This window comes from Stomoxys calcitrans, chromosome 3, assembly GCF_963082655.1.
Source record: "Stomoxys calcitrans chromosome 3, idStoCalc2.1, whole genome shotgun sequence".
NCBI classification, from domain to species: Eukaryota; Metazoa; Arthropoda; class Insecta; order Diptera; family Muscidae; genus Stomoxys; species Stomoxys calcitrans.
The window spans coordinates 184087404-184231582 of record NC_081554.1 but is presented as its reverse complement, the minus strand read 5'-3'; the positions used below and the strand labels follow the sequence as shown (position 1 = coordinate 184231582).

The 144179-nt window shown below is 37.8% G+C and overlaps 9 protein-coding genes and 1 non-coding gene across 15 annotated transcripts; 5 read left to right on the top strand and 5 right to left on the bottom strand.

The window, feature by feature from the left end:
- Nucleotides 1-4006: 4006 nt before the first annotated feature.
- Nucleotides 4007-13740, bottom strand: LOC106084409 (cytosolic 10-formyltetrahydrofolate dehydrogenase). The gene is made up of 4 exons (XM_013248077.2): nt 13541-13740; nt 5242-6953; nt 4779-5166; nt 4007-4714 (listed from the first exon to the last, which is right to left on the bottom strand). Exons 1-4 carry the CDS (start codon nt 13544-13546, stop codon nt 4085-4087), a joined length of 2736 nt encoding a protein of 911 aa, XP_013103531.2. The 5' UTR covers nt 13547-13740; the 3' UTR covers nt 4007-4084.
- A 14800-nt stretch (nt 13741-28540) lies between these two features.
- LOC106084410 (uncharacterized) lies at nt 28541-38900 on the bottom strand. The gene is made up of 6 exons (XM_013248078.2): nt 38687-38900; nt 38253-38623; nt 38092-38190; nt 37965-38029; nt 35969-36054; nt 28541-35905 (listed from the first exon to the last, which is right to left on the bottom strand). Exons 1-6 carry the CDS (start codon nt 38832-38834, stop codon nt 28674-28676), a joined length of 8001 nt encoding a protein of 2666 aa, XP_013103532.2. The 5' UTR covers nt 38835-38900; the 3' UTR covers nt 28541-28673.
- A 2368-nt stretch (nt 38901-41268) lies between these two features.
- On the top strand, nt 41269-65985 carry LOC106084395 (uncharacterized). Of its 3 annotated transcripts, none has more exons than XM_013248054.2 (11): nt 41270-41566; nt 41663-42130; nt 53421-55238; nt 55297-55414; nt 55480-55615; nt 59283-59412; nt 59488-59667; nt 59861-59926; nt 60281-60913; nt 61036-61560; nt 65026-65985. In XM_013248054.2, the coding sequence occupies exons 2-11, from the start codon at nt 42040-42042 to the stop codon at nt 65481-65483; spliced, it is 4155 nt and encodes a 1384-aa protein (XP_013103508.2). In that variant the 5' UTR covers nt 41270-41566; nt 41663-42039; the 3' UTR covers nt 65484-65985. The 3 variants fall into 3 exon arrangements, with proteins under 3 accessions (XP_013103510.2, XP_013103508.2, XP_013103509.2); XM_013248055.2 differs by having other exon boundaries at nt 41270-41582; XM_013248056.2 differs by lacking the exon at nt 59861-59926 and having other exon boundaries at nt 41269-41566.
- A 21-nt stretch (nt 65986-66006) lies between these two features.
- Nucleotides 66007-71369, bottom strand: LOC106084396 (transmembrane protein 138). The gene is made up of 4 exons (XM_013248057.2): nt 71109-71369; nt 70917-70989; nt 70689-70860; nt 66007-66307 (listed from the first exon to the last, which is right to left on the bottom strand). The coding sequence occupies exons 1-4, from the start codon at nt 71240-71242 to the stop codon at nt 66198-66200; spliced, it is 489 nt and encodes a 162-aa protein (XP_013103511.1). The 5' UTR covers nt 71243-71369; the 3' UTR covers nt 66007-66197.
- A 15293-nt stretch (nt 71370-86662) lies between these two features.
- On the top strand, nt 86663-98688 carry LOC106084411 (transmembrane protein 53). Its single transcript, XM_013248079.2, has 5 exons — nt 86663-86931; nt 89732-90187; nt 90253-90616; nt 94994-95134; nt 98327-98688. The coding sequence occupies exons 2-5, from the start codon at nt 89751-89753 to the stop codon at nt 98552-98554; spliced, it is 1170 nt and encodes a 389-aa protein (XP_013103533.2). The 5' UTR covers nt 86663-86931; nt 89732-89750; the 3' UTR covers nt 98555-98688.
- A 3636-nt stretch (nt 98689-102324) lies between these two features.
- Nucleotides 102325-104445, bottom strand: LOC106084385 (2-oxoglutarate and iron-dependent oxygenase domain-containing protein 3). The gene is made up of 5 exons (XM_013248022.2): nt 104268-104445; nt 103087-103543; nt 102872-103024; nt 102595-102800; nt 102325-102536 (listed from the first exon to the last, which is right to left on the bottom strand). The coding sequence occupies exons 1-5, from the start codon at nt 104375-104377 to the stop codon at nt 102458-102460; spliced, it is 1005 nt and encodes a 334-aa protein (XP_013103476.1). The 5' UTR covers nt 104378-104445; the 3' UTR covers nt 102325-102457.
- Nucleotides 104446-106735: 2290 nt separating this feature from the next.
- Nucleotides 106736-109157, bottom strand: LOC106084381 (probable cytosolic Fe-S cluster assembly factor GJ13047). Of its 2 annotated transcripts, XM_059365993.1 has the most exons (6): nt 109069-109157; nt 108750-108845; nt 108300-108392; nt 107564-108233; nt 107291-107507; nt 106736-107214 (listed from the first exon to the last, which is right to left on the bottom strand). In XM_059365993.1, exons 2-6 carry the CDS (start codon nt 108810-108812, stop codon nt 106818-106820), a joined length of 1440 nt encoding a protein of 479 aa, XP_059221976.1. In that variant the 5' UTR covers nt 108813-108845; nt 109069-109157; the 3' UTR covers nt 106736-106817. The 2 variants fall into 2 exon arrangements, with proteins under 2 accessions (XP_059221976.1, XP_013103471.2); XM_013248017.2 differs by lacking the exon at nt 109069-109157 and having other exon boundaries at nt 108750-109060.
- A 2363-nt stretch (nt 109158-111520) lies between these two features.
- LOC106084384 (uncharacterized) lies at nt 111521-114506 on the top strand. Its single transcript, XM_013248021.2, has 3 exons — nt 111521-112391; nt 112474-113981; nt 114182-114506. The coding sequence occupies exons 1-3, from the start codon at nt 111569-111571 to the stop codon at nt 114341-114343; spliced, it is 2493 nt and encodes an 830-aa protein (XP_013103475.2). The 5' UTR covers nt 111521-111568; the 3' UTR covers nt 114344-114506.
- Nucleotides 114507-116757: 2251 nt separating this feature from the next.
- Nucleotides 116758-142555, top strand: LOC106084402 (WD repeat domain phosphoinositide-interacting protein 1). Of its 3 annotated transcripts, XM_013248068.2 has the most exons (6): nt 116759-117006; nt 117076-117170; nt 137088-137824; nt 137880-138410; nt 138475-138738; nt 142303-142555. In XM_013248068.2, exons 2-6 carry the CDS (start codon nt 117079-117081, stop codon nt 142401-142403), a joined length of 1725 nt encoding a protein of 574 aa, XP_013103522.1. In that variant the 5' UTR covers nt 116759-117006; nt 117076-117078; the 3' UTR covers nt 142404-142555. The 3 variants fall into 3 exon arrangements, 1 of the variants encoding a protein (XP_013103522.1); XR_001220808.2 differs by having other exon boundaries at nt 116758-117170; nt 138475-138838; nt 142303-142388; XR_001220809.2 differs by having other exon boundaries at nt 116758-117170; nt 138475-138838; nt 142300-142366.
- Nucleotides 133494-133633, top strand: LOC131996457 (U4 spliceosomal RNA). The gene has a single exon (XR_009397878.1). It is a non-coding gene; the product is annotated as a U4 spliceosomal RNA (small nuclear RNA).
- Nucleotides 142556-144179: the final 1624 nt, after the last annotated feature.

Sequence of the window (144179 nt, the reverse complement as noted above, 5' to 3'; positions counted from 1 at the left end):
CGATTGAATTGTTTTTGCCTTCTTTGGGGCATTTCCTCCAACTTCAGTTCATTGTTTGTATTGTTCTTTTGTCTCTGGAGTATAGTGGTGGATCCATGTCTCATCAACAGTTATGAAACGGCGCAACGAAAATCCATTTTATTTCGCTTAAAACGATCCAGACAAGCTTGAGAAAGGTTCATTCTTAAGCGTTTTTGGTCGACTGTTAGCAAATGCGGCACCCATCTTGCCGAAAGCTATTTCATCTGTACTTCTTCATGCAAAATTAAATGGACTCGATCATTTGAGATGCCCATGATATTAGCTATTTCACGTACTTTTATTCGTCGATCATTTAATGCCATATCATGCACTTTGGCAACAATTTCTGTTGTTGTTGCTGTTTTGGGTCGTCCACTACGTGGTTCATCTTCAATGCTTGTACGACCACGTTTAAATTCAGCAACCCAATTTTTTACTGTTGCATATGAAGGCGCACTTTCACCTAACACATTAATCATATCATTATGAATTTCTTGTCCCGATAAACCTTTTTTATGTAAATATCTAATGACACCACGCATTTCTTATTTTTCAATTGCAAAAAAAGTCGCGGTTGCGTCTTTTGTGAACACCTGTTTCTATATGAAGGAGTTACCAGATCGAAACAAAATTTAACATGTGTTCATAGCAGAGATGGAAGTTTCCAAAACACTAACCTTTTTTCTGTATATACCGCCCTTTTTTGCTAGGCTAAGAAGTTTCCGAATCGCTCTCGTATATCATACCTCCCCCTATTTCGCGTTCAGTTGCATCTTTTCGCAGCTGTAGTAAATTTTCATTAGCATCGTCATGTTGGAATAGTTTACATGAAAACTTACTTACAACTTTTTTAGTGGGCTCACAGTTTTTTAGGCAAATGTGTGTAAATAGAAGATGCATGGTTTCTAGGTTTCATATACAATTGCATTGAGATTTAAAATATTCTGGATTTTTTTTTTTTTTTTTCAATACAAAAGTTCTGGAAAACCTGTAGTAACCGTTGAGTGGAGCGGAAGTTTAGGTATAGGAATATTATGCAAAAATTTTAAGGACTGTCAGTAGTAGGCTCGGAATGTACTTCAAAGACCCAACAGCTGCGGTGGTGGCATCAGACTGTAGCAAGTCGTTCTCCCCTCCTATAGGTGTGTCGAGAGTAATGTTTCAAGCGCACAACCAGTTGTTAGACTAACGAATGAGGAAAAGACGGATAAACCAGAAGGATGCTTAGTTCATTCCCAGCGTTTAGTGGAGTTTCCGATTCAGATAGCGGCAGTGTCAATGAAACAGTCATCGCAGCAGAATCGAGAGTTGAGGTCAGCGGGCTGACGGTGTGAGCGTTGAGTAGTGAGCGAGGGCGTTGAGTAGTGAGCGAGGGCGTTGAGTAGTGAGCAATCCGAGAACGACAAAGGGGACGAAAGAATATGCACCGGCAGCGAAATGGGGCGAATCTTTTGGATGCTGTTAGGGATAGAACTAGCATATCAATCACTTCTATGAAAGCTGGAAAGAGAATCAGATATTCCCAAGAGCATAATACTGCTAAAACGCTCGAAAAGAAAAAGAGCTCCTAGCTTTAAAGTACTCTGGGAAGACCCAGCCAATGGAGACTTCAGACTGTATCCTACGGAGGGAGACAAAGTCGGAAGAAAAACAAAGGCAGAAGGCACGGCGAATGAGTCTTCATGGAGGATTGCGATTTCCAAAAGGACGCTACAGTCACATGGTCACTGTAAGAAGCCGCCCTCTTAAGCCAAAGTGGCAAAGAAGCATAACAGAGGTGAGCTGACATATGCAGTCATCGATATCCGCAATGCATCCGGTATATATTCACCAGATCATCAGTCCCTAGCGGAGAATCTGGCTTATGAGCGGATACTGGATGGTAAAGGGTGATTTTTTTGAGGTTAGGATTGCCGCATTTGGAGTGAAGAGCAACCAGAAGCCGTTCAAGAACTGCCCATGCATCCCGAAAAATGCACTGTTTGGTGTGGTTTGTACGCTGGTGGAATCATTGGACCGTATTTTTTCAAAGATGCTGTTGGACGCAACGTTACGGTGAATGAACACATTTCGAACCGAACACTGATTTTGGTAATAAAATTCAATGATTTGCAAGCGTTGCTCGTTAGTAAGTCTATTCATGATGAAATGTCAAAGCATACTGAGCATCTTTCTCTTTGACACCATGTCTGAAATCCCACGTGATCTGTCAAATACTAATGCATGAAAATCCTAACCTCAAAAAAATCACCCTTTATGTTGAGTTCGGAAGAGGATCCATCCATAAGTATAAGTATTTGGTATCGGTAATAGCTTCGTTGGATTTATTTCGAGATTTCTCAGAGATCGCGCTATACGAGTCGTTATAGAAGGGTTCTCACCCAATGAGCATAAATTGACCGCAGGTGTACCCCAGGGCTCTGTTCATTCTCCTTTTCTTTCTCTGATTTTAATCAACGATCTGAGTCAGACATCGAATCCAATCTACTCATTTGCGGATGATAATAATCTCTGTCATTCGTACTCATGCAACCATAGGCCGAGTCTTCGAGAGATTGAGGACATGAGTCGGGTTATGGATGATACACAGGATTTGCTGGTCATTTCTGAGTGGGGTCGAATGAAACGAGTAGATTTAATGCACGAAGATTCAGTGCTGTTTGTTGTCACGCAAACCATTCGATGGCCCATTACGATCATCTTCGTCTATTAACGGTATAGATGTTGAGCAATCAGAATCTCTTGATGTTCTGGGCATGAAAATACAAAGTGATGTCCGTTGGGCTAAAGATGTAAAGGATGATTTTTTTGAGGTTAGGATTTTCATGCATTAGTATTTGACAGATCACGTGGGATTTCAGACATGGTGTCAAAGAGAAAGATGCTCAGTATGCTTTGACATTTCATCATGAATAGACTTACTAACGAGCAACGCTTGCAAATCATTGAATTTTATTACCAAAATCAGTGTTCGGTTCGAAATGTGTTCATTCACCGTTCAGCGATGAGGCTCATTTCTGGTTGAATGGCTACGTAAATAAGCAAAATTGCCGCATTTGGAGTGAAGAGCAACCAGAAGCCGTTCAAGAACTGCCCATGCATCCCGAAAAATGCACTGTTTGGTGTGGTTTGTACGCTGGTGGAATCATTGGACCGTATTTTTTCAAAGATGCTGTTGGACGCAACGTTACGGTGAATGAACACATTTCGAACCGAACACTGATTTTGGTAATAAAATTCAATGATTTGCAAGCGTTGCTCGTTAGTAAGTCTATTCATGATGAAATGTCAAAGCATACTGAGCATCTTTCTCTTTGACACCATGTCTGAAATCCCACGTGATCTGTCAAATACTAATGCATGAAAATCCTAACCTCAAAAAAATCACCCTTTATTTAAAGTGTCAAACGCAGCATTCCTTAAACTGTGTAAGAATTACTTCACTCCGTCTGATCTTCTTAACATCTACACCACTTTCATAAGGCCGAAAATGGAGTACAACTCACATGTATGGGCTGGAGCTTCAAAATCATCCCTGGAGCTACTGGACCGTGTACAGAGGAGAGCGATGGCGTTGATTGGGGACAGTAGGGTATACAACTCTATTGCACCTCTTGAACATCGTCGCAATGTGGGTTGTTTGGCTCAGCTCTATCGGTACTTTCATGGTGTGTGTTCTTCTGATATTCGCCTTCTTATTCCTGATGTAAAGATGTTTGTCAGGGATACTAGACTTTCCATACACTCACACCCGTTTGTAATTGATTGGCCAGCGGACCGCACAATGGATTATGGAGAGAATTCTTATTTCGACCGAACCGTTAGTATGTTGACTCGACTTCCGGGAATTTATAATGTGCTGCTGTAGTAACCAAGATATCCTCTCGAGTGCTTCTTGAGGGAATTTTGGGGATTTTTATCCAAATTTTGGGGATTTTTGTAAAAATTTTGGGAATTTGAATGTTTTAACAAAAAATATTTTCTTTTTAATTTTATCTTACATCAAATATTTTTTATTATCTTTCTTCTTTACTTAGACTTACAACATAAAAATAAACTTATTCTAATATTCTATAGTAACACATTTAGTCTTGAGATATTCATTGAGCGCCTCTTGGCCTAAGTCTTTGCCAAAACCGCTCTGTTTGAAGCCACCAAAGGGGGCGGCCACATCAGTCTTATTGTACACATTCACAAATACCGTACCCGCCTCTATGGTATCGGCAAAGGACAAGGCTTTGCTAATATCCCCCGTAAAGACACCACTGGCCAAACCATATTCAGAACGATTGGCTCTGCGCATAACCGATTCCACATCACTGCCATGGAATTTCGATATCACCATAATGGGACCAAACGATTCCTCTTGGGCTATGTACATATGATCCTCGACATTGGTGAAAACGGTGGGTAGGAAAAAGTAGCCTTTGGTATTGGGTACCGCATGGCCACCATACACCAAAGTGGCTCCCTCTTTGACGCCAAGCTCACAAAATTCTATGAGTTTTTCGAAATGGGCCCTATGATTCTGAGGGCCATGGGCGGTGGAACGATTCAAAGGATCTCCTATGGCCATGGAACGTATATCCTTGACCACACGACGAACAAATTCATCATGGATGCTGTCCTCCACAAATATTCTGCCAGCGGCAATGCAATTTTCTCCCTTATTGAAGAAAACTGAGGACATGCCCTGTGGGTTAGAAAATGAAGTTAGAAACAAATTCTTCAAAAAGTCCTCTAAAGGCTTTACTTACATGTTTCACCGCCTTTTCAAAATCACAATCTGCAAAAATCACCAAAGGCGATTTTCCTCCTAATTCCAAAGAACATTTCTTCAAATTCGATTCGGCACAGCAACGCATTACACTTTTGCCCACCTCTGTGGAACCGGTGAAACCCAATTTTCTGATCAAGGGTTGCTCCAAGATGGCCTGACCCGCCTCGGAACCTTTGCCGGTGACTATGTTGATGACGCCAGCCGGAAAACCTGCCTTAACGGTAAGCTCTGCAAATTTCAAAGCAGTTAGGGGACAAGTTTGAGCCGGTTTTATAAGGCAGGTATTGCCAGCGGCAATACAGGCAGCCATTTTCCAAGACAACATCATTAAAGGATAATTCCAAGGAGTAATCAAACCCACAACACTGAAGGGAGAACAAGAAAAGAAAGGGCAAAGTGTTAAACTTAAAATTTTTGTCTACGAAAAATTCCCAATTCACCCCAATGGCTCCTTTTTGGTAAAGGTCAACACATTATTTGGCCTGGCCGGGTTTACCGGTATGGTATTACCCTGTATCTTATCACACCAGCCGGCAAAGTAACGCCAAGCATCTATGGACATGCCTATATGGGTTTTGAGAGCCAAAGTGTATACAGCTCCCGAATCCACCGATTCAATGGTGGCCAATTCCTCTTTGTGTTGCTCCATAAGGTCAGCCAATTTCATCATAAGTTGTCCCCTTTGGCGGGCCGACACTTGACGCCATGGCCCATAAAAAGCTTTATGGGCTGCAGCGGCAGCCTTGTCCACATCGTTACGTGAAGCACAGGCCACCTTACACAACACCTCCTCATTGGTGGGATTAATGATATCCAAAGTTCGGCGATTTTCAGCTTCCACAAATTCCCCATTGATGAACAATTGTGTAGGTATGGAAATTTCTTTTTTATTGGCCTTCAAAACCAAACCATCGAAATGGACTTTGGCGGAACTCCCCGAGGAACCTTGCCGCAATGATTTGACCACCTCGCCAAAGAACTCCTCAAAGACGGGGGCCATAAAGACATGTTCATTTTCCAAGGGCACATCAAAGGCATCTTTACACTCCTCCACCAGACGCACCACATCCATGGATCCGGCACCGGCAGCAAAGAAATCTGTTTCGGATTCTATGGGACATTTCAAAATCGATAGCCAAATGTTGCGTAAAACTTCCTTTTTGGCCAATTCATCTTCAGTGAAATCGGTAATCTGAGGAGCTTGAGAAAGATTAAACCAATCACAGGCATTGATCATTTTGGAGCCCTTCTTAATGCGCTTAACATTCACCAAGGCGCCATCGGTGCCTTCCATGAGCAAACCTCTCTCGTGTATGTAGGCCAAATTTTTAAGACCCTTCAAACGCAAGGTCTTGTCTTCTTGTACTCTCACATCCGAATATAAGTGCGCCCCAAAAAGTCTGATATGCTCCTCACTGCCATCCTCATGCAACACAGTGGCCAAAGCGCCTGGTACCGAATCCAAACCCCTTATGAAATTCCATATTCTCTTAGCTGTTTGATTGAGATCGACCCGCTGATTCTCTTCCTTAAACATGGCTGGATCATAGGTGGCCCCCACCTCGGTTTGAGTGATGCGTGGAGCCTTCTCCTTAGCCACCAAATCGACTGCCTCTGCCATGGACTTAATTCCCTCGGGATATAAGAATCTCTTATACAGAGTATCCAAAGTATCATAGGCCTCCACATTCACTTGCTTTTGCAAAAGTATGGGTCCTGTATCCAGACCATCATCAGCCCAGAATATAGAAAATCCTGCCACCTCATCACCCTCTATCAAAGTCCAAGATATAGCACTGGCTCCCCGATGGCGAGGCAATATCGAAGGATGATAACAAATGCTGCCCAAAGCAGCGCCATCTATAACCTCCATGGGTATGAATTGTGAGCAATATGGCAACACATTTAAATTGGCCTGTACCGATTTGTATTGTTCCAATACCTCGGGTATGGCAACACCTTTGCGGCGCCATGTTGCAAATTTGAAAACGGGAATATTATAACGTGCTGCTGTGGTAGCCAAGATATCCTCTCGGCTGCCCTTATTCGGGATGGTAAAAACGCCCACAATATTGTATTGCCTTTCCAGCAACAATTCCAAAACATCTGCGGCAAAATTACTCTGGCCTATGATGGCTATTCTCAGAGGGTCCTGAAAAAAAGAAGAATGGAAATTAAAGAAAATTTAATTATGTAAAAAATTTCATATTTCAACACCATATACAAAATTTCAGCCAAATCGGATGAAAATTGTGGCTGGTAATTGCTCAAGAAGTCAAATCGGGCGATCGGTTTATATGGGAGCTATATCAGACTATAGATCGATTTGGACTGTACCAAGCACAATTGTTGGAAGTCATAACAGAATGCTATGTGCAAAATTTCAGCCAAATCGGATAAAAATTGAGGCTCTAGGGACTCAAGAAGTCAAATCGGGAGATTGGTTTATATGGGAGCTATATCCGGTTCTTGACCGATTTGGACCTTACTTGACACAGTTGTTGAAGGTCGTAACTTTACACTATGTGCAAAATTTCAGCCAAATCGGACAAAAATTGTGGCTTCCATGGGCTCAAGAAGTCAATCGGGAAATCGGTTTATATACAAACTATATCCAAATCTGAACCGATATGGCCCGTTTGCAATCCCCAACAACTTACATCAATATAAAGTATCTGTGTAAAATTTCAAGCGGGTAGCTTTACGCGTTCTACCGCTGTAGTGATTTCGACAGGCGGACTGACATTTGGGATCAAATAATAGGGGGAAGGCCCCTCCAACATCTCCGAGCGGACATGTAACCCAATTTGGATAAAATAGAACTGAAATGAAAGGAATTTGGGAATACAATACGAATTTGATATGTAATTAGTTAACAAAGAAATTGGGGGAACGCCCCTTCCGAAACTTTACAGAGCGGCCATGTAGACCAATCAGTGTAATATTGGACTCAAATGAAAGGTGTTAGGGAGTAGAAAACCAAATCGGATATAAAACAAATAAAAAGGCATTAATTTCGACTGGGCCAAACTTTAGATATCCACCATCTCAGATACATATATTAGTCATATTTCGGACGTCGAGAGTCTAATGTAGCTCTCTGTTTCAAAATTCAGTGAAATTGGGTAAAAAATAAGCCATTTATAGGCAAAGGACCATCAATAGGGAGTTCGGAGTATATGGCAGCTATATCCATATATGTTCCGATCAACGTCATATTGGAAGAGGATGTGTAGGGGTCTAATACAACTCACCCTATTAAATTTAAAAAAATTTCGGATAATAAATAATCAATTTATGGTTGAAAGACCTTAAACCGGGAGATCCGTTTATATGGCAGCTATATCCAAATATAGCCCGATCTGCACCATGTTCGAAAAAGATGTCGAAGGTCCTAAGACAACTCAAACAAACAAATTTTCCCATGAACTTTCTATTAAGGAGCAGGGGCAAACTTCTCACACATCAATGAGTGCTGTCCGATTCAAGTTTTGAGATAATTAATAAGGGGCCTCCTTTTTAATGACGAGTCCGAACGGCATGCCGCAGTGCGACACCACTTTGGGGAGAAGTTTATACATGGCATAGTACCTCACAAATGTCGCCAGCATTAAGAGGGGATAACCACCGCTAAAAAAATTTTCCGATGTTCTATGCCAGGATTCGAATCCAGGTGTTCAGTGTTATAGGAGGACATGCTAACCTCTGCGCTACAGTGGCCTCCAAAGACAACTCATTTAGCCAAATTTCAACGAAATTAAGAAGTAGTCCGATATAGCCCATCTTCAAATTTAACCTGCCCATGGACAAAAAAATATAACCTGTGCTTTTCTATATCCACCACCGTAAGACAGGGGGTGACTAAATGAATCATTCCGTTTGCAACACATCGAAATATCAATTTCCGACCCTACAGAGTATATATATTTCGGATCGTCTTAAAATTCTAAGACAACTTAACGATGTCCGTGTGTGCCTGTCCGTCCATCTGTTGTAAACACTCTACAGCCTTCAATAATCGAGTTATTGAGCTGAAATTTGGCACAGATACATCTTTTTGATGTACGTTGGTAGAGTTCTTAACGGGCCAAATCGGACCATATTTGGATATAGCTGCTATAGAGGCCGATATGCAGATAAAGGGTCTAATGCCCATAAATGCTTTATTTTTATCCGATTTCGCTCAAATTTGAAACAGTGGGCTATTTAAGGCTTCCCGATATCTAACTTAAATATGGTTTAGATCGGACTGTATTTAGATATAGCTGCCATATAGACCGATCTGCCGATAAAGGGTGTGAAACCCATAAAATCTTTTTTTTACCGATTTCGCAGAAATTTGAAACATGTGAGTAGTTTTGAGCCTCCCGACATCTGGTCCAAATATGGTGTTGATCGGACTATATTCAAATATAGCTGCCATATAGACAGATCTCCCGATAAAGGGTCCGACGCATATAAAAGTTTTATTTTTTTACCGATTTCGCTGAAATTTGAAACACTAAGTAGTTTTAGGCCTCCCAACATCTTATATTTAGATATAGCTGTCATATAGACCGATCTGCCGATAAAGGGTATGAAGCCCATAAAATCTTTCTTTATTACCCGATTTAGTTGAAATTTGAAACAGTCCGCCCATCTGTTGTAATCACTCTACCGCCTTCGAAAATTGAGATATTGAGCTGAAATTTGGCACAGATACATCTTTTTGATGCACGTTGGCTGAGTTCTTGAACGGGCCAAATCGGACCATATTTGGATATAAAGGGTGATTTTTTTGAGGTTAGGATTTTCATGCATTAGTATTTGACAGATCACGTGGGATTTCAGACATGGTGTCAAAGAGAAAGATGCTCAGTATGCTTTGACATTTCATCATGAATAGACTTACTAACGAGCAACGCTTGCAAATCATTGAATTTTATTACCAAAATCAGTGTTCGGTTCGAAATGTGTTCATTCATGTGTTCAGCGATGAGGCTCATTTCTGGTTGAATGGCTACGTAAATAAGCAAAATTGCCGCATTTGGAGTGAAGAGCAACCAGAAGCCGTTCAAGAACTGCCCATGCATCCCGAAAAATGCACTGTTTGGTGTGGTTTGTACGCTGGTGGAATCATTGGACCGTATTTTTTCAAAGATGCTGTTGGACGCAACGTTACGGTGAATGAACACATTTCGAACCGAACACTGATTTTGGTAATAAAATTCAATGATTTGCAAGCGTTGCTCGTTAGTAAGTCTATTCATGATGAAATGTCAAAGCATACTGAGCATCTTTCTCTTTGACACCATGTCTGAAATCCCACGTGATCTGTCAAATACTAATGCATGAAAATCCTAACCTCAAAAAAATCACCCTTTAGCTGCTATAGAGACCGATATGCCGATAAAGGGTCTGAAGTCTATAAAAGCTTTATTTTTTTAATCGATTTCGCTGAAATTTGAAACAGAGGGTTATTTAAAACCTTCCAATATCTAACCCAAATATTGTTCAGACCGGGCTATATTTAGATATAGCTGCCATGTAGACCGATATCGCGATAACGGGTCTGAAATTATTTATTTTTTGACCCATTTCGCTGAAATTTGAAACAGTGAGTAGTTTTAAGCCTCCCGATATTTGATCTAAATATAGTTCAGATCGGACTATATTTAGATATAGGTGTCATATAGACCGACATCCCGATAAAGGGTCTGAAGCCCATAAAAGCTTTATTTTTTAACCGATTTCGCTGAAATTTGAATCAGTGGGTTATTTTAAGCCTCCCGACATCTGACCTAAATATGGATGTGATTGAACTATATTTAGATATAGCTGCCATATAGACCGATCTCTCGATAAAGGGTCTGAATCCCAGAAAAGCTTTATTTTTTACCGATTTCCGACCCCCGACATCTGGTCCAAATATGGTTCAGAACGGACTTTATTCAGATATTGCAGCCATATAGACCGATCTGGCAATAAAGTGTCTGCATAAAAAGCTTTATATATTACCCGATTTCGTTGAAATTTGAGTATTTTAAAGCTTTCCAACATATGACCTAAATATGGTCCATATCGGACTATATGTAGATATATCTGCCATATAGATATAGGGTCTGAAGCTTAAAAAAGCTTTATTATACCCACCACCGAAGGATGGGGGTATATTCATTTTGTCATTCCGTTTGCAACACATCGAAATATCCATTTCCGACCGTATAAAGTATATATATTCTTGATCAGCGTAAAAATCTAAGACGATCTAGACATGTCCGTCCGTCTGTCCGTTTGTCTGTTGAAATCACGTTACAGTCTTTAAAAATATAGATATTAAGCTGAAATTTTGCACAGATTCTTTTTTTGTCCATAAGCAGGTTAAGTTCGAAGATGGGCTATATCGAACTATATCTTGATATAGCCCCCATATAGACCGATCGGCCGATTTAGGGTCTTAGGCCCATAAGAGCCACATTTATTAGCCGATTTTGCTGAAATTTGGGACAGTGAGTTTTGTTAGTCCATTTGACATCCTTCAACAATTTGACTCAGATCGGTTCAGATTTGGATATAGCTGCCATATAGACCGATCCTCCGATTTGGGTCTTAAGCCCATAAAAACTACATTTATTATCCGATTTTGATGAAATTTGGGACAGTGAGTTATGTTAGTTCCTTCGACATCCTTCGTCAATTTGGCTCAGATCGGTTCAGATTTAGATATAGCTGCCATATATACCGATCCTCCGATTTGGGTCTTAGGCCCATAAAAGCTACATTTATTATCCGATTTAGCTGAAATTTGGGATAGTGAGTTGTCTTAGGCCCTTAGACATCTTTCTTCAATTTGGCCCTGATCAATCCAGATTTGGATATAGCTGTCATATAGACCGATCTCTCGGTTTTAGGTTTTGGGGCCATAAACGGCGCATTTATTGCCCGATTTCGCCGAAATTTGCGACAGTGTGTTGTATTAGGCTCTTCGACATTTTTTGGCAACTTGACCGATATCTCGATTTAAAGTCTTGGCACCATAAAGGCGCATTTATTATTCGATTTCACTGAAATTTGTCACAGTGACTTATGTTAGGTTTTTCGACATCCGTGTCGTATATGGTCCAGATCGGTTTATTTTTAGATATAGCTACTAAAAAGACCAATATTTTGTTATACACAATTGAAAAATGACTTGTAACATATTTCGATATAACTGCTATGGGTCATAAGGTATGCAATTTTCACCGAATTTTGATGAAAGGTGGTTTACTTATATACCCGAGGTACTTATATACTAATTCGGCCGAGCCGAACTTAACGCCTTTTTACTTGTTTTTTATCCGATTTCGCTGACATTTGAAACAGAAACAGCCATTTTAAGCCTCCCGATATTTGACTTAAATATGGTTCAGATCGGCCTATATATAGATATAGCTGCCATATAGACCGATTTCCCGATAAAGGGTCTGAAGTCCATAAAACGTTTTATTTTTTAACCAATTTCGCTGAAATTTAAAACGGTGAGTAGCTTTAGGCCTCCCAACATGGGACCCAAATATGGTTCAGATCGGACTATATTTAGATATAACTGTCATATAGACCGACTGTCATATAGAAATTAGGGTCTTAGCCCCATAAAAAGTAGATTTATTGTCCGAAAATGTTACTTGCATATGAGTTCTTGGGACCTGAATAAAATATAATCGAGATCAGCCACTATTACGATATAACTAAGGATATAGTAGTGGAGTTATAATTAGGATGATTATTATATCCTTGTTTAATTTAGTCCAGATTTGGTGATAGGTGCCATATAGAACGATCTCTCAATTTAAAGTCTTGGACCTATCGAAAGCGCATTTATTGGGTTGCCCAAAAAGTAATTGCGGATTTTTTAAAAGAAAGTAAATGCATTTTTAATAAAACTTAGAATAAATTTTAATCAAATATACTTTTTTTACACTTTTTTTCTAAAGCAAGCTAAAAGTAACAGCTGATAACTGACAGAAGAAAGAATGCAATTACAGAGTCACAAGCTGTGAAAAAATTTGTCAACGCCGACTATATGAAAAAAGCAATTACTTTTTGGGCAACCCAATATTACCTGATTTCGTTCAAATTTGACGCAGTGACTTATCATAGGCTTTTCTACATCCGTTTTCTATATGGATCAGATCGGTTCATATTTGGATATAACTGTAAAAAAGGGGGTTTACATACATACCCGAGGTGGTGGGTATTCAAAGTTCGGCCCCGCCCAACTTAACGCCTTTTTACTTGTAAAAATTTTGTCAAGATTTTGGTTTTTTTTTGGATTGATCGAAATAGCACCCTTGTATTTCCTTAAACAAACTTATTTGCTTAAACTGAACTAGAACGTTTAATGTGGTCTTTATAACAATTTATCAGGTTTATGCTTAGGAAATTTTCGTTTTTATTTTAAGGACAGCTGAACTAAAAATTAGTTTTGGTGGGTATTCCAAGTTCGGCCCCGCCCAACTTATCACCTTTTTGCTAGTAAAAACTTTGTCACGATTTTGGTTTTTTTTTTTGGATTGATCGAAATAGCACCCTTGTATTTCCTTAAACAAACTTATTTGCTTAAACTGAACTAGAACGTTTGATGTGGTCTTTATAACAATTTATCAGGTTTATGCTTAGGAAATTTTCGTTTTTATTTTAAGGACAGCTGAACTAAAAATTAGTTTTAAAGTTTTTCTTTAATTTTTCTTAATTTTTTCATTTGCACCCAACACTCACTTTCATTTTGTCTTCTTTAACTTTTATATTTTTTTCCAATTTCACAATTCCTTAATTTCGTAACACTTCACTAATTTTGTCTATTATTTTTTCCAGTTTTTATGCAATATTTAAATTTTTCTCTTGTTGTCTGCTTTCAAGCCCACTAATTTTCCTATGCTATGTATGGACTATGTTTTCTTAATAAAATTCAAAACTTGATTGAACCAAATGCCAAGCGATCTTCAGTATTTATAGCTATTTTCCTCCACTTGCACCCAGACCAGCCCAGCTTTCTTTTTAAGACACTTTTTGTGATCGAAATACCGACAGACATGTGTTTGCATTTAAGCTGGAATGTGTGTTATCAATTTAATCGCTCTAGCTAAATAAAAATCAAACAATCAACAGCAGAGCAATAGCAAAAACAACAACTAAAACCTAAAAACAGACTATAATTATGCAAAATTAAATTTTAAAAATTTTAAAGATGAAAAATTTATACACATCGCCGTTGAGTGAAAAAGCACAATATTTAAAAGAAAAGCAGCAGTATGCAGTAGTAACGTACAGTTGAGATAGTGCTCTGCTTAGCTACAAAACTTAAAAAAGAGTAAATTTTTAAATAACATATGGATCTTCATAGTTAGTTTCATTGAAATTTGAATTTAACAATTTTTACACAACTTTTCATCCCTACATATGACCGATTTGTACTTGATGCGCTGCCAACAGCTTTCTGAAGAAGCACATACTATCATTAGCGAACTTCATGCCCACTCAGGAGATTTGGGTTGGAGTGAGTCGTCTTAAAATCTGTTATAACTCCTATAACAACAAATCATAGATTTGTGTTCTTAGATTCTTCTTCAAGTTTTGATTGTCAAAGAAATTTTGCTTGAAATTTCATTTCAATGGAAATTTCATTAAAATAGATGTTTTCCAAAAAAACGTCATCAGTTTTGATTTTTAAGACAATATTTTACAAATTTAACTTAAAGAAAAATTTTTAAAAAATTTAATTTAAAGTAAACTTATGTGTTGCCCAAAAAGTAATTGCGGATTTTTTAAAAGAAAGTAAATGCATTTTTAATAAAACTTAGAATGAACTTTAATCAAATATACTTTTTTCACACTTTTTTTCTAAAGCACGCTAAAAGTAGCAGCTGATAACTGACAGAAGAAAGAATGCAATTACAGAGTCACAAGCTGTGAAAAAATTTGTCAACGCCGGCTATATGAAAAATCCGCAATTACTTTTTGGGCAACCAATATCTGACCCGGTTGACCCAAAAGTTTCCTTGGAATATTTATTTTCTAACAATGAAAGATCTTTTAGTGAAATTCCATGCTAACTTGACTAACAGTTTGACAATATAAGTTCCTTTATCTGAATCCCACATGATCTTTATTGGTCTACGAATTTATGTTTGGATGTAAGGTGTACTCCATTCTTAAAATACTTAATACTCTTCTCTTAAATACCATTTATTTAAACCCCATATTGCCATTGGCTTAAGAGGGGTTTAGAGGATGAGGCGTCCCCCAAACACATGGCCCCAAAATAGATTATCAAATTCGACCAGAAAATTGGTCCCGAAAATCGGTATCGATTCTTGCTCTACCCCACAATACCTTTTATTTAAGCTTCACATTGACATGGTCGGTAAATATGCCCGATTTAGGGGTGTTTTGGGGATTGCGGTGGTCCCCCAAACCCTAAGCCCGGAAAAAATATCAGCAACGTGCTCTATTCTCATATATCTATATATCATTTATTTGAACCCCATATTGCCATTGCCCTCAAAATTGGATATCAAATTCGTTTTCCAATCTCATTTAAACACCTTATTCCAAAAGCCAGCAAATATGTCCGGTTTGGGGTATTGGCCCTAAAAACTATAAATATTTAGTTCCACTCCCATTAAGACTCAAATTGTCTTGGTGAGCAAATACGTCCTATTTAGGGGTTGTTATGGTGGTGGGACGGCCGCCAGACAGTTGGCTCGTAATGTTGATATCAGATACGTGGTCTACTCCCACATACCTTAAATTGGAGCCCCATATTTTCATAGTCGGCAAACATGACCGGCTTGGGAGTGTTTTGGGGGATGGGCGGCCACTCAATGAGTTGGCCTTGAAAATATATATCTCGGATTCGTGTTCCACTTTAGAAACCTTCTTTTTTGAGCCTCATATTGCAGAAAATACTTCCTATTTGGGTGGTGTTGTGGGGGTGGAGTGGCCCCATAGACACTTTTCCCGAATATTGATATCAAATTCGTGCTTTACTCACAAATACCTTTAATTTAAGTCCCATTTTGCTATTGTAGTAAATTTGTCCTCTTTGGGGGTTGATTTTGGAGGGGGTTGCCCCCCACACACTTGGTCCCACATTGGATATCAGATTCGTATTCTACACTTAATACCTTTTATTTAAGCCTCATATTCCCATGGTCAGTAAATAAGTCCTGTTGCGGAGGGGTTTTGGGAAAGGGGTAGACCTCCAGAAACGTGGTCCCACGTTTGGATATCAGATTCGTATTCTACTCGCAAATACCTTTGTGGGGATGGGGTGGCCCCATAGACACTTTTTCCAAATATTGATACCAGATTCGTGCTTTACTCCCAAAGACCTTTCATTTAAGTCCCATTTTGCTATTGTAGTAAATTTGTCCTCTTTGGGGGTTGTTTTTGGAGGGGGCTGCCCCCCACACACTTGGTCCCACATTGGATATCAGATTCGTATTCTACACTTAATACGTTTTATTTAAGACCCATATTCCCATGGCCAGAAAATAAGTCCTGTTTTGGAGTTGTTTTGGGAGAGGGGTAGACCCCCAGAAACGTGGTCCCACGTTTGGATATCAGATTCGTATTCTACTCGCAAATACCTTTCATTTGAGTCCCATATTACCATGGTCGGTAAATATGTCCGATTTAGGGGTGTTTTGGGGCTTGGCGTGGTCCCCCTAGCACTTGGTCCGACAATTGGATATCAGATACGTTTTCTTATCTTAAATACATTTCATTTGAGTCCCATATTGTCGTGATTGGTCTAAATATATGATTGGTAGGTTTTAGGGTGGGGCAGCCCCCCTAGGTACCCCATCCGAAATTTGGATACCAAATTTTTATTTTTAGGGTATTGTATGAGAGCACACAAAATTTCGCTTAAATCGCACCACCCATCTCCGAGATCTGGCGTTTCTGAAAATTAAAGTTTCTGAAAAATCTGGAGGGGTCCGCCCCCCTCCAGATATCAAAAAATTTAGTACCGTATTTTCACCACGGGGTCATTATGCACCATCTGTGAAAATTTCAAGAAAATCGGTTCAGCCATTTCTGAGTCTATAAGGAACACACAAACATACAAACAAACAAACGTTTAACTATCCAATCCTATAACTCAGTCTGCAAACATGTTTTCCGATCAGACAGTAAATGAGATCGATTTATATAGAAGCAACTAGATGGCCCGATACGCTTCGCTACACGCTAAAATTGTTTTCATACCCTCGACTATAGGATGGGGGTAAACTAATTTCGTCATTCCGTTTATAACACCTCGAAATATGAGTCTAAGACCCCCTCAAGTATACATATATATTCTTGACCGTTGGTCTGTCCATCCGTCCGTCTATCTGTCTATAGCAAGCTAACTTTTGAAGGAGTAAAGCTAGCCGCTTTAAATTTTGCACAAATACTTCTTATTAGTGTAGGGCGGTTGGGATTGTAAATGGGTCAAATCGGTCCATGCTTTGATATAGCTACCATATAAACCGATCTTGGGTCTTGACTTTTTGAGCTTCTAGATGGCGCAATTCTCGTCCGATTTAATTGGAATTTTGAAAGTAGTGTTTTGATATCACTTCAAACAACTGTGCTAAGTATGGTTGAAATCGGTTCGTAACCTGATATAGCTACTATATAAACCGATCTTGGGTCTTGACTTCTTGAGCTTTTAGAAGGTGTAATTCTTATCCGATTTGACTGAAATTTTGCACGTAGTGTTGATATCACTTCCAACAATTGTGGTAATTATGGTTCAAATCGGTTCATAACCTGATATAACTACCATATAAATCGATCTTGGGTCTTGACTTCTTGAGCTTTAAGAAGGCGCATTTCTTATTCGATCAGGCTGTAATTTTGCACTTAGTGTCTTGGTATCACTTCCAACATTTGTGCGAAGTATGGTCCAAATCGGTTCATAATCTGGTATAGGTGCCATATAAACAGATCTTGGATCTTAGCTTATTGAGACGCCAGAGGGCGCAATTCTTATTCGATTTGGCTAAAATTTTCCATGAAGTGTTTTGATATGACTTCCAAAAACTGTAATAAGTATGGCGCAAATCGGTACATAACCTGATATAGCTGCCATTTAAACTGATCTGGGATCTTGACTTCTAGAGAGCGCAATTCTCATCCGATTTGGCACAAATTGGCAACGGCTTTTCCCATGGCCTTCAACATACGTGTGGAATATGGTCTGAATCGATCTATAGCTTGAAACAGCTCCCATATAAACCGATCTCCCGATTTTCTTCTTCTCCTCCTCCTCCGTCCTTATTCATTATTTTTTGTTTGCCTAAAAAGAGATACTGCGCTAAGAACTCGACAGATGCAATCCATGGTGGAGGGTATATAAGATTCGGCCCGGCCGAACTTAGCACGCTCTTAGTTGATTTAAACCAATTGATTTGTTAAGTGTATTTGTTATATAGACAGACTATTTATTTCATTTCTATTTTGTGTCGATGGACATATATGCCCGCTTGGGGTTGTTTGGAGGTGGGCGGCATCCAAGAATTCCTTAAGCCAAATATTTAATATGAGAGTTGTGCTTTTCTTCCTTTAATTAATACCCAAAGTTCGCACTATACTTTTATATTCCTTTCATTGAAGACCCATATTGTCATAATCGGTAAATACGTCCTGTTGGGAGGATTTTAGGGTGGGGAAATCCCTCAGACATCTAGGAATAAATGCCTTTCATTTGATACCCATATTACCTAAGGCGCTAAACGGATTTGTTGGGGGAGTGAGGGACCCCTCGACACTTGTTGGCAAATTTTTATACAAAGTTCGAACTTTAAATACCTTTTATTTGATACCCATATTGTCGTAATCGGCAAACATGTCCGTTTGGATGGGGCGTCCCCCCAACTTATTTTACCCCATATTTTTATACCAATTTAGTGTGTCTGGGTTACCATAAGGAGGCATAAAATATTTAGCTTAAATCGGTAGACCCATCTCCGAGATCTGGGGTTTTTGAAAACTGAAAGGGGTAGGGTCCAGGAATCAGATTCGTACTTTACTGTCGTAGACCTTCCCTTTAAGTCCCATATTGTCCCGATCCCCCTATGTGTCGTATTGAAGCGTATTTATTGGGTTGGCGGTCCGCCAGACTCTTTGTTCTAAGATTATATACCAGATTCATAATCTACTCCTTAAGACCTTTTATTTGATACCCACTTTGTGATTTTGGTCATACATGCCCGTTTTGGGGTTGGGGAGGCCCCATAGACATCTTGCACCAAAATGTTATACCACGTTCGTATTCTTCTTCAAATCTGCTACCCATATTGCCCCAATCGATAAATGTATCATGTTTGGGATGCTTTTTGGGGGTAGGGCCCCGCGGCACTTGGTATCAAATTTTTTATATCAAGTTGAACTCTACTCTTAAATACCTTCCATTTGGTACCCATTTTGTCCCAATCGGCAAATATTTCAGTTTAGATGGGTTTTTGGGTGGGGCGTCTCCCCAAGTTATTTGACCCCAAAATTTATACCAATATGAAAATCGGTTCAGCCATTTTTGACCTTTAACCTTAAGACCTTTTATTTGATACCCACTTTGTGATTTTGGTCATACATGCCCGTTCAGTTTTGATGGATTTTTGGGTGGGGCGTCTCCCCAAGTTATTTGACCCTAAAATTTGTACCAATATGAAAATCGGTTCAGCCGTTTTTGAGTCTATACGGAATAGACCGCAAACAAACCGCAACAATTTAATTTTTTGTACCCTCCACCATAGGATAGGGGTATACTAATTTCATCATTCCGTTTGTAACACCTCGAAATATGCGTCTAAGACCCCATAAAGTATATATATTCTTGATCGCCATGAAATTTTAAATCGATGTAGTCATGTACGTCCGTCTGTCGAAGGAGTAAAGCTAGCCGCTTTAAATTTTTCACAAATACTTCTTATTAGTGTAGGACAGTAGGGATTGGGAATGGGCCAAATCAGTCCATGTTTTGACGTTGGGTCTTGACTTCTTGAGCTTCTAGAGGACGCAATTCTTATCCGATTTGGTTGAAATTTTGCACATGATGTTTTGGTATCACATCCGACAACTGGGCCAGGCATGGTCTAAATTGGTTTGTAACTAGATATAGCTGCAATATAAACCGACCTTGGGTCTTGACTTCTAGAGCTTCTAGAGGATGCAATTCTTATCCGATTTGGCTGAAATTTTGCACATGATGTTTTGGTATCACATCCGACATCTGGCCCAGGTATGGTCTAAATTGGTTCGTAACCAGATATAGCTGCCATATAAACCGACCTTGGGTCTTGACTTCTAGAGCTTCTAGAGGGTGCAATTCTTATCAGCTTTGGCTGAAATTTAACGTGAAGTGTTCTGGTATGACTCATAATAACTGTGACAAGTATAGTCTAAATCAGTCCTTAACCTGATATAGCAGCCATATAAACCGATCTCCCGAATAGACATCTTGAGCTTCTAGAAGACGCAATTCCTATCCGATTCGGCTGAAATTTTGCATGCGCACGTGTTTCATTATGACTTTCAACAACTGTGCTAAGTATGGTTAAAATGGGTCTATAACCTGATATAGCTGCCATATAAACCGATCTTGGGTCTTGACTTCTTGACCTTGCATAAAGTGTTTTATTTTAACTTCCAACAACAGTGTTAAGTATGGTTAAAATGGGTCTATAACCTGATATAGCCGCCATATAAACCATTCTCCCAAAAACACTTCTTGAGCCTCTAGAGGGCCTAACGTGTTTCATTATGACTACCAACAATTGAGCTTGGTATGGTCTAAATCGGTTCATAACCTGATATAGCTGCCATATAAACCGACCTTGGGTCTTGACTTTATAGAGCTTGTAGAGGGCGCAATTCTTATCCGATTTGACTGACATTTTGCATGTCATGTTTAATTTTGACTTCCAACAACTGTGTTAAGTATGGTCTAATTCAGTCCATATTCTGATATAGCCGCCATATAAACCGATCTCCCGATTAGACTTATTGGGCTTCTAGAGGGCGAAGTTCTTATCCAATATAGTTGAAATTTTGCATATGTAGTTTTGGTATGACTTCCTACAATTGTTCTAAGTATTGTTTCTTCTAGAGCTTCCAGAGGGCGCAATTATTACTCGATTTGCCTGAAATTTTTGAGGTGATGTTTATCTATGACTGGTGTTTTTCTATTCGAAAAAGTCATTCAAAGATCTTGACAAATGCGATCCATGGTGGAGGGTATATAAGATTAGGCCGGGCCGAACTTAGCACGCTTTTACTTGTTACACCCTCCACCATAGGATGGGGGGGTATACTAATTTCATCATTCTGTTTGTAACTACTCGAAATATTCGTCTAAGACCCCATAAAGTATATATATTTTTGATCGTCGCGACTTTTTATGTCGATCTAGCCATGTCCGTACGTCCGTCTGTCTGTCGAAAGCACGCTAACTTCCGAAGGTGGAAAGCTAGCTGCTTGAAATTTTGCACAAATACTTCTTATTAGTGTAGGTCAGTTGGTATTGTAAATGGGCCATATCGGTCCATGTTTTGATATAGCTGCCATATGACCCGATCTTGGGTCTTGACATCTTGAGCCTTTAGAGGGCGCAATTCTTATCCGATTGGAATGAAATTTTGCACGACGTGTTTTGTTATGATATCCAACAACTGTGCCAAGTATGGTTCAAATCGGTTCATAACCTGATGCAGCTCCCATATAAATCGATCTCTCTATTTTACTTCTTGAGACCCTAAAGGGCGCAATTCTTATTCGAATTGGCTGACATTTTACACAGGTCTCCAACATATAATTTAATTGTGGGCCAAACCGAACCATATCTTGATATCACTCTAATAGCAGAGCAAATCTTTTCTTATATCCTGTTTTGCCTAAGAAGGGTATATAAGATTCGGCCCGGCCGAACTTAGCACGCTTTTACTTGTTTTTATTTATTTTCTAAAAAAAATGTAAAATTAATTTTTTTTTAAAATTTCTTTCATTTATATTTCGTTAAAAAAAATATTAAAAATATTATTATGTTTTTTTTTTGTGAGGAAATGGTAAAAAATACAATCTGTAGGACGCCCCAGTAACACGAAATGTATTCCGTTTAAGTATCATATTGTCCATTTTCCGCACAATATCACTAAGGAGGGGCAAGGTTTCTCTCGGGCCTGAACCAAAACGAATAATGTTGCTGTGGAGCCTATCGGTTGATAAACGTCAAAACATCTGCTACTCTTAGAACGTATCGTAGTCCCAGCAACTGACAAATCTGCTGGTGGTCACAGACCCAAAATCGTATGTTGCGATCATGTGACCCATAACGGTGAACACTATAACAAATGCGTTGAGGTGATAACAGCCAAAAACTTGGTTTTGTCAAAATTAATTTCAACATTTCTCTTAGATACGACGAGTACTATGGAAAAAATCACACATATAAATAAAATAAAATAAATTTTTTTCGCATTTATGGTCCATCGGCGATGATAACGACCTATACAATTAATTATTTAATCTCTACAAAAACATGAGTCCACTGAATGATTTTGTAATAGTAAAAAAATAAAAATAAACAAAAACTATATGGAAAAAACTTACGATTTCAGTAACCAGATTAAAGCGGTTTATTGGTGTGCCGTATTTTTTAAGACCCCAATAACCTCGTATTGAAATATAAAAAGATTATCATTGCGGTTGGCCATTTAAGTGCGCGACTGAATGCTCTATTACGATGATGTACTGATCCCATGTGGCGTTGGTGTATCCGTTGGGAAAAGTGGTTAATTTTGAATTGTTTTTAATGACAGCGATAAGAATGAATTATGCTTACTTTTGACTTCAATTCAATGAACAGATGTAGTTCGGTTTTAAAAAATCCAGTTCAAAAGAGTTTTGGAATATTAACAATCTATGAGTTTTGTTATATGCACCCCAAAGGATAGAGGTTATATTAATTTTATCATTCCATTCCGATGGAGATAAATAAATTCACAAACATTTACAAAGTTGTAGTTATCAACTTACAGTGTTTGTTGGGGTTTATCATACAGTGTTTATTTGTTGACATAGAGTTAGTTGACAACTTATTACACTTGTTGCTAATTCTATCAGGATTTTTCCACTTTTCAACCCACAGTGTCATCCCCTTCAGCCAACCTATCCGTCTGTTGAAACCATGATTGCGTTCAAACATGTTAAGCTATCCGCTAAACATGTTAAGCTATTCCACCGAACTTTTAATTTGGCCACGCTTTTTTATACCCTCCACCATAGGATGGAGGTAAACTTATTTCGTCATTCTGTTTGTAACACCTCGAAATATGCGTCTAAGACCCCATATATATATTCTTGATCCTCGTGATATTTTAAGTCGAACTAGCCATGTCCGTCCGTCTGTCTGTCGAAAGCACGCTAACTTTTGAAGAGCTAGCCGCTTAAAATTTTGCACAAATACTTCTTATTGGTGTAGATAGGTTGGGATTGTAAATGGTTCAAATCGGTTCATAATCTTGTATAGCTGCCATATAAACCGATCTTGGGTCTTGACTTCTTGAGCTTTTAGAAGGCGGAATTCTTATGCAATTTAACTGAGATTTTGCATATAGTGTTTTGATATCACTTCCAACAACTGTGCGAAGTATGGTTCAAACCATACCATAACCTGATATAGCTGCCTTATAAACCGATCTTGGGTCTTGAGCCTCTAGAGGGCGCAATTCTCATCCAATTTGACTGAAATTTTGAACAAAGTGTTTTTTATATCACTTCCAACAACTGTGCGAAGTATGTATGGTTCAAATCGGTCCATAACCTGATATAGCTGCTATATAAACCGATCTTGGTTCCTCCTCATCCTCCTACGTCCATATTCATTATTCTTTGTTTGCCTAAAAAGAGATACTGCTCAAAGAAATCGACAGATGCGATCCATGGTGGAGGCTATATAAGATTCGGCCTGGCCGAACTTAGCACGCTCTTACTTGTTCCTAGTTTATCTTTTTAACAACTGTCGCTTAATTTATGATTAGTGCAGAGAATCCCTAAACAAGTACCAGAGCGACATAAACATAAAATCGACCTAGAGGGCTTCTGGGTCTGATTTGGCGAGTCGATAGGTGAAGTGACTGAATCCTCCTAGTTCAGCAGATTGAAAAATATGAAAGAACTTGAGAGATGACGAAACTTGAACTGCTACTTCAAGGGCTGCGGAGTCGAGCAAAATTGACTCTGGTGTCGACTCCGGGCACTTAGAAATGCAATGTTTTATACCCACCACTAAAGAATGGGGGTGAGGTTCTCCGACCTAGGCAATATGGGTATCAAATAAAAGGTATTAGCGATTAGATTACGAGTATGTAAAAACAAAAAATAAAAATTGGACCAGGGAAGAAACTACGAGATCTTGAGGATTTTTGACCCTTTTAGAAGAGAAGAGTATGAAGACTTCACATCGTGGATGTAAATGGAGCCCAAATTTAATATACTCCCAACGACAACAATAGAGAGGGATGTTTTGGGGGTTGGAGATCCCCCTCAGTGACGTGTTCCTGAAAATATATATCAGATTCCTGTTCTACTCTAAAAACTTTGTATTTTGGATGAACCCATACACACTTTTTCCCGAATATTGATATCAGATTCGTGTTCTGCTCTCATAGACCTTTCAATTGGGGTGGGACCAAATACTTGGTCCCACATTTTGATATCAGATTCGTATTCAAAACTCAAATACCTCTTATTTGAGCCCAATATTGCCAGTAAAGTAAATAAGTGCTGTTTGGGGGGTGTTTTGTGGACGGGCTGTACCCCCAGAGACTTGGTCCTGAAAGTGAGTCCAATTTCGTGCTCTTCTCTCAAATAGCTTTCATTTTAGCCCCATATCGCCATGGTCGGTAAATATGTACGTTATAGGGGTGTCCCACTATTGGATATCAGATACATTTTCTACTCTTAAATACCTTTCATTCATTTCGGCCAGTCCGTATCTTATATAACCTCCTCCATGGATCGTATTTGTAGAGTTCTTTTCCCGTTATCTCTTTTTAGGCAAATAAACAAGTAAGAGCGTGCTAAGTTCGGCCGAATCTTATATACCATCCACCATAGATCGCATATGTCGAGTTCTTTTCCCGATATCTCTTTTTAGGCAAACAAAGGATAAAAGAAAATAATTGCTATGCTTTAGCAATCAAATTATGGTCCGTTTCGGACCATCATTGAATTGAATGTTGGAATAAGAATTGCGCCTTTTAGTGGCTCAAAAAGTAAAATAACGCGATCTTTTTATGTGGGAGCTGTATCGGGCTAAAGACCGTTTCAGACCATATTTGACACTTATGTTGAAGGTCATGAGAGAAGCCGTTGTACAAGATTTCAGCCAAATTGGATAAAAATTGCGCCCTTTAGACTTTCAAGAAGTCAGTATCACAGATCGGACATCTTTAGCAGGTTATGGACCGATTTGTACCAAATTTGGCACTGTTGTTGAAAGTCATAACAAAACACGTCTTGCTAAATTTTAGCCAAATCGGATAAGGATTGCGCTCTGTAGTGGCTGAAGAAATCAAGATTCAAGATCGGTTTATATTGCAGTTATATGAAAATATGGACCGATGCGAACCATGCTTTTGGAAATCATAACAAAACCATCATGCAAAATTTCAGCCGAATCGGATAAGAATTGCGCCTTGAAGATGTTCAAGAAGTCAAGACCAAAGATCGGTTTATATGACAGCTATATCAGGTTATGTACCGATTTCAATCGTACTAAGCACAGTTGTTGAAAATCATAACAAAATACGTCATGCAAAATTTCAGCCAAATCAAGATCTCAAACAGGTTTATATGACATCCATATCAGGTTATAGACCGATTTGCACTATACTTAGCACAGTTGTAAGAAGTCTTAACAAAATACCTTAGCCAAATCGGATAAGAACTGCACCCTCTAGAGGCTCAAGATATCAAGACCCCAGATCGGTTTATATGACAGCTATATGAGGTTATAGACCGATTTCAACCGTACTCAGCTCGATTGTTGGAAATCATAACAAAATATCTCATGCAAATTTTCAGCCAAATTGGTTAAGAATTGCGCCCTCTAGTGGCCCAAGATTGGTCGTTGGGGATTGTAAATGGGCCATATCGGTTCAGAGTTGGATATAGTTCCCATATACCACGATCTCCCGATTTGACTTCTTGAGCCCCTGGAAGACGCAAGTTTTGTACGATTTGGCTGAAATTTTGCACATAGTGTTTCGTTTTGTGTTCGGTCAATAACTTGATCTAGCTCCCATTTAAACCGATCTCCAGATTGGACTTTTGGAGCCCCTGGAAGCCTCGATTTCCATCGTATTTTGCTGAAATTTTGCACGTTGTGTTCCGTTATGACTTCCAACAACTGTGCCAAGTACGGTTTAAATCGGTCTATAACCTGATATAGCTCCCATATAAACTGATCTCCCGATTTTATTTTTGAGCCCCTGGAAGCCGCAATTTTTGTTCAATTTGGCTGAAATTTTGCAGATAGTATTCTCTTATAACTTCCACTGCGCCATATACGGTCCAAAACGGTTAAGAACCTGGTATAGCTCCCATATAACCCCATACCCCCATTTGACTTTTTAAGGCCCTGGAAGCTGCAATTTTTGGCCGATTTGGCTGAAATTTCGCACTATGCTAAGTACGGTTTACATCACTCTATAACCTGATATAGCTCCCATATAAACCAATATCCCAATTTTACTTCTCGTGTTCTGTCATGACTTTCAACAATTGTGCCAGGTACGGTCCTAATCGGTCTATAACCTGATATAGCTCCCATGTAAACCGGTCTCTCGATTATCCTTGTTCGGTTCGTAGAGCTTTAATTTTTGCTGGTTTGACAGATGTTTGGTATGTAGAATAAAATTATGCTAAATTTATTTTGTATACATTTTTAGCAGAATCCATGGTGGTGGGTTCCCAAGATTCGGCCTGGCCGAACTTAACACGCATTTACTTGTTTTGACCTCATCGTCTTAGAATTCTAGGCCTTGAGGGCCGCCGCACTGTTCGCATATATCCTCACGGGAGTACTTACCACGGTCTCCTGTCTATCCTGTAGTATCCATTCATATCCTCACTGGAGTATTTACCACGGTCTTCTCTCTATTCTGTAGAATCCTTTCATATCCTCACGGGAGTACATACCACGGTCTAATATCTATACTATAGAATCCTTGCGTATCCCTACGGTAGCACTTACCATGATCTCCTGCCTACCCTGTGGAATCCTTTCATATTCTCACTGGAGTACTTACCACGGTCTCCTGCCTCTCTTGTAGAATTCTTTCGTCTCCTTAGTGGAAAACTTACCACGGTCTTCTACCTCTCCTGTAGAATTCTTTCATATTCTTAGGGGACTACTTACCACGGTCTCTTGCCTCTCCTGTGGAATTCTTTCGTATCTTTTGTGGAGTACTATCCACGGTCTCCTGGCTATCCCGCAGAATCCTGACATATCCTTGCTGGAGTACTCTCCACGGTCTCCTGGCTATTCTGTAAAATACTTACAGTAGTTCCCAGCATTGTCCTGGCTTGAGTACTTACAAAGGTCTCTTGCCGTAGTTTTCCTCCATGAGTACTTATTAAGGTATCGCGTTGTAGCATTCAATCCCAATTCCCACACATTGACTACGTTCCCTTGGATTGACTACGTTCCGCTCCTTGAATTGAGAATCGCCGAGTCGTGGAACCCCGCTCCTTTTCCAAGTCCTACTAGAGTACTTATTCCCGAGAGTTTCACCGTGAACCCACCGAGAGGGGCCCTACGAGATAGAGTACTTACCAAGGTTTCTATCACCAATCTCAGGACATCCCTGGTAGAACGCCTACCCAGTTGTCTCGGAAGCCTGGATCAATGCCCTACAGATTTGTTCTATTTTTTCTCCTAAAAATAACTAGTCTTAAGTAATCTAAATCTAAAGATTAAGTTTAAAACCAACCCTCCCCCGTCGTTCTCTTTCTGTCTTATAAGAAATAAATTTCTGTGACGAATCCTCGGCCCCGGCGAGCTTACCCCAGCGCTAAGGGAAACCTGTCGTTACACCTTCCGGAAAAGCGAATCCGGAACAACCTTTCCCTTAATGTTATGGGCGACAGATAGTCTGAGGCTTTCCTCAGCCTACCTACTGCATCCATGGACTCTAGAATGAAGCAGTAGCCGTGTTCGTCTTATCTCAGCATATCAAGTTCCAAAGCGCAACCTTAGTGGTACAGCCACAAATGTAGGCCTCAACAGGTTATAAATTCAGCATTGCTTTCACACCCAGACCCCTGCAGTATGGATCTTAAGGCAATCCTGGTACATGCAAGCCTCTGTACCTTTCGAAGTTCCCCTGGTGTGTGTGCTCTTTTCCACAGCCTTCCACCTTGCCATTGCTCCACATGTCAGCACTGGCCTCACAATATCCGTGCACATTTTCCTGCAGCAGTAGAAGACGTACGCCGTCTTTCGGTACCTTTTCTCCAAATTCGTTTACAGAACAGTTTCGAATCGAGGACTTGGTATTTCCCCTAAATTGTCGTATTCAGTATTTCTAGCATTTTCAAAGGTAATTAATGGGGTGGAAAAACAGCGGTTTCCAATCTTCGAATCTGCTACGAACTCTATCACCCTTTGATTTTATGTTTGGGCAAAAATCACCTTGCCTGAATAAAACAAATTTGAACTTTTTTTTTAAATGTTTGTAAGTTTATTTAACATAAAATATAGTATAAATATGGTGCTTTCCATGAATTTAATATTTTTAAGTAAGGAAATTAAATAAAAATTCATTTTTTTAATAATAATTCAAAACTATCTTCCTTTTCAGATCTCATAACGAACCTCGGCATTAACTGTAATGCTATCGATAACATCCTCATTACAATCCAATATCTCTAAATTGCATTCCAAAATGTCCACCTCATGAGTATTAGCAGTGGAATCTTTATCAAATATACAAGATTGTGTCGTGCCTCCAGCGCAGGCATTATCCTGGCATGATGCCATATCGGAAATTTGATAATTTTCAGCTAAATTTATGGCTATCTCTTCTTCTTGGTTATTAATTATGGGTATTTCCATGGATGCCTCTTGGAGGGTGTCATTAACATTGCTCAACTTCATTTGGCAATTAGTGCAAAATGTTGTGGTCTCATTGTTTTCTATGGAATTTGTGGGGGACATAAAACTAATTTGGGTTGCTGTAGTAAACTTCACAATTGAATGGGGCGCATTTTTAAAATTTGATGGAATTTGTTTATCTGTGGTTTCATCATTGGGATTATTAGTTTTAGGAGTTTCTTCATTATTTGTAGGGTAGATAAATGTTTTCATATCTTTTTCATGGGGAATATTAAAATCCCTTTCTTGAGTTTCTTTAGTTTTATTAGAAAACTGTAACGGGAAAGCTTGTGGATTTTCTATATTTGTTGAGCTTTTCGGCGCACAGGGGAATTTTATGGGATTTTTTGAGAAAAGCTGGGATTTGTTGAACTCATTGTCGTAGCAATTGTTTTCTAGATTTTCCTTAGTGTTTTTGGAATTGTAAAGAAAATTTGATGATGTGGGAATAATTTCCTTAGTTTGGGATTTTTCATCTATTCCTGGAGAAGTGGGGATAATTGTGTTGTCAACTTCTGGGATTTTTGGATGTTGTGTTACATTGATTTTAAAATTGTTTAATAAATCTCCTGAAGTCAAAAATTCATTATATTGTAGATTTTCATCTTTTGATAAGGAATCAGTGGAAGTTTGGGAATTTTCATTAATTTCTGGGGATTTACTATGACCAATCCCTGCATCTTTAGTATAACATTCCCGGACATCCACTTGATTACATGGTAAAATTTCCTTTTTAGTATCAATGCTTGGCTTCAATAAGTTAATATATGTGGTCACATTTTCCCCTTTTGTCATATCATTGTTGGCTATGGAATTTTCCAATGAGTCCTGGGAATCTAAAATCCCGGCATCTTCAATATTACATTTCCCGGCATCCACTTGATTAAACGATGGCCATGATAAAATTTCCTTTGTACTAACATCACTGGACTTTAATAAGTTAATATAAGTGGTCACATTTTCCCCTGCCATCATATCTTTGTTGGTTATGGGATTTGCCGATAAATCCTGGGAATTCAAAGTTTCATGTGGCTTTTGATGCTGGGATGTTTTCAATTCAATATTTTTTGCATTTTGAATCTTCTCTTCAAAATGAGTTGAGTGAGGTGAGTTGGTTGATAAGGCAAAGGTTTCTGAACTTTGGTATCTGTCACCTGTTAATAGGGATGTCAATTCATTTTGGGATTCAATTTCTGGGATTCTGAGATTTTCCTCTATATTTATTTTTAAATTTGTTGTTATTTTTTCTAGAGGTAAGAATTCTTGATTTTGAAGATTTATTTCCTTAGATACCGGAACACTGTTAGTTTGAGAATTTTTAAAAAAATTTGGGGAATTATAATCGTCAATGCCGGGATTTGGGTTTTTGCATGCCTGGATACTAATTTGATTATAAGATGAGTCTAATAATGTCTTTCGTACAGTATCATGACGGGGACTGAATATCAAGTTTATGGTGGTTACATTTTCCCCTGCCATCATATCATTGTTGGTTATGGGATTTACTGATAAATCCTGGGAATTCAAAGTTTCATCCGGCTTATGACGATGAGATGTCTTCAATGCAATATTTGTTAAATTTTCAAAGGAAGGTGATGAGTTGAGAAGAATGCCTAGAGCTTCCCCACTTGGGTATTTGTTATCTTTCCTTAGGGATGTCAATTCATTTTGAGATTTAATTTCCGGGATTGTGAGATTTTCCTCTATATTTATTTTTAAATTTTTTGTTATTTTTTCTAGTGGTAAAAATTCTTGATTTTGAAGATGTAATTCTTCTGATACAGGTTTATTGTAAATTTGGGAATTTTTATAAATTTCCAGGGAATTAGTATCACTTATCCCAGGATTTGAGTTTTTATTATCCTTGATGCTTTTATTATCAAAAGATGAGTCCAATTTTATTTCTCCTAAAGAATCTTTACCGGTATTCAATAAGGTCTTATAGGGAATGACATTTTCATTTGTCTTTACATCATAGCTGGTTGTGGGATTTTCCCATAAATCCTGGGAATTCAAAACTTCCCCGCCGAAAACAATTTCGTCTTCTTCTTGGCAGAGTGTTATATCTGCTGTGTTGTCATGTTGTTCCATATCCTCTATGGAGACAACAGTCTGATTGTGTTGCAGAAAATCCTCAACTGAAGCCCCTGATAACTCCTCTTCTTTCATTTCATCTTGGCCACTTTTTTCTATCGGCAAAGAGTAGGATAAGGAGCAGGCATTATCCTCACATCTCAAAATAACATTATTAATGGAACTTAGACCGGAGTCTTCGAAATTATCTCCATATTTTAAATCAGAGTAATATTTTTTACCCAAGTTGTGGCTCCATAGGATTGGCGACGAATGTCCCAGGGGGCAAGCTGAATTTTCGAGAATGGCATCTTCTTTATCATTGTTGCCTTCAAAGGCTTTTTGAAGTGTGGCTTTCATAACTTCATAGTCCACATTGATATCACTTTCAATTTTCTCATTCTCATTACATTTTTCCGAAGAGGCATTACTAAGAGAGACTTCACTGTAAGAGGCATCATGGTTACAGACATCAATCTGAGAGACATTATTGGGAGAGACATTACTGTTAAGGACCTCACTGAGAGGGACATCACTGAGAGAGTCAACACAGTGAAAGACATCACCGTGAGAGACATTACTCTGGGGGACATGGCTAAGAGAGAAAACACTGTGAGAAACATCACTGTTTGCGACATCACTGTGAGAGGCATGATTGTGAGAGATATCACTGAAAGAGACATGACTGCGGGAAATATCGCCTTGAGAGGCATTATTATAAGAGAAACCACTGGGGAAGTCATCATTATGAGAAAAATCACTCTTACTGTGAGAGTCATCACTATGGGAGGAAACACTTTGTGTGAAATTACCTTCTTTATAAATGGTGTAGGTTTTATTCGAAGAATTGTCACTATTAGTTTCGAATTCTAAATTTTGTCTTTCCCTCTTTGCAGTTTTCTGCAACCTTCTCTCCCAAAGCCTATACTCATCGGTTTTCGAATCCGTGAGAGCATAATTGTCGTCATTTTTCTGGGCTTGATATGCACGTCCTTTAATTGTTTCAAGTAATTCAATTTCCTTATCATTCAATGTTGTATGCTCTTCGTTGAGAGTAAGCAAATGCTTCAACTCATGATAGCTTCTTGAACACAAATTAAGATGGTCTTCATCCTGGGGGCTTAAATTCAAATGCTCTAAGGACAAGTTATTGAAAAATTCTTTATGAATATTTTCATAAATGCTGAATTCCGGCTGGGGATCAAGAGAATGAAATTCTTCACCATCGCTCTCGCAGTGCTCAGGAACACGGTTCACAGAGAGAGTGTTGTATATAAACTGCATTTTATGCTTAGCTTTGCCTTTGCGTGTTTTTCTACAACAAGCTCCCTCATCATCAGATTCCGCAGTTTCATAATCCGCATCACTAAACTCATGGTCATTGTTAAACTTTTGCGATGATAACTCTCTTTTTATCTGGCCACTCTCTTTATCCAAGACCATAAGACGACCATCTATAAGTTCAATGGTACCATCATACTCTTCTTTTTGGGCATAAACACGTTCTACCATTTCTTGAACATCTTGAATTTCTTGATTTCTATAGTCGTTCAAAAGTTTGTCCAAACTCTCTGGAGTATCTTGATTGAATTCTTTAAGTTTATGATTTTCTAGTAAATTTTTGTAACAAACAGCTTTTTCAGCATCTGTGGGGGCAACGCTTTGTAGGCGTTTGATGGGCTTTAGGTCGATTTTTTTGAAAATATCACCTAAGGACTCTAAAACTGCATGTATTGTGCCAGTCAAAGGTAATTGAGGTTTGTTTGCATTTTGTTTGACTTCTTCCTCATGATCAGAATCGTGATTTTTGGGATCAGTGGTGGGAAGATCATGAGGCTTGGCTTGTGGGGTTTTTAAGGAGGAATAGTCTATGATGTCGTTTAGGATTTCTTGGGTTATTTTCTCACTATATTCCTCATTTGCCTTGGAGATCATGGAGGAACTGTCTATTAAGTCATCTATGACTTCTTCAGTTATTATCTCAATATTCTCATCTTTGATCTTGAACAAGACTTGGGGTTGTATGTCTTTCTTGCTTTTATTGTTCATTTTGTTGGAATTTTCTGGTGAGTTTTCTCTCTTAGGTAGCGGGAACTGACTCATTTGTCGTTGCTCTTTTTCTATGTCATTACCATTTGCAATCTCTTTGTCAAGTGCCTCTGTTTGGCTATTTAAGTAGTTCTCTTTATTATTCTCTTTGACTTCTTCAATCTCACAGATTTTTCTCATAGTTTTAAAAGAAATATTTGGTAAATGCTTTTCAGGATCTTCTTGAGATTTTGCAATTTGAGAGTCCTTCTTTACCTCTTCCTCAGTATCAACCCCTTGTTCTTTCTCCCTACCAATTATCTCTCTTTGATTACTTTGCTCTTTGACTATTGCATGCACTTGGATTTCTCTCTTATTTTTATAAGAAATATCTGAAAAATTATTTTCCTTATTTCTCTTGTCTTCAAACTCAACATGTTTTTCTTTCTCTCTACCAATTGTCTCTCTTTGATTATTAAAAACATTTTCTTGTTTAAGCTCTTTTGCATTTTTTTGGATTTCCTTTTCATTATTAATGGAAATATCGCTTCCTTCAAATTCGTTGCAAAAATCATTCTCTTTTTTGTGATCTGTGGGTTTTGAGATCTCTTGGGTTTTTGCCTTATTTTTATAGGGAATATCTTGTCGAATCTTTTCCATGCTTTCTTGGGTCATATCTCTTAAATTGCCACACTCTATCTCTATTTCTTGACCAGTCGCCTCTCTTATGTTGTTCAAATCATTCTTTGGTTGACTCTCTTGAGTTTCATCTGGTCTCTCAGCATTCTCTCGAATTTGCATCTCTATGTCAATGGGATTAACTGCTGCATGATTCTCACAAGTTTCAGTTAAAATTTCAGTGTCTTCCATAACTTCAGACTCTTTCTTGTCTTCCATTTCCTTCTCTTTAAAGTTTGTCTCCTCTTGATCTCTTAATCCGTTATTTACCTTAATCTCTTTCTCCTCAATTTTAGAGTGGTGTCCATTTTCTTTCATTTCCTTATGCTCTCTCTCGTCTATCTTCTCAATTATCTTTGCGGTTTCTTCAAGGTCATTGAGCTCTTCATAGAGTTCATTGTTCTCTTGTTCCAATTTAGACAAGAGATTTCTGAGTACTTTAGTCTCTCTTTCGAAAGATGTAAGAGCATGATTAGAAGCTCGGGTCAAAGAGGTTACGTCCAAGGGATTATATTCAAAATCATCATCCAAAAATTCTTGGGCAGTCTTAGTAGGCAAAAGCTCGTTCTCATGTTTCTCCCTCATTAGCATATTTTCCTCTAAATTTTCTTGCTCTTCTATATCAGCATTGTCCTTACAATTTCCCTTGCTCTCATTTTCTTCAATATGCACTCCCTCTTTCCTTATTTGTTCTCTTAAATTGTTGGTATTCACATATACTCTCTCTTTAAGTTGTTCTCTTTCAAAGTCATTTAATTTTGTTTCTCTATCCCATTGATCTACCATGCCTTCAATTTCCTTTACATTTCTCTCAACGTTTTCATCACTGCTACTGCCGGTAATTTCCTCTCCAGCAGCCTTAGGTTTTTGTGAGAATAGTAGCTCCATTATTTCATGTCTCTCCTCTTGATCCTTTTTGAATTGATTCAAGTGAATATCCATATTTGAGAACATTTCTTCAAAATCTTTCTTTAACTGTGTATTGACTGCCTTGCATTCGTTTTCATATTCCATTTGGCAGGGAGATTTTTCTTTGATATCCCTTAGGTCCGCAGTAGTGATGTCACTCTGAGCAATGTCAGGTTTTAGCATAGCCATAGTCTTTTCCAAATTGTCTAAAGCATCATAGTTCTCTTCATTGGTGGCCTTAGGTAAAGTTGATGAAATTTTATCATTTGTTTCGATGGTAGCTTGCATGGCAATTGGGTTAATAACTTTGAGAGTCTCGTTCAATATGGGATCAATGACTGAGGATTCTTGGATTTCAAGGGCAGACTGCATAGACTTATAATTGCTAGCAGCCTGTTCTAAAATATCTCTTGGAGCCACTTCATTGGTCTCAATATGTAAATAAACTCTTCGAGGGGAAATTTCATCTCTTATATGGGAAGAATCCTTCATAGATTCAATGGCCGAGGATTCATCATTAATATGAACAGACTTCTGAGCCTTCATCGAGATCTCGCTTGGAGCATCCTCATTACACTCAATTTCTAAATTAACTCTACGGGTAGAAATTTTATCAATTGATTTAGATAATGCTTCGTGACTCATGACTTCAAAGGTTTCGACATCACCAGAAACTTTCTCCAAGACTTCCACCTCCCCAACATCTTTACTCTCCTTATTTCTACCCTCAGTGTTCTCAGCCTTGTAATTAGACTCCAATTCAAACTGTTTAATCTCTTCAACTCCATATTTTTCCTTCTGCTTTACTTCCAACACTTTCTCCTCTTGGTTTGTTTTTTTGATAAACTTCAAAATTTCTCCCATATTTTGTTTCTCAGCCAAAGTGTGAATTTCACCTTCTCCATTTTCAACTTCAACTCCCTTTGGCTCTTCTTTTTTACTCTGCTCACCTAATTCATGGCATTTCGTACTCAAATCGGATACTAAAGCAGTGCTTGAATCACTGCTGCTATTGGCCGAAGATGTAGAGGGGCTTTCATTGACATCCGAAGAAAGATAAAGTTCAGTTTTACTATCATCTCCCGCCACTTCTTCCCATATACCTAATTCCATATTGACACTGGCATCCAGTTGTTTCTGTTGACATATACGCTTAGCTTTGACTATATCCTCTTCGGAATCTGAGGACACTAGTAGACTAACATGATCTTCGGGTTTGCGGAATTTGTTGCGCATTTTTATGGTGGCTAAAGGGATGAACACAATCTTATGATCTTGCTATCACTTCTTTAGATATTTTAGTTACCTACCATTTACACTGTCTCTCATCTTACGGCGTTCTTTACGATTCCAACGCTCGTTTTCTTTGCGTTCCTCTTCATATCCACCACGTTTCCTAAGAATAAAAGAGAGAAAGATGGTTAAACTAAGTAAACCCAAGGAGTTAGTACTGCTATGAGGTCTTTAAGAATCTTCTAGAGGGAACTAAATCGAATCAAACGCTAAAGCATGGGTCAAATAAGGTTATAGTGGCAGCCTGAAATCAGACACAGACAATTTTTGTACTTTATTATACCACAGTGGAGACGACGGACCAAAGCAACTAGTGGGAATTGACCCTAGCGGGTTCTTCTCCTATTTAGTTTCAAGTCAAGAACTTGACCTCCAGAAAGAGCGACAGCTCAATTTCATTCCGAAATCATCCCTTTAAGAACCCTTCTCCTTGGGGAAGGGTGGTTTTATTACAATTTTCCATGGGGAACGGTAGTTTTAGTACCCTTTCCCTTGGAGAACGGTAGTTTTAGTACCCTTTCCATTGGGGAACGATAGTTTTAGTACCCTTTCCCTTGGGGAAGGGTAGTTTTAGTACCCTTCCCCTTGGGAAAGGGTAGTTTTAGTACCCTTCCTCTTGGGAAAGGGTAGTTTTAGTACCCTTCCCCTTGGGAAAGGGTAGTTTTAGTACCCTTCCCCTTGGGAAAGGGTAGTTTTAGTACCCTTCCCCTTGGGAAAGGGTAGTTTTAGTACCCTTCCCCTTGGGAAAGGGTAGTTTTAGTACCCTTCCCCTTGGGAAAGGGTAGTTTTAGTACCCTTCCCCTTGGGAAAGGGTAGTTTTAGTACCCTTCCCCTTGGGAAAGGGTAGTTTTAGTACCCTTCCCCTTGGGAAAGGGTAGTTTTAATACCCTTCCCTTGAGGAGGGATAGTTTTAAATAGTAACCTTTCCCTTGGGTAAGGATAATTTTAGTACCCTTTCCATTGGGCAAGCATTTCAGTATCCTTTCCCTCGGGGAAGGGTCGTTTTAATACCCTTTCCATAGGAGAAGGGTAGTTTTAGTACCCTTTGCCTTGGGGAAGGGTAGTTTTGGAACCCTTTCCCTTGGGTAAGGGTGGCTTTAGTAACCTTTTCCTTGGGTACGGATAATTTAAGTATCCTCTCCACTGAGCAAGGATAGTTTCAGTATCCTTTCCCTTGGGGAAGGGTCCTTTTAATATCCTTTCCCTAGGGGAAGGGTTGTTTTAGTACCCTTTCCATTGCTAAGGGTAGTTTTAGTACCCTTTCGCTTGGAGAAAGGTAGTTTCAGTAGTCTTTCCCTTGGAGAATGGTAGTCTCAGTAAGCTCTTCCTTGAGTAAGGGTAGTTTTAGTACCCTTTCCCTTGGGGAAAGGCGGTTTCAGTAACCTCTTCTTTGGGTAAGGTTACTTTTAGTACCCTTTCTCTTGGGTAAGGGTAGTTTTAGTAACCTTTCCTTGGGTAATAATAATTTTAGTACTCTTTCCATTGGGTAGGAATAGTTAATACCCTTTCCCTAGGAGAAGGGTAGTTTCAGTATCCTTTCCCTTCGGGAAGGGTAGTTTTAGTACCCCTTCCTTTGGGTAAGGGTTGTTTCAGTACCCTTTCCCTTGGGTAGAGGTATATTTATTACCCTTTCCTTTGGGGAAGGGTAGTTTTGGTACCCTTTCCCCTGGGCAAGGGTAGTTTTAGTACCCTTTCCCATCGGTAAGGGTAGTTTTAGTACCCTTTCCCTTCGGTAAGGGTAGTTTTAGTACCTTTTCCCTTGGGTCAGGGTAATTTTAGTACCCGTTCCCTTGGGGAAGGGTAGTTTCATTACCATTTCGCTCGGGGAAGACTAGTTTTGACACCCTTCCCTTAACCCTTCAATAAGAAGTATATACGATGGAATGATTTCAACAGAAGGAGGGGCATGTCTACATCGAATCGCAGATCAGTATTTCGAGAATCAGTATAAAAACAAAATTCATAATTTGCTTATAATTTTAAACTACGGTAATAAACCAAAAGTGTAATTACCATGCCTCAGCACAAGCTCGATCTTTGGGAAATACAGGCCTCGAATCCAAGTAGGTAAGTTTTTTCTAAAAAGTTAAGAAAATCAAAAATCTCTTTATATAGAAAATAAAGTTACACAAAAACTTACACATTCCAATATCAAGGTTTTGCGATACTGTGGTATTTTGGAGACCACCGGATTTCCTTGTAGCACCAAAACTTTTAATTCAGGCATTCGGGCAAAAACCTAAAAATCATTCCCAGTTATGCACATTTGCAATTAAAAAACAAAACAAACATGCCCCTTACCTTGACCACCAATATATCATCTATGCGATTATTGGATAAATCCAAAACAGAAAGATTTTTGCAATTCTCCAGTTCCCTTAACCCCTCACAGTCCTTTAGATAATTCGAAGATATATTTAAAGTATTCAATACCGGGAGTATATCTGTGCCAACATTTTCAATTTTTCGTATATGATTTTGTGACAAATTGATGGTGTCCAATTCTTTGCAAGGATCCAAATTGTCAATTTTCTTTATCAGATTACTTTGGAGATACAAACATTTTAGTTTAGTTTGATTCTCCAAGCCCTGTATCTCTGAAATGGCATTGCATTCTAGCCATAGACATTTTAATTCGGTGTAATCTTCCAAAGATTCGATGCTCTGGAATCCTAAGGAATTTTTAAAACTCTTAAAAGTTCTTAAAAATTTGGTGAAAAAAAAAGGAAGCTCACCCTGATAATGCAGATATAGAACATCATTTAGGGAAGGAGTTTGATAGAGTTTATCCTTTTTACATAATTCCAAAAGCTTTTTCTTTGTTATACGATTTAAACCTCCTATTTCTTTGGTCTCGTTCGACTTCTTCAAAGTATGGGACATTTTATTTTTAAATTTTTTTTAAATAAAGAGCAGTTGTAGTCTTTTCAATGGCTTTTTATTCTTTCAATCGCTTGACTTTATAAGCAAATGCTGCCTTGATTCAAATTTTCTTCTTTTTGTGAAAACGATTTGTTTATTGAATTTCCATAACAACGGAAATGACAAAACAGAGTTGCATTCTTTAGCGCCCTTACCTAATCGTATGCGTGTCACATACAAAGAAACAAGTCGGCCCTAAATTAAAGGCGGTTTTTGAAGCAAAATGAATTGGCGCCAATAAGCTTAATCCATGTAGCAGTTTAAATTTAATTTTTAATCAAAACACATAAAGAAATGGAGCAACAATTAAAAGATTAGTTTGAACAGCCCCAATATGTAAAACTTATTATAGTTGTTGTTGCCAATAAAAGACTCAAGTTTAACTTAACAGCTATTTAAATCTATTATTATTTAATATAAGTTACCATAAGGGCAACAACAACCGGGACGGTAAGGTCACGAACAGTCTTGCAGTGTAAGAGGGAGATTAATGCCTTCTCTGAGGATTACAAAATCAGCATTGTTTGGGTGCCGGGCCATAACGGAGTAAGGGGAAATGAAAGGGCAGACGAATTGGCAGTGAAGGCCAGAAGACTGCCGTCAATAAACTTGGTTAACCCGAAGTCTTTCGGGTCGACGCAGTCCGAAATAAGGGAGTGGGCGACGAATGCACATCTAACCTAACATCCCCAATGCCAAGTACTGCCAAAAATTAAAAAAAAATGAATCCTGGTCACCATTCATGGCTGAATTATTTTAATGATTATCTCATTTGCACAATAACATAAAAACCATATCGCCATCTTACCATCAAGCTGATCGACATTTTGTCAAAACAAAGAAATGTGTGTGCCCGTGTGTGTGTGCAGAAAGTGAGCGTACGTGAGCAAAGTATATAAGGGAAAGAAGATTACAGCAAAGAGAATGCAAACAAAAAATCGATATCTTAATACTGTGGCCAGCTGTTCATGGGAAAACTCCTTTTTTAAAACAGTCTTGGTCACCATTTTTTTACAAATCATTTTGACAGTTGTTCGACCGAAAAGTCGAAGTTAGTACTAGGCTTAAAGCTTACACAAACAAAACTCGTCGACAGTAGAGTTCTTCGCATAACATAGTTACCAGGTAGTGTACCGTAAACAGCTTAGTAAATTTTTTTGTGTGTGCATTATTGATAAGAACCATTGCACACACAAACAACCAAAAATGGCGCGAACTGGTAACATACTCAAAATCAGAGTTGCACTAATCACTGATTTTGACAGATAGTGCACTCAACATATATTGGGTTGCCCAAAAAGTAATTGCGGATTTTTTAAAAGAAAGTAAATGCATTTTTAATAAAACTTAGAATGAACTTTAATCAAATATACTTTATTTACACTTTTTTCTAAAGCAAGCTAAAAGTAACAGCTGATAACTGACAGAAGAAAGAATGCAATTACAGAGTCACAAGCTGTGAAAAAATTTGTCAACGCCGACTATATGAAAAATCCGCAATTACTTTTTGGGCAACCCAATATATGAATATATTTTGGTACTTCGCGAGAAAAAATTGTACTCAACTGTTTGCTGTATGCCATGGTACAATTAAGAGGTAGTGTCATTAGCACAACAAAACTCAACCCCAAAAAAACTACCGCAAATTGAAATGTCAACATGATTTTAGAAATTAACTTTGTTTTGCAATTTAAACCTCGTTTACGCTGCTCATTAAATCCGGATTTGAGGCTCTCGTCAGCTGATTTTATAAAGGCGAGCCATTAAAGCTGGATTTAAAGACCAAGTTAAACGGGGTTTTATCTTCTTCAATAGTGATTTATTTTTGTATTTTCATCATTATAACACTGTTTTGTGGCTTATATGTGGAATATCGGATCAAATAGAACATCCCCCTTGAAGGCGATAATGCGAATTGCACCAAATGATTTGTGGTTGTTCATGGCGGATTTAAGAAGGTGTTCTCACGAGAACATCTGTTAACAGCCGGCAGGGTTTGACGGTATTAAGATGTCAGATTTTTGTTTGCATTCTCTTTGTTGTTATCTTCTTTCTCGCATATTCTCTGCTCATGTACGCACACGTATACATACACGCACACATATTTGTTTGCGTGTGATGACAAAATGGAGGATTGCACCATTTCCTATGTGGTTGTTGTACAAATGAGACCACCTTTATTTGATTCGCCATGTCTATGCTACTGTAACACCAAAGCTATACAACAAATCTTTAAGTTTCAACGTACCATTAGTTAAATGAACTAGTTGAATACCCCATTGTGCAACCATGTAGTCAATAACTCTAGACAGCTGTTGACCAAAATTTGACAATTACCTGTCATTTTTAAGGAAGTTGAAAAGAAAACACAATACAAACGCAAAAATCAACACAACAATACAGTTTCAGAAAATAAAAACAAATACAACGTCGTACTAATTATTAACTAAGAAAAACAAATTTATAATAATATATGTATGTAGATAAGAAAAAAAAGTGAAAAAATACTATCCAAATAAAAAGAAAACGGTCAAAGTTTACTCGTTTCTATATATAAGCATGAAATGGAGTGAATAATAATAACAACAACCTTGTTGTAAAATTTGGGCGATGAGAGGAAAATCGTCTTCAACATCAAATATATGGAAATTTATATTTTCCAAGTGAGGCAAACCTCAAAACAATGAAAAGTGGTATGGCCCTCACTTCGTTAGTATTCAGTGATAGAAGTGTATACTATATGGCGTAAATTTTATTATTAATTTTTTTCATATGATTTTCTTTCGCAGTCATATTTTCTGGTGATTTGCATGAAAAATACTTCCTCCCCCCAGTACTACTGTCACCCGCGGGCGCTTAGAAAATTCTTTTGTTAAATTTTTACGCGTCATTATTTGGGGCTTTAAGCAGTGTCCCTTCCAAGCAAAACAGATATTGCCAAAAAAAAAAAACAGCAGACAGTGTCACCCATAGAATCCATTGTTGATTGTCTAAATTCCATTTTCCTATAAATAATTCTTTGAATTTGCTTTAATTTACATAAATACCTTAAATTTAATGCTACGCCTCAAGTCATCACACATAGTAGATAAAGCAAACAAACTCAAAGTACCACTTCACAAGCAAGTTCAGCATAGCTAACGAAGCTCCAGCAAGCAAAGTCAAAATGGATCCCCAGAAAATATCCGAATTGGCCAAACTATTACGAAATAATGGTGACAAAATATTAAGTTGTGAATCCACTTTAACACTATCAGGTAAGTGGCTACATACATCTGTATGTATGTACATGTGTTTGCAACATTATGCTACATCCATGCTATTGGGGTGATTCCCCCTAATGAATAGAAATTTGAATGCATACAACTTTTGCGATCTATCAAAGTGCATTTGTTTGTCTACCTACCCTGTTTGTATGCTTGTGTATACCTCTACATTTAACGAATTGTACAGCTTATCATTGTTGACACTAAAATGAATTAGAAAAAGAGCTGTAATCAAAACAAAAGTAGAACATCACGTCCAGCAGACTCATACCCTGATTATACGCTTTTGTTTTTATTAATCAGTTTTGATTGTTTACACACATACCTTCTATTAGTTTTGTATGAAATCCTTATTGTAAGTAAGAGCGTGATTCGGCCGGGGCGAAACTTATATACCCTCCACCATGGATCGCAATTGTCGACTTCTTTGCGCGGTAACTTTTTTTTAGGCAAACAGGGAAAAAAGGATAAGAATCGTTATGCTATTGGAGATATATGGGAGAGGGGGATTGAGAATGGCGACGACGATAGGAAACCTGGAAGGAAGGAAGGAGATTTCCGATCAGATACCTGAGATGAACCTTGAAGTCGTGTGCGAGGCACTGCTGCCATCGGCACAGTCTTGGATTGACGGAATCCTAGTATTGCCATCTGGAAGATTGTTACACGGATGGATCAAAGCTAGAGGACAAAGTGGGCCTAGGGGTTTACATTGAGAACCCTGGGACTGAGATCAGTTTTAGACTGCCTGACCATAATACGGTCCTGCAGGCGGAGATCCGGTCGATCACGGATTGCGTGAAGTGGTGTGGTGCCAACGCGACGACGTTGAGCGTAAACATCTTTACCAGCAGTAAAATTGCCATAAGGGCAATAACAACCAGGACAGTAAGGTCACGAATAGTCTTGCAGTGTAAGAAGGAGATAAACGCCTTCTCTGAGGATGGCAAAATCCGCATCGGTTTTGGGTGCCGGGCCATAAAGGAGTAAGGGGAAATGAAAGGGCAAACGATTTGGCGGTGAAGGCCAGAGGACTGGCGTCAATAAACTTGGTTAACCCAAAGCCTTTCTGCTCGACGCAGTCCGAGTTAAGGGAATGGGCGACAAATGCGCATGCAACATTGTGGAACAACGAAACGGTCGGTAGAACGGCGAAAATCCGACTGAATATTATTTCACTGCATGTCACAAAGCTGACGAGGCCACACTGGCGCTGCATAGCTTACCACAGACCGGCCAATTGATTTGTAAGAGCTGTCAAATGTGATGCCAATCGTGAGAAGACGAGGCTATTACTCAATCCCATGGCAGCCGGTTATACGTACCGGATTGATCCGATTGAATCTTTCTTCGGCAAAGGCTGCCGCCTCGGTGTACAACACACTGCTACAACAACAACAACGCGGCTATTACTGAAAGGAAGCAAAAAGGAGATCAGTATAGCGATTGGTATCATAACGGGACACATAGGACTACGTGCTCACTTATGTAAAATCGGTGCGGCAAGTGATGGCATGCGGGGTAAGATGATTGGACGTTGGAGCATATCCTTTGTCATTGCCCGGCTTTGGCGTCTAAAAGATACCGGCACCTAGGTGGACACACAATACCAGACATGAACCAACTTAGGGAGTGGTTTTGAAAACAATTAAAGATTTTGTAAGTAGCACGGAATTCCTGCGTTGGCATTAATCCTTGCTCTGTAGGAATTGAGGCCGCTTGATCTATAGGTTCTCTCCTCACGCTCTAGATCTACCTTAAGTCTTCTGGGCGGTGGATATCTATCCACAAGATGATGATTTGGATGGTCTCTGCGATAACAGCCTAAATGGTATTGGTTAGACAGCTTGTAGTTATGTCTTCGCACTGGTAGGATCTTTCTCTCCTAATGGAGGTGGTCCTCATGAACACAGGAGACAGTCCGTCGAAGTTCGAAGGGTGGCATTCTGGCAGATCTGAATATTATTTCACTCCATGTCACAAAGCTGACGAGACCACACTGGCGCTGCATAGCTTACCACAGTCACTGCCAGCAAGTGACTTGAAGACCTTGTCTCGACTTTTGACTTTATCGCAAATTGCTGTGTCATGTGGGGAGAATGTGTAAGAGCTGTCAAATGTGATGCCAAGTATTTTGGGACACTTGATGGTCGGAATTGTCATTCCGTCGACCCTCACTTTCTGCTCCCTTCGCACGTCATGCGTGTATGTAGTGAACAATGTGGCTGAAGATTTGGTGACAGATATCTTCAAATTTCTTGCAGTTGAGGTAGAGGTTTAACCTATCGCAGATGTCATCATGGGTAGGGGGCCTGATGCCATTATCGTACAATCGTCCGCATGTAAACAGTACCGGAGATATCAGCCCGCCTTGGGGAACTCCCTGTTTCCCTCTACGGTGTTTCGATTTCTTATCCCTAAATTCCAAAAATGACTGGCGATCATACAGATAATTCTTGAAGATATTGGCAATCATCCTGTCGCCCATACCTTAAATCCACTGTCACAATCGGATTGCTCAATAAATTCCCTGTGCAAAATTTGAAATATTCTTCAGTGTTTGAAAATTTTAAAGAAATTTTCAAAATTTTGAAAAAATTTTCAAATTTAGAAAATTTAGAAATTTTTAAAGAAAATTTCAAAATTTGAAAATTTTAAGTAATTTTCAAATTTAATATTAAAATTTTAATATAAATGTTCAAATCTTCAAAAAATTTTTAAATATTTCCAAATTTTGGAAACACTTCTCAAATTTTAAATTTTGAAAAATTTTCCCGAATTTCCTTGTCTTGAAAAATTTTTTCAAATTTTAAAAACTTAAAAAATTTTGTAGTTTTTTGAATTTTTTTAGAAATTTGAATATTTTCAAATTTGGAAAATTTTTGAAATTTGAAAATTTGCATGTCTTGCGCTAAATTTTTTTGGTCTTGAAATAATTCGTACAATCAGACCATAGGAAATTATTTAATGCACAATAGTTTTTTTTTCCAAATTTTAAATTTTTTTTCTTCATGGAACATTGCTTCAATACTTGGAAATTTTATCAATACTAATTTTTTTTTTTTCAAAAAATAAAGTTTTTTCAAAAATTTTTATTATTTTTTTTTCAAATTTCTTAAAAATTTAAAATGTAGGGAATGGATGAAGGGTCCAACCCTAGGATATATTAAGGGCAGGATGAAGGGTCCAACCCTAGCAGTTTTGAGGGCAAGATTAAGGGTCCAACCCTAGTGGTTTTATATTTCATTTAATTATGAATTTTATGAACAAATCCTAACCAGACGAAACGTCCTAGCTGGATAATGTTCAGTTTAATTTTATATTTATTTTACGGGCCAAGTCAGACTTAAAAGTCCTAACTTGTCCTCCTATGAGTTTCTTCCGCTTTAAATAATGAGACAACTGTCCTCGTTGAATGCTATTAGAAGAAGAATTTTATTTTTAACAAAGTTTAAGACTAAGCCTACAAGTGTTTGACAAACTTAATCTGTTATACACTCAAAACAAAAGAAAACATGTTATACAAACGAGAGTGAGAGTACTCACTATAGATCATATGACAAAACGTATAATAAAGAAAGAGACAAATGCTATTAGGTGAGTGATAATGATTCGAGTGTAAAATTGCAAATGAGAGAATAAATCCATGGTATATAAATCAATGGTATAAGTTAATGTTACAAATGGTAAAAATATCAATGGTATAAATCAAAACTCAAAAGAGTGTTTTAATATTTAACGTTAAAGAGAAATTGGTTACACTCAAGCAAAAATCTAAGTTCAAATAAAATTAAAGTGCATTACGTATAATATCAAAAATATAATTATCTTCAATGTGATTTATATAAAAGCTGCTTCTACATGCTCCCCCTCTGCCTCAGAAATCGTCCCGATGATGTGGCAGGACATTCCCGTATCTGTGTGGCTGTCGTCGGTTGCGGTAGGACCTTCTGTTCATTGTAGTATTACCTTCTGTGGCATTTGTTGAAGGTGGTATATTTTCGATGGGTTGTTGCATTATGTGTGTTGTGTCATTGGGTGTAACGTTTTTAGGCTTGAGTATCGGCTTTGTAGAAGTTGCATTCTTGTTCGTCGCAGTTGCATTTTCAAATTGCTCTGTGTTGTCTGTTGAAGAGGCTTTCCTAGGCCGACCTCTACGTTTGAGTTTATAAAGAGGTTTATCAGTATTTCCTTCATATAAGGTTAGGTCTGATGAGTGATAAGTTGCTATTGGAACACTGGGTTGATCCATTGAAGCTACAGTGTAACACGAGGTTCCCTTTTTGTTCAATATTATATATGGTCCATCACGCCGAGGTACCAGTTTTGAAGTGAGATTATTATCTTTCTTACTAAGAATGTGCGTTGAAATAAGCACTCTGTCACCAATTTCAAAGTTTTGCTGCGGTCTGCGTTTCAAATCTGCATATAGTTTGTTTCTGTCTTGCATCTTTTCTTGGCACTCCATTGCAAGGGAAAGGCTATCAGCAAGTCGAAGAAGGTGAGGTGTTATTTGAGGTACGAAATTTTCTGCTTTTACTATAGCTTTTAGATCTGTTTGAACTTGCATCGGTGTCCTCAATTCACGCCCAAATGTCAAATATGCGGCAGTATATCCAGTGGATGCACATTTCGCAGTATTCATGGCAAATCTTATGGATGGCAAATTAACATCCCAGGTGGTATGATCTTGACCAACGTAGATTGACAGCTGCACTTTTAAGTCACGGTTCTTCCGTTCCACCGGGTTGGCTTCCGGATGATACACCGGTGTAAATGACTGCACAATGCCTAAGCAGTAAGTGAGTTTTTGCATTACGCTCGAAATAAATTGTGTGCCATTATCTGAATGGACTCTTCTTGGAATTCCATATCGCAAAAAGACTTCGTTTAATAAAATTAATGCACAGTTCTCAGCTGAAGCAGTTTTTAAAGGAAATAACTCAGTCCAACGGCTACATAAATCCTCTACAATCAATATCCACTGGTGGCCTTGTGGGGTGCGTGGCAGTGGTCCAAACAAATCAATTGCTATTATTTCGAATCTCTGATTGCTGCTAACAGTTTTCAGAAGACCAGCAGGTTTTAAGTTTGAGGGCTTATAGCGTTGACACTCAATGCAGCATCTGACATAGTTTGTGATCTGTTTTCTCATACCTGGCCAATAATAATGTGGCGATATTCGACTGATTGTTCTATCGATTCCATAGTGACCAGCGGTAGAGACGTCATGAAAGTTATAAAGAATCATGCTACGCATTGACTCAGGAACTACCAATTGTCCATTTTCTGATTCTTCCTCAGAGCAAAATCTATATAGAACACCATCTAACATGATATAACCTCTGCCTGTGTATTTAGACACATTTTCGTCATCATTTTCGAATGAATCAATTATGGCTTTCAATGCTGGGTCTTTTATTTGTGCCTCTCTGAAGTCTTCAGCTCCTTTGTGTGGAAAATCGATTTCAATGGCCATACATTCGCACTTTAGCTCATTGTGGCTCTCCAGCAAGCAAGGTGGTCTTGAAAGGGTGTCTGCCACAATATTTTGGCGACCAGGGGTATATTCAAATTGAATGTTAAATGTCTGGAGTTGTAGAGCCCATCTTGCTAGACGACCTGTTGGGCTTTTTAGGCTAAATAGCCATTTTAAGGGCTGATGATCAGTGAGCACCAAAACTTCAGAACCTTCGATATAACCCCTAAATTTTTGAACTGCCCATACTACCGCCAAGGCTTCTCTTTCTGTCGTAGAGTAGTTTTTCTCGGCTACCAATAATAATCGACTCGCATATTCGATTATATGCTCTTCCTCCTTCTCCCCCTGGACTAAAACAGCCCCCAAAGCATAGTTGCTTGCATCAGTTTTCAATATGAATGGCAAATTTTCGTCAACTTGTTTTAAAATCGGTGGAGAGGACAGAAGGTTTTTCATGGTATCAAAAGCTGACTGCTCTCTTTCTGACCATCGCCAAATAGCGTTTTTCTTGATTAAATCTGATAAAGGTTTAGAAACGTTGGCAAAAGAAGGAATGAAACGCCTGTACCATGAGCACGTTTGTAAAAATGACAAAACTTCTTTTGGATTTCTTGGTTTAGGCCTTTCCATTATAGCTTTTGTCTTTTCTGGATCGGGTTTGAGTCCTTTGGTAGTAAGAATATGCCCAAGGTATTTGATGACTGGCTTGCAAAAGAAACATTTTTCTCGGTTGAGATGAAATCCGAACATTTTAAGTCGTTCAAATATTTGTTTTAAATCGGATATATGTGAACCCAAATCTTTTGAACAAATAATGATGTCATCCAAATACGCCAGGATTAATATATTCGGTAGGCCATTGCGAAACTTATCAATAAGACGTTGGAACGTAGCTGGGGCATTTTTTAAGCCAAAAGGCATTCTATTAAACACATATATACCAAACGGTGTTGTGAAGGCAGTCTTCTTTCTATCCTTTTCCGCAACTTTTATCTGCCAGTAACCGGAACGCAAGTCTAAGGTCGACATGAATGGCGTGGTTTTCGCTGAGTGTAAAAGATCATCGATCCTTGGTAAAGGATATGTATCTGCAGTAGTTATCGCATTTAGGCGACGATAGTCAACGCATAGTCTAATTGAACCATCTTTTTTAGGAATCAGAACAACTGGGAATGCCCATGGAGATTCTTCTTCTTGTATGATGCCTTTTTCCAACATTTTATCTAGCTCAGCTTTTAAAACAGTTTTCATTTTTGGCGAAATCCTGTATGGGGCGTTAGCTATGGGTTCATGTGATCCTGTTTTTATATAGTGTTCTACATGAGGTGCTGGAATATCAATGTCCTCAAATATTTCCTTTTCAGCTACCAGTAATTCTTCAAGTGATTTTCTTTCTTTTTCGGTCAAATGTGGACCTTCACTTCGACGGAGCTTTATATCAATTGAATTTAATTCAATTGGTGTGAATATTTCATCGCAATACTCATCGTATTTTACTTTCTTTGGAGGTGGAAAAAGACTTGAAACAGATTGGATTTCGGTATTTTCTGAAACTGAGTCTTTAAAGATTTTGTTTATACTTTTTGGCGAGTAATCATTATTGCCATTCTCGAACCAGGACAAAAAATCTTTTACATCGTCTGGTGTCTCATTCACCTTTTTAATCGAAGAAATACTATTTAGTATACCAGGTTGATGAAGTTTGAAGCTAAAATTTGTTGACGGATCATCTTTAAAATGCCATATACGTTGGGCTAGGTCCAGAACAATATTATTTTCTTCAAGGAAATCTATTCCTAGTAGGGTTCTGTTTCCTATAGCCTTGGGCAAACAAATGAAACGTATTTTCTTAAAGCGTTTTCCAATTATAATATCCACTACTGTAGAGTATACGGTCTCATTTCTAGCAATACCATCTGCCAGTATAATCTCAGCGCATACTTTTTGGAATGGTACCTCTTTTTGAATTAGCTTTTGATAAAGATGGTAACCAGCAACGCTAGTCCGAGCTGCGGTGTCAAAATATGCCTCTCCCTGTAAACCATTTACATTTATGTCCACCACTGGGACGTTACGTCCCACTACTGTAGAATGCATGGAATTAAAATCAAGGTGACCATCTCTTGGATCAGTATTCGAATTTGTTTTATTACAGAATGGGCAATTTGAGCGGTAGTATCCTGCTGCTCCACATCCGTAACAGTTCAAATTTGTTTCTGGCCTTTCCTTAGCATTATTGTGCTTTTCTGCTTCAATTTTCTTGAAACAATTTTCTGCCAAATGGTTTCGTTTTCTGCAGAAAGTGCATCTTAGGACAGATTTTCCCTGATTTTCGGCTGGCTTTGACTTTTCTTCCACCTTATCTTGCCTATTCTCAGCAACAAGCATTTCAATTTCCCTTGCCTTACATAGGAGATCATGAAAAGATGTTACGCTTTCTCTTTGAATTCTTTCTCGGATTTTCAAACTAAGCTGGCTAAATATCATGTTAAGCATAGTATTTTCTGAAAGTTTTTCTGATAGTTGTGCGAAAAGTCGTCGCTTTCTACAAATGAAACTGTCTGTAGTCTCAAACAACTTTTGTTTTTCTTGCGCAATCTCACTGAATATTCGCCAATCTGGTTTTGGAGGTGCAAAGGCTCCTCGTAAAAGATCTACAGCATCATTGAATGTCTTCGCTTCATCCTTGACTCCTTGCCACCAACTGGAAGCGTAGCCTTCTAATAATAGGGGAAGACTAGTGAGTGCCAGAAAGTCTGAAATATTTTCGGCTTCTTTATAGACTAAAATTGTAGCTAAAAAATCTTCTACGTTTGTCGAATTTCGGTTGCCATGAAAACGAGCTGTGCAGTTACTAAATGTCGATTTGACTTCTTGTCTGACGCTTAAACCACTTATGAGTGTTCTGAATTGGGCATCGCTTAAGACCATATTTCGTGAAGCCTCGCTTGTGGTTCCAGAAGAACCTTTTGTACTAGCGCTTGTACTTGCACTTGTACTAGAACTAGTATTTGAATTTGCCTTGGCAACATTCTGAGTGCGGTCCAACTCCATTGCTAATCCACTGTTTAGGGTATCAGTTAAAGATGACGTTGAACGTGGGCTTCGCCTTACAGCCATATAGGGTAAAATATATTTTCAAAATAGGGGAACCCTGTTTAAGAGAATCTTCTTCAACCTCGCTGCCTATAGCAATATCACCTCTCTTTATATGGAATATCACTCAAATTCAAAGCAACAACGCAAGCCTTCTTTGCAACGACAACAACGAATGGTCAAACCGATGACTGAGATGATGAATTGCAATAACAACAGAAGCAAATGAAATAATGGTTATGCTGAAGATATGCAACAACAACTACAGAAGCAACAGAAATGATGATCGTGGTGATGATTTGCAACAACAACACTGGTGGGATTTGACGACTAATGCAATTGAGTATCAGCAAGAACGCAATAATGCACTGAAACCAAACCAATGCTGGACAACAACAACAATACTCCAAGAATAATCAGAGCAGTATGGTCGGACAAATGTTTGATGACGTCAGCACCACGTTGAAACCACAGAAATAGTAAAAATCTTATTAATTTTCAGGAAACTTAAGTTTTTGTTGGGCGCCAATTGTAGGGAATGGATGAAGGGTCCAACCCTAGGATATATTAAGGGCAGGATGAAGGGTCCAACCCTAGCAGTTTTGAGGGCAAGATTAAGGGTCCAACCCTAGTGGTTTTATATTTCATTTAATTATGAATTTTATGAACAAATCCTAACCAGACGAAACGTCCTAGCTGGATAATGTTCAGTTTAATTTTATATTTATTTTACGGGCCAAGTCAGACTTAAAAGTCCTAACTTGTCCTCCTATGAGTTTCTTCCGCTTTAAATAATGAGACAACTGTCCTCGTTGAATGCTATTAGAAGAAGAATTTTATTTTTAACAAAGTTTAAGACTAAGCCTACAAGTGTTTGACAAACTTAATCTGTTATACACTCAAAACAAAAGAAAACATGTTATACAAACGAGAGTGAGAGTACTCACTATAGATCATATGACAAAACGTATAATAAAGAAAGAGACAAATGCTATTAGGTGAGTGATAATGATTCGAGTGTAAAATTGCAAATGAGAGAATAAATCCATGGTATATAAATCAATGGTATAAGTTAATGTTACAAATGGTAAAAATATCAATGGTATAAATCAAAACTCAAAAGAGTGTTTTAATATTTAACGTTAAAGAGAAATTGGTTACACTCAAGCAAAAATCTAAGTTCAAATAAAATTAAAGTGCATTACGTATAATATCAAAAATATAATTATCTTCAATGTGATTTATATAAAAGCTGCTTCTACAAAAATTATTTTCAAATTTTGAAAATTTTTTTCGGACCTGAAAAATTTTTCGTTCGACGTTAAAAATTTTCCATAATAAAATTTTTTTCAATATTTGAAATTTTTTTCAAAATTTGAAATTTTTTCAAAATTTGAAATTTTTTCAAAATTTGAAATTTTTTTAAAATTTTAATTTTTTTTCAAAATTTGAAATTTTTTTCAAAATTTGAATTCTTTTCAATATTATATTTTTTTTCAAAATTTTAAATTTTGTCAAAATTTGAAATTTTTTTAAAATTTGAAATTTTTTTAAAATTTGAAATTTTTTTAAAATTTGAAATTTTTTTAAAATTTGAAATTTTTTTAAAATTTGAAATTTTTTTAAAATTTGAAATTTTTTTAAAATTTGAAATTTTTTTCAAAATTTGAATTCTTTTCACAATTTTAATTTTTTTCAAAATTTTAAATTTTTTCAAAATTTAAACTTTTTCAAAATTTGAACTTTTTTCATAATTTGAATTTTTTTTCAAAATTTGAATTTTTTTCAAAATTTGAATTTTTTTCAAAATTTAAAATTTTCTCAAAATTTGAATTTTTTGTCAAAATTAAAATTTTTTTCAAAATTTAAATTTTTTTTCAAAATTTTAAATAATTTCAAATTATGAAAAACTTGCAAATTTTAAAAAATTTGCATGTTCTGATAAAATTTTTTCAAATTTTGAAAACTTTTTTGAAATTTTCTTTGAATTTTAAAAAAATTTTCAGTGTAGTTTTTACAAAATTTGATTTTTTTTAATTTGATTTTTTTTTCAAAATTATTAATTTGGCATTGAACATATTTTCAATATGGAATTTTTTCAATATTACAAAATTTTTTCAAAATTTAAACTTTTTCTAAATTTTTAATATATTTTTTTTTAATTCTTAAAAATATTTTGGAAAAAATTATAAATAAAATAGTTAAATAAAAAACCAGCAACTATTTTTGTATACCTGTTGGATTACCTCCAGCCCAATCAAGCAGACAAAGTTGTAAAACTACAAAGGTCTACAAAAAAATCATAGAAATCAAAGAAATTCTTAAAAATTTTAAAATATATTAAAATTTTGAAAATTTCTATTTTTAAAAATTTCGACATTTGTAAAATTTTTTAATTTTGAAAATTTATTAAATTTTTTGGAAAATTTTTGAAATATTTTATTAATTTAATAATAACTTTTTAAATTTAAAAATTTCTTGAATTTTTGAAAATTTTCCTTCAAATTTAAAAAAAAAAAAATCCGAAATTTGAAATTTTTTTTCAAAAATTTGATTTTTTTACTTTTGCAATATTTGAAAATATTTTGAAGAACTTTTTTATTTGTCATAATTTAAATTTGATAAATCGATAGAAATCAATTTACATAAAATTTTTTTTCTCAATATTCAATTTCCACTTATCCATTTTCTCTCTTTTTGCAGGCTCTCTTTTACGTGCCCTTAACGATGCCTTCACCCTTATCGCCGATTCGCTGGAAGTGGGCGAAGTGCAAAACTTTCAAGTTTTAAAACCTATGAATTCTAAACCCCCTGTTTTTCGAGATTTACAGCTGATACATGATTTTATACAGAAAACCGCTCTTCTAAGCCTGGTGCAATATCCAAGTGAAGAGTATTTGGGTAAAATCGATATTGCGAAATTTCGAGCTCTCAAGCGGCTGGAAGTTCATAAAATCAATATAAAACAATTGGCTGGCATACAAAGGCTGCGAGGCCAATTGCAACATTTGATATGCGTGAAAAGCATAAAGGCAGTCGATGACATTATAACCCATTGTGGCGGTGACAACTCCAATGGTTTTGTATGGAACGAGCTGAAGAGTGCCGATTTTAGTTACAACAATCTCAAATGTGTGGATACATCATTGGAGTTTGCCCAATATTTGCAGCATTTGAATTTGCGGCATAATCAGCTGCAGTCTGTGCAGGCCATCAAATGGTTGCCTCACTTGAAAACTTTGGACTTGAGTTACAATCGTCTCACACAGATACCGCAGTTTCACATGGATGCCTGTAAGAGACTGCAATCGTTGAACATGAGCAATAATCTGCTGGAGGATCTCATGGGTATTGTGAAATTGGATGCTCTTACGGATTTGGATTTGTCAGATAACTTCCTTTTGGATCATACATTTCTGTTGCCTCTGAGTGCTTTAATTACCTTGAAATTTCTTTCACTATTTGGCAATCCCTTGTATTGTTATCCCAAACATCGTTTGGCTACATGCCAATATTTGCATAAAAACTGTTCCACCGTCAAATTTGTTTTGGATTTTGATACACTCTCGAAAAGTGAAAAAGCTGTCACAGGTACACATCAATTAAGGCAGGTGGGAGCTCTCAATCGCTTTACATTGCGTTCATCGTCCACCTCCATATCGAGTACGAGTGGGGGTCTTACGCCCATTCATTCAACCAATACACCTGCCTCAAGTGTTGGTTCATTGCTCTCCTTCAAATTTTTCGGTGACAAGTCCTCAGACGTGGAAACAAACAGCAATGAAACGTCGGGGGTAAAACCAAAGAAAAGAGCTTCCAAAATGCGCTGTGTTGAAATTGAGGATCAAACTGTAGATAATGCAGATATGGCCAAAGAAGATGTCGCGGATGCCATGAATAGCTCGGTTATATCAATGAATAAAAGCATCAGCTATACTAAAGAGGACTGCAAAGAACATTTGGAGACAAAACGCCAAATTGTTGAGCTAAGAGAAAAATATGGCAACGAATGGCTGCATTCTGGTAATGCAGAAATACTGAATAATGACTCAACACAAAAATCAGACGACATTGATGTGCAGCGGCAAAAATCACGCGAAATGTTTGAAGAATATATAAAAGATGTATCAGGAGATTTGTCAAACAGCACCTCTGCCCAAACAACAACGGTAGTGACCTCTACACCCACCAACCTGGCACTTGACAATACGCTCACCCAGTTAACGGTGTCTCCCATTAAAACGGAATCAGAAACCAGTGACTCCTCTTCCCTATACAAAAGTTTGGACCAAACACAAACCCTTATCCCCAATGAGGATACCAACTCAAATCTGGACAAAGAAGACACAGTCTACAAATCATTTGACGATAGCAAAAGTGGGAACAATAATAGCAATCCCTTTGAGGGGGATGAGGATAATACTGAACCAAAGCAAAACAACGAAGCTGAAAATGATATGGAAGAAGAGGATGATCGTTTGAAATATGTCTATTCTTCAACAGAGAATGAAGATGCTGAGCGTAAGTGGGGAAAAAACTATGTTTCTTTTTATTGTTGATTGTTGATTTTGTTTTCTAGATTCTGAACGGGAAGATGATGAGGAGACTTATATTGTCTTTACCTCAAATCGTAATGAGGCCATATTTTTAACAAAATCCTCCAACTTCCTGAGAGAAAGAGACCCTTTAACTGAAAAGTATGACAAAGATGTTATTCATATATGAAATTTCCCACTCATACTTCAATTTAATTTTTTGGCAGGACAATAACCAAATGGAGCTTAAAAATCTTGGAATCCTGTGATCGTATCAAATCCAATGTTTTGCGTATAAATTTTGATACCGTTAAGGCGGACAAACAGGAGCGTGTTTATACAGTGGAAGAGGACTTGTGCCAGGTATTTATTCATAATAAATTTGTTGGATTTTTTAACTTTCGAACAATCCCATGGGTGAACCGATCAAAACTTTCTTCTATTAGAGCTACCAAAATTGGTTCTAGTTTAATATAATAGACTTTCTGTTGGTCCCAGACTGATTACGGTTTTATTTTTTATGCTAAATTATTATATCTAAATTTGAACCGATTTTTCCCAGATTCAATAGGCTTCGTCTCTAGAGTCTAGGAAAAACATGTGTGCACCAAATTTGAAGACGATCGGATGAAAACTGCGACCTGTAGTTTGAACACAAATTAACATGGACAGACAGACGGACAGACAGGCGGACATAGCTAAATCGAATTAGAAGTGATTCTGAGTCGATCGGTATGCTTATCAATGGGTCTATCTCTCTTCCTTTTGAGTGTTACAAACAAATTCACAAAGTTATAATACCCTGTATAGTTGTAGTACTTATACCAAGGAAAATAGTAGTTTTAGTACTTATACTAAAGGAAAGAGTCATTTTAGTACCTATGCCAAGGGAAAGAGTAGATTTAGTGCTTATACCAAAGGAAAGATAGTTTTAGTATACCTTTCCAAGTACTCCTCCCCAAGGAAAAGGTGCTTTTAGTACTCCTTTCCAAGTGCACTTTTATTTCTATAAATGATTTGTCGGCACAAATTGGTTCCCACAATTTTTTTTTAGAGTTGATTTAATTTTTTTTGTTTAGAAAATTTGTCTGCACAATTTGTTTTCTATAAAAAATTTGTCGCTGTCTCCATAAACTTGATAAAAAAAAATATAGAAAAATACTAGGTCTCCACAAATTTTTTTTTTATAAAAATTTTGGTCTCCAGAAATTTTTTCTATAAAAAATGTTTCTCTATAAATTTTTAATAGAAAAAAATTTATCTCCACAAATTTGATTTTATAAAAAAGATTTGTCTCTACAAATTTGATTTTATAAAAAAAAATGTCTCCACAAATTTGATTTAAAAAAAAAAAGATTTGTCTCCACAAATTTGTCTACACCAAATTTGTCTTCATAATTTTTTTTCTGTAAACATTTTGCCACCACAAATTTTTCTATAAAAATTTTGTCCCTAAAATTTTTCTATAAAAATTTTCTTTCTACAAATTTTTTCTGTAAAAATTTTCTCTCCACAAATTTTTTCTATAAAAAATTTGTCTCCACAAATTTTATAGAAAAAAATTTGTCTCCACAATTTTTTTCTATAAAAAATTTGTCTTTACAAATTTTTTTCTATAAAAAATTTGTCTCCACAAATTTTTTTCTATAAAAAATTTGTCTCCACAAATTTTTTTCTATAAAAAATTTGTCTCCACAAATTTTTTTCTATAAAAAATTTTTCTCTAAAAATTTTTTTCTATAAAAAATTTTTCTCTAAAAATTTTTTTCTCTAAAAATTTTTTTCTCTAAAAATTTTTTTCTATAAAAAATTTGTCTCCACAAATTTTTTTCTATAAAAAATTTGCCTCCACAATTTTTTTTCTATAAAAAATTTGCCTCCACAAATTTTTTTCTATAAAAAAAGTTTTCTCTAAAATTTTTTTCTATAAAAAATTTGTCTCCACAAATTTTTTTCTATAAAAAATTTGTCTCCACAAATTTTTTTCTATAAAAAATTTGTCTCCACAATTTTTTTCAATATAAAATTTGTCTCCACAATTTTTTTTCTACAAAAAATTTTTCTCCACAAATTTCTTTCTATAAAAAATTTTTTTCTATAAAAAATTTGTCTCCACAAATTTTTTTCTATAAAAAATTTGTCTCCACAAATTTTTTTCTATAAAAAATTTGTCTCCACAAATTTTTTTCTATAAAAAATTTGTCTCCACAAATTTTTTTCTATAAAAAATTTGTCTCCACAAATTTTTTTCTATAAAAAATTTGTCTCCACAAATTTTTTTCTATAAAAAATTTGTCTCCACAAATTTTTTTCTATAAAAAATTTGTCTCCACAAATTTTTTTCTATAAAAAATTTGTCTCCACAAATTTTTTTCTATAAAAAATTTGTCTCCACAATTTTTTTTCTATAAAAAATTTGCCTCCACAAATTTTTTTCTATAAAAAAAGTTTTCTCTAAAATTTTTTTTCTATAAAAAATTTGTCTCCACGAATTTTTTCCTATAAAAAATTTGTCTCCACAATTTTTTTCAATAAAAATTTGTCTCCACAATTTTTTTCTACAAAAAATTTGTCTCCACAAATTTTTTTCTATAAAAAATTTGTCTCCACAAATTTTTTTCTATAAAAAATTTGGCTCCACAAATTTTTTTCTATAAAAAATTTGTCTCCAAAATTTTTTTCTATAAAAAATTTGTCTCCAAAATTTTTTTCTATAAAAAATTTGTCTCCACAAATTTTTTTCTATAAAAAAATTTTTCTCTAAAAATTTTTTTCTATAAAAAATTTGTCTCCACAATTTTTTTTTTTTTTAAATTTGTCTCCACAAATTTTTTTTCTATAAAAAATTTGTCTCCACAAATTTTTTCTAAAGTAAATACTAAAAGTAAATTTTTCTGTGGGAAAGAGTACTAAAACTACCTTTCCCCTTAGGAAGCAGTACTAAACCTACCTTTGCCCTTGGGAAGGAGTACTAAACTAACCCTTTCCCTTGGAAAGAAGTACTAAAACTAACCTTTACCCTTGGAAAAGAGTACTAAACTAACCCTTTCCCTTGGAAAGAAGTACTAAAACTAACCTTTACCCTTGGAAAAGAGTACTAAAACTACCCTTTCCCTTGGGTGAAAGTAGTAGAACTTACACTTTTCAACTGAAAAGAGTACTAAAACTACTCTTTCTCAAGCAAAAGGAGTACTAAAACTACCCTCCCAAAGTGAAAGAGTACTTAAAGTACAATTTACTAGGGGAAAGAGTACTAAAAGTGTAATTTACCAGGGGAAAGAGTACTAAAAGTATAATTTAGGAGAGGAAAGAGTACTAAAAGTGAATTTTCCCAGGGAAAGAGTATTTAAAGTATAATTTTGCTGGGGAAGGAGTACTAAAAGGAAAATTTTCCAGGGGAAAGACAACAAAAGTACTATTTAGCAGGGGAAAGAGTACTAAAAGTGCAAATTTCCCAGGGGAAAGAGTTCTTAAAGTACAATTTTGCTGGGGAAAGAGTACTAAAAGTTAAATTTTGCAGGGGAAAGACTACTAAAACTACATTTTTCCTTGGGAAGGAGTACTAAAACTACCCTCTCCCTTGCACAGGAGTACTAAAACTACCTTTTCCCTTGGTAAGGAAAGGGAGAAGGGAAAGAGCACTAAAACTAAAATTTCTTTGGGAAATGAGTGTTGAAATTTCAATTTGCCACAGGAAAGGGTATTAAAACTACCATTTTCCAAGGTAAAATAAAAATATATTTTTCCAAGAGAAAAAGTACCAAAAGTACACTTTTCCAAGGAAAGGGGTTTCCAAGGTAAACAGTACTAAAACTGTCCTCTACCAAGGGAACGATCACTGCAACTAACCTATGTCAAGGGAAATAATATTGCAACTACCCTTACCTTAGAAAAATAATATTGACAATATCCTTAAATTGGGACATAGGTTTCAAAGTATGTTTTCTTTTAATAGGCAGTCAGTTGGGGGCGTATATCTATTTTATTCAAATTTAATATGCAATGTTTTTATATAAATTTCCCTTCGCAGGAATTGGAGAAGAAGTTACGTGACATTTTATCGCAAAGGGATCTAACAGAAATGAATCAAACCATTTATCGATGTGTCAATTGTAATATGCAATTTTCGCAAGAGGTTAAAACTACACAACAACATGTTGGTAAGTGCTACGAAACTTGATATGTTACCCAACACTGTGATCTAAAAATTCCTTCTTTTTTATCACTTTTTATAGACATACGCTGTCCAGATTGTAAGTCGACTTTTGTTGCTGAGCTGCACGAGATTCCCAAATCTTTGGAAAAAAGGACGACTCTGACTCTTATGGATAAGTTATCGCCCGCCTCCATAGTGGAAGAATTGCCAAGCAGTGTGATACCTCTTCATATACAAGATGGTGATAGCAACAGTATTGGTATGTTGGCATGTGAAGGATGCAGGGGAAATTTTTAGCATGTCTTCTTTTGTTTTTGTTTTTTTTTATTCTCAAAACAACTAACTCGATGATGTTTCTTATTATTTTTTTGTATGCTCTTTTCATTTTTTATGTTGAAATCTTGATTTTTTAAAAACTTAAAATTAAACTGAAACTGAAATGGTGATCTAAGGTAAAGGCAAAACAAGGCTTACAACTAATCCACAGCAAGCAACAACACAGAAGCAAATTGTAAAAAGTTAATATCACTTTATTAGTACATATGTTTTTCCAAAAAAAAAAACCATAGCGCAAAAAGAAGCATTGGCTTTGTAAAAAAAAGGAGAAAATCAAATTTTGCTTAAACTTCTACAAATGCGATTTAAGTTTCCCTTTTTCCCTATCTTAAGTTTCTCACCATTTGGCTACTAACAAACCAATGTTTCTTACAATGTGGTGAAGCAAAACTTTTTGAAAGGTCCTGGAGGCATTTTCCCAAGTCTTTGACTTATCACATTGTTGAGCACCAACTTTTTTCATTTTTTATTATGAAATTTAAGGGAATTTTCTAATTATTTTTGGGTTTTTTGCTACTCGCTCTAAACAAAAACAGGTTCTGCCACGTCCCTGAATGAATCATCTTGCTCGAAAATCACTACCACCAATTCGGAAAGCTCTTTCAATTCCAATCAATCTTTGGTGGGCAGCACAAATACAGACCGTGATTTGGATTTTAGAACTAATGGTGAAAGTGATGTGGACATCATTTCGAATCCCAGTCAATCCAGCATTGAGGTCTTAGAACATTTCGCCAGCCGCAAAACTTCTGAGGAACGTCGTATATCCCACATACCAAGTCTCGAAACCATAGATGATCAAAGCTACACTCAGACATTTTTGGAACGTGAATTTGATAATATGATTAATTTTGCCATGAAAGATCATCCCGAGGAATATGCCCAGAAGCTGGCTAAAACTAAACCTCCGGCCATAGCAGACCAAGCACCAAAGTCTGAAAAAGCTGAGTTATCTGCCAAAGAGAATGAGACAAAAATCAAAAAGTCTTCCACTGCATCTGCACACAATAACTTGACCGAAAGTAGTTCATCGGGCTCTGTAACGGATAGTATTTGCACAGCCTATGAACAAAAGGCTCAACCCGATAGCACCCAGGAATTTTTGCAGCAGGAAATCAATGATAACAACAAAAAGGATGGTAGCAACAATAATTTGTCAATGCTAAGTGGTAAGTAAAGGCTCTGTTGGAAATCGAACAATTACGGTCCTTGGTGAAGAGCCGCCGTCCAGCCGAACTTAACTTATTTTGCCCATTTTTTAATTTTCTTTTTTTTTTCTCCCCCTTACCAGCTATAATGCAATCTACCAGCATATTGATGACCAGCTCCAAAAAACTCATCGACACAGAAAAATTGTCCAACATTAAGTCCGGCACTGTTTTGCCCACAAACACCAACAACACCAACTCAGCGGTGACCAGTACCTCTAGATCATATAAATTTAATTATACCGACTTCAATGAGATTGATCATCGCTTGAAATTGTATTTCTATCAAACCAAATTCGAGGAGAAAGGTGAACACTTCAAGTGGATAGTAAGGGGACGCATTTACAATGAAAACACCAAACAGATGAGTGATGGTTGTGTTGTGGTCTCCACCTGCAAGTTTTATTTGATGCAAGTCTTTGGCGAAGAACATGATGATGTAGCCAAATGGTTGAAACCTATTATTACTTGCACTGTGGATCGTTTGGAAACCATACAGTTGTTGCCCTGGAAGATAGGTTTATCATTTCATTTGCGTGATTGGGGTGGATTTTTATTGCTGCTGCAAGATATCTTGAGAACGGATTCCTTGCTGTTGTTCTTTGCGAGTAAGTATGAAAGGATTACAATTTTCATTACCCTCAATTGAGGTGGGGGGCTGTAAGGTGGTTGGTAAAATTACCTGTAGTAAAGTAGTTGTTGATGTTGAAGTAGCCACATATTTGCATGTAGAGGTAGCGATCCTCTTCAAGCTCGTGTCGAGTATCATATGCAAATTTGCCTATGAAAATTCCATTAAGGAACAGGCGCAAACTTCTCACATATTAATGATTCAAGCTTAAGTACAATTATAAGGGACATCCTTTTTATAGCCGAGTTCGAACGACGTGACGCAGTGCCACATCTCTTTGGGGAGAAGTTTTTACAACAAAGAAGTTTTTACCTCACAAATATCGCCAGCATTAGGAGGGAGAGCCAACGCTGAAATTTTTTTGTGGTTTTCCTGCCAGGATTCAAACTCAGGTGTTCAGCGTCAAAGGCGGTCATGATTACATCTAGGCTACGGTGGCCTCCAGTATCTTTGGGGAGAAGTTTTTACAATAAAGAAGTTTTTACCACACAAATATCGTCAGCATTAGGAGGGAGAGTCAACGATGGAATGTTTTTGTGGTGTTCCTGCCAGGATTCAAACCCAGGCGTTCAACGTCAAGGGTGGACATGGTTATATCTAGACTACGTATCATAGACACTCAGTTTTTTAACAGGAGCCATTGCCAACCGGCCTCTCACTGAGACTCTCCACTTGATATCGCTGATTGTCGGCAAATGCGGTTGCATTTACTTGCATTTGCATTATTGCATTTATTGACCAATCTTCCCCAAACTTTGTAAAACACTTTCCTCGACGACTTTTACATTATCTATAAAGATTCGGACGAATATTGCAATAAAGTTCTCATTTGTTAACGGATTCTCTCAAAATTTTGCAGGAAGGATTTTCTTATGTCTTTTAATATTACTGGTGAATTTTATAGAAATCGGCTCAGATTTATATATAGCTGCCATATATGTATTACGGCCGATTTTCACTTTGACCAATATTGCCAAAATTGTGCACAACTCATTCCTCAATGCCTACCACAATATCTAAGAAGTTTGGTCAAAATCGGTTCAGATTTAGATGTAGCGGCCTCTCACTGAGACTCTCCACTCGATATCGCTGATTGTCCGCAACTGCGGTTGCATTTACTCCGTATACGGAGCATTCCACTATCCGCACCCAATAGCTTTCATCTGATCGTCTCGTCATGATGATAAACACCACAGAAACGGAATTCCAACCCGTGGTGATGTGGTGCTCATAGTCATCCATGCCGGGATATCTGTTTTAATTCGTTAAAAAAGAATCCTGGGTTGCATATACATATGTATCAGGGATGTCAACGTCTAATCTCATGCGATATGGGGTCAGTCTTGCGATATTCGGATCTTAGGTGGGCCAGAGTAAAACTGATTTTCTTAGGCAGTTTTTCTCGTCATCTGCAATGGGTGTTGTGGTGTTCACCATTGGCTCGGTCTATATGCTGAGGTCGCATTTGCTACAACATCCTGGTCTATATCCTGAATATCTGTTCTGCAGCAGAAGGTTGTGAATGGATAAGTGAAGTGTCGTTGGATCACATCTTAAAACATTCAAATATCTTTCCTGACATGCCTCGGAGGGATTTTCAGCTCCATTAGCTGGAAGGTCGGGTGATTTCTACGATGCCAACCTAGGAGAAAATGGTCCTTAACTTGAAGAGCCATCGCCTCCTCATTCAGATGGCTGATCTTTGCGGACTGGTTCTTAAGGCTTATGTTTGACTAGCCTATAGATTTGCTCACAGCACTATTTTCATTGCGTATCAAACTCATGCAGATGGCTGATGTTTGCGGACTGGTTCTTAAGGCTGATGCTTGACTGGCCTGCAGATTTGCTCAAAGCACCATTTTCATTCCTGCGCTTCAAGCTGTAGCTTCAAATTTTTTTACTTACAATCGGCTTATACCCATATAAGTGGTAAACAAGATTCTTCTTTGTTGTTGTTGTTATTGTAGCCACATACTTGCATGTGGGTATACAAATAAATACTTAAGGCCCATGGCAGCCGGTTGTACGCACCGGATTGACCCGATGGAATCCTTCATCGTCAAGGTCTGCCGCCTCAGGGTACGTTTTCGTTTTTTTCGTCAAGGCAGAGGCGCATCCCAGAGTGCCTTCTCCGCAAGCTTCTGGTCCGTGCCGAGATTGAAATAATCCCGGACCCTGGTTCTGTTCGGTTTGCCAGAACCGCCTGCATCATCGGACGATTGGTGTTGTTGTTGTAGCAGTGTGTTATACACTGAGGCGGCAGCCCTTGCCGATGAAGAACTCCATCAGGTCAATCCGATACGTACAACCGGCTGCAATGGGATTGATCATCGGTCGGTGAGGTATAACCGGTGCATAGAGTGGGTATATTTCCGATCTTGCTCTGGCCTCACGTCGCTACGGGAGTATAGTCATACTGAATATGTTGCAAGGTGCTGTGCAACAGCTGTTGCCCAATTAATGGTCAAGCGTACAACCCCGACATAAGTGGGTTACAATCCCTTATATTTTGTTATGGGAATTTTGGTACAAATTCCTTTGTTATAGAAAATTTTGTAAATTTTGGAGGCCACAGTAGCGCAGAGGTTAGCATGCCCATGTTGCTGAACGCTTGAGTTCGAATCCTGGCGAGAACATCAGAAAAAGAATTTTCAGCAGTGATTATCCCCTCCCAATGTTGGCGACATTTGTGAGGTACTATGCCGTGTAAAAACTTCTCGCCAAAGAGGTGTCGCACTGCGGACTGCACTCATTGATATATGAGAAGTTTGCCCCTGTTCCTTGATGGAATGTTCATGGACAATTTGCATGGAAAATTTTGTCCATTTTCTTTGCTAGGAAAGCTTTGCAAAAATGTATTTGCTACGAAAAATTCTGTTAACATTTCTTGGATCTAGGGAATTTTTTCAAAAAAATGTTGTTAAACATTTTTTTCTATACTATGCAAATTTTCCCCTAAACATTCCACTAAGGAACAGGGCCAAACTTCTAATATATCAATAAGTGCAGTCCGATTCAAATTTAAGCTCTATGATAAGGGGCCTCCTTTTATAGCCGAGTCCGAACGGCGTGCCGCAATGCGACACCTTTTTTGGAGAAAAGTTTTACATGGCCTAGTAACTCACAAATGTTGCCAGCATTAGGAGGGAATACCACCGCTGAAAATTTTTTCTGATGGTCTCGACAGAACTCGAACCCTGGCGGTCAGCGTTATAGGTGGACATGGGAAAATTTGTATCAATTTTTCAACGTGGGAAATTTTTTTCTAATTGTTTTAGGAAATTTTGTAAAATTTGTTGTGCTATAGACATTTTTTTAAAAAAATTACCCTGCTACAGGAAATTTTGCAGACATTTTTTACAAAAAAATGCCCTTTTTTGCTATTTTCACAAAATTCTGTTTTTTTCGGTCTCATTTCCCTTGCCATTTTTTTATATTTCAGATAATTCCCCGCCCACCTCCTGTGATTTGGTCTATCAGCCCAATGAGTCTATTTTGAAACGTCTCAATTCGGCCGTTATAGATGAACAATTGAATATGTGCTCGGTGCTAAATGGCTGTGAAATTACCTGTGAAAATGCCAAACGTTCATTCAATATATGCTGTCTGCTAACAACCGATTCACGCCTCTATTTAAGTTCTGAAAATATGGGTTGGCTTTCGGCGGGCAAAACGGCCGCAGAAGATATTGAATTATGCGTTACCCAATTTATGTCGAATTTAGTGGAAGTTGAACATAGCAGCGATAATGTTTTTATATTAAATTTTCTAGATGAAACCCAGGATAAATGTGAGCTCTGGAAGTGCACATTTGAGACAGCAGAAAATGCCAATACCTGCTTAAATGCTATATCACAATCCTGGGAGAAACTATTTGGGGTGCCACTGATAAATACATGAAAAACAAAAAATACATAAAAAAAGTCAACTGAATTGAAGTGATCTTAAACATGACTCAAAATTATAACAATAACTAGGTTAAGCCAAAACTAGACTAAAATCTTAATGTTTTCTGTATGTATTAGAGAAACATAAATTTTTTCTCTTACTTTGTTTTTCTCTCAGTGATGTTTCTATATAAGAAAATGTTTAAGAAACTAAAGAAAAATATTACAATAATCTTATATGAATTATATATTCTATTGGTGCCGTATACTCTTATATAAGGGAGAAAAAAAAAACTTATGAAACACCAAAACATATCTCTCCTCTCCCCTTTTTGAAAAAAAAAACACCCTTGACTACGATTTGTTTCTCTAGGCAGTCTATGATTGGCAACAAAATTATTTAAAGTATGCCATAAATGTTTGCAATAATCTTTTACAGTTATTATTATTATTACTTAGCTTTTGTATATATAAAAAACAATTTAGTAATAATAAAATAATCCTGCAATCCTTAACCTTTTGAAATGAAATGAAAGTTTTCTACCGAAACAACAAAAACATTTGTGTTTTTTGTCTTTATTAATTACATCGTCCTTAACCTCTGCCTAAGGTTTTCAACAATTTGCAATTGTTTAGCTAGACACAAAAATGTATATATATTTAATATATTTTTTTTTTTTATATAAGAACGTATTATTGTATAATCCAAAATATATTTCCCGCTCATTTACTTATCACTCAATTGCTCCGCAATCCAATCTATATTTTCCTCATAATATCTCGGATCGGATATGGTTAAAGCTGTGCGCTTATATGTGTAATAATAGAAGAAGGAAACTGCAAAGAAATTGGTAAATATAAAAAAGTTATTGCATATATGAGCTTAATTTTTCAGATTGTGTAATTTAAGAAAATTTAATTGTATGGGAATTTTCGTCAATTTTTTTTACCAAATTTTGTAAAAATTTCTTTGCTACAGGAGAAAAAATTGCAAATTTGCCCAAGAACTTTCCATTAAGGAACAGGGGTAATTTTCTCACATATTTTCCCTCATTTTTATAGCCGAGTCCGAACAGCGTGGCGCAGAGCGACACCTCTTTGGGGAGAAGTGTTAACATGGCAAAGTAAGTCACAAATGTCGCCAGCATTAGGAGGGGATAAGCACCGTTGAAAAAATTATTTTTTATACCCACCAGCATAGGATGCAGGTATACTAATCTAGTCATTCCGTTTGTAACACCTCGAAATATTGATCTGCGATCCTCTCGACATTTTGATTCGATCTAGCCATGTCCGTCCGTCTGTCGAAATCACGATAGCGGTCGAACACATAAAGCTAGCCACATGAAATTTTTCACAGATACTTAATATTGATGCAGGTCGTTGGGGATTGCAAATGGGCCATATTAGTTCAGATTTGGATATAGCTACCATATAAACCGATCTCCCGATTTGATTTCTTGAATCCCTGGAAGCCGAATTTTCATCCGATTTGGCTTAAATTTTGCACATAGTGTTCCCTTATGACTTCCAATAACTGTGCCATATACGGTTCAAATCGGTCTATAGCCAAATGTAGCTCCCATATAAAACGATCTGCCGATTTCACTTCTTGAGCCCTAGGAAGCCGAAATTGTTATCCGATTTGGCTGAAATTGAGTATGTAGAGTTTTTTTATGACTTTTAACAACTGTGCCAAATAGGTCAATATCGGTCTATAACTTGATATAGCTCCCATATAAACCGATCTCCCGATTTGACTTCTAGAGCCCCTGAAAGCCACAATTTTTGTCCAATTTGGCCGACATTGAGCATGTAGTGTTTTCTTATGACTTTCAACAACTGTGCCAAATACGGTCCAAATCGGTCTATAGCCAAATGTAGCTCCCATATAAACCGATCCCCCGATTTGATTTCTTGAGACCCTGAAAGCCACAATTTTCATCCTATTTGGGTGAAATTTTGCACATAGTGTTTTGTTATGACTTTTAACAACTGTGCCAAGTACGATCTAAATCGGTCTATAACCTGATACAGCTCCCATATAAACCGATTTCCCGATTTGACTTCTAGAGTCCCTGGAAACCACAATTGTTTTCCGATTTGACTTAAATTTTGCACATAGTGTTCCCTTATGACTTCCAACAACTGTGCCAAATACGGTCCAAATCGGTCTATAGCCAAATGTAGCTCCCATATAAAACGATCTCCCGATTTCACTTCTTGAGCCCTTGGAAGCCGAATTTTTGTCCGATTTAGCTTAAATTTTGCACATAATGTTCTGTTACGAATTTTAACAACTGTGCCAAGCATGGTCCATATCTGTCTATAACCTGATATAGCTCCCATATAAACCGATCTCCCGATTTAAATTCTAGAGTCCTTACCAGCCGTAATTTTTATTCGATTTGGCTTAAATTTTACATGCAGTGTTCTGTTTTGACTTTCAACAACTGTGCCAAGCATGGTCCTTATCGGCTTATAACCTGATCCCCCCGAGTTGACTTCTTGAGCCCCAGGAAGCCGCAATTTTTGTCCGATTTGGCTGAAATTGAGTATGTATCGGTCTATAACCTGATACAGCTCCCATATAAACCGATTTCCCGTTTTGACTTCTTAAGCCCCTGGAAGCCACAATTTTTGTCCAATTTGGCCGACATTGAGCATGTAGTGTTTTCTTATGACTTTCAACAAATGTGCCAAGTACGGTTTAAATCGTCTATAACCTGATATAGCTCCCATGTAAACCGGTATCCCAATCATCCTTGTTCGGTTCCTAGAAGCTTTAATTGTTTGTGGTTTGATAGCAGATTGGTATGTATTGGGTTGCCCAAAAAGTAATTGCGGATTTTTCATATAGTCGGCGTTGACAAATTTTTTCACAGCTTGTAAATCTGTAATTGCATTCTTTCTTCTGTCAGTTATCAGCTGTTACTTTAGCTTGCTTTAGAAAAAAAGTGTAAAAAAAGTATATTTGATTAAAGTTCATTCTAAGTTTTATTAAAAAAGCATTTACTTTTTTTTAAAAAACCCGCAATTACTTTTTGGGCAACCCAATAGAATAAAGTTATGCCCTTCAACTAAATTTTTGGCAAAATCCATAGTGGTGGGTTCTCAAGATTCGGCCCGGCCAAACTTAGCACGCTTTTACTTGTTTTCTGATGCTCTCGCTAGGATTCGAACCCAGGCGGACATGCTCACTTTTGCGCGTCGGCGGCTTTTTCTTACGGTGGCAAAATTTTCTATACCTACAACACTGCTACAACAAAAACAACAATGTCGCCACCATTAGAAGGGGATAACCACAGCTGAAATATTTTTTCTGATATTTTTGCCAGGTTTCGAACCTAGGCGTTCAGCGGCATGGGAAAATTTTGCAAAATTATGCAAAATATTTTTTTTCCAAAATTCTTTCTAATGGAATATTTGTTGTTGGTAGGGATTGTTGTTGTTGTAACTGTGTTGTGTTCTATCTTTCGTCTGCTTGGTTCTGTTGAATATCCAGATCCAGGTACTCCACCAATAAGGTGGGGTGTGTCCAGAGGAATCTGAGTCTGAGTCGAGTGGACCTGGCTGTTCAGTGAAACAAGTGTCGTATGGTCCCAGGTTACAATCGGGACACATATGTTGCAGGTTAGCATCAATCCTTGTTGCTTTTCTTGTTGTTGCAGCCATATTTGCAGCACAAATACTTGGTGCCTATGATGCTCGATATGACAAGGCAGATTATTGGCGCCCTCAAATAACCAATGACCACCCAGTTCCCGCGGCGATTGGTCCTTTGGACCGGAACGAGCAGCCTCATGGGGCGGATTAATATCTGCACCCTCTTTTCAACCTAACCTAACTTAACTCCTGATAGAGGTGGTCCACGTGAGAACTGAAGAGTGAAGAGTGAGAACACAACTCGAAGAGCAGCGTTCTGACAGATCTGACACTTGGGACATTTGATCGGTCGGAACTGTCACGCCATCGACCATGGCTTTCAGCTCCATACCCATGCGTATAAGTATAGAGCAATGTGACTAAAGATTTGGTGGCAGACATCTTTAGATCTCTTGCAGCAAAATAAGCTGCAAGTTCGTTAGGCAAGAGGTAGATGTTTAACTATTGGCAGATGTCATAAATGGGTGAAGGGCCTGATGCCATGATCGTACAATCGTCCCCATATGATACGATCTACGAGGGGAGCAAAGCCAGGCGCTGGAAATTTGGCACACATATTGGGTTGCCCAAAAAGTAATTGCGGATTTTTTAAAAGAAAATAAATGCATTTTTAATAACACTTAGAATGAACTTTAATCAAATATACTTTTTTTACACTTTTTTTCTAAAGCAAGCTAAAAGTAACAGCTGATAACTGACAGAAGAAAGAATGCAATTACAGAGTCATAAGCTGTGAAAAAATTTGTCAACGCCGACTACATGAAAAATCAGCAATTACTTTTTGGGCAACCCAATACTTCCTATCAGTGAAGGTCGGACGGGATTGTAAATGGGCCATATTTTAAAACTTTCTTTTGCTAAAGAAAGTGTGTACACATTCATTGTTATAGGGAGTTTTGTCCAAATTTGTAAAAATCTCTTCTTTAGGGATTAAGACCCATTTCCATCTAATATGCATGGTTTAGGAGATACAGACAATTTAAAATTTCCATGCGAAATTTCGCTTCTTGATGAATTTTCAAATAAATTTTGAATTTTTTGACTCACAAATTAAGGCCCATTTCGCTCTAGAACGCATAGTTTAAGAGATTTAGCCAATTTAAATTTGTCAATGTGAAATTTAGATATTTGGTGAATTTCCAATGAAATTATAATTTTTTTGATGGAGTCACGAATTAGGACAAATTTCTCTCTCGAACACATAATATAGGATATGCAGCCAATTTAATGTTTTTATTCGAAAATTTCCACTTTGGATCGGTTTTCGATTAAATGTTAAATTTTTATATGGGGTTACGAATTAAGTCCCATTTCCCTCTAGGGAGTATTGTTTATGAGATATAGCCAATTTAAAGTTTTCGTACTGAAATTTCGTTTTTTTTTTATTTTTGGTAAAAATTTAAAATTTTTTGAAGAAGTAAAGAATTAAGGCCCATTTCTCTCTAGGACGCATAGTTTACGAGATACCGCCAATTTAAAGTTTTTTAAATATATAAAGAATATTGTTCTAAATTTTGTCACAATTTCATTAATTTTTTCATTTAATGCTTACCTGTTCTCTGTACAAATGATAAAGCTTTCATAGTTGTTGACCAATTGGTCATGGGATACCACAGGACATTGTAGACAAACCAAAAGTGTTGCGAAACCGACAGCAAAAAGTACAACAAAATGGTAAATAGAAATAATTTGCAGTTCTTCAGAATAACATGAGTAGCCCCCACCTATAAAAGACAAAAATGAAAATATGTCCTTAAAAGTCCTAAATAACTAGACCTACCTCATAGACACAGGTGGCATGAACGGCAAAGGTGAAAAAGAGATACTCGCAGATAATGAACAAATCCTGGGTGCTGTAACGAATTGCAATAATCAAAGTAAAACTCCAACTACAATATTTTTGTAACATTGAGAAGTATTTTTATCCTCCTCTTCATTCCCCTCCCAACCCCCAAAATCCATGAAGACTTACACAAACAATAATATTGTCAATTGAAGTTTTTGTGGCAACAGCAAATGGGCAAATGTGTTGAAAAATAAATCAGCAACCAAAAGAGAAAATTGCAAACCCAAAAGTACACGATATCTGCCTAAAGTTAATTTCATATTATTGCCTTTGAAGTTAATTTATCCTTATTTGAGCCACTTTTTGTTTGTTTTTATTAAAATATTTATGCGCTTTTAGGTAATGACGTCAAAGTTATGAAAACGATTTTACTTTTGACATTTATAAGCACTTTATGGTGAAGAAGCAAAATGACAATTTTCTACAAAGCGAATGCTGTTTCAGGACATGCGCAGTAAAAAGGATTGAATGGATCCTTGTGTTATGAAAACAACAGCAAAAACTTTGAAATTTAAAAAAAAATCTAAACTTAGAATCTAAATAGAAAATAGTTGTTGTTGTTGTAGCAGTGTGTTGTACACTGCGGCGGCAGCCCTTGCCGATGAAGGACTTCATCGGGTCAATCCGGTACGTACAACCGGCTGCCTTGGGATTGAGATAGTTAGAAAATAGTAAAAAACAAGTGTGCTAAGTTCGGCCGGGCCGAATCTTGGGAACCCACCACCATGGATTCTGCTAAATTATGGGGGCTATATCTGGTTATAGACCGATTTGGATCGTACTTGGCACAGTTGGTGAGAGTCATAACAGAATACTATGTGGAAACTTTCAGACAAAAATTGCGGCTTCCAGGGGCTTAAGAATTCAAAACGGGAGATCGGTTTATATGGGAGCTATATCAGGTCCTTGACCGATTTGAACCGTACTTGGCACAGTTGTTGAAAGTCATAACGGAACACTATGTGCAAAATTGCAGTCAAATCGGATGAAAAATGTGGCTACCAGGGGCTTATGAAATCAAATCGGGAGATCGGTTTATATGGGAGCTATATCAGGTTCTTGACCGATTTGAATTTATTATTATTACTTGCCGCCCCTATTCTGTTTAAGTTTGTAGTGGCGCTAGTAGATGTGTGCGTGTTTACTTTGAAATATTGATTCCATTTTTGTTTGTTTAGCAGAATGTGTTTGTATCTCGGCTTTGGGTATTTGGGCGCTGAAAAGTAGGCACCGTTTTATGATCCTAATGGTTGCGTTTCCAATTGCAACTTCATGCTTTTGGCTAAGAGTGCATTTTGTGACATGCATTAAGTTCAAGAGAGATGTTGTATCTCTTTGAAGAAAGGAAGAAATAAGAAGTAGCCGATGCAAGTGGCTCTTTGAGTAGGTTTTGCTATATGCTATACCGGTCTTGTATATAGAAGAATTCCGCTAGACCTGCTGCCATGTTATGCGAACAGAGGTTATATTTATAGGTTGAAGGGCATTTTACATGCATTCCAGTTAAACTTTCAACAGGTTCGCACCAGTCGGTTACACTTGGTTAATCCAAATTACAATATTTTTTTTTGTGGTTGAGTTCTCCTATGAGATTATTGTTTGGCGTGTATTTCGAAATTTCATTCCCTAGTGAGTTTTCGGATGTTGGCCTCAAAATCACCCTTGCCTTAATGCTTTCTATTCCTGAAACCAGGCATCTTTGTTCAGTGCGAACAATTATTTTTCTCGATTCGACTTTGAGGAGAAAAGCAAGGCTTTGGATGAAAGATTTTCGAAATCCACCAAAAACACTGATTGTGTCCCCTTCTTGCATGGGTTTATTGGTGTCTGTGTAACTGGCCATGTTGCCTGGCCGACGTTTTGAAATATTTGGATATTGCAAGTGGTCTCTTTTACATCTCATTTGTTTCGTCTCTTTATTGTGATGGGCTTCACAATTAGGTAAGAACATCTCAGTCTCTATTTTCTTGACTTCCCCACTAACAGTGCCTTCGTTTTACTGCGCAGGTTCGGTTGGAAACCTTGATTCTCTCTCTCAGGAGGATCACTGCTGAATTGCATGTTAAGCTCACGGCCCTGCCATCATCCAGGGGTTCGTGCGTATTTCTGTACCATCGCAGAACTAGTCACTCTAGTGTCGTTGCCGTGTTACATCTCCTCGTACAAGTCATGTTGTTCACAGCTTGAACTTCGGTGTGTCTGAAAGTGTGTTGGTGTGGACCTCATGGAGGATTTCCAGAAATTTTGTGAAAAAGAAAAATAACACCAGTTTCTCGCCAGCGATCCCCGGCACTTTGCCTGGGGTGATCAATAAGGATACCCTTTTATAGTTTTATTTAATCATTTGAGATAAGCGATTCGAGAGAAGTGAAAAGTTGGGAACAAAAGGGTTCAAATTCGGGAGCGCGATCGTGGGTCAGAATATTGCGAACAGTCCATACAAAGAATTTATTCTATTTGATAAAGAGGTGATTTTTTTTTATATACTAATACCTGAAAAAAAAAGAAAACCAGAACCACATACTTGGTTTCCAGCCATTTTCTCCTGTTTCATCATCATCCCAATGGAAGGCCTTTCATCGTTGGATCATGGAAACAGGTAAGTGCTAATTGTTCTTGGATGGTAAAAATTGTATTTGATTTCCCCCCACTAAGAGTAAATGAGTAAGCGCCAAATTGCATTGCAGTGTTCTAAACTGAGAGACGGTAACCGCTACCGTCTCATCGATTTGGTTATTGCCTTTTTTTTTGCTATTCGTGGGAAATCGAATGCAAATTTAAATGGTACTTGATATAATAGGAAAAAAAAAATAAATCACCAACTTGCGCTTGTTTGACAAAGTGTTCAAAATCGGGTTTTTTTTTAACATTCAGCGTTGCTGAATTGCCTCACTCACTTCTTATGCCTACCGGCATCTCAAATAATAAATATTTGCACAAGCATAGAACATCCGCGCTTATTGTTGTTTCGGCTCATTTGATTTTTTTTTGGAAATACGAATTTGATCTCTTTTTCACGTTGTTGTTATAAAGCAGACCCAATTACTAGTTGTTTTTGTATAACTGACCGACAAGGTGGCTAGCTTATACCTATGTACATACCTACTAATTCATTACATAGAACTGCACATACGCATCTATTTACCACCTATCGACCGTTGAACTTAACCTCGGTTGTCACACATTTTATAAAATTCTTATGTGCCTTTATATAAAGCAGGGGTTCCCAACCTGTTAGTCCATCTCATACTTTATTTTTCTTTCGCGGTTACAATTAAGAATTTATAATTGAATTTATAATTAGATTACTCTTTCATATTATTTTTATTGTTTTGGTTTATATATTTTTTTTATATATATATTTTTTTTATAATTACCTATGGATATCTATTTGATAATCTTGAGTCTGATCAACTAATCTTGGGCTTGAAAGTATACGGTCATATTATAGAGAAAAGAAAAGAAAGAGGCCTAGGATATGTTGTCTGTTTTAGTTAAGCTAGTGAGTTTCAGTAATTTGGAATAATATTTTCCTCGGACTAAGGTCCAAATCTAGATTGTAAGAAGGAGAATGAATTGTTTTAATAAAATGTCTAACTTTGCAATGAACCGCTGAACTTTTAAACCGAATGTCTGATTTCCTCTAAACAGCCGGATATATTTGCAGGGGAACCGAAGTGGGTTCATCTAGGAATCTGATATGGTGCAACTGATGAACAGGATGGGCGGGCAGTGTGCAGTAACACCCAAATGCACACAAAAGCTAGGATAAAAGTCGTTGTGAAGTGCCTCTTGTGTCCTATTTTCTATCTCCACACTTCATTTAAACTCGAAGCACGCTTTACTATCTAATTTTTAAACGTAGCAGCTGTAGGTTGGAAAGCAGCAAGACCCCATCCCACCGACGAGCAATAAGGCTGGTAACCTGCGTGCTTCCGCTAGGCTTTCCTTCCCAAAAACATTTTGTATTTGACTCTTGCGGGTGCAAAATTCAAATTTAGGTACAACCAAAAGTTGCATGCTACAAAGAATGGCGCCCAACGTGGGGCCCGAATAGGATAGTGCTAATGTGCAACATAGAAATTCTAAATTTCTGAGGAACTCAAATCAATTGGTTTTGATTTGTTACTACCTATTCGGCTTCATTTTTCTTCTCTCTCTAATAATTTCATACCTTTTTTTTTTTTTTTATTTCTATCATTTTTCTACTGTGTGAAACAATTGCATTGGAATTTATTTATCGTGCAAAGCAGGAGTGCTTTCGATTATAACCGGCAAGGGTTTCATACAACTTTATGTGTGTGTGTTTATCCTGTGGATCATTTGTCGATGGAAAGGCTTTCTGGAATTTGGATTTTGGGATAATTCTTCCTAGGACTGACCTGAAGTTTATTCTTATCGGGATATGTTTTACCTTCTTTTTGTTTATGACTGGACCATGGAAATGTTATAGATGACTTTACCATCCGTCGTAAAGGCCCTTTGTTTTCTCTGTCCTTACTATCTTTTTTCTCCTAACTTCATTGACTTTTATCCGGAATTTTAATTTCATTTTTTTTTAAATCCCCCCATTTCATATCCGGTTCGTGTGAGGAATCAGACATGAAACCCCATATTTGAATTTGAATTTTCATTACTAGCTCAGGTGTTAGCCTTTGGTTTCATTTAGGCCATATCTTATAATTTTGTTTTTTTTTTATTAGATATACGATTTTTTTGTTACAATGTCAGTTCGGCGTAGCACTGAGGACGTTAATGCGGCCGTAGACGCAGAGCAAATTTGCACTATTTGTAATGCGGCTATTGTGGATAGGACGAGTATCACCCAAACCATTTGCAAGCACGTATTTCATAAGCCTTGCATTAATGACTATGTACGAAGTAAGACTTCCTGCCCCATATGCGGTGTGCAAATTGTTAAGGATTCAGCGCCAACTGCATCGGGTTCATCCCGAAAGCCACCGACTCAGATTGTAACACGGTCATCCTCCAAGGCTAAAAGTTTCGATGCAGGTCGAGCTACTGATTTGGTTAGCACTGATCAGGCTCGGGTGGCAGCTGGTATTCCTACGTCTGTTTCGTCAGTCGATGAGAATTTATTGAAGGATATTGTTGCAACTGCTTTGGCAGAGCAGCAGACAGTGATTATGACAAATTTGTCGGGACAGATTTCGAAGATGATTGAGAATAGCTTGGAAGCCAGTTTGTCTAGATTGAGCTTGGCCTATTCTACCAGGAACATGACAGGCCCTTCCACTTCCAACCGAAACCCGAGCATGCAGACCGTAGATGATGTTGAACAGCGGACATTTGAGCAGCTGTTAGGCTTGCCCCCGACCAATGATAGTCGTCACAATGTTAGTACTGGTGCAGATTTCTATCAAGCGGGTAGCGCTTTGAACCGATCTCACAATGGTGGATCAAATACCTTTTCTGATTTGGTTTTTAGGCCCGATAAAGTCAGTCAGATCATGTTGAATTGGAGACTTAAGTTCACCGGCAATTCCAGCAGTTTATCTGTGGATAAATTTATCTATAGGGTTGAGGCTCTAACCAAGCAGACTTTGAATGGGAATTTCGCAGTGTTATGCGGTAATGCAGGCGCATTGTTCGAGGGTAAAGCCAACGATTGGTTTTGGCGTTTTCATGAATCGTGTCCAAACTTTCAATGGAGAGACCTCTGTCGTTCTCTGAGGCAACAGTATCAAGATTCCCGCACTGACATCGACATAAGGGAGATGATTAGGGACAGGAAACAGAAAGTCAATGAGACATTTGACAGCTTTTATGAATCCGTCTTGGAATTAGTGGATAGACTTGCAGAGCCTTTGAGTGACAGGACCCTTGTTGAGATCCTCCGCAGGAATCTATTGCCAGACATACAGCATGAGATACTTAACTTATCGGTTGATTCGGTTAGCCAGTTGCGTGGGATTTGTCGTAGGAGAGAATTTTTCTTGCAGGACATGCGCCGTAAACTTAATGTTGGTGTGGTAGTTGGCAAAACTGTTCCTTTTAGTAAAAGAGTTTTTGAGGTCGAACATTCTGAGGGGCCAGAATCGGAAGTTTTGGAGTGTCAGCCAAATGTTTCCGCTATTAATTCGGCATGCTGGAATTGCAGGGTTTCAGGTCATCGTTACCAGGATTGCGTGGCAGATCGCACTATATTTTGCTATGGTTGTGGTGCTCCAGAGACGTATAAGCCTCACTGTGAGAAATGCAATAGCCAGCCAAAAAACTTCCAGGCGAGTGCACCACAGGGTGCCCCCAAAGCCAGAAACCACTAGCCACCCATCAGTCCATCACTATTTTAAGACCTCCCGTAGCCAAAATGTCTGTGACTTTGAATTCAAATGATGACGTCATCACATCTGGTACTATTGTCCCTAATGGCCCTAGGCCTTGGATACCTTTTCATGAACGGCTTGAGAACTATAGGAACGTGAGGGCGAGAATTTTCGGAGAAACCCCTAGAGTAGACAGGTCAAGCCGTCGTATGCGAGAATTTTGGAAGAGAATAAGGTATTGCAAGAGATGTTTTTCAGTTTCTATTTTTGATAAGCCAGGAGATGTCCGTCCTTATGCGGAGGTCCACTTGTTGGGAAAGAAGATGGTTGGGCTCTTAGATACTGGGGCATCCGTTTCTTGTTTAGGCTCTCAGGCTGCTGTTGATTTCGTGAACTCCAACGTTGCATTTAGAAAGTTGAGCATCAGTGTAAATACTGCGGATGGGAGACCACAAGATGTTGTAGGCGTTTTGAACACGAAGATTGTTTTCCAAGAGAAGGAGTTGCCAATAGTTTTGTATGTCGTTCCGAGTTTGTCTCAAAATTTAATTTTGGGAATGGACTTCTGGCGACTGTACGGTTTACTTCCTGCTGCTTTGTTTCCCTCTAGTTTTCTGCCGTTTGCACCAGTTCATGTGGGTGAAATTTCGGAGCAACGCTTATTGACAGCGCAGCAGCGTATTCAATTAAGGAATGTTGTTAACTTGTTTCCTTCGTTTTTGAAAGAAGGCCTTGGTAAGACCGACTTGTTGAGCCATGTCATAGACACTGGCGATGCGCGCCCTATTAAACAACGGCATTTTTCAGTGTCTCCAGCTATAGAAAAGGTCATCTATGATGAACTTGACAGAATGTTGCAGATGGGAGTTATTGAGGAATCGAAAAGTGCTTGGTCGTCACCTGTTGTTCTTCATCGTAAACCCGGCAAAAACAGACTTTGTTTAGACAGTAGGAAATTGAACTCCGTGACGATAGGTGATGCCTATCCACTCCCTCAGATAGACGGCATCTTAAGCCGTTTGCCAAAGGCTGAGTTTATAAGCAGTCTTGACTTGAAAGACGCTTTTTGGCAAATACCTCTGGAAGACTCTTCGAAAGATAAGACGGCATTTACGGTTCCCGGTAGGCCGCTGTACCACTTCAAGGTCATGCCTTTCGGGCTTTGTAACGCCCCCCAGACCATGTCTAGACTTATGGACCGTGTGGTACCGCCGACCCTCCGGACCGAAGTGTTCGTTTATCTGGATGATCTTTTAGTGGTATCTGCTTCTTTCGAGCGTCATTTGGAAGTCTTAAAGGAAGTGGCTCGGTGTTTGCGTGCAGCTGGACTCACAATAAATGTTGAGAAGAGCAAATTTTGTGTGACCGAAGTCCGCTATTTAGGTCACGTTGTTGGGAACGGGATTATTCGTGCAGACCCAGAAAAAATATCGGCCATAACTGAATTTCCAACACCTAGGTCTGTAAAACAACTCCGACGATTTTTAGGTATGTCAGGTTGGTACAGGAAATTCATCAGGAATTATGCTGCAATTTCGACCCCGTTAACTGATCTTTTGAAAGCGAATAGAAAGTTTTTGTGGAATGATGAGGCTCAAAAGGCATTTGAAGATTTAAAGACCATCTTGATTTCGTCACCTGTTTTGCATAGCCCTGATTTTTCACAGCCATTTTACATTCACTGTGATGCTAGCAAAACAGGCATAGGAAGTGTATTGGTGCAGAAAAATGCGGAGGGTGATGAGTTTCCGATAGCATTTATGTCTAAGAAACTCAACCAAGCCCAACGTAATTACAGCGTCACCGAACAAGAGTGTTTGGCAGCAATGTTAAGCATAAAGAAATTTAGAGCGTATGTAGAGGGACACGAGTTCACAGTGATCACAGATCATGCTTCTTTGAAGTGGCTCATGTCCCAAACAGACCTCAGTAGTCGACTAGCAAGATGGGCTTTAAAGCTTCAGGGCTTTCGGTTTAAAATTGAACACAGAAAAGGATCCCAAAACGTAGTTCCTGACGCTCTTTCTCGTACCAACTCTGACAACCTATCTGAGGTCTTATATGTGTCCGAAGTAGGGAATGACCGAGGGGTATTTGTAGACCTGCAGTCTGCACACTTTCATTCAGATGACTACCTAGGCCTGCTTAGAAGGGTTGGAAATAACATTAACCGCACCCTTGACCTAAGGATAATTGATGGGTATTTGTATAGGCGAACGGAACATGCCGTTGGTGACCGAACAACGGATGACATGGCGTGGAAGTTGTGGATTCCACGAGAACTGGTTCCTGAGCTCCTGCAGAGACATCATGATGATCCCCTATCTGCACATTCGGGGATAAATAAAACACTGGAAAGAATTCGAAGGTTCTACTATTGGCCTAACTTGGTGAACGATGTCAAGGAATACATTAATTCCTGTGAGGTGTGTAAGATGACAAAACATCCCAACCAGACGATAAGACCGCCTATGGGAAACACTGGTGAAACCTTTCGATTCTTTCAGAAGATCTTTGTGGATTTCTTGGGGCCATATCCTAGGTCCAAATTGGGTAACGTAGGTATCTTTGTGGTTTTAGACCATTTTTCAAAGTTCCCTTTTATTCACCCTGTTAGGAAATTTACAGCAGATTGCGTTGTTTTATACTTGGAGGAGCTGTTTCAAACATTTGGTGTCCCCGAGACTGTCGTCTCAGACAATGGCACTCAATTTAGAGCCAACAAATTTAACGATGTCCTCAAACGGTATGGGGTGTCCCACATGTATACCGCAGTCCATTCTCCGCAGGCGAACGCCTCTGAACGAGTGAATAGAAGTGTTCTCAGCGCCATTAAAGCTTATGTTAAGATCGATCAGAGGGACTGGGATGCCCAGCTTGGCAATATTTCATGTGCTCTGAGATCTACTATGCACTCGGCCATAGGTACTTCCCCTTATCGAATGGCTTTTGGACAGCACATGGTGACTAACGGATCTTCCTATCGCCTGTTGCGGAATTTGGATATGCTGGAAGACCGTATGATTCAGTTTGATCGAGATGATTCCTTTGAAATTATTCGTAGTAAGGCGAGTGAATACATGCGTCGACAATTCGAGAGAAATGAGAAGGCATATAATCTGAGGTCTAAAGAGGTTTCGTATGAGGTTGGTCAGGAGGTTTATCGGCGCAATTTTCGGTTGAGTAACTTCGAACGCGGCTATAATTCCAAGTTGGCACCTACATTTCTCAAGGCTCGCATTCGTCGTAGACTTGGTAAATCTTACTATGAGCTCGAGGACTTGCATGGCAGACCGATTGGTAATTATCATGCGAAGGACATTCGGCAATAGCTCACATCTACCAGCGGGATCAGCTCACCTGGGCTTTCAACCCGGTTCTCCGATTTTGGTTGGGGGGTAAATGTAGTGGCGCTAGTAGATGTGTGCGTGTTTACTTTGAAATATTGATTCCATTTTTGTTTGTTTAGCAGAATGTGTTTGTATCTCGGCTTTGGGTATTTGGGCGCTGAAAAGTAGGCACCGTTTTATGATCCTAATGGTTGCGTTTCCAATTGCAACTTCATGCTTTTGGCTAAGAGTGCATTTTGTGACATGCATTAAGTTCAAGAGAGATGTTGTATCTCTTTGAAGAAAGGAAGAAATAAGAAGTAGCCGATGCAAGTGGCTCTTTGAGTAGGTTTTGCTATATGCTATACCGGTCTTGTATATAGAAGAATTCCGCTAGACCTGCTGCCATGTTATGCGAACAGAGGTTATATTTATAGGTTGAAGGGCATTTTACATGCATTCCAGTTAAACTTTCAACAGGTTCGCACCAGTCGGTTACACTTGGTTAATCCAAATTACAATATTTTTTTTTGTGGTTGAGTTCTCCTATGAGATTATTGTTTGGCGTGTATTTCGAAATTTCATTCCCTAGTGAGTTTTCGGATGTTGGCCTCAAAATCACCCTTGCCTTAATGCTTTCTATTCCTGAAACCAGGCATCTTTGTTCAGTGCGAACAATTATTTTTCTCGATTCGACTTTGAGGAGAAAAGCAAGGCTTTGGATGAAAGATTTTCGAAATCCACCAAAAACACTGATTGTGTCCCCTTCTTGCATGGGTTTATTGGTGTCTGTGTAACTGGCCATGTTGCCTGGCCGACGTTTTGAAATATTTGGATATTGCAAGTGGTCTCTTTTACATCTCATTTGTTTCGTCTCTTTATTGTGATGGGCTTCACAATTAGGTAAGAACATCTCAGTCTCTATTTTCTTGACTTCCCCACTAACAGTGCCTTCGTTTTACTGCGCAGGTTCGGTTGGAAACCTTGATTCTCTCTCTCAGGAGGATCACTGCTGAATTGCATGTTAAGCTCACGGCCCTGCCATCATCCAGGGGTTCGTGCGTATTTCTGTACCATCGCAGAACTAGTCACTCTAGTGTCGTTGCCGTGTTACATCTCCTCGTACAAGTCATGTTGTTCACAGCTTGAACTTCGGTGTGTCTGAAAGTGTGTTGGTGTGGACCTCATGGAGGATTTCCAGAAATTTTGTGAAAAAGAAAAATAACACCAGTTTCTCGCCAGCGATCCCCGGCACTTTGCCTGGGGTGATCAATAAGGATACCCTTTTATAGTTTTATTTAACCATTTGAGATAAGCGATTCGAGAGAAGTGAAAAGTTGGGAACAAAAGGGTTCAAATTCGGGAGCGCGATCGTGGGTCAGAATATTGCGAACAGTCCATACAAAGAATTTATTCTATTTGATAAAGAGGTGATTTTTTTTTATATACTAATACCTGAAAAAAAAAGAAAACCAGAACCACATACTTGGTTTCCAGCCATTTTCTCCTGTTTCATCATCATCCCAATGGAAGGCCTTTCATCGTTGGATCATGGAAACAGGTAAGTGCTAATTGTTCTTGGATGGTAAAAATTGTATTTGATTTCCCCCCACTAAGAGTAAATGAGTAAGCGCCAAATTGCATTGCAGTGTTCTAAACTGAGAGACGGTAACCGCTACCGTCTCATCGATTTGGTTATTGCCTTTTTTTTTGCTATTCGTGGGAAATCGAATGCAAATTTAAATGGTACTTGATATAATAGGAAAAAAAAAATAAATCACCAACTTGCGCTTGTTTGACAAAGTGTTCAAAATCGGGTTTTTTTTTAACATTCAGCGTTGCTGAATTGCCTCACTCACTTCTTATGCCTACCGGCATCTCAAATAATAAATATTTGCACAAGCATAGAACATCCGCGCTTATTGTTGTTTCGGCTCATTTGATTTTTTTTTGGAAATACGAATTTGATCTCTTTTTCACGTTGTTGTTATAAAGCAGACCCAATTACTAGTTGTTTTTGTATAACTGACCGACAAGGTGGCTAGCTTATACCTATGTACATACCTACTAATTCATTACATAGAACTGCACATACGCATCTATTTACCACCTATCGACCGTTGAACTTAACCTCGGTTGTCACACATTTTATAAAATTCTTATGTGCCTTTATATAAAGCAGGGGTTCCCAACCTGTTAGTCCATCTCATACTTTATTTTTCTTTCGCGGTTACAATTAAGAATTTATAATTGAATTTATAATTAGATTACTCTTTCATATTATTTTTATTGTTTTGGTTTATATATTTTTTTTATATATATATTTTTTTTATAATTACCTATGGATATCTATTTGATAATCTTGAGTCTGATCAACTAATCTTGGGCTTGAAAGTATACGGTCATATTATAGAGAAAAGAAAAGAAAGAGGCCTAGGATATGTTGTCTGTTTTAGTTAAGCTAGTGAGTTTCAGTAATTTGGAATAATATTTTCCTCGGACTAAGGTCCAAATCTAGATTGTAAGAAGGAGAATGAATTGTTTTAATAAAATGTCTAACTTTGCAATGAACCGCTGAACTTTTAAACCGAATGTCTGATTTCCTCTAAACAGCCGGATATATTTGCAGGGGAACCGAAGTGGGTTCATCTAGGAATCTGATATGGTGCAACTGATGAACAGGATGGGCGGGCAGTGTGCAGTAACACCCAAATGCACACAAAAGCTAGGATAAAAGTCGTTGTGAAGTGCCTCTTGTGTCCTATTTTCTATCTCCACACTTCATTTAAACTCGAAGCACGCTTTACTATCTAATTTTTAAACGTAGCAGCTGTAGGTTGGAAAGCAGCAAGACCCCATCCCACCGACGAGCAATAAGGCTGGTAACCTGCGTGCTTCCGCTAGGCTTTCCTTCCCAAAAACATTTTGTATTTGACTCTTGCGGGTGCAAAATTCAAATTTAGGTACAACCAAAAGTTGCATGCTACAAGTTCATCCATAGTAATACGAGTATGTGTTCTGTAATGATACCGAAAGCCATACCGATCTCTTTCCTATTTCCTCTCAGTGTAAGCCTCGTCTTCCCACTATCCGGATCCACCCATAAGATTTGCGTCAAATGCGCTTTTGTCGCTCACGCTCTTAACATGGACTCCGTCGCCTCAAAAAAACTCCGTTATGAGCAGGCACCCCCAAAAAATGCGAATCCAACCATCCTTAGAGAAGACGTTAATCTTTTTCTTATACTCCAGGACCGTCTGTGACCTTACTAAGCTTATTATGGTGGTCACCCATTGAAGTGGCTACAAAATGCCCCCAGCGTCGTGCCATGTGCCACCCTAGGTTAGGTTAGGTTGAATGGGTTACCCACCAAAGGTGAGTTTATTCGGAGGCCAGGGAAGAAAAAGAAAATGTGAGATCTCGTTCGTAAAAGAACAAGACAGAAGGAGTGGATAAACCCGAGCGGGGGGTGGAGAACCGCCCGTCCTTACGCAAGCACGGATCTACCTACACCGGAGCTTGTGGCACCCCGCGTCGGAACCATCCTGTTCCCTCAACAAACCTTAGGAGAGATAACAGGGGTACATTTGCAAGTTCACTTAGATCACAGAAGAAACGGCTCCCCAGAAAGGAGAGCCTACGTCCATCCTCATCGAGGCAACTTCTACAAAATCGCTTGTGCGGTGTCGCCATGCGGCCTATGGCACAGTGTCCGGTTATGACCCCTATCAAAATACTCATCGACCTCTTATCGAACGGCAGAAACTCCCTCGTCCTCCTCCGGTCGATGACCGGCCATAGCGCCTTCGCAGTCCGGCAACCATCTACCGAGTCCCACCTCGCCACCGTCGCTACTCTGCCCATCCCATCTACTGTGTTCAGTCGCTCGACAAATGGTACGTAGGCAAGACCGATGGCTGGTCCGACCGGCGCAGACGAACCTCTCATGGCGCACTCGTCCGCCCTCTCATTTGCTGGAATCCTCTCATGCCCACGAACCCATGTCAGCGTCACATCGTGGGCCCGAAGCCAATCTAGGGGTTCCAAACTGTCCGCCACGCATCTCGACCTCACCATCCTCGAACCCCAAAGCCTTGAGTGCCGCCATACTGTCCACCTAAATTTCTTAGTTTCGAGGGCGGCAAGCCCCTTACCAGAATTTCAAGGGAAATATGCCATTTCAAGAGAAATGTGCCACCCTGAGGTTTAAGGAGAAAAGGGGAAGGACCAGGTACAAGACATAAAAAAGAAACTAGGTCCCGGCACGGCATAGCTGTGAGCGCTACACAAGCTGGAACATTGAGGTTCAATCTGTGCGGTGTTTATTGCTGTCACGAGAAGCTTAGCTGCGAGGTACTGGGCGCGTCCATAGGTGAGAAGTCCACGCGTCCACAGATGAGAGGGAGAGTCTCAGTGAGAGGTCGGGTGGAACCGGCTTGGTATATAAGGCAGCTATATCCAAATCTGAACCGGTCTGGGCCAAATTGAAGAAGGATATCGAAGGACCTCCCAAATTTCGGCGAAATCATACAATAAATCGAGAGATCGGTCTATATAGCAGCTATATCTAAATCTGGATCGATCTGATCCAAAATGCAGATCGGTCTCTATTGCAGCTAGTGTCGAAGGCCCTCACACAACTCAATGTCCCAAGTTTTGGCAAAATCGGGCAATAAATGCGCCTTATATGGACCCAAGACCATAAATCGAGAGATCGCTCTATATGGCAGCTATATCCAAATCTGAACCGATCTGTGCCATATTGTCGAGGAGCCTAACTTAAGTCACTTTCCCAAATTTGACGACATCGGACAAGAAATGCGCCTTTTATGGGCCCAAAACCTTAAATCGAGAGATCGGTCTATATGCCAGGTATATCTAAATCTGGACCGATCTGGGCCAAATACAAGGAAGATGCCGAAGGGCCTAACACAACTTACTGTCCCAAATTTTGGCAAAATCGGACAATAAATGCGCGTTTTATGGGCCCAAAACCTTATATCTAAATCTGGTCCGATCTGGGCCAAATAAAAGGAGGATGTCGAAAGGGCTAACACAACTCACTGTCCCAAATATTGGCAAAATCGGACATAAATGCGCCTTTAATGGGCCCAAGACCATAAATCGAGAGATCGGTCTATATGGCAGCTATATCCAAATCTGAACCGATCTGAACCAAATTGAAGATGGATGTCGAGTGGCCTATCGCAACTAACTGTCTCAAATTTCACAAAAATCCGATAATAAATGTGGCTTTTATGGGCCTAAGACCCTAAATCAGCGGATGGGTCTATATGGGGGCTATATCATGATATAGTCCGATATATCCCATCTTCGAACTTAACCTGGCTATGGACAAAAAAAGAATCTGTCCAAAGTTTCAGCTTAACATCTCAATTTTTAAAGACTGTAGCGTGATTTCAACAGACAGACGAACGGACATGGCTAGATCGTCTTAGATTTTAACGCTGATCAAGAATATATATACTTTAAAGGGTCGGAAACGGATATTTCGATGTGTTGCAAACGGAATGAGAAAATGAATATACCCCCATCCTTCGGTGGGTATAAAAACTCACCTGCGGGAGTACGGTCTAGTCAGCTAATTCAGCCAAACTGATGTTTTAAAAGATTTGCAAAATTCCTCTAATTTTTATTTTCTTCCCACTATGCAATGCTTACCTTGATAGAGTTTTTGTTTTACAAGTTGTCTACTATAAAATGTTTGCCAAACTGTCATTATCTTTAGATTGTATTGTCAATTTTCCACAATAAAAACCGGCAATGGCATATGTCAACTCATAAATGAGAGAAAACTCGTTCTTTTATTCAGCGCAAGTCTGTTAGATAGAAAAAACTTTCACTTTCAATATCCTTTGCACAACACATGAGAACATTTTGCGAGAGAAGTATTATCAACAAAGAGAGTGTGTGTGTGTGAGAGAGAGAGAGTAACTCTTTTTGTCATTGTCATCGGCTGGCAAAGCAAGGCTACCTTGACAACCCAATTCAAGCAAACACATGATTCCTCTTTGCCTTTCTTTTTTTCTTCTTTCTATAGGCCTTTCACGAGAGCACGTACGGCCAACACCACTACCATAAACATACGAGCACAACTGAAGCATTGAGCCTGCACAACCATTTAGTCACACTCACTCGGGCTCAGTAGAAATTTACATTTTAAAATTTTTTTGTTGTGTGTTTAGTTCTAACGGTGCTTAAAGAGGAAGGTCAAGAATTTCTTATTTAATAAAAGTTTGATTTCAGCCTACAACTCCTAAAGAAGAAAGAGTTCCTTCTCTGCTTGCCACAGAAACAGAAAAGGACTTTGAGGTAAGTGTTGTGCCAGAAAAAAAGAAAACTTCCTAGGAAAAGCGTGAAAATTTTTAGAAAAAATATATTGAATATACTATATATAGTGAATGATGTATTTACTTTTTTCCAATAAAATTTCGTTTGAAGAAAGTTTTTCAAAAAAAAAATGTCATATATTCATTTATTAGAACACGTTGTCCCTTTTCAATATTCTGATGGAAATTTCCTTTGCATTGTCATCAAAAATCCATTGAACAAATATGTCAATTATTGTGACTATCATAGTTATAATCACCAAAGGGAAATATATTGGAAACATGCATGCTACCCTGTCCATGTCTAACACACACATGCAGGTGTATGTGTGTGCTTATACTAAGTGTAATATTATATATATATGTGCGCTCACTTGTATTACATAAAAGCATGGTGGTATATGCATGCAAACATATATACGTACGTGTAGCTACTTGGTGAAGTGTAGGCAAATAAACATCGATAAATTTTCTTAAAACATCTGAAAAGAACTGACCTGTCTTAAAGGATCAAAGGACCATTAATTTAGAACAATTTCAAGTTGGGAGATATGCTTTAAGGTATAAGGTAGGCAAAATTCTAAAGCTATTGGAACATACGGACATATGATTTACATTCGATGCAATAAAAGCATTACTCATACGCCATAGATGCCCTAAAAAACATTTTTTGTTAAAAAAAGAAAATCAAATAAAAAAAAATAAAGTGAACTTCAGCAAAATGGAATAAAATAAATGTGGAAAATAAAAAAAATAAAATATAGAACATAAAATAATATTAAATAAAATAAAAAATTAAATAAAATATAATAAAGTAAAATAAAATAAAATAAATTTAAAATAAAATAAAATATTATAAAATAAAATAAAATAAAATAAATTTAAAATTAAATTAAATTAAATAATATAAAATAAAATAAAATAAAATAAAATAAAATAAAATAAAATAAAATAAAATAATATAAAATAAAATAAAATAAAAGAAAGTAAAATAAAATGAAATGGAATGATATAAAATAAAATAAAATAAAATAAAATAAAATAAAATAAAATAAAATAAAATAAAATAAAATAAAATAAAATAAAATAAAATAAAATAAAATAAAATAAAATAAAATAAAATAAAATAAAATAAATTAAAAATAAAATAAAATATTGGGTTGCCTAAAAAGTAATTGCGGATTTTTTTAAAAGAAACTAAATGCATTTTTAATAAAACTTAGAATGAACTTTAATCAAATATATAATTGCCATTTTGTTCGATAACCTTTTGCCATCTTCCTGGCAAATTTAGTATTCCACGCTCATACAACTTCTGGCCTTTATCTGCAAAAAACTAAACCAAGTGCGATTTTAAAGCCTCATCATTGCCGAAAGTTTTACCATTTAAGGAGTTCTGCAAAGATCGAAATAAATGGTAGTCTGATGGTGCAAGGTCAGGGCTATATGGTGGATGCATTAAAAGTTCCCAGCCAAGCTCACTCAGTTTTTGGCGAGTGACCAAAGATGTGTGCGGTCTAGCGTTGTCCTGGTGGAATATGACACCTTTACGATTGACCAATTCTGGTCGCTTCTCCTTGATGGCTGTATTCAATTTGTCCAATTGTTGACAGTAAACATCCGAATTAACCGTTTGGTTCCTTGGAAGCAGCTCAAAATATACCACACCCTTTCAATCCCACCAAACAGACAGCATAACCTTTTTTTGGTGGATATCAGCCTTTGAAGTGGTTTGAGCTGGTTCACCATGCTTGGACCATGATCGTTTTCGACTAACGTTATTGTAAACAATCCATTTTTCATCTCCAGTTATGATTCGTTTTAAAAACGGGTCGAATTCATTGCGTTTAAGGTGCATATCACAAGCGTTGATTCGGTTTGTTAAATGAATTTCTTTCAATACTTGTGGTACCCATATTAAAATTGACGCCAAACAAACAAATGTAAACAAAATTTCGCGCACTTTTTTTCTAAAGCAAGCTAAAAGTAACAGCTGATAACTGACAGAAGAAAGAATGCAATTACAGAGTCACAAGCCGTTGAAAAAAATTTGTCAACGCCGACTACCAATAGCTCCCATATAAACCTATATCCCGAATAGACTTCTTGAGCTTCTAGAGGAAGCAATTCTTATCCGATTTGACTGAAATTTTGCACATATCGTTTTGGTATAACTTCCAACAACTGTGCCAAAGATGGTCCAAATAAGTCTAACCTCAAATGGCCGCCATATAAATCGATCTCCTGATTTGACTTCTTGAGTGCTAGACGGCGCAATTTTTATCCAATTGAGCTGAAATTTTGAAATCCGTAGCCGCCAGATGACCATTGAGAAAGCTCCCTTAACCTCACGACAGTGGTCGCTGCAATTTGTCTAGCCACAGTGTCCAGAGGCATAAGATGTAGAAATTAATTCAGTGCTTCAGACGGTGTCGTACTCAGTGCGGCTGTGATGCACAAACAAGCCATCCTTTGGATCCGGTTAAGTATTGAGCAGTAGGTGAACTTTTGAAGCGCCGTAACCTGAGATAGCTTTCATATAAATCGTTCTCCCAATTTTGCTCTTGAGAGCGCAATTACTACTCGATTTGCCAGAAATTTGGAGGGGATATTTTTCTATGTCTTGTTCGACATGATAAGCATAGCCCATACAGCTCATATATAATTGAAAAAGTCATTGAAAGAGTTTTAACAAATGGTGGAGGGTATATAAGATTCGGCTCGGCTGAACTTTGCACGCTTTTCTTGTTATATATATATATTATTTTTTTTTAAATTCTTAGTACAACTGTAACAAAGACCATGGGTGATAAAAAGTCCTATAGCTCTGCGGCAACAACAACCACAACTACTATAACAACAACATCCATGAAGGGCGATAATAATCAACATGGTGAAGGTGGTAATAAAACCTCTACGGTAAGACGTTTCTTAGAATCGGCCGGTCCTAGAAAGCCACCAGCGACAGGAGCCACAGGCCTTAATAATCAACAGCAGTTACTGCAAAACATAGTTAGACCCAATGATACTCTGGAGTATATCATCAAGTTTCCAACACCGCAATATCGCAATGAAGCCACAACCACCACGAACAGCAACAATGGATTTGATCAGCCAGAGGCAGATGATTTTGTATTCGTTTATAACGATACAAATGTGCCGATAGTAATGCTATTGGGCTGGGCTGGTTGTCAGGATAGATATCTAATGAAATATTCCAAAATCTATGAAGATCGAGGGTAGGTTGAGTTATAAAAATAACAAAAGATTATTTTTTAATAAATCCTTGTTTTTTGTTCTATAGCTTAATTACTGTCCGTTATACCGCACCTGTGGATACTTTATTTTGGAAACGTCGCGAAATGTTTCCCATTGGCGAAAAAATCCTGAAACTTATCTACGACATGAATTTCGATTCACATCCTGTCATTTTCCATTTGTTTTCAAATGGTGGTGCCTATCTGTACCAGCACATATCATTGGCCATACGTAAGCATAGAACTCCACTGCAAGTGCGTGGCATGATTTTGGATTCGGCCCCTGGGGAGAGGCGTATGTTGGGCCTCTATCGTGCCGTCACAGCCATTTATGGCAAGGAACGAAAGAAGTGTCATTGTGTCACAGCTATCATAATAACCATAACTTTGGGTATTATGTGGTTTGTTGAGGTGAGTATAAGATCAAATACGAAATCTTTTCTACATTATATGGAGAGGTTATTTAACATCTTCCTCCTCAGCGAAGCTAGGGCGACTTTTCAAGTCTCTCGTCTAGTGAATATAATTCAAATCTCTCACCCTCCAACCAGTTTACATAGAATGAAGGTGACCGATAGAAACGAGAGACATGCTAAACTCCGGTACTTTGTTCTAAAATCCGGCATACCTTTATAGGTTGTATTCTGTGGATGTTAGAAATTGAAGCTAAAGGTTGTCTGGGGAATAAGACCTTAAAGGGAAAACTTCGGGATGGGACCTAAGAAACCCTGTGCATTTAAGAAAAGCCTTTGAGTTTACATTGAGGACCCGGGGACTGAGATCTGTTTTAGACTGCCTGACCATAATACGTGCCTGCATGCAGAGATCCGGTCGATCACGGAATGCGTGAGGTGGTGTGGTACTAACGTGAGGACGTCGATTGCGAACATATTTACGGACAGTAAAATGGCCATAAGGGCAATAACAACCAGGACGGTAAGGTGAAGAACAGTCTTGGTGTGTAAGAAGGATATTAACGCCTTCTCTGAGGATGGCACAATCCGCATCGTTTGGGTGCCGGACTATAACGGAGTAAGGGGGAACGAAAGGGCAGACGATTTGGCAGTGAAGGTCAGAGAACTGCCGTCGATAAACTTGGTTGACCCGAAGACTTTCAGGTCGACGCAGTCCGATATAAGGGAGTGGGCGACAAACGCGAAGTAACACTGGGCAACAGCGAAACTGTCGGTAGGACGGCAAAAATCCTATGGGGTGATCCGGATCGTGAGAGGACGAGGCTATTACTGAAAGGATGTAAGAAGAAGGTCAGTATAGCTTATAGTGTCATAACGGGACACATACGAGGAATACGAGCTCACTTATGTAAAATCGGTGGGACAAGCGATAGCATGTGTAGAGCACGCGGGGAAATTGCCCGTCTTTCGCGGCTAACAAACACTGTTACTTAGATGGGGGCACGATATCAGACATGAACCAACTTAGGGGAGTGGTATGGAAAACAATTAAGGATTTTGTAAGTAGCACGGAATTCCTAACTTAAAATTTTCTTTTTCGAGATTACCTGTTAGTTGTTAGAGCGCACAACAAGCTTAGGTGTATGTCTATATAGGCATGGGGTAGATTAATATCTGCATCCTCTTTTCAACCTAACCTTACCTAAGACAAGCGATAGGAAAAAGTTCAAGGTGTACGCTAGAAGTGAAATGCCGATTGTTTGGAAAACAGCTTATCTGGGGAATCGTTATCCACCTAGCTGAAATAAGACCTTGAAGGGAAAAACTCGAGATGGGATCTAAGAAACACCTGTTTACTTAAGACAATCGATAAGAAAAAGTGCTCTGACAGTTGTACCTTGGGAATTGTGCAGAAGTGGGGAATTAAAATCGGAAAAAATATACACAGATTCAGATCATATTTGGCATGTATGTTGAAGGTCATTAAAGAAGTCGTAGTACAAAAAGTCAGCAAAATTGGATAAGAAAATGGCAGCTTTATAAGGTTATGAACCGATTTGAACCATACTTGGCACAAATGTTGGAAGTCAAAACAAAACATTTCATATTCAAAAATTTCAGCCAAATCGGATAATAATTACGCACTCTAGAGGTTCAATAAGTCAAGATCCGTGATCGGTTTATATGGCAGCTACATCAGGTTATGAATCGATTTAAACCACAGTTACCACAGTTGTTGAAAGCCATAATAAAACACTTCATACAAAATTTCAGCCAATTTGGATGAGAATTGCACACTCTAGAGGCTCAAGAAGTCAAGATCCAAGATCGGTTTATAATGCATCTATATCAAAATATTAACCGATATGGTCCATTTACAATCCCAACCAGCCTACACTAATAAGAAGTATTTATGCAAAATTTCAAGCGCCAAGCGCCTTACTCCTACGAAAATTAACGTGTTTTCCACATACAGACAGTCGGGCGGGCAGAGCTAAATCGACTAAAAATGTCAAGGCGATCAAGAATATATATACTTTCTTGGGTCTCAGATCTCAGATTTCAATGTGTTACAAACGGAATGACGAAATTAGTATACCTCCATCCTATTGTAAAGGGTGTAATAAACTTGCGGTATTTTTGTTGTTTTTTTTGTTTTTCAAACACTCATCATGTTACCGCATACACAACTCTGCAGGAAGTTTGGGGTAAATTAACCCTTTTAACATAAATTATCGGTCTTATCACCAGTCATTTTTATCCATTGCTTGGCTACTTTTGCGTTTTCTCTTTTCACAGAACAAACCGGTGAATACACCGCCTCAAATGTATCTATGTTGGGTACAGTTCATTTTTTCTTAGGTACGCATTTGTTGTTCTTGTTGTTTTTCTTGTTGTACACACATCTTATAAAAAAAAAAACAACAAACAATCATCTTTTTTGTTGTACACACATCGTACGAAAAGAAAACAACAAGCAACCACGTTTTTCTGGGCGACATGTCTATGTTAAAATCGTCGGTCATATGGATAGTCCGGGGACCAGTCATTGGTCACAAAAATTCACCAGTTTATAACCAGTCTTATGTCCTGCAGGGAAGAGACTAATGGGCATTAGTCTTTGCGTTGGTAGTTTTAACTCAGGCGACGCTCCTAGCGCTTTATATCAGCGTTGTGCCTAATATTATCAAGTCCATGGGCTTATGCTCTTGTACACGAACACAAATACGTGTAATAGTGTGTGTGTATTTGCCCGTCACTGTTTTATACGCATCAATACCACTGCAAAATCATTTGTGTTTTTGTAAAAGCTGTTTGCGTTGATTAGAGTTGAATGCTTTTATACTGCACTGCTAATGCAACAAACCGCTGCAGTTCCTTGAATTCCGTGACAGGCTCACTTTGACAATACTTTGTCTATTATGAAAAAAAGGAGCGAGTATTTGAAGAAGCTTTTGTTAGTCTCATTTTGCCAATCCGTTTGCAATACATCGAAATATCCATTTCCGACCCTATAAAGTATATATTGGGTTGCCCAAAATGTAATTGCGGATTTTTTAAAAGAAAGTAAATGTATTTTTAATAGAACTTAGAATGAACTTTAATCAAATATACTTTTTTACACTTTTTTTCTAAAGCAAGCTAAAAGTAACAGCTGATAACTGACAGAAAAAATAATGCAATTACAGAGTCACAAGCTGTGAAAAAATTTGTCAACGCCGACTATATGAAAAATCCGCAATTACTTTTTGGGCAACCCAATATATTTTTGAACGTCGTAAAAATCTAAGAAGATCTAGCCCCGTCCGTCCGTCTGTCTATGTGTTGAAATCACGATACAATCTTTAAAAATAGAGATATTGAGCTGAAACTTTACACACATTTTCTTTGTCCTTAGGCAGGTTAAGTTCGAAGATGGATCGGACTATGTCTTGATATAGCCCCCATATAGACCGACTTGACGATTTAAGGTCTTAGGCCCATAAAAGCCACATTTGTTATCCGATTTTGCTGAATTTGAGACAGTGAGTTATGTTAGACCACTCGACATGCTTCTTCAGTTTGGCCCAGGTCGGTCCAGATTTGGATATAGTTGCCATATAGACCGATCTCTCGATTTAAGGTCCATAAACGGCGCATTTATTGAACGATTTCGCTGAAATTTGGGACAATGAGTTGTGTTGTGCCCTTTGACATATTTCTTCAATTTGGCTCAGATCGGTCCAGATTTGGATATAGCTGCCATATATACCAAACTCTCGATTTAAGGTCTTGTGACCATAAATGAAGCATTTAGTACAGTGAGTTAAGTTGGACCCCTCGATATCCTTCTGGAAGAGGGCCAGGTCGGTCCAGATTTGGATATAGCTGCCATATAAACCGAACTCTCGATTTAAGATCCTGGGCCCATAAACGGCTCATTTATTGTCCGATGTCGCCAAAATTTGGGACAGTGAGTTGTGTTGAGCCCTTTGACATTCTTCTTCAATTTAGCTTAGATCGGTTCAGATTTGGATATAGATGCCATATGGACCGATCTCTCGATTTAAGGTCTTGGGGCCCATAAACGGCTCATTTATTTTCCGATTTTGCTGAAATTTGGGATAGTGACTTATGTTAGGCTTTGCGACATCCTTGTCATATATTGAACAGTGAATTGTAGACCACTTAATGGCCGTGCCTAATTTGGTCCAAATCGGTCCATATTTGGATATAGCTGCTATGGGTGCATATATAATGCTTTTTGCTCCGGATTATGACGAAAGGTGATTTACATATATACCCGAGGTGGTGGGTATCCAAAGTTCGGCCTGGTCGAACTTAATGCCTTTTTACTTGTTAAAACTAAATCTCTTTCTTTCTTTCTTTTTAGGAAACTTTTTCTGCATTTAAAAGCCTTTTCGTTAAAACCGAACCAATACAAACGAATCCTTTCCATGATCTTAAAAATGAACCAAATGAATATCCGCAATTGTTTTTATACTCCAAAGGTGATGTTGTCATACCCCACACGGTAAGTGTAGCAAAATTTATAAAAAAAAAAAAAACAATTAAAATAGTGCTAAGTTCGGCCGAACTTCCCTCCACCATGGATCACATATGACAAGTTCTTTGCCCGATATCTCTTTATAGGCAAACAAAGTATAATAAATATGAACTGCTATGCTATTGAAGCTATGTCAGATTATGGCCCCTTCGGACCATACTTGATTTGGACGTTGGAACCCTTTGTGGAAGTCATTGTGCAAAATTTGCCAAATCGTATAAGAATTGCTCTCCTTAGGGGTTCAAGAAGTAAAATGGGGAGGCCAGTTTATATGGAAGCTATATCAGGTTAATATCCGATTATGACCATACCTGGCACAATTATTGAAAGTGAACGCAGAACACTTCATGCAAACTTTCAGTCAAATCAGATAATAATTGTGCCCTCTAGAGGCTCAAAAAGTTAAGATCCGAGATCGACTTCCATGGGATCTACATTACGTTATGAACCGACTTGACCATTCTCGACACAATTATTGGAAGCCAAAACAAGACACTTCATTCAAAATTTCAGCCAAATTGGAGAAATAATTGCACCCTCTAGAGACTAAAGAAATCAAGATCCAAGATTGATGTATATGGCAGCTGTATCCAAAAATGGTATAAACTGATCCATACATCGTTCAAATATCGGTTGTCCTATTGTAAATCACTGGTCCAAATTTCGGTGAAATCGGGCAATAAATGCGGCTTTCATGGGTTTAAGTCCTTATACCAACAAATCGATCTATACGGCAGCCTTATCCAAATGTGGTCTGATGTGGATCATACTCGGTTTTGATGTCAAGTGACCTTGTCCAACTCACTGTTCCAAATTTCAGTGAAACCGGGTAATAAATGCGGCTTTCAGGGATTTAAGTCTTTAAATCCACAAACCGGTATATATGGCAGCTATATCCAAATGTGGTCTGATGTGGACCATATTTGGTTTGGATATCGAGTGTCCTTGTCCAAGTCACTGTTCCAAATTTCAGATAAATCGAGTGACAAATGTATCTTTTAATGGGCTTAAGTCCGTTAGTCCGTAGATCGGTGTATACGGCAGCTATATCCAAATGTGGTCTGATGTGGACCACACACGGTTTGGATATCGAGTGGCCTTGTCCAAGTCACTGTTCCAAGTTTCAGTGAAATCGAGTGACAAATGCGGCTTTTAATGGGCTTAAGTCCTAGAGTCCGCAGATCGGTCTATATGGCAGTTATTCAGTCAAATTTCAGTGCAATCAGGCTTACCGTGCGGCAGTTTTCCCGGCGCGTTGGAAGGTTGCGAACGTTCAGCCCATCCCCAAAAAAGGTGGGGCGAACAACCCTGCGAATTGCGATATGCTCCACGCTCTCCAAGGTTATGGAAAGTATGGTTAACCATCATCTTGTCCTTGCGGATCTCGACGTTAATAAATCTCCGGGCCCGAACGGTATATCAACACTTTTCTTTTGTAAGTGTTCTTCGACGATTGCTCGTCCACTATGCAACCTTTTCAACTTTGGAAGGTTGCGAGAGTTCAGCCCATCCCCAAAAAAGGTGGGGCGAACAACCCTGCGAATTGCCAATTGGGATATGCTCCGCGCTCTCCAAGATTATGAAGAGTATGGTTAACCATCATCTTGTCAGATACTTAGAGTCCAATGGCCTTCTAAGCGACAGACAGTATGGGTTCCGCAAAAATCGGTCTACGAGAGACCTAATGGCATTTTTGTCGGAACGATGGAGTCGCAGTTTAGTGAGAGTAAGGTCGTGGCTCTGGATATCTCCAAGGCATTTGATCTGGGTCTGGCATGGTGCACTTTTATCAAAGCTTGTCGCTTTTGGAGTTGGTAATAACATCGTTCCATTTATATCAAACTTTCTCAGAGGTCGCACTATACGAGTTGGGTTCTCATCAGATGAGTATACATTGACCGCAGGTGTGCCTCAAGGCTCTGTCCTTTCCCCTTTCCTTTTTCTTATTTTCATTGACGATCTATTGGGTCAGACTTCGTAGCCAGTCTACTCATTTGCCGATGACAGTAGTCTGTGTCATTCATATTCATTCGACCATAGGCCCAGTCCTCAAGAAATTGTGGACAGGAGGATGAGACGCTCTCCCAGGATTTGTTGGCCATTTCGAGTGAGAATGAAGAGAGTCGACTTTAACGCACAGAAGACGCAGTTCTGTTTCTTGTCTCACAAGCGATTCACTGACCCTCTACAATCGTCGATAGCTATCGATATTGAACAGTCATATGCTATTGATGTTCTGGGCATGAAGATACAATGTGATGTCCGTTAGTCAAAACACGTATACGAAGTGTCGAAAGAAGCATTCAAGCGTTTGAGCTTTCTTAAGCGGTGCAAGAAATATTTCACCTCTTTTGATCTTCTCAATATCTTTACTACCTACATACATCAGGCCGAGTATGGAATATAACTCTCATATAAGGCAGGAGCTCCAAAATCATCTTTGGAGCTACTTGACCGGTTTCAACGGAGAGCGATGGTGTTGATTGGGGACAGTAGGGTATCCAACTCTATTGCTTCTCTTGAACGTCGTCGAAATGTGGGTAGCGTTGTATTGCTCTATCATTATTTTCATGGCGTGTGTTCCAGGCATATACGTCTTCTTATCCCTGACGTTAGGATGTTCACCAGGAATATATGACTTGCTAGGAACTCACACCCGTTTGGGCCAGTCGACCGAACTATGCATTACCGAGAAAATTCATTTTTCGCCCGAACCATTCGTATGTGGAATCAACTTCCGGCTTATGTCTTTCGCACCGACATTGACGTTCAGAAATTTAAGACGAATATCAATGAACACTACTCCCTCTTTCCCCCCTCCAACCCCTAACTTTCCTAATTGCCAACGCAATGCACTGCATGTATAGGGGACATCCCCTGCGTGTTGGTTACGTGAAGAAAAAGTCAATTAAATCAGACAATAACAGGCGGACACACGCCGGACAGACACATGGACATCGTTAAAACGCCTTAGAATTTTACTTTGTAGGGTCGGAAATTGATATTTCAATGTGTTGCAAACGGAATGACTAAATGAATATGCTTCCTATCCTATGGCGTTGGGTATGACAATATTTTTAAAAATATTAACCAAAGTTTTAAAAAACTAAATTTAACAAAATGTCTAATAAAATATTCTAAAAATATTCATACTTCCAGGATGTCGAACATTTCATAAATATTCGACAACAACAGGGTGTCGATGTAACTTCAGTTTGTTTCGAGGATGCCGAACATGTTAAAATCTATACAAAATATCCCCAACAATATATACAATGTGTTTGTAATTTTATTAATAATTGCTTGGCTGCACCATTTAAACCTGCCATGGATTCGTTTAACAGCACGTCGACGACTCCCACATCGACTTCTATGAAATATGACTAAATCTCTCCAATCTAACTAAACAAAATCTGGCGTTTCGCTGTTTTATCCAGACTTATAATTTATTTTTCTAATTTGAAAAATCAGAAAAAAATGTAAATCAGCGAAATGAGTTTAATAAATAACAAACAATATTATTTTCATGATTTAGAAATGTTACATAAAAAATTAAATAAACATATTTAATATATGAAAAAAATATCACCAGGCAATATGTTAAAAAAATATCTTTCAGGCAATATCCTAAAAAAAACGTTTCAAATGTGATTTCTATAAAATGTATTGTAATTAAAGTCAATTTTAAATTTAACGAAAAATTCAGAAAAACTTTTGAGAAAATTGGATTTTTTTTTAAATTACTTACTTAGCGGGACAGCACAATGCCTAGATTCACACAGTTCCAGAGTTCTTGGGTGAAGGAAGTAAATCTCTCCTTGTGTTTGCTTGGGCTTTTACAATACAACTCTGATTTTGATCTTAAAACTTGTAGCGTTTGTTTTGTCCGAGGTACCAAGGTAAAATCGTTGACTATACCAATGTTAGAGTTATCAACATTCAGTGTTTTTTGCTGGGGCTTGACTTTCAGCTTTTTTGGTTATATATTTCTCCTTAACCCTTCGTTGCATGGCATTGCATATATGCAATGTTGGATTTACACGTATATGGCAGCTCTGTCTTTCAATATTTACCGTTAGTTTTTTTTTCGTTGCTCTCTTTTATGTCAAAACATTCTGTTCTTATAGCAATTTTGCATAGTTTATTAAGCATATACTGAAATATGTCGTTAAAACAAATAGTATTTTAAGAAAACGAAAAAGTTGTGTGGATTTATTTTATTATTTTAAAATTGTGTGAACTATAACCAAAATGTAAGTATTATTTGTGTAGTTTACTACTATTTGTTTGTAATTAAGAAGCAAAATCCAAATGAAACGCTTTTGCTTGAATGCTGTAATGCATAATTGCATATGTGCAAGTGTATGCGTTTTCGCTTGTAGGAATTTATATTGCGTATGTGTTCTTATATTGCATATGGGCAATTCCATGCGTCTAATTATATTTTTTATTTTGAGGTCTCTTGATGATAACGAAATTGCAAAAATAATTGAAAGTTGGGTTGACAGTGAAGATGAGTTTTTTGATGGTTGACGATGAAAACAATGTTGCAATCAATTTGAGTTGACTGGAGTATGTGGAGGAGGAAGCAGATTTAGGAGAAGTGTCTACGGCTGCAGTGAAACCACAAACTAATGAGAGAAGTATTCTTGGTGATTTGCGATCTCTGAAACAAAGATATGAACGTACTATTTGGAAACAAAAAGAGTTCACAATGGATTTAAATACCGAATTTAAGGGCAGCGAAGAGCTTCCAGAACACTTTTTGAATTTGGAAGGACCCTGCAGTTACTTCACATATTTTTTTCGGATGAACTTATGAATTCTTGTCGTTTACCAGCCAAATTTGTATACTTGCCAAAAAAAACCCAGATTCTCGAGATAATTTGGATAAACAAGAATTGCAAAAATTTTTGGGTATATGTATTATTATGTCTGTGGTTCAAATTCCAAACAATCGTCGATATTGGGCAAATTTGAGAAAATAAAATCAATGCTTCATTTCAATAACAATAATGACATAAAACCGAAAGATGATCCAAGTCACGATCGCCTTTTTAAAATACGACCTATTGTAAAACATTTGGTTGAGCGATTTATATCGGTTCCATTTGAAGGCTGCCTTTTTGTTGATGAACAACTATGCTCTACGAAATGCAAATCCTACTTGAAGCAATATCTGCCAATGAAGCCAAACAAATGGGGATTCAAATTATATGTTCTTGCAGGAATATCGGGTTACAACTATAACTTTGAAATAAATATGCAGGTCAGGAAAACAGCCCCCTCCAAAAGCTACCAGTGTGCCTACATTGTTGTTCGACTTTTGCGACCCCTTCCATCAGGAAAAAACTATAGAGTTTTTTTTTGATAATTATTATACATCGCTTCCGTAAATGATCACACCAGCAAATTGTTGTATTTTCTCGTTGGGAACAGTCCGAAGGAACAGAATTCCTAACCTAAAATTCTCAGACGATAAAATTATGATGAAAAAAACCCGTGGAGAATACTGCCAATATGTTGCAACGTTTGATAATTTGATATATCTGTTGTTTCATGGAAAGACAACAAAATTTGCTAACTTAATGTCAAACTTTTGCGGCAAAAATCCAGAGCAGTGTTGAAAGGTTCGACAAAAAGTTGGGAAGAAAAGTAACTGTCAATTGCCCAAACATTGTATCAGAATATAACAAGTTTATGGGTGGTGTCGACTTTCTGGATTCCTTCATAAGGCGCAATAAAATAAAAATACGCACAGAAATGAATAGGGGTCCGCCAAAAGTCATTGTGCCAAATTTCATCGAAATCGGATGAAAAATAACCAATTTATTGCCTCAAGACTTTAAGTCTGGAGATCGGTCCATTTAGCGGCTATATATAACTAAAATCCGATTTTATGTGATCAGAAGATAAGGTTTATGTACAAAGAATACGAAATCATCAAAAATTGTCTGGAAAATATTTGCATACCCAAGATTTCTGCAAAATTATAAATACCCAAGCGTTGGGTATTTTCCCGGTAGAAACCCATCTCTAAACAATTGCTTTTTTTACCTTTGAGATGGCAAAATATACTCGGCGTATTGATTTCTTCTTCCCCGAAATCGAAAACATTTTGAAAAATTACGATCGTAAGCCATTGTCCAACTTGTTCTTGCGGAACGGAATTAATCTTTGAACAACACCCAAGCGTTGGGTATTTACCCGGTAGAAATCCATCTCTAAACATGGACAGACAGATGGACATAGCTTAATCGAATCAGAATACTTATCAATCGGTCTATCTCTCTCCTTCTGGGTGTTACAAACAAATTCACTAAGTTATAATACCCTGTAACACCAATCCCAGGGCAGCCGGTTGTACGTATCTGATTGACCCGATGGTTTCCTTTATCGGCAAAGGCGGCCGCGTCAGCGCATAACACACTTCTACAACAACAACAACCCTGTACCACAGAAGTGGTGTAGGGTATAAAAAAGAAAACAATTTTCGCTTTAAGTCCGGCATTGGGTCTTACGTGAGAAATTTTTAATAAACCGATGTTAATGTTTTTTAATTATTTATTATTTTCGATACATTGTCGATGAAAGTCATCAGGGATTAGATGATTTATTTTCGTGATTCAGTTGTTCCCTGAGGACAATCTTCGGCGATGTATCGAAATATTAAAAAAAAAATATAATAAAAAATATAAACATTGGTTTTTTAATAATTTTTCACATATGACCTCAAGCCATACCAGCTCGGTGCACTTGCACTATGAGGGGGCCCTTTGCCTCAAAAAATTAGGGAAAATTCAAAATCTAAAAAAAATCGTGGGAACGCCCTATAAAACCCCGTTTACACTGCTCTTTAAATACAGATTAAATGGCTCGATCATCTGTTTTCCTTTTATAAAATCAGCTGACGAGAGCCTTAAAGTACGGATTTAAGTACAGTGTAAACGGGGTTTAAAGTACTTTGTGCCGGAACTTGTATGGGGTCTTCAGTCATGCCAAACTGTTTTACAGAGCGATGTTGTTCAGCGAAGGATACTTACCATCGATTGAATCGACTTGAATTACACATCATTAAGTTCCTTAAAGATATGCTCGAGGAAGTTTTGCATTAGTACCAACATCTTCTAATTAATAAACTTGAAAACAGTAGCATGTTCTTCGATAGGTTTAGTAAGGGTGTATTTTGATCTAAATTGACATACATTTCAAAATAATACTTTTTTTATTAAGGATATCAAGTTACGGTGGATATAAATTTTCGAATAACGAAAATATTTTTTTAAGTTATTATTGCTTAAGAGAAGCCAATTTAGGATCATTTATGGAATGTTTTTTATCACAGCTAAATGATATCGTAACAGCAAATCTGAAAAAAATATATGTGGTAATATTTAAATAAAGGCAAAGGCAGCAATTTGACATACCTAGTACCCTCGGATACTTGTTCCACATGATGCCGATTCTCTGAGCCCGAAGTAAATGCACTAACTCTACCCTTTTTGGGTTCCACTGTAGAGGTGGTGCGATTTTCTTCCCTACCATCGACGAATACAAATCTACCACCCTTAAAGTCGTTATTGTAAGTTGTTAGGTATAGCAAGGAAGTGTAATGGAAAGATGGATAGGTTTCCTTTAATAAAAAAAAAATAAAACAAACAATGACAAGCAATTTCTTGGCCTACAAATGAGTCTTCGTCTTACTTTGTCCACATGCTCGTGCCAATATTCATCATGTATGGTTTTAGCGGTAACATTTGTTATGCGCGAAAAGAAGGTGGGATATGTCAAATACAAGTGTTCTGGCGCTATACCAAATTGCTCAGCAATGGCTAACTTTATTTTGCCCTTAACCAACTGAAAATAACAAAAAAATCCATTTAGTATACCTTTAAAATTAGGTTAAATTTAAGTCTTACATTATAGGTTGTCAAATGTTCTGGCTTTATGATATCCATTGCCTTGGACATTTGAAAGACATTCAGAAATTTATCACCATATGATAGTGCTCCCGAATGTATATCCAATATTGAGGCTCCCCCCGACGACCCCGCCAAATCGATTATATTTTCAGCCATATGCAATAGCATTTCAACTTCTTTGGGCTCAATTAATTTATCGGCAACAAAACGTCCACATTTGTTGGGTACACATTGAGGAAATTGTTGCATTTCATTTTCATATTCTTCGGAGCATTTGAATCTTTGCATACGCAATGGTAGTGTCTCTTTGACCAAAGCAAATTTAGTTTCCTTTGGCTGGTTTTTACTATAGAAGAATACGACAGTCATAACCGATAAGACGACTACGGTACGGGTCCAGAAACGATGGGTGAAAGAACTAGTCGCCTGTTGTAGTTCATCATGGACGGCTGCGCTGGAATTAAAAAGAATTTTTTATATATATATAAAAAAAGTATTAATTTATTTAGCATTACTTTCAAGAGAATAACTCTAAGAGCTTAAGTCTTGTGCAAGACAAGGTCTTTGAAAAATGTTAAAAAAAGTAAAAAATGATGCACCAAAGTTTATAAAGGAATAACGATTAAGTAGTAGTGACAGACTGCAATCATATCCACTTGGAAAACTTTGCAACGATGGCATTGGACCCAGCACAGCTTTTTAGCTCTATTTATATTTAATGTCCGGAGGAACATAATGTCTTCCACGACAAGTTTCGTTTTCCCAAAACCATATGCTAGTAATCCTGCCCGAGTTGTTGTTGTAGCCACATCTGTATGTAGAGGTAGCGATCCTCGTTGAGTTTCATAGGTGAGCAAGCTGGGGTACTTCCAATGTGTTGTATCCGTATATTCATCTCGACTTTTTTATTCAATTAAATCTTTGGTCATTTGGTATTTATCCTACTGAGACAGTGGCAGCTCCATTTGATCCTGGGTTGGGGCATTGAAATCAAATATATTCCCCCTATTAGTTTTAAGATCTAGATTCCAGGTCTTAAGCCAAACCCATTGGCCTTTATCTATATAGCTATTATTTCTTTTTTAATCTGTTTTTTACAAAAACCTACTATCCTTCTTCTATTTACACCATTTACCTACACAGAAATAAAGGACACGTCAATCTAAATGTTTACTTACATTTTATTTACACCTTTGTTTTTCTCTTTATCCTTGTGGTTACTGTTGGCTGAGGGTTTCTTCACCGTCTGATCATGTCCCTGGCGTTGTCTTAACTTATTATCAGTCATGTTTTCATAGCTTTTTAAGTTTTTTTCAAATAACAAAATAACAACAAATAGGTATCCTACTGAAAATCCCAAAACAGAGTTGGTTAAAATTATATAACGAATTTACACCACGCGACACATTAAGCTTCTATGCTTGCTTGCAACACAAGTCGGAGCGACATCAAAATGCCCTATTGATGATTAAAGAGCGAATCATTGATTTTTGAAAGTACAGGGCGGAAAGGGCTGAATAGGCCTTGTAAACGAAACGTTCTTTTGGCCCTTCTCTTGCGAAGGCATTTGATACGGTCATCCACACCACCCTTTAATAACATCATCGAGTCTGATCTCCCCACTCCACGAAGAGGTGGATTGTGAACTAATGTGAGGTCATGGCGAAACAATTAAAGGGGGTCTCTTTTGTACAACAACAACACATCATATGGTGCAATCCGCCATCTGTCCATCAAGCTGATTGTCGTTTTGCCAATAAACACAAACAAATTTGTGTGCATGTGTGTATACGTGTGCGTGCATGAGCGGAGAATATGCGAGAAAGAAGATAACAACATAGAGAATGCAAACAAAAATTTGACATTTTAATACCGTCAAACCCGGCCGGCTGTTAACAGCTGTTCGCTTGCGACCATCTCTTTAAATCCGCCTTTATTTGAGGTCGCCAGGCATACTTTAAAATGCACGTAGCAATGATCTACTTTTTAATCATCAATAGGGTATTTTGATGTTGTTAACAGAACTACCCTGTTGATGATCGGCGAATGGAAATTCTCCTACGAGGCTCGGTAGGAGTAATGCCTCAAGCGTCTTTGGCACTTCCCCAAACTCGGGTCCTTTCCAGGCTTCAGTAGCGGAATCACTCTGCCCATTTTCCAGACATCGGGAACTATAAGAGTGTTCTAAGACAGGTTGAGGACAGTAGTAAGGTACTCAACTCCAGGTGAATCCAGATTCTTCAACATCAATGTAGAGATTCCGTCGAGGCCCAATGCCTTAGATGATTTGGTGCCACGGATGACATTCGTAACTTCGCCCACGGTAAATTGTGATGGCTGCTCATCGACTCGGAAACCACGAATACGGCAAATTGTTATCCTCCTTGCCCTGTCACTCTCGGTATGCACAATAAATTGATGGTTGGACAACCTGGCGCATCTCTTTGGATCAGTCACGGTTATTTCGCCATTTGGCTCCGGCATTCTCAGTGCTTTTGAGGAGGCAAGGGTAAAGGTTCTGGCCTACGTTGTCGCAAGTGGTAGGTTGATCTACTATTACTGAGCTGTTTTAGAGTGCACACAGGAAGAAAGAAAGTTGTCACCAGAAAGAAAAAATTTTGTATTTTCAGGACATTGTTTTCGTGGGGTGAACTACCGCTATTGCGGAAGGCCTAGTACCTGGTCGTGAGGCGCTCAATGTTATGCGACAACAAAGATATTCCTAAGACTGAGGGAGTCGGAAACCTGGCGTTCTTCCAACTTTGGGAACGCCTTCGTGTGGGGAAAGCCTTCCTTGGCAGTTTCCCTTTGGGTAGCAAGGCCATGTATCATGGGGTCTGGTCTGGAATTATCCCGCTCATAACTGTATCTCCTCTATATACAGATGGGTCCAGAGGTTCGAGGAGGAAGTCAGGGCAGTAGTCTTCTGCGAATGCCTGGGGAGAGTTATAAAGGTGGCAGGTGGATGGAATTTAAAGCGAGCATCTTCGAACTATAGGAAAGCTTCCAAGGCTTTGCGAATCGCCAGTTGACGAGCTAGCCAGAAATGTATGCATATTGAGTGCTGATCATGCTACTGAACTAATGAACCCTTCCCTGTTTTAGCTCTTTGGTAGTATGATGATATGGGTTGTATGGTGGCCAAGATTTTCATGAAACAGAGCACCACTTATCCTGGGGAATCACAATGGGCCAAAATATGACCCCGCCCGCTGCCGAAACCTTTACGTCTGGTATCTTCCTCGTCCAACCTAACCTTTCCAGGAGCTAAAGAAGCATGACCTTAGACTAATCAAATAAGTCTTAACTGACCATGCCACGCAAGTTCTTTAACGTAGCGCTGAAAACAGTGGAGACGGAGTTGCTACTGTCTTGCATCGTACTAAGGTGGATCTCTTTCTGTAGGGCGAAATAAAGGAAACTGCTGTTGTGATGCACGAACTAGCCATGCTTCGGTCCCGGCTGTGTACGGAACAAGGTGGACTTTTGAAACGGCGTCCGCCAGACCACAACACCAACTTTTGCCAATGGCTCTGTTCCACATTCATAGGATAAGAGTTGGCATTCTTGTCATGTTGAATTAGAAGTTAAATTTCCTATCCAGCAAAACATCCAGGTATTCTACCGAAGTTTATACAAAGAGCCCTTAACTTTCAATATTATTTATTTTATAACATTTGTACAAATCATTTACAACCATGCCTTGCATTCGCTACCATATAAAAACTTCACCATTTTATATTTAATGCCGTATTCATCTTTTCCACAGCATGATAGCTGGTATGTAATAGAGCCTTTGCCTTATCTGTGTGGGCTCCATCAAAGACTTTGCTGTAAATCACTTTCGTGGTGGAGTTATCCGGCTGGGATTGGGGCAACTCACGATATAACTTTTCCAGCTGCATAGTTAAATCCCTTACGTGCTGTCCTGTTTGTGGTCTTATTTGAGCACCACCATTAATGCAACCTGAAGGGCATGCCATAACTTCAACAAAATGGTATTGAACTTTTCCTCTTTTGAGTTTCTGCACTAAATTTTGTATATTGCGAAAACCATTGGCAATGGCAAATTTTAAGACTGATTTGCCCTCCACTTCCAAAGAAACTTCACGGAAATCGGGATTTCTAGAAAGAATTATAAAATAGATTAAAATAGATAGTTGGTTCATGTAGAAGTCGGAGTAGGTGTCTTTTAAGTTACCTTAAATTTTTATACTCCACACTTGTCATTTCCACATTGAATAACTCTTTAGCTGCTTGCTGGAATACATATTCTGAATAACCACCCGAAGTGCTTAGGCCATGAGCCCAAACATATGAGCTATCTTCTATGAGTGATTTGTCATCCCAAGGCCAATCATATGGTGCACAAGGATATGTCTCCAAATTTGTGTCATTCAACATTTGTTCGATTTCAACTAAAGAGGGAGGCTTTTTTAGATTTTTTTCTTATTGTTTTATAAAGAAATATTACTTGAAGTTATAACACAATCTACATCTCTGGAATTCAAGGCTTTATTAAAGAAATCCTCCCTGGAAGCTTCTAATTTTTTGTCATAACATGGCATAACCGTTACATGATAGATTTTATCTGCCGGTTTATGTAGTTTTTGTCCAAGCCATTGTTTCACCAATACACCCATTATTTGTTGTGGTGATCGAGTTGTGGCTATGTAGGGTAATATAAAATTTCCATGAGTTTTCTCAGCATAACATACCCAACCAGGACATGATGAAGAGAGCATAGGAAATGGTTTATCAGGTGAATTGTCACGGAATCTCTCTATAAATTCATTACGGCATTCCAACAAAGCCAAATCGTCGGCAACTTTGGTGGTCAAAACATAATCGGCACCCATCTGACGTAAATATCCACTGAAGTGTTCAGCAGCCTTTTCAATTGGCAAGCCATAACGTTGCGCTAAACTAATAATGGGCTGTTGGCTTACTGTGAACACTACCAGATTGGCCTCATCTGCTTTGGATTCATCCGATTTAATTTCTTGATTTTCCTTTAAAACTCTCAGTACTTCCTCCTGACTCTGTTGGGTTATTAGAACACCCTCGGCAGATGTTATGCAACCAGAGCAAGCCAAACAATCTTGCAAGGTAATTTCAACTTTTTGTAATTTCTGTTTTCCAGCCTAGAGGTTAAATATTATAAAAAAATAGAAATTGAAAATTGTATGATTATTTCAAAGTACGTTTACCTCAGTTTCTTCATAATAGCCATCTTCCTGTATGGATATTTTGGCTCCAGTTTTTGTTTTAGTCTTTTCAATGGTTACAGGTTTTATGCATTCCTATAAAGAGAAATATTTAGAAAAGTTGATATTTAAACAACAATATATAGGATTGGACCACTAACATTTTGTCATTCGACCGTTCGCCAATTAATCAAATTTATGTTTTTTCCCATTCGTGGTATAAAGTACATTTTCCCCCAAATTTTTCGAAATCGAAAATGTTTTTCAAAATTTGAGTTTCAATGTAAATTTTATTCCAATAATAAATTTCCAATGACTTAAATAAATATCGTGAAATATTTTTGTTTGCCGAAGTGTTCTTGTTGGGTATACTTCCCCTATACTCAATAGCATAACAGTAGACCGACAATGACCATCGATATGTTGGACATGTCGCAATAGTTCAAGATTTACCTGTGACGGTGTTATAAAATCATCCAAATCTGTTAACTGCAATGCTCCACTAAAGCGCGACATTATAATTTATTGAAATTCCAAAATAAATTGCTTTTTTTTTGGACTTTAATCGAAATGGCAGAGTACGACTCTATATGCCAGGTTGTACTTCCGAAGTTGGTGTCCCCACCAACTGTAAATTAAAACACGTGTATTAAAAATACAGAATTAAAACCAATGTACAGTTATAACTGTACTGTGTATAACGATGACTAAGCATCGAATCCCGAAGCGTCCGCTTCAGACGAATTCTAAATGCAAAGTGAATAAATTGCTTACTAAGCTCAAAAAATAGAAAAACACTTCTTTCGATGGTAAACACCAACTACTAGTGGCAAATCATATGTTCAATGCATTGCCAACAGATATAAGAAACATGTTGACGAACAGAGTTACCCTAAATAATATTGTAGCTATTAACCAAAACTTGCCAGCTCTGCAGTTTCAAAATCAAAACAAAAAATTAAAATTTTGAATTAAAACAGTCAAAATAAACATAATAGACATATTCATGAACGATCAATTGTACGATATATACGATGCAATATCTACCTTAATTACAAAAAACGACAGGCTGAATATCGGCACAAGGGTTACCTGGCACGTTTTAAGAGACATTGGCTTCATTATCTTGAATTCAGTACTACTTACGTTCTCCGTTATTGAATATAAAGTGTTAACAAAATAAGGCAAATAGATTTAGACGTTTAGGAGATATGTGTCACCGAAGTCACTAAAGTCGCCAAATCACAAACAAATTGGAATTTCAATATTTTTAGGTCCCAGCAGCACCGCCTTGGGCGCGAACCAAGGCGGATTTAAAAAGGTGGTCTCACGCGAACAGCTGTTAACAGCCGGCCAGGTTTGACGCATAAACACACGCACGTAAACACACACGCAAAATATTTTTTTGGTAGAGCACACAATAACTTGTTGGGCGAGCAGTAGCCCACCTGTAAATTAAAATATCTAGAAGATACTGGTCGGGTACAGTGGTTGTAGCTGCAATTGTAGTCGCGGACAATCAGCGATATTAACTGAAGAGTCTTGAGGGAGGACGGGCGGCACCGGCTCTTGCTTAAATATTAAGTGCCTATGATGCTCGATATGACAAGACGAGTTATTGGCACCTTTAAAGAACCAATGATGTTCCCTCGGTCATCGGTCCAATGGATCGGAACGAGTTTGCTCACCTACTGAGCTTGACGAGGATCGCTACCTATACATACAGAAATGTGGCTACAACAGCAATTACATATATAAGACGCGGTCTGAATACGAAACTCCCCTCGTAGCTCTCGACTTGTCCAATGTATTTGACATTCTATGACATCCTTGTGTCTGATCTCCCGATCTCGAGGAAAAGGTAGATTGTGAACTTGAAGTTTTTCAGATGGGTTATAAACAATCGTATAAAATTTCGTGCAAATATTAAATAAGAGTTATTTATGCCAATTTTCGTGACATTCGGTTGACAAGTGACAACTTTACTACAACTTATTCAAAATCGGACTAATGGGAGAAATATCTATAAAATACAGCAATAATGTCGAGTGTCATAAGAAAATCCTTCCTGCCAAATTTCGAGAGAATTGTTTAACAAATAACTACAATACATTATTGCAATATTGCTCAAAATCGGTCGAACATATATATGGGGCTATATCTGAATCTAAGCTGATTTCAACCAAACTTCATATATATTAAGACATTCTTCAAAGAAAAGAGTTTCTTCTGGACAATGGATGCGGTGGGCAGACTGAGGAGAGTTTCAGAATACTTGGAATTTCACGATTCGCTTTTCCAAAAAGGGGATTAGGAAGCGAAAACTGCAAATTTGCCCATGAACATTCCAATAAAGAACTAGGGCAAACTTCTCACAAATTAGTGAGTGCTGTCCGATTTAATTTTAAGCTCAATGATAAGGGACCTCTTTTTTATAGCCGAGTCCGAACTGCCTTCCGCAGAGCTATACCTTTTTGGGGAGAAGCTTTTACATGGCAAAGTATCTCACAAATGTCGCAAGCATTAGGAGGGGATAACCATCGCTGAAAAATTTACTGATGTTCCTGCCGGGATTCGAACTTCGAATTCGAGGCATTCAGCGTCATAGGCGGACATGCTAACCTCTACGCTACGGTGGCCTCCAAGGGAGCGAATATTTCGTCTATCTTGGTTATATTTCTTTCATTGCATCTATTAAAGATTATTTTATTCTTTAACGTCTACACTAAATTTGAATTTACTGTTTAATTGTTTAAGCCATTTCGTCATGGCGAAACAATTAAGGTGGTCTCATTTATACAACAACCACAAATCATATGGTGCAATCCGCTATCTTGTCATCAAGCTGATTGACGTTTTGCCACCACTCACAAAGAATTTTGTGTGCGTGGGTGCATACGTGTCCCTACATGAGCAGAGAATATGAGAGAAAGAGATATCAACTAAGAAAATGCAAACAAAAATCTGACATACCGTCATACCCGGTCGTCTGTTAACAGCTGTTCGAGTGAGACCTTCTTTTTAAATCCGCCTTGTTATTTCATTAAGATATATTTGTGTAACATTTTTCCCCAATTTTAACCTCATAACATTTAATCGGTTAAACTTGCTACGGCAACCCCGTATGCGACATATGTTCTTCGCGTTACCAATGTCACTTATATCTCATATGATATCAAATCATAGTGAATGACTTGGTAAAAAATAAACAAACTTTCCCGCGAGTTGGGAATAACAACCGATCAAGTGCAAAATACAAAAATAAATAAATAATGGAAGAAAATGACATTGAAATGAGAGATGCTATAATATCCTCCCCTGCGGGATATAAAATCGACACATTGACACTCTCAGATCCCGAAGAAGATGATAATTTAGAGGATGAGGAGCGCGATGAGTCCTTGTTGTGGTCCATAGAGGATACTATGTTTTTTGCTCAAGGCCTAAGGAACCATAGTGCGGGCAAAAGCAAATCTGTATTTGTCACATGGAATGAAAACTATCTGCTTAATTTTGTCTTCAAGACTTCAAGCAAAAATAAGAAAACTACCTTAACAAAAGTACACCTCACAATGCCACAAGCACCCACTCCGGAAGCAGAGGCAGAAGAAGTTGTAGATATGCTAATATTGGAAATGAATACGCTGCTGTTGATGAAAAGTGGAAGAGTTTATTACTTTAGCTCGGTTAAGGCTATGCACATGGTATCCTGGCTAAATAATGTGAGATGCTTCTGCAATTGTCCCCAGACTCAGTTTGCAGTTATACGTCTGGCGGAGCATGAAACAACAAAACAGTTACTCTTGGAGGTTTATCAAGATGTGCCGCATTTAGGTGAAACCCTCAATGCTGGAGAAGTTGTTCACCACAGCTATGACATTAGTTTTGACCAACAAAATCTTTTCAATTGCAATTGGGATAGTGAACGTTACATTTTGTTCTCACTGATTGCTGATGAGGAAAATATTGGATTTTTAAAGCAACTCGTTTCTATAGGAAATGTTATGCGGTCCAAGGAGGAAAAGACTATGTTGGAAATGAATCAAGAAGTGCATATATTCACCATATCGGGTAATATGTTTGTACTCATTGGCGGTAAGTGGTAGAAATTTTGGATAAAAATCTGTATAAAATAGGAATGTTAGCTTAATTTTGGAAATTTGTTTTCTTTTTTCAGCTATGTCTTCTCATGACAGCAATCCCTCCAAAGCCCAAGTCCAAGACTACACCATACAATTGTTAAATACTTATGCCACTACCATCGAGTGTATACAAATTGATACTGTAAAGAATATTCTCATAGTGGTGCTGCAATCAGGTCACATGGATATATGGTATAAAAGTACACGCATGGTTGGCTCCATTTGCCATTTGAGTCATGAGATATCCTATTTCACTCACTATGATTATAATTCTGGGGATAACACTTTTTACTTTGTTAAACCCGAGGAGGTTAGCCAATTGAGGGTTATAGTCAACAGCAATCCCAATGAGGGTGAAAACGAATGTACCGTAAAGGAAGTGAATAAGGCCATTGCTGGTATGGTAGCATGCACGTGGGTGGAAAATCTTCATCAATTGATTTGTCTAAGTATCAATAACATATTCTATAGAATACATTTTGAGCCTATATCTGAGGGAGACAGTGAAACCGCCATAAATGAGGAGGGTAACAATGTAGAGTATGAAAATTTCAACACCCTGTATGCCTTGACCAGCAAACGTATGAAGGAACTTATGAGGAAAGCCCAAATTGTAGAGCAATTAATGGAGGAACCAAAAAATTTGCATCAGAGAGTGGAAATGGAATGGCAGAAGCAACAGTTACTATCCATGGGTTTCAAGAAAATTTGGAAAGATGTATTAAAATGTCACATGGAATATCTTATGGAGCCCATAGTCCAATACGAAACTGAAGATCTTGTTTTAAGAGCTACCTTTGATCGCGATTGCCTACAGGATGATCTCAATGGGAATAGTATGTATACCGCCTTATATATGACACTGATCTGTAAGGATAATCTCTTTTTGTCCATAATACAAACGGCTGCTTGGAAATTACAGATATCCATTGAAGGCCAAAGTCTGCTACTGACCCTTCCCTCTGCCTCGGATATTGTTAACAAAAGGCTTTGTTTTCTAATAAAACATTCGACCAGGAAAAGAGATCTTCTGCCGGAATTCTGTGTAAGCCTAATAACATTTGTGCAACACAATGCGGTGTATTTGTGCCTTAGCCAAGGCATTGATGTTGTAAAGAATGAGAAAACCTATGCTCGTTTATTTTCCCTGGCACCGCAGATTTTGCTGCAAGGTCAAACTCTAGGAGATATTGATGGGGTTATAAGGGAATTTATGTGTACTGCCAAGAAAAAGTTTGATTCTGATACTGGTATACCTATGATAAACGAGGTCCTGCACAAAATAAGCCATCAACAAGCAAAGACTATTTTAGGGATTTTCCACAAATCCTATGAAAATGAATTGAACCTTGAGTTTAAATTATTTTATCTGCGTGAGCATGCCTTGCATCTAAATTATGATGAACCCCAACAGTTGTTAACTTTAACCAGCCAAAAACCTGAAGCTTTACTCTATTTCAAATTATGTCTAATGCATGAATTCAAATCATCTTTTGGAAATATAAGTTCAGTGGAAAACAAAGAGCTTCTTCAGAAAATAATGGTGAGTAAAAAACCATATATTGGGTTGCCCAAAAAGTAATTGCGGATTTTTCATATAGTCGGCGTTGACAAATTTTTTCACAGCTTGTGACTCTGTAATTGCATTCTTTCTTCTTCCGCAATTACTTTTTGGGCAACCCAATATTTTTTAATTAATTTTATATTTTTTTTTTTAATTTTATGTTTTTTTTTCATTTTCAGCAATATCAAGCCAATGTGGAAAATTTATATGGATCTGGTCCCCTTACATCTGCTGATATGGATGTTGAGGGTAACAATTCGGCTGCAGTTTCTTTACATTTGGAGAATTTGCTTAAAATATATTCTATGCTGCGCAGTGAATTCAATGAATTCTTTAGATAGTAACCGGAAACCGTCTTTTAAAATCAACTACTGCCAAAATTAAAGACGTAACACGTAAGAGATTTAATGAATCCTGTAGAAAAGGGTGGCTATAGAGGATATAGATTTTCAATCTACAGCCTATTGATTGTTAATAATTTTCCTAACATACATATATCATGTATAAAGTCTATTAGTTAGTTCTACCATTTATTTATAAAATTATTTAGTTTTTTATTTATAAAATTAAGTATTTGTTTATGAAATTTTTGTGAAACGAGTTTGTATATAAATATGCCGACATATGGTGTTGTGTCAAACAAAAGCAAAAAGTTTTTGATTAAAGCACGTAGTCCCAAGAACATGCCATTAGGGAAGCCTCCTTAGGGAGGTGAATACTGAACTGACTGTGATGGTCGATGGAGAAATGATTCCGACCATCAAGTGTCCCAAAATACTTGGCGTCACATTTGACAGCTCTTTCACATTCTCCCCACATGCCACAGCAATCTGCGATAAAGTCAAAAGTAGAGACAAGGTCCTCTAGTCACTTGCTGGCAACACGTGGGGTGCAGACAAAGAAACCTTGTTGACCACGTACAAAGCAATTGGCCGGTCTGTGGTAAGTTATGCAGCGCCAGTGTGGTCGCGTCAAGTTTGTGACACGCAGTGGAATAATATTCAGATCTGTCAGAATACCGCCCTCCGAACTGCGACGGACTGTCTCCTCAGTTCTTATGTGGACCACCTCCATCAGGAGACAAAGATCCTACCAGTCCGAAGACATAACTACATGCTGTCTAAGCAATACCTTTTGGGCTGTTGTCGCAGAAACCATCCAAATCATCATCTTATAGATAGATATCCACCGATCTAGAGCGTGAGGCTCAGCATCAAGGAGGTTTAAACAACATTCATGCAGACACGCTTGAAATTTTGCACAAATACTTAATATTAATGTAGGTCTTTGGGGATTGCAAATGGACCATATCGGTTCAAATTTGGATATAGTGTCCATATAAATCGATCTCCCGATTTTACTTCTTCAGCCCTGGAAGCCGCAATTCCCATCCGATTTGAATGAAATTTTGCACAGGGTCGCGATTGGTTATTTAAAGGCGCCAATAACTCGCCTTGTCATATCGAGCATCGTAGGCAAGAGCCGGTGCCACCCCACCTCTCCGCTCGATACAGCTGATATTCCGTTCGCGACTGGGGTTACAGCTACTCCGTATGGAGCATTCCTCTATCTGCAACCATTGGACGCGTCCAGTAACTTGCAGCTAAGCTTCTCGTGACAGCAATGAACAACACACAGGTCGGAACTCAATGTTCCGTTCCAACTTGTGTGGTGCTCACAGCTATCCCCGCCGGGATATGCTCATGCAACAGAAATTAAGTTATTTGCAAATAATAACTATTAATCTAAGTACATATGTACTTTGTTAGCCAAACATGATTAAAATTCGACCAAAATTATAAATCGATGTTTGTCGCCATCTTGTATTTTACACACCTATTTTCCAGTGGCGACATAAGGAGGAATAGAGGTCCATACCCAGCAATAAGGTGTGAGCTTCGTTGTTGTTGTTGCAGCAGTGTTTTGTACACTGAGGCGGCAGCCCTTGGCGATGGAGAACTCCATCAGGTCAATCCGGTAGGTACAGCCGGCTGCCATGGGATTGCTTCGTGTCTATCGTGTGCACTTATTTTTAATGAGGCTTGCTGCTGTTCTTTGTCGGCGACCAGGCGCGAGCCCCAAAAACAGAATTCGTTTTAGGTTTAAAAAAATTGGATTTTTTGCGATTTTCTCTGCAAACTGCGCTTTAACTGTTATTTCGTCTTAAAGACGCTTGAGAGTTGTCTGTTGCCATATTGCCTTCTTTAATTCTGCAGGGGGATGTGCTTTTAGCAAGGCCATAGGTTCGTAGTTTAATATTTTGGGAGAATTTCCTCCATTATGACTGCTGCACGTCTCGATTCATTCCCACCTCTTTCTATTTTTTTCACAAACATATTGAGCTCAAATTCCCCTTCAAAAAACGTCTGCCAGCGCCATCTACAACTATTCTCTATAACGGCATAATCAAAAAGAAATTTGTTTCTTCTTTTCATACTTCTCTATCGCCGACCAAAACAAAACACCAAAAAAAAATGTATCGCATAGATGCGACATGGGAATAATTTTAATAAGGAAGAGATGAGCAAATATGTGAAAGCTAAATAAGAATAGAACAACAATAACAATAGCAAGCCCATAAAGAAAACGAAATCAAAACAAAAAATTTCTGTATTTGCTCTGCAGCAATAGCAACAAAAAACACACAGAGATACAAACTGAGATGAACAATTTTCAAATTTAGAAAGAGAGCATGAGATATAGAGAGCGAGCAAAACTAATTGCGAGAACAAAATACAAAAATTTGTATTGTATTTGGCATTTGCTAGTAACAGTTGAAAAAGTGCAGTTGAAAAGTGAAGTTAATAAAAAACAACAATCTAACAAATGTTAAAGAAAGAAAAATAAAATATAAAAGCGAAATAAAACCATTTTTAATTGCAAGAAAACAAAGAAAAATCTCTATTGTAGAAAAAAATAATAGTGGCAATTTTTCTAAAGAATAAAAAGTTTGGAAATATATATTTTTCTGCAGTCAATTCTGAATAAAACCAAATAAAAAAGTGTGAGCAAGAAATCTTGTACCTAAAAGTGTCTATCTTGAAATTATTTTGAAAATAATTTTTGTGTGTAGAGTATGTCATCATCCAACATAATGTCGTCCACCACGTCCTCGTCATCATCAACTTCCTGCAAAGGATATGAAATGAATTTTAATCAGGATTTTACGTAAGTTTGTTTGATTTTTCTTCTTCTCCACATTTGCTACTGCCTCTACCATCCAACATATTAACCAGTTTGTTAGGGCATAAAAGTTTCTTCAATTTGGCTAAGGTTTCTTAAAAAAAGTTTACAAGTGCTTTATGTATGTATAAATGTATTTACTTGTATATACATTCATAAGTGTGTGCTTATATCGATTGCGAACGATTATAGCTCTTGGCATTAAGCTTGGCACACACACGCACACATACATATGCAAACATGACCTTGTGATATTTGTTTAAATTATTTTAGTTTTGAGCGATTCTGTATGAAACTAGAAGTGAAGATTATATGTTTGTATGTATGTACATACATATAAACAAACATACATACCATAAAGAAGGTGGGGGCACAGAGGAAGTGATTCATTAAACGTAACAAACAAAACTACCAATAACAATATTATAATTTCAGTGTTACTGATTTCCCACCTTTTGTATGTGCCATAATTTATAAGGGAGGGTAAAGCAAAACAACACTATGCATTGGGTGCAGGTTCAATCAACCCTATATGGCTTTTAAGGCAGTGTATAGGTACAACGCTACAATTACCTGTATTTTTGAAACACAATGCCAGAAGGAAATCAGGCCGTGGAAACCAAGGATCTGTTGGCTTATGCATGCTACTTTGATCCCAAGACGTCATTTGGAGCAATGACGAAACGATGTCCTTTCTTTATCCTCCACTATAGGATGGGTGGAGTTAAAAAAAAGGGAAGATGGATCATAGCTAGAGGAGAGAAAATGTATGAGTGTCTACATTGAAGGCTCAGAGATTGGGATCTGTTTTAGCAGCCTTGCAACAGAGAAACACTGTCCTTCTTCTTTACGGAGACCGTAAGTTGTTCGTTCGGCCATACAATTCCAGACGATGAAGTTTGTGCACAGGGTTAAATAAAGAGAAAACCATCTGTGAGTAGGGCGCAATCCGCCATGTTTAGTTGGCATTGACGCCTGAAAGCATAGCAAAAGCGAGAGGACTGCCGTCATTGAACTTGGCATATGTAAAATCTTTCCTTGCGACAAAGTACGAGTCTACATCGTGGGCGATGAATTCGCTTTAAAACTGTGAAAATCGAAAAGCCTATATGGAGGTCCGGATTGTGACAAAGCGAAACTTCTACTGGGTGGAACTAGAAAAAAAGATCAGTAAGCCTTCCGATGTCATTACAGGACAAAGAGGTCTACGGGCATACTGATCGGTAGAAAGCGGAAATATATGCACTTTTTGTTTGTGGGCCGATTTTGAGCAACATAGGCAGAATTTGGTGCAATAAAACGAATTTTTGAGCGCATATCTTAACTAAGCAATTTTTATGCAAAATACACGAGCAGAAGACTGATTTCCGAATAACACACATCGTGGACACACACACACAACCAACATTTCGACTTCTTAACCATAATTTGCCCAGTTCTATTTGATATGAACGAAGTCTGCACTAAAACCCCGTTTACATTGCTCATTAAATGCAGATTTAAGGCTCCCATCAGCTGATTTTATAAAGGGAAAACAGATGATCGAGCCATTAAGTCAAGATTTAAAGAACTGTGTAAACGGAGTTTTAGATCCCTAATCGTTGTCGATGTCAAAATATACAGTTTTATAATTTGGGAAACCCTCTTTACCTATATACTCTTCCTATCCCTTAGCTTATTCTTTTACTTGCCACATGTACCTACAACCTGTAACTACAGCCTTCTGTTCTTATCCACAATTTGACCTTATCTTCACATTTCTCGCCCTATAAATCTTCCATAGCTACTAACACATGCAAGCCTTTAACTATTGACAGCAATTAGTGGCATTTTGTTCCCACCGTAAGTGAGACTTGCTGAACAGCGTTTAGCATTTAGTCTTGTTTGCTGTATCGTATAGAGTAATGGCATGAAATCATCGCCAAATGCTACTCATTCGCCTGCTTGCTGTTATTAATTTCTATTGTCCATCACTCACCGTATGTATGTATATTCTCTATAATGTACATGTGTATGTACTATCTTAGCCGTCCAATGGCGAGAGTAATTATAAATGAGATACAAAGGGTATTAAATAACAGCTGCTTATTCTCCCCCATTATTATGGATAAAGTTGTCAAATATCGTCATCATTGGCATATGTTTTTCTTAATCATCCACAACCTAACCCCCCACAGTACACACCCCCTTTTTTTAATTCATGGGGTATATATGTATGTATATCTATACACGTTTTTCTTGTTGGGCCCATTAACAAAAGAAACAGCTGTTTTCAAAGCAATATAAACAAGTTATTTGTTTGGTTACGTTTAATTGTCAAGTACACTAAGGCGACTTTGTTTATTTTACAAAACATCAAATAAAAACAAAATTTTTTAAAAAATCTAAATTAGACATATATTAATTATATAAATATTAATTAATGTGATGTTTGTTTGTTTGTTCGGACTAGATGAAATGTGTCTGGTTCTAAATTTCTAGATCATGGCCTCCTTAGGTCAATATAAGCTTTCCGTTTGCCTGAAGTCGCGACATCGTACTAGTCGAAGTCCAAGATGGCTCTGGCCATCTAAAGAAAACTATATCAACACACCAAAAAATCCCAAGTCAGAGTCTGGAATGGAACGCACGTGCTCGGCTAGCCAGCCTGTTCGGGAGATATGGGCGGGGATCTTGTACCAATTCTTTTGACTAAACCCATTACAAAACCAGTAAGGAAGGACAAATGTCGGGCGACGCCGACTATAAAATACCCTACATCTACCCTACAATTATTAATTCGGCCAATAGATATAAGAGTATGAGAGCTACATCTTAATCTGAACCGACTTTTTTCGAACAGATCGTTTGAAAATTGTTGTTACTATAGCCATTTAAGCGCAAATCGGGCGATACATATATATGGGAGCTATATCTAAATTTAAACCGATTTTGATAAAATCTTGCATACATGTTAAGATCAGTAACAAAACAATCTTTGCCAAATTTTGTGCAGCTCGGTTGAAAAATGTAGTTACTACGGCCATTAAAGTGCAAATCGGGTGATAGATATATATGGGAGCTATATCTAAATCTAAACCGATATTGATGAAATCATGCAGATATGTTAAGATCAGTAACAAAACCATCTGTGCCGAATTTTGTGCAGATTGGTTGAAATCTGTAGTTACTACGGCCATTAAAGGGCAAATCGGGCGATACATATATATGGGAGCTATATCTAAATCTGAACCGATTTTCGCCAAAATCAAAAGTATTCGTCCTTGAACCAAAAAAGTGACATATGCAAAATTTCGTGAATATTGGATTACAAGAAAACATGGACTCACGGACGGACAGGCGGACCTGGCTAAATCGAATCAGAAAATGATTTTGAGTGATCGGCCCATTAATAGGTCTAGCTCTTCTCCTTCTCAGCGTAGCAAACAAACGCGCAAACTTATAATACCCTTTACTACAGAGGTGGTGTAGGGTATAAATAGGGGATAATATTAGGTTAGGTAATATTAAGGGGGTTTAAAGATAAATTTATATTTAAGGTTTTTTTTTGGTCAAGAGTAAGTAAGTAAGCATTTTTAAGTATTGATTTAGTATAGTTGTGAGAGGGTTACCCTTAGGTAACCCGCCAATAAAAGATGAACCCGTCTCCCGAGTAACGTGAATAATTCTGATTATGATTCTTTAAGGGTTTTACATCAATATACTCGAGGGGGGTTAGATTGGGCCAGTATGCCTTAAAAACAATTTCAGAATTGGGTCATTTGTAAATTTCTAATAAAATTTACCTTGGAATTTGAGTTTTAGGAACTTATAAACATATTTAATTTAAAATATATTTAAATTTACAGACAATTTCATTCAAAATAAAATAAAAATGTCAAATTTAAATCTCGTCTCTTTAACAAAACTAACTACACTAATCGGTCGAACGATTTAAATTTCTTAAATTTAACGAGCAGTGTAAACGGGGTTTTATTTTTAAATCCCAAATAAAACCGATTTCAGGGCTAAATAATCAATAAAAGTACTAAAATATTCAACTGTTTTCATGAATTGTGTATGGTTGTGTGTGATATGCACATTCATGTATACGCATGTACGCTTGTGTATGTCACTTAAATCCCCAAAAACCCAGCGTAAACGGACAGGATTTGTTTTCGGATTCAGTTAAATCCAGATTTAAAAAAATGACAATGTAAACACCTTATAGCATGGTGTTTCCCTTTTGCACTTCTACAATCCTGTTGCGGTGGATTGTAAATTAAAAAGAAGTTGCTGTGAAAAAGTTGAAAGGCTCGACTTGACGTGAGGACAGAATAAAACACAAGAAGAAAGAAAAAGATAACTGATTTCTCTACCTTTGTCTCAAGAGCTTAACAATGACAAATATTCGATGGTGTAACATGAATGAAAGAGAGCGAATAAAGTCATCACCAAAAGCTCTAGCCACCATTTCGTCATTGTAGAATCATAGATCACTGTTGTTGTAAATATAAAATCGATAGTAATTAGCAACAGACTTGAAAAGAGAGCCACTAACATAAAGCTCTCGTCATTCCTATAGCAACAATGGACCGACCTTCTGCTCAATCATTGATTACTGTTGTTGTTAATAGAATATCAGGTGAACTGAAACAGTAACATCATACGGACTGTACAAACCTAATTAATGTGTATCAATGTCAGTGATGGCATATTAAACTATTCGTAGAAAAAAAATATTTGGTGAGCAATGAAGATAAAAATGTGTACCATTACATAGACTCAAAAACGGCTGAACCGATTTTCATGAAATTTTCACAGATGGTAGAGCTTGGCCCTCCGGACAAAGAAAAGTACTTAATTTTGTGAAATCCGCGTGGGGGCGGTTCCTCCCCCTAACCCCAATTTTCCAAAACAGCAGATCTCGGAGATGGATGGATGCATTAATTTATGGCTGGTACTATATTCCGTTTTCACCGTTGAAAGCCCATTTTTTCGTGATTACTTTTTTGAAACAGTTCACAAATAAGAATGATAAGATTAAAATTTTTTAAAATTTAAACATAGGTAATGAGAATGAATGAAATCTGCAAGTTTGTTGCTTAAAATCTATTATCGAAAAAAGTAACCGGCGAAAAATAGAACAAAAGGCGAATATAGTACCAGCCTTTAAGCGAAAATTTGTATGCCCCATTATCTCCGTGAAGATAAATATAACTTTTACTAGCAGAGACACAAACCCATTCAATTAGCGGTTTTTGCACAGTGGGTCATTCTGTTAATTTAAACTTTAACATTAAATGCAAATTATCTCAAATATTGTGGCCTTTTTGGATATTTTGCTTTTCGATTTAGATCATAGGCATTAAGAGCTTCCTTCACTATAAGTGGGAACCCAGCAGCCCTCTTAGTTTTTCCACTTTTCGCTTTGGATTTTTGGTGTTGTAGATATGTTCCTTATGCATTTTTTACTTTGTTAGATAATTTTTTATAAAATTCGCAATGTGTGTGGTCTTTTAGAGCTCTTGTTGTCGTTTCTTCTGAATTTTTTTTATTATTTTTCTTGGTTTTATTTTTGATCTTTTCTGTTAAATTGTTAGCATAGCTCTGCTAAGCTCGTAACAGGGTGGTGCTTATTGAATGGGTTTGTGTCTCTTCACGGACATACCCCTTATGGTAACCGAAAACACACAAAATTAATGTAACACTTTGGAGTCAAAATAACAGTGGCGCCCCCCACTGACCCCAAAATCCACCCGAATGGACATGTTTACCAATTTGGACAAAATGGGCATAAAATTAAAGGTTTTTAAAAGTAGAGTACAAACTTGATATTAAAATTTGACCCCAAATGTGGGGGGACAGCCGCACCCCCAAAAATGGCATGTTTTCCGATTGCGGCAATATGGGTAAAAAATGAAAAATAATTGGAAGTAGAATACGAAAGTTATATACAAATTCGGGGTCTAGTCAAAAGGGGGGGACCGCCCCATCCCAAACAGACATGTAGGCCGATCGGGACAATATGGGATTCAAACGAATGATACTTGAGAGTAGAAACGAAACTTCTATACAAATTTGGGGTCTATTCGCAGGCGTATCGTCCCACCCTAAAATGATAATATGGCATTCAAACGAATGATACTTGAAAGTAGAAACGAAACTTCTATAAAAATTTGGGGTCTATTCGCAGGCGGGTCGCCCCACCCCAAAATGATGCCTCAAATGGATATGTATTCACAACGGGATAATTTGGGATTCTAATGAAAGGCATTTGAGAGTTAAATACAAATAGGTATAAATTTGGACCATGTGAAAAGTGGGTCGCAAACAGTGTTGCCGTTTTAGGCAGTTTCCTACCAAAATTGGTAGATTTTTATTCTCTTGTTAGGTTGGTAGGCTAACCTCAATTTTTGGTAGGTTTTTGCGACAAATAAATACCAACATTTTTTCACTTCTTGTCGTTTCTGTGTATTCGTTAGCGATGCAAAATAAAGCTTTGGATGCCAAAGAGCCAAATACTGTTTCAAATGGTCTCATTGCTTCAAATTTCTGAAAAAAGGGCATAAGTTCTGTTACTGGTACGAGTGTTAGGGGATCTCTTCCAAGTTTCTATTGTGCGTTCAATGCCTTCAATCGGAAAACAGGGCTATGTGGCAACTGTGGTATACTCAGAAGTTGGGGGGGTTGATGCAACTCACCGTAATGGCCAAAAATGGGTTGTAAAAACGCATTTTTGGGTTCCACAAACTCTTCGGTGGTGGATATAAAAACACGCACCGCATTTTTGGCTTGCAGCACATTTGGTAGGTTTTGGTTGGGTTTGGTATGATTTTTATAATATTTGGTAGAAAATAATTTTCTTGAGTGGCAACACTGGTCGCAAACACTTAAGCGTTTAGCGAAGCACACCGGGCCAGCTAGTAAAGTTAAAAAAATTTTGATTTTTAAACTTTTTTAAGTAAATTTGTTTTAAAAATTATTTTCTTAGTATTTTAATATTGGCAATATAAAATACAATAAATAAACAATCATCTTCAATTGATAGCAACTTGCATTGTTTGTTTGATAACAAATGCATTTCTCTATACTAAAATTGAAACAAAGAAACAAAGGTATATTTGAAAAAAATCAATCAAAAAACAAAAATTAATAACACAACGAAGGTATATGGCCTTCATATCGTACAGAGATTTTTAGCTATTGTTCAAGGTTATTGGAAAATGTGTGTTATTGCTAGAGGAACAGTATAGATAATTAGAATGAATCATTGAAATTTCACAAAAATCTGTAATGAAATTGCCTATGATGTCTTCAAATTGAAAAGTCACGAATGTCTTCCAGTTTGGATGCACTCTAAGGGGCTCACTCACGTGATCTCGATTGTCTATTTCTATTAAGCACTATTTGCTTGTCTATATTTACATTGAGTGTTACTAATCTTTATTTATTATTTCGCTGATACTACAAATAAATGCATCTTAACAAAGAAAATTACTTCACAAATCCTCATTATAAATAAACATTTAGGGGTTGAACAATCTTAACCCAGTTATTCCACGTGACAAAACAACAACAAAATATATAAACAAAAAGTTAATAATTTGTTTTGATTTTCTTATCACCAAAAAATATCAATCACTTGAGGTGTGCTGTATGTTAAAAGTTGAATGAACTTTGGAATAGAAATTTTGATATAGGAAAAAATGCTAAGGCAGTGAATAGGACACTAATTATGCCGATTTTATGAATTTCAAGTCTAATAGGCGTTTTTTTACTCTCCGATATTCTTCTGGTTAAAGGAATTTGGGTTTCTGAGTATATGCGTATTATTTATAGTAACGATAAAACTTAACCGGCAGATGGGTGCCGTTTAGTGACTTAAACCCCTTTTACACTGCTCTTTAAATCCAGATTTGATGGCTCGATCATTTGTTTTCCCTTTATAAAATCAGCTGACGAGAGCCTTACAACCGGATTTAATGATCAGTGTAAACCGGATTTTATCGCATGACATAATTACCAGGTAGTGTACCGTAAACAGCTGAGTACAATTTTTTCTCGTGAAGTGAAGAAGAACCATACTCACACACACAACCAAAAATGGCGCGACTAGTTACATACACAAAATCAGAGTTGCACTAATCACTGATGTTGACAGATAGTGCACTAAATATTTTGTTGTTGGGCAACTGCCACTACCTGTAAATAAACATATCTTGTTTTATCGTCTCGACAAAAAGGTCTGTTCGCGTACCAGTTTCCAGTAAAAATTTGCAGAGGATTAAGAGCCATTTTACTCTCTTTATAAAATTTGCAAGCGAAATTACGGGAACGACTTGCAGTGAACATTTGCAGAAAAACAGCTGAGTTTTGTTCTGGTTGGGTTTTTATTTGCTTGCTTGGAAAACAATTGCTTTTAAACAAAAAAAAAAACTGGCGAAACTTTTGAGGTATTTTCCTTAGATAAACGAGAATGAAAAATTTAGAAGGGGAGCCATTTGTATATCCGTGATATTCGTGCAGCTAGACAGCTATCACAAATTACCGTACAATCCCATGGCAGCCGGTTGTACGTACCGCATTGGCCCGATAGAGTTTTTCAGTCTACAACACACTGCTACAACAACAACCGTGCACGAAGCTACGAATGTCATCCGTGGTGCCAAGTCGCTCAAAGCGCTGGTTCCAGACGGAATCTCTACACTGATGTTGAAGAATCTTGATCTGCCTGGAGTTGATTACCTTACAACTGTCCTCAGCCTATCTGAAAACTATTATAGTACCCGATGTTTGGAAGATGGTTAGTCTGAACCCGCTACTGAAACATGAAAAGGTTTAAATCCAGATTTGATGGCTTGATCATTTGTTTTCCCTTAATAAAATCAGCGGACGAGAGTCTTAAATCCGAATTTAATGAGCAGTGTAAACGGGGTTATAGATTCACTTCTAGAGACAATTGTTTTCTTCTTTTTTATTAAATCGCGTAAAGTTTGTTTGCCTACATCATATTTTTCTGATTGCAAACCAACCGAGATGTGTATTTACTGTGATCTTTAATCAGTTCTAGTTGTTCCTGAATTGAAAGAACTTCATTTTCCCTTATTTTCTCTTTTTTTGTGGGAGCCATTTTCGAGCAAACACCTTGGCCTGCCATTTTTGAATTACAGACTGACAGGTAGAACTTCAACTCAAAATAAAAAGGGAATCCCAGAATTTTACATCAATCATGTGTGTGGTTTACGGATAATAGAGATAAGCACGGTTAATAGCGGGAGCATTATTAAAGCAGTGATAATAGAGGTAAACCACGGTTAATAGAGGTCCAAAACCAAAAGCACAGCACGCCGGTTAAGAATCGTAAACGGTTAAGAGAGGCCCGGATAATCGAGGTTCAACTGTATATTATTTTCTACATAATTTTTGTGTGGTGCACTTATAATAGAAGTAAGCACTGTTAATATAGGGAGTTAATAGAGATCCAAACCCAAAAGCACAGCATGCCTGTTAATAGGGGTAACCGGTTAATAGAGGCCCGGATAATAGTGGTTCAACTGTATTTGGCATTTAAAGTTAAAGTTAGAATGGCACACTGTGCAAAAACTGAGAGAGATGCGGATATGCCTGCTTATAATAAAGGAATCTCTCGGTATCTAGGATCTTAAACAAAAAGCAGAATAACAAAAAAGACCACAGTATTTGATTTATTTGGCATTAAAAGTTTAAGTTAGAATTTACAGAATGGTCCACTGTAAAAAATCTAAGGGGATACAAGTTACCCACTGATACTGCAAGAAGCAGAATATACCAAAAAACCACATTACTTAATATATTAGGCATTTAAATTAAAGTAAGAATTATCAGAATGGTCCACTGTACAAAAACTATGAGGGATGCGGGGACCCACTTATTGTCAAAAGAAGCTCTCGATGCCTACAATCTAAATCAAAAAGCAGAAAATCCAAAAAGACCACAGTATTTGCCAAATAACTCAAACATTGTAGTCACTTTGTATATTTTGCTTTTTGATTAAGGATAATTTATCTATGCCCCTACATTTAAAGAAAAGTTGATACCACATGCGCTCATTTCAGTACCATAAGGTATTGATAGTAAAGCAACACCGTATGGTACAAAAACAATACTGGGTGGTATGGATGAAACATAAAATGATTAGTACCGTTTGGTACTAGCCTCATTGCCGATCTGGTATTGATTTAAACAACAATCTGTTATTGGCTTAAGCTCCCCACCTTTGTTGGTTTTAGTACCACATCGTTATTGATTATTCCAGTATATGCCGCCACATAAAATGGTCCAATTTAAACCGGATTTGGCTTGGGTAGATTGAAGTCGAATACAACAAGCTTTCAAGCTATGGTGAAATCGGCTAGAAGATCAGTACCTTGTGGCCCCCGGAAGAGAAATCACTTGATCGCTCTATATGAGTACTATATCAAATCATAGGCCTATATTACTCACTGTCAATTAAAGCCTAATATTATCGACATTTTTTATTTGATTTTTAATGAGAATCACTTTATTGACATCATCATTCAAATATCCCACACGTGAGCTGTTTTTGCATATTTTTATCCAATAATAACCAACGTGTGTGGAGAGCTCACGCGTTTTTACGCAAACCTCGAATGACTGGCCCCCAAAAAGGTCTCAAATGTTTTGCTTGTTTTTTTTTTTATTCAGAAGTTTATTTGTGTTTAGTTATTTTTTAACCTTCTGCGATCATTCCTAATACATTTTTCTATGTGGTTTTTGCGTACTTTGTAGTCATCCTCATGCGTTCACGTTTGTTTTCCGCAATTTATGGTATTGTCATGTTGGTCGCTGATACTGAAAACGTGTTTTGGAAAACAAAACAAAACCAAAGATAACTTCAGACAACGACACAAACAACAATGCCAAGTCCAAAATCAAAACAAAACAAATACAAACCAATCAACACTATAGACAATGAAATATTTCATCACTTCCAGTGCCGATATATCGACGCCATACGCAATTACTGCGTAATATAAGAGATTCGGAGAAAAACAAGTACGAGCTCGTCTAAAAATTCGCATAAAAGTGATTATGAAAATGTCCACTATGGTAGTGAAGAGGGGGTAGGGGAGTGGAAAAGATTTCAGTTCAGTGGAATGTGAAAAGCACTTACTACAATAATAGAGACATGAGGTCTAGCCGCTACTCATGGCAATTGCAATGAAAGTATTTTCATATCGCATACTCTCGCATTTAGTCAAAGTAAAATTTCTAGTGAGTAAGCTAAGCACCAAATGTGGGTTAGAAGGTGACCCCATTGGGTTTTAAGCTAAAAGAAAAGTACATATAAATCACTAGTAATTAGACTTGTTATCAAAGCTTTCAGCGCTATTTACAATAATTACGTGAAACAAGTAAAAAGTTAAGTTCGGCCAAGCCGAACTTTAGATACCCACCCTCTCGGGTATATAAGTAAACCACCTCTCTAAGCGCGGTTCCTCAATTTGCTGTAAGTTCTCCAGTTATCATTGCTTCTATCTCGAAGAAAACCATTATATGCCAGATCCGCCGTTGACTGCCGAACCCTGATCTCAGCCGCACTCTAATAACTCAAGTTGATCATTAACATCGGTGGTCGAAAACATTCGTTCAACCCCAGCTGAAGCCACTTTTTTAAGCAACTCCGGTTCACTGAATGTGTTGTAATCAAAAACCTCGTAAAATTCATCGTTTCTGCCGACGGAGATATTGAGAGAGATATATACGATATATTAGGGCAAATAACCACAAATATTGTGGTTGTTATAGCAAAAAGTGATCAATAAACGAGGTAGATTGATGGAAAATCTCAAAATGAATCGGGCAGCTGTTATGGGAAACAGACACTCCCATTCTGTTGCAGGACTGCCTTTTGGTAGTAGGGATGGAGGTATCAAAAACATATCTGTTGAAATCGCCCATTATCACAATATTCCTGTATCGAACAAGAAGGCCGGATATTTCATGTTCGAAAAAATCGAAATTGCCATTCCGTAGGTGAACTACACCTACTAAAATTCCTCCTGAAGCGGTAATAACCTCAATAAATAAACTTTCTACCGCTCCATAATTCGACCCCGAGTAAACGACCTTGTAATTCAATTTTTTGAAATAAGCAAAGCCGCACCCCTCCCCTTCTGCACCGCTGCATGTTGCAGTATGTCCCCTCCTAGTGATCGGTCGCCTGCTGTCTACCTATTGAAGATATCGCTTAAAAAAACACGGCTGGTGAACTGGCTACCATTGTCGGTGAATGGGCCTTCGGTATGCCAAACAGGGACAGGATGCGTTCCCTGAATGCTCGTACCACCCTTTAAGTAGTGGCTTTTCTCTAGAGAACCAGTTAAAACCATTTGCAGCTTCGTCTTACCATTTAAATCCCATGGGCTTAAAACATTGATTTATCAGTTAAATATACCAATTTTAGACCGATATTCCCATTTTATTGTTCTTTAAATCCAATTTCCCTCAAATTTAGACTATTAACTTGATTTATGGCCCATCAGCAAATTGTTATACATCCCTCCTATTTATTATTCGACCGTTACTGTTTATATTTTTATTTCTCTTTTTTTATTGTTTCCGCAGGCAATAAATGACGTTTTGAAATTGAAATTTTATTTAATTATTTTATTTTTGCCAAAAGCAAAATTATTGTTTACACAACTTGTTTCGGAACACAGTCTCAGTTAATAGAACACTTCAAACGCAATTCTTTTGTGATGTCACAGAACTTAAGTTCTGTGAACGAGATGAGACATGCTTACTTACTCGTACATACAGAGATAGCTTGGTTTGTTTGTGTATTTTTAAAAGTTGTTGAACAACAAGCAATTATTTACGAACAAATGCCATGAAAGCTATTTAAACAAAAGCTGTTGAATAATAACTGCAAAAATGGACTATAATTAAATAAAAAATACACAAACACATGGAATAAAAATAAAATTTCGTCGAACCATGAAATTCCTCAAGACAATGTTTATAAGAAGAACAAGAAGATGCAAATGTTAGGGTTGAACTTTTTCATTTGAGGACAGAAATGCATAATTTATTTTTTTTTACCAAGTTAATGGAAAATGAGTGTGTATATGTAGGTATTTGTCTAAACCCATTGGGAGGATACTTACCTAATAACCATCTCCTAAGCGGTCATATAAACCAATGAGGCATCATGGGACTCAAATAAAAGGTGTATAGCAGAAGGGTTCCAATCTGACAAAGAATTTTGGGGGTGTGGATTGGCTAAGAAACCCATGTAGGCATATTGGGTAATATGAGATAATGAAAGGTGTATTTGGAGGTCAACGTAGCGCTGAACGCCCGGGTTCGAAATTTGGCAAGAAAATCAGAACAAATGTTTAGCGGTGGTTTTTGCCCTTTTAATGCTGGAAGACATTTGTAAGGTACTATGTCATGTAAAAACTTCTTCCCAAAGATGTGTCGCACTGCGTCACCCTGTTCGATCTCAGCTATAAAAATGTGGTCCCTTATCATAGAGCTTAGACTTGAATCGCACAGCACTCATTGATATATGAGAAATTTGACCCTGTTTCTCAATGGAATGTACATGGGCAAATTTGCATTTGCAACGAAAACTACTGAGCTGTAGAGTTATAATAAATAATTATTTTATAATTTATTTAATATGATTTTATTAGTGTTTAAACATTTCGCAAAACGTTTAGTTAAATCTGGATTTTCTTTAAAAAACCTTTGAATTGGAAAATAATTAAAATTCTTATCATCAACATGTGGAAGAGTTTATATATTTCGCCCTCTCTTAACATATAAAGATACCGCCTTCAATCCACTCCCGTCTTAGATAAGGCAACTATTTATACTAATTGCGTATAAATGCGAAAAACAAAACTGTGTCACTTATAATTTCACCATTAATTTTCATATCTTGCAACCATATGTACTTATCTACCATATAAAAAGTGTTGAGTGCACATTCCATACCTTTGACACTCTGCCAGGCCATTGTTGTCAATGAATCATCATAGGTAATTCAATGCACAATTATCAAAGCTAGTTCGATGTACAATTTACATTACTACTGGCCACTCAGTTTGTTGTTGTTCGTAGGCCCCAAGTTCAAGTATTTTTTTTTTGTTGCTTTCAATGGTAAACATCAGCATACCAAAATGGGCATGCTTGCACATACACATACGCATGCATACAAATGTTTGCATATATAAAACTCGTGCACGTTGGCCTCTTTACCCACATACATATATGCATATATATGTATATATAACCGCATTATGATAACCCCTAAGGGCCTTTATTCTTTTCCCTACAATTGCTTTGGGACTCACCATAAAAAATAAACAAAAACTCTTTCAAAAAATGTATAGAAATGTACATATGTTTGTATACATACCTACATGCTCACTTTAAAATCTTGACAAAAACACTACGTCGCACTTCTAACTTGTATCTTCATATTTTTGTTAAACTTCAAACAAACGACGTAGCACAATGTGTATGAATTATGGTATTAATTTTGTAAAAACATTTCATGATCAAACCAGTTTTATTTTGCTTTTCCTTTTAAACCGTCACTTTTATATTTTTTGCAGACACTGTGCATTAATCATGTTTACATACCTACACAAAACTCTCTGCTCATGTTGCTCTCCCGAATGTTTGTGTTATCTCTCTATTGTTCAACCACTGGCTCTGTTACTCATTTCTGTGTTAGGCATTTTTTATGGTTTAAGTACTGTTTTTCGTGCCACATGAGATGTGATTGACGGGGAACTATTGAAATTTGTGTCAAGACCAATACCATGAAAGGAGAGTCAACTCGAACTGACTTTCAAATTAGATTTATGTTGATTTCGATTGTGCAAAAAAAGTGTAGCATTTTTCGATATGTTGCACTGAAATCGAAAATTCGTGTTCGTTTCTAAAAAAAATTTAACCCCACCACAGGGTGTAGTGTTAGTTTCTAGTGGTGTTGCCCACAGAGATTGGAAAATTACACCGTGCCAAGTCTAGGATTGGGGAATACCGTATTTGAAATCAGCAGCTATCATTCAAGCAAATTTAGTTTGAACAGAAAAATAAGAGAACAAAATTTGTTGAATGTTTGGAAAAAAGCGGCAAAATATTAAAAATAAATGTGTATATATATATATTTTTATTAAGCTAACGGCATATTAGATGAATTTCTAGAAAGTTCTTCATCCGAAGACGAGGATGCGTTTTTTACCGTATTTTACCGACTACACTTGCTACATTACGCAGCAAAATAAATTGGAAGTTATTTTAAAGGAACATTATTTTATGTACTTCCAAAGTGATAAAGTTTGTTCTATTCCTTCATCTTGGGAAGTAATGTAGAATAAACTTTGCATATGCTAAGTTTAAATGCTTTTACAAATTGGAGGAAATTATGAATAAATTGCATTTGTTGTAGTTTCAAATCGATATATCCTTGATTAAGAGTTTTATGTTCCATACGTAATTTTTAAAAAGGGTTTCTCCATACTGTTTTCCTATTAAAGTTTCTATAACCAGTTTTTTCCATGCCGACTATACGAAAAAATGTTGCTGGTTAGTTTTTGACTCAAATCGATTTTTCCTGTTCCTGGTGTAATTACTTTTAAGAACCTAATTCCAAGTAAATCTGCTTAACAGTACACATATATTGTGCTAAATTTGCCTTAGTGCAAATATTCTTGTATGTACCCATTTGGTTACTAATCTGTATTTATGCCATCACCCTTTAACAGCAATACAACCTAAAATACCATCACTGATGACATTTATGTTACTTTCATTCTCTAAAAATGCCAATACATACTACTGTTGTTGTTGGTACATTACATTATAGCGAAATGATATGAGAGCGCACATTAACAATCAGCTGTTTCTGAGAGTTTTTCTTTTCATTTTGCTTTTTCCCCTAATTCACTCACAGAGTTGTCTGTTGGTATGTACAAGTAATACAGCGGCTTCATTTCATGTGTGTTGTTGTTGTTATTGGATTTATGCCTCACGTTTTTGCTGTGCCTTGGTACGTGTTTTTGCTGGTTGTGTAGAGGAGGGTTATTTTCCTCACCAAAAATAAAATATTCTCTTCTACTTTTATACGCGTACGTATAACAAAGAACGCTCAAGTAATTTCTACGAAAAAGATTATGTGAGTTGCTTTACAATTTCGTTTTCTGATGTTTATTTTCAACACTTGTATTTTTGTATGTTGCCTCTTTGTTTCTCATTCAGTTGCGAGAGCCTTTGCCTTAAGATGTTTGGTTTGTTCGATGTATGGTTAGCTTTGCGCAGAGGCGATATCGTAACCAATGAGGTTCTACCGAGGTGCGATTATTGCTAGTTGAAAACTTTAACCAATACCCCGCCATGGGGACGTGAAATACCGTCCACTACGGCAATTTTTGGAAGCCCGAGAGGGCTTGTAAACGAATTAATGTGAAGTTGCTGTTAGATTTAGCAAGGGTGGGCATTTTAACTAAATGCTTTGAAATTTCATCATGAATAGACTTACTAACGAGCAACGCTTGCAAATCATTGAATTTTATTACCAAAATCAGTGTTCGGTTCGAAATGTGTTCATTCATTTGCTTATTTACGTAGCCATTCAACCAGAAATGAGCCTCATCGCTGAACCAAAATTTGAACACATTTCGAACCGAACACTGATTTTGGTAATAAAATTCAATGATTTGCAAGCGTTGTAAGTCTATTCATGATGAAATGTCAAAGCATACTGAGCATCTTTCTCTTTGACACCATGTCTGAAATCCCACGTGATCTGTCAAATACTAATGCATGAAAATCCTAACCTCAAAAAAATCACCCTATATAATCTTTTTAGCAACATGGTACTGTGATGTAATCATAAAATGTCTTGCAAACAAACAGCGCGGCAAATTATTTGAGGGTACGCATTTTGACAAACAAGTGCGTGCTCGGTTAAGAAATTCCATTGTGTCGTTGAGTTGTTGTTTTAAGCCTTCCGCCCCCGACCTGAAATATAAAATCAGATCCGGACCATACAAAATAGCTGTTACTATATATGTAGGAGGTGTGGTCTTATTTTGAAGGGGTCTCTTCCTTCAAAGCTGTAAATAATTAAATGTGAATTTATTATTAGATTTGTAAAGGGTGGTATAATTAGCTGTTATCTTTTTGGCAATACTGGTTTTTTTTTTATAACAATGAAAATCGTCTTGCAAACAACCAGCAACGCGCTTGCTTGCAAGTTATTGAGAAAGCATATGTTGAAAATAATCAAAATAAATGCGTGCCCTGTTAAGAAATTTCATGCGCTTCTTCTGTTCGGCGACGAAGCTAATTTTTCGCTCATTGTGCACGTAGTAAATAAGCAGAATTGTCGATTTTTGAGTGGAGATCAGCCGCGGCAAGACAGAGCTTACCAATAATGTATTCAGAAAAAGTTTGGTTCGATTTACGGGCTGTGGTCCTCAATGGACCGTACTTTCTTCAAAGGTAATGCGAATTGAATTCAATGGATGGTGGCGCGCTATTGTTAGGTATCCGCTTTTTTTTTGCCCAAATTGCAACAGCTTAACTTGGATGACATGTGGTTTCAACAAGACGATGCCACATGTCCTACAGCACGCGTAACAATGGACTTATTGAGAGGCGCGAGGTCGGTGAACACATTATTTTCACGTTTAGGACCGGTCAATTAGGCCTCAAAAATAGGCTAAAGGTGTTAGATCGCGATATCTAGACGAATTGAGATACGGTCGCTATGACAACGAACGACTATAAAATAAAATTGAATGATTTCAAGGTTGGGTGACCTTGTGGTCCGCGAAATACCCGACCACAGGGCCTTTACCACAAGCCACAGCATCAACCCAAGCTTCATTTGAGAGGTTATCATATACCTTGCATGCGTCTGCCTCTCCATGTGTCCAGCGAGACTTCAAAGGCCTGTCTTTGCAATGAACAATCAGTAATTCTATTAGCAACAATGCTACTACGATAGTCCACTGAGTAAATTTGCGTTTTTACATTTGATTTCAATTGACAGATATTAACTGTTAAACAGTTGCAGCAAGTGCATTGAAAGAATTTGGCGCCAAATTATCCAGTGCGTGGTCTTTGGCAATATTTGGGTTGTTTTATTTGCCAGTTCAGCGGATTCGCTAGCTTATGGATAAATAAAACGCTATTCCCACTAAATGCTTTGTACTTTAACGTTGGCAGCACTGAAACACATTCGAAATAATCAAGTATCAACAAAACAAACAAAATAAGACCGGGTTTCTCGTTCTCCGGTTATTGTTCATCGTATCGATATTGTTTTGGTTAAAGGAATTTGGTTTTCTGATTAAAATGTGTGCCGGCATGACATAATTACCAGGTAGTGTACCGTAAACAGCTGAGTACAATTTTTTCTTGCGATAACACACACACAAACAACGAATAATGCCGCGAACTAGTAACATACACAAAATCAGAGTTGCCCTGATTAGTACAGATAGTGCACTCAATATTTTGTTGTTGGGCAACTGCCACTACCTGTAAATGAATATATCTTGGCTAATCACATACAAAGCAATTATCCGGTCTGTGGTAAGTTATGCTGCGGCAGTGTAGTCTATTCAGCTATGTGACACGCAGTGGTATAATATTCAGATTTGTCAGTATTCCGCTTCTCGAACTGCGACGGGCTGTCTTCTCAGTTCTCATGTGGACCACCTCCATCAAGGGACATACAGGGACATATGCTTCTGCATATTGTGGTTATACAAACTGCTGCGACCACTGATGTGAGGCTAAGGGAGCACTATGTTATCATTGATGATATCTGTATCCGTTAACAATAGGCAGACTAATTAGCACTAATTTTTTCCGATCCCACTATGCGTCACTTCTTAACCTGCCCAGCTAGACACACTCAATCATATGGCAGCATCTTGCCTCCTTAATAAATTCAAAGGAACGGGGTTGGTTTGATCGTTGCTCTCCGTCAAAACATCTAAGAAACCGATCATTTCTCTGGTGTTTGGAAGGATACAATGTTTGATTTTTTCAAGATTTTCCGCAAATTTCGCACTTACCTTCTAATCAAGTCGGATTCAATAAGGTGATCACACGCGAGCAGTTGTTAACAGCCGGCCAGCTTTGACAGTATTAAGATGTCGGATTTTTGTTTGCATTCTCTTTGTTGTTATATTCTTTCTCGCATATTCTCTGATCATGTACGCACACGTACAAACGCATGCACACAAATTTCTTTGTGCGTGTTGGCAAAACATCGGTCAGCTTGATGACAAGATGGCGGATCGCATATGATTTGTCGTTGTTGTACGAAAGAGACCACCTTTAAATATTTCACCATGCCTTCTAAGGGTTGGTATTTCTTTTCTGCTTACGGAATAGCCGCTGAAATTTGTAATTGTTTCGCGAGCGAAATTTGACAGAAATCAAATGTTTTTGTTTCCATACCAAAACAAGTTTCTTTATCTGCACTCATGGTTTTCTCTATTTTACATATGTTTTCTCAATTCAATAAAGAAATACGAACCACAGAAACCAATGAAACAAACTGAAATGATGCCGGCAATAGTTTCAAGTGTTGCCACTATAGTAGTTTTTTTTTGCCATTTTTCTCACTACAGAGTGCTACTTTTACGCCGGTTTCAGCCAATGTTTCGTCGACGTTATTTTATATGGAGTTTGACAGCATTTCGCTCAAAAAACTGAACAGAATACTCAGTAGAACAACCCCGAGTCCGGTGTTATCTTCAATACCCTCACCTATTGAATACATACAAAACAGGCAGTGGTTTACTGAATCTCTCTTATTTTCTATTCCATACAAGCACCCTATATAACCTTAAAATAAATTTTCTTTTTCTCTCTTTACAGGTCAATTTCGGTTCTTAGCCATAATGGATTTCGCCTTTACTCAATCAATGCCAGCGATAAAATCGATGAAATCTTTGCCAAGGAAAACAATGAACAAATACGCATAGTGGAGCGTCTCTTCAATAGCTCTCTGGTGGTGCTGGTCACCCATCAAAAGCCCAATTGTCTGAAAATGTTACACTTCAAAAAGAAACAGGATATCTGCAATTGTGTTTATCCCTCGGACATATTGTGTGTGCGTATGAATCGCTACCGTCTGGTGGTGTGTCTGGCAGAGAGCATACACATCCATGATATACGTGATATGAAAATCTTACATTCCATTGAGAATATTGCCCCCAATGAATTGGGCCTGTGCTCGTTGTCGTTAAACTCACATTTGGCATTCCCCATATGCACCACCAGTGGTGAGCTGAGAATCTTCAATGCCAATAAGCTGAAGACGGGGCTGACAATCAAGGCTCATGATACGGCACTCTCGGCCATGGCATTTTCGCCTAGCGGTACACTGTTGGCTACAGCCTCAGAGCGTGGAACTGTGATACGGGTATTCTGTGTTAAAAATGGTCAAAAGGTTCAGGAGTTTCGGCGGGGTGTCAAACGTTGTGTACGCATAGCTTCATTGGTGTTCTCGACGACGGGCGATTTTCTGTGTGCCTCATCGAATACGGAAACTGTGCATATCTTTAGGATTGACAGCAAAGCTGTGGAGACGGCAGAGAGAAAAGCGACAATAGGTGAGTGTTTAACAGCCCTAAATTAAGAAACTCTTCTGAAACTCTTATCTTGTAGAAGACGTTAAGAAGACTTCCACAGCGCCGTCATCAGGATCATCAGTATCAGCGGCTGCCAATGGCGCCACTGCATCAACAAATGGCACAGCCACTTCTTCCTCTTCCTCAAACACCAACGCCACCACACCTGCCGCCTCAAATGCAAATACAGAAAATTCCTCTACGACTCCCTCCAATCAACAACAACCTGCCTCTACTACCACCACCACAACAACATCGAATGGTTCAGCTTCCTCCACCTCGAATTCATGGTCTATGAGTGGTTATCTATCCAAGGCTATGTCTTCATATCTGTTACCTTCTCAGATAGGTGATGTTCTAAGTCAAGATCGTGCTTTTGCCACTGCGGTACTGGGTCAGCCGGGTCTCAAGCATGTCTGTGGTTTGGCCAAGATACAAAAGGAGTTACGCCTGCTATTGGCATGTGAAGATGGTTTCCTATACATACATGATTTCAACAGTGAAAAGGGGGGTCCTTGTAAACTACTGCATGTGCATGATTTGCGTTATACCCTGGAAGGGGTGATAGGTGAGAATTTTGTAAACAAAATTTTAAGTTCAAAGTCTTAATTGTTTCTCTACTCCCCTTCTAGAACTGAATCTCTCTGATAGCATGGATAAAATTTCCTTATCCGGCAATATGCCCTCTACGCCCACCACCAATCCCTCATCGGGTTTCTCTGTGGATGCCAAGGACCCTTCACCCAATTCCAAGGATTCTTCCTCATCTTCGCCTCACAGTAAATCAAGTTCCCTGAGCAGTGTCAGCGTTATCATAGAAAATCCTGATCCTTCTTCGGATAATTCTTATGCCAGCATTCTGAGAGGCTCTGAACAGGGCTTGAATACGTTGACAGGTATTAAGGCGTAATTTTTTCCGTTTACATTCTATATATTCGTATGCTATGATACAAAATGGGTCAGTATAGGATTTGGGTGTGCTTTAAAACAAAATAGGTAAGACTGGCTGGCATAGAATTAAATCAAGAACTTTTTTTCTTATTAATAAGCGAACTATTTGGGTAAAAAATTTCAAGGAAAACATGGATTAGTTGAAAGGGTTTGAGCTTAAAGAGGGAGGTAGTACCCAGTTGGCATATCAGTGTGGAAGTATTAAAGATTCGATAAGATTCATCTCAAGTTTGGAGGCACCGTAGCGCAGAGGTTTGCATGTCCGCCTATGACGCTGAACGCCTGGGTTCGAATCCTGGTGAGACCATCAGAAAAAAAATTTCAACTGTGGTTTTCCCTTCCTATTGCTGGCAACATTTGTGAGGTACTATGCCATGTAAAACTACTCTCCAAAGAGGTGTCGCACTGCGGCACGCCGTTCGGTCTCGGCTATGAAAAGGAGGCCCCTTATCATTGAGCTTAGAACTTGAATCGGACTGCACACATTGATATGTGAGAAGTTTGCCTCTGTTCCTTAGTGGAATGTTCATGGGCAAAATTTGCATTTGAGTGTCCCTGGTCTGCAAGTTTACCCGGATTTTGAATAGGGACCTCTCGCCATATGAAGATGGATAGATTTAGGACATCCGTGAGGTTTTTCACTCCCACTCAACTGCACCTGCATCGATGTTCCATTGGAACCTATAGGTTTCGATGGCTTTTCTTATGACCTCGGCAACGTCTTACGGTCTGGTCGATTTGTGGGGCTTAAGCGCATTAACTGCCCGTAATATCCTCCACTCAACAAACGGCAGCGCCTCAGCACTGCTTTTTATCTGAGGGTCATTCGTAATGTTGCCGTAACGCAGGTCCACTGGCCACATTCAAGCGCCCCCGAAATGGAAGGATGTTGTAACCAGGAGTTCTAAAGTTTAGGAGCTAGATTCTGTCTAAGTTCTGCCATCTCTCAGGAAACTCTCGCGGGTATTCGAGTGCTGAGATAGCGCTTTCCGAAACCTCGTTTGCCTCCTCCAACGACTCACAGAAGCCGACCTAAGGGGGCCTCTTGCACCTTGTACCATCAAGCACAGTGCCAATAGTTCGAATCTTTACATTGACGAGCTTGGCATAGCGGTCTGTAGCATAAAACTAAACCCTTTATCTGACGTTTGTAGACTTCGAGAAGACTTTTGAAGATTTGCGAACATTTTTGATTACTTTTTTCATAAATTATTAAATTAGAAATTTCATTATACCCTCCACCATATAGATGGGGGTATACTACTTTCGTCATTCCGTTTGTAACACCTCAAAATATTCGTCTAAGATCCCATAAAATATATATATTCTTGATCATCATGACATTTTAAGTCGATCAAGCCGTGTCCATCTGTGGAAAAGACGCTAACTTTCGAAGTAATAAAGCTAGGCGTTTGAAATTTTGTCCAAATACTTCCTATTTGTGTAGGTAGGTTGGGATTGAAAATGGGCCATGTCGGTCCATGTTGTTATATAGCTCCCATATAACTGATATACCGATTTAAGTGCTTGAGCCTCTACACATGCGTTATTATTATCCAATTTGGCTGAAATTTTTATGCTGTGACGTATTCTATGACATTAAACAGATGCGCCAAGTATTGTCCGATTTGGTCCAAAACCTGATATAGCTCCCATATAAACCGATCTCCCGATAATTTTTCTTGAGCCTTTAGAGGGCTTAATTCTTATCCGAATTGGCTGAAATTTGGCACAATGACTTTCTCTATGACCACTAACACTAAGTGCCAAGTATGGCCTGAATCGGTGTGAAACCTGATATAGCTCCCATATAAACCGATCTGCCGATAATACTTCTTGAGCCTATAGAGGGCGTAATTCTTATCCGATTTTGCTAAAATTTTGCACCTGACCGATTTAGGTCAAGTATGACCTGAATCGGTGTAAAACCTGATATAGCTCCCATATAAACCGATCTGCTGATAATACTTCTTGAGCCTCTAGAGGGCGTAATTCTTATCCGATTTGGCTAAAAATTTGCACAGTCACTGCATCTTGACCTGACCGATTCAGGTCAAGTATGGCCTGAATCGATGTAAAACCTGATATAGCTCCCATATAAACCGATCTAATACTGATATATCTAAAACCTGATATATCTCCCATATAAACCGATCTCCCGATAGTATTTCTTGAGCCTTTAGAGGGCTTAATTCTTATCCGATTTGACAGAAATTTTGCACAATGACTTTCTCTATGACCACTAACACTAAGTGCCAAGTATGGCCTGAATCGGTGTTGAACCTGATATAGCTCCCATATAAACCGATCTCCCGATAATATTTTTTGAGCGTTTAGAGGGCTTAATTCTTATCCGATTTTGCTAAAATTTTGCACAGTCACTGTGTCTTGACCTGACCGATTCAGGTCAAGTATGGCCTGAATCGATGTAAAACCTGATATAGCTCCCATATAAACCGATCCGCCGATAATACTTCTTGAGCCTCTAGAGGGCGTAATTCTTATCCGATTTTGCTAAAATATTGCACAGTCACTGTATCTTGACCTGACCGATTCAGGTCAAGTTTGGCCTGAATCGATGTAAAAACTGATATAGTTCCCATATAAACCGTTCTGAAGATAATACTTCTTGAGCCTCTAGAGGGCGTAATTCTTATCCGATTTGGCTAAAAATTTGCACAGTCACTGCATCTTGACCTTACCGATTCAGGTCAAGTATGACCTGAATCGGTGTAAAACCTGATATAGCTCCCATATAAACCGATCTAATACTGATATATCTAAAACCTGATATATCTCCCATATAAACCGATCTCCCGATAGTATTTCTTGAGCCTTTAGAGGGCTTAATTCTTATCCGATTTGGCTGAAATTTTGCACAATGACTTTCTCTATGACCACTAACACTAAGTGCCAAGTATGGCCTGAATCGGTGTTGAACCTGATATAGCTCCCATATAAACCGATCTGCCGATAATACTTCTTGAGCCTCTAGAGGGCGTAATTCTTATCCGATTTTGCTAAAATTTTGCACAGTCACTGTATCTTGACCTGACCGATTTAGGTCAAGTATGGCCTGAATCGGTGTGAAACCTGATATAGCTCCCATATAAACCGATCTGCCCATAATACTTCTTGAGCCTCTAGAGGGCGTAATTCTTAAATTGGTCTATAACCTGATATAGCTTCCATATAAACCGATCTCCCGATTTTGCTTCTTGAGCCTCTAGAGAATAATTTTTATCCGATTTGGTTGAAATTTTGCACAACGGTATCTACTATAGTCCCCAACATCCAAGCCAAGTATGGCCCATATAAGCTGATATAGCTCCAATAGCATATCATTTCTTATACATTATCCTTTGTTTGCCTATAATGAGATATCGGGCAAAGAACTTGAGAAAAGCGATTCTTGGTGGAGGGTTTATAAGATTCGGCCCGGCCGAACTTAGCAGGTTTTTATTGGTTTTTAAAGTAGAATTTCATGTATTTTCTATCTGTTTCAGCAGATTCGGCAAAATTTCGAAAACTCTGCGATGCCATTGACACACCTACTAAGCTGTATGATGAACGACAATTTCCTCCTGTAGCCATAGCGGCAAAGGATTGACAAAAATCAACAGCAACAACAACACCATCAGCGATTATGACAACAACAACAGCAAAGGCAAAGGCAACAAGCACAGGAACATCCAAGTAACGCTTAAAACGATGATTAACCTTGGAAATAAGACCACAATCAAGATAATGTAAAAACAAACAAAAAAACAACAAATATTTAGAAAATACCAAAAAACAAACAAAAAACACACAAAAAGTTGTATATCTACCTAAAAAAAAAAACAAAAAAATCAGAAAAAACCAAATATCGGTTTAAAAATATTAGAAAAAAAAATTGCTTAAAAATTCCCCTATAGCCCTGGCAATATGGAGAGCTGATTTAAATCATGGTTATCCCTAGCATTTATTTAATAAACGAATTCCCTTTGTATTATAAACTAATATCACTATAGGATTGTTTAAAAAACATAGTTTGTAACTGTTATTTTATTTACTTTAAATTTATTTTTTTATTTTTTTAAAAATCGAAAAAAACTATATTGTAAAAAAAGTTCAAATTAGTTACAATTTTAGTAATTTTTTTTATTATTTATATATTATTTACTGTTTATAAGAAAAAACAATACTCTGCCCTTTCTTTAACCTGATGTATGTATATCCCTAACTAATTTTAATATAAAGTATATGGGGTATTCCATGATGAAACAAGAAGGAAAGTTTTGGTTTTTGTTTTTTTTTTTTTTAAATTACAAAAGATTTTAAATATATAAAACAAAAAACCCTGTTATTTAAATCAAAATAACAGGTGTTAAATATTTCATGGAGTGCCCCATAATTGATTATATATTAAACAAATAGTTGTAAAGGACCACTTTCTTAATGATCGATTATAACTTATTGTACCTATTGAGGAACAACCTAAGAACTTCTAAAAATGTTTTCATTGTTATTATTTATTTCGTACTCCAAATTAGGAGCTTTAGGTTTCTACAAAAGATTTCCAGTTATTTCTGTTACGAGTTATTAATCCTAATTCGTTGATCGATTTGCCGGTTTCACTAAAAACAGTTCGGCGCCATGTCACTTATGGTCTTTCACGTCTTCGTACCCCTTGTGAGTTCCAGGTCAGAGCAGCATGGGGAGGGAATCATCGTAGGGCTTACGAAGGGTGTGTCCAATTCAGTTATATTTCCACATCTTGATCTCGGTGTTTATGTTTCGCTGTTGAGTACTTCTCCATAGTTCTCTACCATATTTGGAGAATATTTCTGAGGCAACGATTTATGAATCTTTGTAGTTTTTCTTTCATACTAGCCATTCCATTAAGAAACAGGGGCAAACTTCTCATCTATCAATGAGTGCTGTCCTATACAAGTTAAAGCTCAATGATAAAGGGTCTCCTCTTTATAGCCGAGTCCGAACGGCGTGACGCAGTGGGAAACCCCTTTTGTTTTTGGGTTGTTTTTGCCAGTCAGGATAGGAAAAACGGCACCGGCTAAAAACTCAGCCTGTGTCAACCCTGGGGATTAATTACACCTCGGAACCGCTTTTGCATTACTTCGAGGTGGACACCATATCTGGTGATTTTACATACCATCTTCGTTGTGTCTGCGTCCAGACCTCAATGATAAAGGGTCTCCTTTTTAAAGCCGAGTCCGAACGGCGTGCCGCAGTGGGACACCACCGCTTTTGCATAACTTCGAGGTGGACACCATATCTGGTGATTTTACATATCATCTTCGCTGTGTCTGCGTCCAGACCTCGGGATTCATACTCTACGTCGCTGCGTCCAGGTCTATTTTCTTCCTGCGCAGTACTTGTTCAG

Bases quoted from the DNA above. Each gene is read 5' to 3' on its own strand.
- LOC106084385 (XM_013248022.2), bottom strand. From the start codon at position 104,377: ATGACTGATAATAAGTTAAGACAACGCCAGGGACATGATCAGACGGTG. The intron at 103,544-104,267 runs GTAAGTAAACAT...TTTTAATTCCAG, and splicing joins AACAAAGGTGTAAATAAAAT to CGCAGCCGTCCATGATGAAC. The intron at 102,801-102,871 runs GTAAGACGAAGA...TTTTTATTAAAG, and splicing joins GGCACGAGCATGTGGACAAA to GAAACCTATCCATCTTTCCA.
- LOC106084409 (XM_013248077.2), bottom strand. The intron at 5,167-5,241 runs GTGAATTGGGAA...TTCTCCCTTCAG, and splicing joins ACCAAAAAGGAGCCATTGGG to TGTTGTGGGTTTGATTACTC. The intron at 4,715-4,778 runs GTAAGTAAAGCC...TCTAACCCACAG, and splicing joins TTGAAAAGGCGGTGAAACAT to GGCATGTCCTCAGTTTTCTT.
- LOC106084410 (XM_013248078.2), bottom strand. From the start codon at position 38,834: ATGTCCCATACTTTGAAGAAGTCGAACGAGACCAAAGAAATAGGAGGT. The intron at 36,055-37,964 runs GTAATTACACTT...TTTTATTCTTAG, and splicing joins CGAGCTTGTGCTGAGGCATG to GAAACGTGGTGGATATGAAG. The intron at 35,906-35,968 runs GTAGGTAACTAA...TCATCCCTTTAG, and splicing joins GATGAGAGACAGTGTAAATG to CCACCATAAAAATGCGCAAC.
- LOC106084395 (XM_013248054.2), top strand. From the start codon at position 42,040: ATGGATCCCCAGAAAATATCCGAATTGGCCAAACTATTACGAAATAAT. The intron at 42,131-53,420 runs GTAAGTGGCTAC...CTCTTTTTGCAG, and splicing joins ATCCACTTTAACACTATCAG to GCTCTCTTTTACGTGCCCTT. The intron at 59,668-59,860 runs GTATGTTGGCAT...TGGTGATCTAAG, and splicing joins TGGTGATAGCAACAGTATTG to GTAAAGGCAAAACAAGGCTT.
- LOC106084396 (XM_013248057.2), bottom strand. From the start codon at position 71,242: ATGAAATTAACTTTAGGCAGATATCGTGTACTTTTGGGTTTGCAATTT. The intron at 70,990-71,108 runs GTAAGTCTTCAT...AATTCGTTACAG, and splicing joins TTGACAATATTATTGTTTGT to CACCCAGGATTTGTTCATTA. The intron at 66,308-70,688 runs GTAAGCATTAAA...ATTTCTTTGCAG, and splicing joins ATCATTTGTACAGAGAACAG to TTTCCTTCTTCTATTATTAC.
- LOC106084402 (XM_013248068.2), top strand. From the start codon at position 117,079: ATGTCATCATCCAACATAATGTCGTCCACCACGTCCTCGTCATCATCA. The intron at 137,825-137,879 runs GTGAGTGTTTAA...CTTATCTTGTAG, and splicing joins AGAGAGAAAAGCGACAATAG to AAGACGTTAAGAAGACTTCC. The intron at 138,739-142,302 runs GTATTAAGGCGT...CTGTTTCAGCAG, and splicing joins GGGCTTGAATACGTTGACAG to ATTCGGCAAAATTTCGAAAA.
- LOC106084411 (XM_013248079.2), top strand. From the start codon at position 89,751: ATGGGTGATAAAAAGTCCTATAGCTCTGCGGCAACAACAACCACAACT. The intron at 90,188-90,252 runs GTAGGTTGAGTT...TTTGTTCTATAG, and splicing joins AAAATCTATGAAGATCGAGG to CTTAATTACTGTCCGTTATA. The intron at 90,617-94,993 runs GTGAGTATAAGA...CTTTCTTTTTAG, and splicing joins GTATTATGTGGTTTGTTGAG to GAAACTTTTTCTGCATTTAA.
- LOC106084384 (XM_013248021.2), top strand. From the start codon at position 111,569: ATGGAAGAAAATGACATTGAAATGAGAGATGCTATAATATCCTCCCCT. The intron at 112,392-112,473 runs GTAAGTGGTAGA...TTCTTTTTTCAG, and splicing joins TATGTTTGTACTCATTGGCG to CTATGTCTTCTCATGACAGC. The intron at 113,982-114,181 runs GTGAGTAAAAAA...TTTCATTTTCAG, and splicing joins AGCTTCTTCAGAAAATAATG to CAATATCAAGCCAATGTGGA.
- LOC106084381 (XM_059365993.1), bottom strand. From the start codon at position 108,812: ATGTCGCGCTTTAGTGGAGCATTGCAGTTAACAGATTTGGATGATTTT. The intron at 108,393-108,749 runs GTAAATCTTGAA...TTCTCTTTATAG, and splicing joins ATTTTATAACACCGTCACAG to GAATGCATAAAACCTGTAAC. The intron at 107,508-107,563 runs GTAATATTTCTT...CTCCCTCTTTAG, and splicing joins AGATTGTGTTATAACTTCAA to TTGAAATCGAACAAATGTTG.